This window comes from Notolepis coatsorum (genome assembly GCF_963971535.1).
Source record: "Notolepis coatsorum genome assembly, chromosome: 14".
Taxonomy (NCBI): Eukaryota; Metazoa; Chordata; class Actinopteri; order Aulopiformes; family Paralepididae; genus Notolepis; species Notolepis coatsorum.
The window spans coordinates 60,745,175-60,863,049 of record NC_140178.1 but is presented as its reverse complement, the minus strand read 5'-3'; the positions used below and the strand labels follow the sequence as shown (position 1 = coordinate 60,863,049).

At 44.2% G+C, this 117,875-nt stretch overlaps 1 protein-coding gene across 2 annotated transcripts; it reads right to left on the bottom strand.

Moving 5' to 3' along the window:
* Positions 1-20,618: 20,618 nt before the first annotated feature.
* prmt1 (protein arginine methyltransferase 1) lies at positions 20,619-58,504 on the bottom strand. Of its 2 annotated transcripts, none has more exons than XM_084328637.1 (10): positions 58,435-58,504; positions 56,877-56,963; positions 56,216-56,371; positions 50,636-50,699; positions 50,333-50,475; positions 41,398-41,485; positions 40,394-40,509; positions 30,273-30,423; positions 28,916-29,037; positions 20,619-22,438 (listed from the first exon to the last, which is right to left on the bottom strand). In XM_084328637.1, the coding sequence occupies exons 1-10, from the start codon at positions 58,483-58,485 to the stop codon at positions 22,355-22,357; spliced, it is 1,062 nt and encodes a 353-aa protein (XP_084184763.1). In that variant the 5' UTR covers positions 58,486-58,504; the 3' UTR covers positions 20,619-22,354. The 2 variants fall into 2 exon arrangements, with proteins under 2 accessions (XP_084184763.1, XP_084184764.1); XM_084328638.1 differs by having other exon boundaries at positions 56,877-56,972; positions 58,435-58,478.
* Between the last annotated feature and the right edge of the window lie 59,371 nt (positions 58,505-117,875).

The following is a 117,875-nucleotide window of genomic DNA, read 5'->3' as shown; positions in this document are numbered from 1 at the left end:
TATAAACACAGTCAGCAGTTCTGAATAATATACCATATTTTCCAGACTGCTACACATGCAATACATAAATAAATATGAATCTCCATATATGAAATATAACATTTAGATAAGGTGCTACTGAGATGTTTTGGTGAGTTCTTTGTTTTTTTGTGGAAGTTGCCCTTCTTAAAAATGCATGAACATTCACTGATAATTGGTCTGTAGTGGAGTCTACAAGGTCTACATTGCCGGACCATGTAGAATCCGGACCTTAATCAAGAATGTTTAAGATGAATGAAGTAAGATTTTGATTATTTGAAATATGGCCTGTGTAGACTAAACTATGCACAGAATTATGTCAGTCTACAATGTAGACTGACATAATTCTGTGCATAGTTTAGTCTACACAGGCCATATTTCAAATAATCAAAATCTTACTTCATTCATCTTAAACATTCTTGATTTGGGGGATTGGTAGTTCCCATGAAATCTGAAGTTGTTCAAACATAGAGGGTGGTCATGCTGACATGGTAGAGGAGGATCATCAGTATATGGAGAGGTTGGTCATGCTGGTAGAGGAGGATCATCAGTATATACAGAGAGGTAGGTCATGCTGACATGGTAGAGGAGGATCATCAGTATATAGAGAGGTTGGTCATGCTGGTAGAGGAGGATCATCATCAATGACAAAACCGAGGAAAACAAAAATAAACCACGTGAACTTTGGAAATTACTCAACAATCAACTAGGCTGCAGTAAAAAACTTAAAACCAGGTTCTCAAACATAAACATAAAGACGGACAACACGCTCATCACAGACAAGCTGGATGTAGCCAATTACTTAAACACTTTCTTCACAACGACAAACATAGCCACAACACTGGTAAACAAACTACCCTCCCACTCAGGGCAGTATGGGGTAGAACAACACATAGTAGCATACTACAAGAACCTAGGAGTCCACAAAGACGACTTCAAACTAGAAATGGTAACTACAGATGAGGTACTCAAAAAACTGAGCGCCCTCCAACCAAACAAGGCCACTGGCCATGACAACATCCCCTCCAAATTCCTCAGAGACTCAGCAGCAGCCATCACCCCAGTCATCACACACATAATAAACCTCTCCATAAAACAGGGACACGTCCCCAAGGACTTCAAAATTGCGAGAGTAACACCCCTGCACAAAAAGGGCAGCAAATTAGACCCGGGCAACTACCGCCCTGTTTCTATCCTTACATCCATCTCGAAAGTCATGGAAAAAATAGTATACGAACAGATCAAAAAGTACCTAGCGGAAAAAAATCGAATCTACGAATTCCAATCTGGCTTCAGAACATCCCACTCCACTGACACATGCCTTCTCTACTTGAACGACCACATCAAACAAGAGGTGGACGCGGGCAAATACTGCGGCATGGTCATGCTGGACCTACAAAAGGCCTTCGACACTGTCAATCACACCATTCTGATTGACAAGCTAAAAGCAATTGGTTTTGATAGTTTATCAGTGAGCTGGATACAATCCTACCTGGAGGGGAGGGAACAGATGGTGGAGGTAAACGGTACCCTATCCCCCCCCTCACAGTGAGCTGTGGTGTTCCACAAGGAAGCATACTAGGACCGCTACTATTCCTAATTTATGCAAATGACATGTGGTCAGCTTGTGACTGCAACTTGTTCCTGTTTGCGGACGACTCAGCCCTGCTGGTCTCTGACAAGAACAAGTTACAGGTTGAAAAAGCCCTCAGCTCGGAACTAGGCAAAATCTGCATATGGCTCGCCGACAACAAACTATCATTACACATGGGCAAAACAGAGTCCATTCTCTTCGGTTCAAATAACAAACTCAGCAAGACCGACGGCTTCTCGGTTACAGTGGATGACAATATTATCACAAGGAAAGATGAAATTACCTACCTGGGTTCCATCCTAGAGGCTAATCTTTCCTGTGACAAAATGGCATCCAATGTAATAAAAAAAAAGTCAACCAACGAACGCGATTCTTGTACCGGATCTCCTCTCTGGTAAACAAGAATACCCTGAAGACTCTAGCAGGAGCACTCATTCAAGGGTACTACGACTATGCTTGCACCTCATGGTACCAAAGCACCTCAAAGGCACTAAAAAACAAATTACAAACATCTCAAAACAAGCTAGTCAGACTACTGCTTGACCTGACTCCTAGAACCCACCTCACCCCTGCCCACTTTGACAACCTAGGATGGCTTAGAGTAGACGACAGAGTACAGCAACTTGCAATGGGCCTGGTCTACAAGATACACTACGTGACCAAGGTACCCATGTACATATCAAAATACTTCCCAAAGGTCAGTGAATACCACGATCACAACACCAGAGGGAGCTCCACAAATCATGTAAAACCCAGATTCGGCTCAAACAAGGGACTAAACACGTTTCGCAATTATGCCACATCAATGTGGAACGCCCTACCTAAAGCTGTAAAGGAATGTGAATCACTACCCACTTTCAAAAACACTCTCAAAAAACACCTACGTGAGACTGCAATTCGAAACTGGCCCCTACAAATGTCCTAACCTAGTTGTACAGTAAATGACCAAGTAAGGCTTTGTCAGTATTCCAATGTACAGTGTAAAATGTGTGTGTCCCCTACCCAACCCCCCCCCCCCCCACCTCCAATGTACAGCCCTCACCCACCCACCCAACCCCACCCCACCCACCCAACCTCCTCCAATGTACAGTTTCTACGCCAAATGTATATACACTCTTTTTCTGGACACTTTTGTATCACAAACAGTACTGTATTTGCAAATCTGATATGTCATAAATGTATAGATGTAGCAGTACTGTCTATCTGTATGTCATGTATGTCATATATGTTTTTTTTTTAGCGTTTATCGCTTTTTCTGGTCAAGCATGACCGTCAGAAACAGGTTGAAATGGGATGTAGAGCAGGGAAAGACATTCTGAGAAATGACGGCGGGTCCGGGAATCGAACTCGTGTCCCCCAGATCCGTGACGAGCACGGTTTTCCCCGACGCAGAAATAGCGCCGAGATATGCGGTGAGCTACGGGAGCTCCCTGTTAATAAACTTTTCAATCAATCAATCAATCAATTCAATCAATCAATCAATTGTTTGTCTCGGCAAAAAAGCCATCGGAGAGCCAAGTGCATGAAGCGAGAGAGGGTAATGCATGAGTTCTTGGAGGTTGATGAGCATATCCAGATCCAAAGTAGACCTTGAACACCTGCCTCCTCCCAAGGTCTGTCTCATCCCACATGTACAGCGAGTCAACTTCAGAGTTGCCTGCTACAAAAGAGCAGACCAGCCAATATTTGAGATGCCCAAACCCTATGATCAGGATATGTGCTGGGAGAAGATGATGGATGAGGGGGTGTTAGAGCCTGTCTGGACGATTGGACCCATCCTCCCTCCTTCTCTTGTTGAGGTACTGGCCCAGAAAGCGGAGTCAGAAGAGCAAGAAGCTCTTAACACTTTCCGTGCCACGCCTCCGTGTCCTATTTACCGGGTTGAATGCCATCGCTCTATTCAATGACAGAGCACTCGCATTTGTGAACGCATAAACTATATCTTAAATTATGGCTATGTGTCTAATACGACCATCGCTTATCAATTACTTGTTTGCAGTCAACATTGTCAAAACGTATTGTTTTTTTTAATCGGTTCATTTCCGTTTTATACCATTTTGAAAAACGCTTGTTTTTTGAAACTTTCAGAAAAAATTTAAGATTCTGCAGGAATCGCGCTTTACTGTAATACACAAAACACGTTGTCATTTTTCGGCCTATTTATGAATCGTTTTCAAATAAACGCTAGATTATCGATAGTATATGTGTACTTATGCACGCTATAGAAGCGGGCTGAAAAATCCATCATCTTATTTCCAATGTTGGGACTAACGCGTTACAAAGTAACGCCGTTACTTTTGGCGTTAACTAGTACTCTAACGCATTACTTTTGAAATTCAGTAACGCCGTTACTGAATGGTTCGTTACTGCGTTATTTGCGTTATATACTGCATAGATTGATAGCGAGCGGTAGTGATTATTATTATTATCCTGTCTGCCTGCGGGGAAGTTCTGTGCTGGGGGCGTGTTTTGTTTACTATAGTCCTGACTGTTAATGGCAGCGCCCAGCTACTCGCGTATTTCTCTTTTGTCGAGCACAAAGAAAATAACGTTTTAGTTAAATGTCATTTGTGTTTTGGCTCAAAGATACTGGAGTCTAACGTTAACGACCAGGACTCATACCAAAGTCTGCGGTGGTCGAGATGTAACGTTAGTCCAGCAGCCCCTCAAACATTTTCTTTATCTCATTTCCATGTTGTATATTCTCTCTCCAAGTAGTTGGAAAAAGTGTTCCGTCCCATTTGCTGTGTGTCGCCTGGTATCATGCTAACTACTGTAGATCCCTGAAAGCTGGTGGCGAGTGGCTTCGGATGAGTCCTGGTCGTTAACGTTAGACTCCAGTATCTTCCAACTACTTGGAGAGAGAATATACAACATGGAAATGAGATAAAGAAAATGTTTGAGGGGCTGCTGGACTAACGTTACATCTCGACCACCACAGACTTTGGTGAGTGCAGTGATGTGAATGTAAATTAATGGAAACTCAAGTTGATCAACGGATTTTGACTGTATGAATCTGCCAGGGAATCTCATCAATACTAATCAAACAATATAAATATAGTCCTTTCATGCACAATTGATATCCTAACTATTCTAACGTTGCAATGCATGATTGATATCTTAAACAACGTTGCAAGACGGTTATAATGAAACGCTCCAGCTACATCAAGGCTGTTCCTTCAATCTAAGTGGCGATACAATTAGGCACGGCGCATTTCTTATTACGTCGGGACTCGGGACAACATTTGTGTTTGTGTCAGATTTGTGTTTGTATCTAGACCACATTGCTTAGCAGAGTTCAGTGATGTGAATGGAAACTGCCAAGTTGATCAACCGATTTTGAGTATCTGTAAGCCGGGCATGGGAGTATTTTATTTTTAAGTAACTAGTTACTTTTCACAGTAACTCATTACTTTTGGGTGTAAGTAACTAGTAAAGTAACAGTTACTTTTGAAATGAAGTAACTAGTAAAGTAACTGAGTTACTATTTTTCAGTAACTAGCACAACACTGCTTATTTCCTTATTAGCTACACACACTCACAGCCACATACACACATAGGGGACACGTTGATATATAGGTGAAAACAGCTGATTATCCCAATACTGGTAAAATAGATTCCTTACCTCAGATCAGATGTTCTCCAAAAAGATTATTCCAATTCCTGATCGCCATTCCAAATATCGATCGCGTTTATTGACCAACGCTGGGTGGTCAAAAGACATATTCCACGCTGTTCTGGTGGTGGGCAATGACTTGGATGGTCTCCGGTTACTTGCCTGACAAGTAAAATGTGGATTCCGGACTCTTTTTTCCCCATGCGTTTCATTCAGTGCAATCCAATGGGGTGCAGTATCCGGAGAGACGATAGGGGGCGGTATTTTCCCTGTTCGAGCTCAGACAGATCCCCACTGGTAACGTGAGGCTAGATTGATGAAAAATGAATGGAAATCAATAATGAAAAAAAATAACGATTAAAAACGAGATTGCTCGTCGGCTGGCACTCAACGGTTGGCATGAACTAACGAGAAATCTCGTCGCTGGCACTCAGTGTTAATAAGGAGGCAGATTATGCAAAACATAAAGTGGATGAGGAGGATGGAGAGTACGAGTGATGAGAATGGAGATACTTTGACGATCTCTTTGATGATGATGATGAATTGATGATTAGTAGTTTAGGTTTTAATGTTGTGCCAACAGAGAAGATGTACTGTAATAGTACTTTGTTTGAACCTTAAAACATATTTCACTGGATTTCAAATTGTATAGGAAAATGTATTAATTTGTCTATGTAGGACGAATTAGTCTTTTCACATTAGTCTTCCACTTTTGGCCTTGTTTACACAAAATCTACAATATTTAGGGCATAACAGCATGATACAATCTTTATTAACATTGTATTTCCAATATTAACCTCAAATTGATCTCATCTGATGGACTACATTTGAGTAAAGTGGGAAAATAGAGATGTGATCTAAACATTCTCACTTTTTTTTTGCATTTTCTTGTCCTGAAATAGAATCAAGATGTGTTTTAATCTTAAAAATAACAATTTTACTGAATTCCTTGGGTCAATATTGTTTGGGGAAATGTTTTTAATTTGTCTCTATATGTTAACTTCAAAAGTTGTGCTGCTTTCTTTTTCGTTCAGGATAGGTGTAATAAAGGGTTAAAAATAAACCCCATGGGACATTATTTCAACCCGTTACCTGTTAAAATCTTAAAATAGACACTTCAAGGATTAAGAAAAAACAGGTGGCTAAAAAATATCCAGACCATGTAGGTGGACCTATGTTTCCATCTAGACTAAATGCCATCTGGCTACAAGATAGCCCAGTTTAGCACAAATGAATGGAAGTGGATATGGAGTGGCTAGCCTAGCTACAAAGACACTGGGCATGTCTTGTAATGTAAACAACCGTCATAGCCAGGGCCTTGAGTGAGTGGATTTTGAGCAACAGGTTTCATATAGTTTGTTCAGAGAACTATGTAGTTAGTGGCAGCTGCAAGGATAGCAGGCTTTCTGAAACACAATCTGCTGACAGCTACTGAGGGTCTAGGGCAGGGGTAGGCAATCCTAGGCACGCGTGCCTGCATAGGCACAGGGGGCAGCATACAAAAAAAAAAAAAAAAATATAATTTTTTATTTTTTTTTGCTTTGAAATATTAGTGAAATATTTTGCACTATTGTCGCATTTATCTTGTTGAAATCCTCCCACAGGTTCTTTTTACTACCACATATTTAATTGAGACCCTTTATTTGTTTATTATTTCAATTTAGCTGGAAATACATTGCTACATCATTCAGTAACATTTGCAGAGCCTTATAACAAAAACATTATTACGGTCACCATTGTGACCAGTGGGATTAATCAACACATTTTATTATTTATTTTTCTATTTCATTGAACATTGCACATGTTAAAAGCAATTTTTTTTACTCAATGTGAGTATTACCAAGTCAACTTGTGTTCTTAAAACAATGACAATAAACATAGTTTTATTAGGTTGAAATAATGTGGTTGTGTACTTATTTTTCTGTTAACTTATTATGGATTGAAAACTGAAAACCTTAATGCACAGTAACTGAACTCAATATTTTTAAGTTCTGGTAACTTATTATTATATTTTTTGTACAGTGTAGTCTTGCAATCAATCAAAACTTATTTACACGATATACCTCACATTCACCCTCCATTCACATCCTGGTGTTCTCCATTAGGCCTGTAGGTGGAGCAATGACAGCACACGTACAGTACACACACCGATGGTGTGTGATGTGTCCAATAATGAATGGGCAAATGTGAGTGAAATGGTCGCACTGTATGCAGCTGTTTGTCTGCATTGCATCCCCCCCCCCCCAACTCAGATTTAGGGTTGATACAACCATCATAATAATATTGTTAATAATAACAATAACAATAATGATGTAATAATGTAAAAATTATCATTAAAAAGACCTGATTATGAGAAGAAAAAAATTACGATGCATTGAATATTGTTGAGGCACACTAGTTACAACTATATTTCAAACTGGCACTCCATGTCAAAAAGGTTGCTGACCCCTGGTCTAGGGTCTTTCTGCAGATGTGAATGAATTTCTGTGGCCAAAGCGTTAAATCGCTGGTCTTGTAAGCAGTATGTTATGCTATCGAAATGAGGCTTTTGATCAATATTTTGTCAAGTTTCATTAACACTTTGAGAGCCAGCCGTGTTTTCCTTTTTACCCCCTTGAATGCCCAAATCCACTCCAATGTTAACGTTAATATCGCCTAATCTATGTTTTAAATTATGGCTATGTGTCTAATCTGCCCGTCGCTTATCAAAGACTCATTTTCCAGTCAACATTGTCAAAGCAGATTGTTTTTTTATCGCTTCATTTCAGTTTGATAGCATTTTGAAAATCACTCGTTTTCGCGTCTTTTACTGGAATATTCTATATCGTTTTCAAATAAACGCTAGATAATCGATAGTATATGTGTCGCGCGCTGATAATCGCTGCTCTTATTTCCTGATGGCTTTTACAGTCAAAACAGCCATATCACATATAGGGGAAACGCTTATATATCCGTAAAAACGAGTCTGATTATCCTAAGACTGATAACATAGATTCCTTACCTGAGATCAGATGGTATCCAAATGGTTTATTCCAATTTCCGATCGCCATTCGAAAAAATCGCTCATTTGATTGATCCATCGTGTATACAGTAAAACACATATTCGCCGCGGCACCAAGGCTCCAGAATGAACTCTGGTAGACCCCGGTTACATCAGTGAGAAGTAAAATGTGGAGTCAGAAATCCTTTCTCCCATTCACTTTCATTGAGTCCAATCCAAAAGGGTGATTTACCATCTGGGAGACGATAGGGGGCGCTTTTTTCCCACATCCGAGCGCCTGGGGTGACTGGATCTCCAACGGTAGGCTCGCTTGATGCAATATGATTTCAGATCGCTAATAAAAGTTTATTATTTTTTTAAACGAGTATTCTCGTGATGGGCATTCAACCCGCGGGGGGGTAAACCCGAGAAAAGCCGTGAGTGGCATTCAAAGTGTTAAATGGTTTGTGAAAAAGAATGTAACAATTTTTGAATGAGTGGATTTAGAGCAAGAGGTTTCATATCATTGAACACCTATAAGCAAAACTGAAATGGGTGCATTTCTGGATTTTTTTTTTACAGATTTCAAAACTTGTATTGGAAATAGTCATGCAAGCAACTTTTGATGTAAATATATGTATTTTGCACCATATCATTTCCACAAATGTGTTTGTTCAGGTTGGACCAAATGCAAGATCGTGCAAGTTTGGTTAAAATTGGTGCAGGAACAAAAAAGGCAGGGAAAGTGTTTTTAAATGTCGGGAAATCCAATATGGTGTGACATTGACCACCAGAAGTGACATTGACCACCAGACTCTCTCTTAAGGCATTAACTGGGTTAATTAATATAAATGTTATATTGTAACTGTCTAGTTACACATTGGTTCCGAAACATGTCTAGTTACACATTGGTTCCGAAACATGTATGTTCCAGGCTGCAATTAAAACTTTGAATGTGAGAGTGGTGGACCGGCTTCCTGCTGTCTAGTTAGGCATTCACTGTGTTAATCTAAATGTTACATTGTAACCGTCTAGTTAAGGCATTAACAATAGGTTATAACTATAACCATGTTCTGTTAATAGTGGTGACACTCGGCGTCACTCATGCACTCTCGCATATGTGCACGCGCACTGTATTCATCTGACCACACCCCTCGTTAGCTTACCTTCATAAGCAGGTGTGTGGTCACCTGCTCTCCTCCTTCCCAAGCTTTCACCACAAGGTGAGATCAAGGGCTGCAGCGGTGTCAGACGCCGAGCGTCACCACTCTTAGGAGTCTAACCTAAATAGCTCCTCCTCCTGAGAATTTCCCCCTTTTTTTTTGTTACATAATATAAAATTACAGATTCATACCTTCAAAATAAGCCATCAATTGTCAAATTTGAGACGATAGTTTTCAATCAATGTCCTATCAAACATTCTGGTACAGTCATTACCAATTTGCAGCAGGAGCCTCTGAAGAGAATTCAGTGAATTCAGCTAATGATAAGGGAACTACACTCCTTCCCAGAATTCAATGTGATGTCAATGTTAATTTCAATGACTAATTCACACCATGAAACAAAGGCCCAGCAGGGAACAATTACAGCTGAATGGGGGTATAGTGTGACTGATCAATACAGGCAACACACACTTTGATTTGATGCCATGCATATACACACACTAGATAGACAGAGGTTTAGATATTTAGATAGATATATAATAGTAATATAATAGAAAGAGAGAAAGAAAGAAAGAAAGAAAGAAAGAAAGAAAGAAATAAAGAAAGAGAAAGAGAAACCTGGATGTCTTTAGGAACAAGTTAGAGGAAACCCTTCATTCATTAAACATAAAAAACAACAACTGTATTCTAATGGGAGATTTTAACATAGACATCTCCAAGGATGATTCTATAAAAAATGATTTCATTAATACACTGCACTCTTCCTCCTTCTTCACAACTATAAACATATTCACTAGAATAACACACTCATCCAAGTCTATCATTGATAACATCATCACCAACATCCAAAACACCAAGCTGGAGTCGGGAGTGATCCTAACTGACATAACTGATCACTTCCCTGTCATGTTGTCTCTAAATCTTGCCAGTGAACTTGCACCCCCTCCTTGTAAGACAACAATTAAAGTAATAAATGACAGAACCCTGCAGCAACTATATGGAAGCCTGGAGACCAAAGGGTGGAAAAATGTATATGATGCCTCTGATCCTGATACTGCATATGACAGTCTGATATTGGAAATAACAGACTCCATCCATAACACCATTCCTGAGAAGACTGTCATGGGCACTAAAAATGACCAGAACCCCTGGCTTACAAAGGGCATCTTAACATCCATTAAACACAAAAATAAACTCTACAAACATTATCTTAAGAAGCCTAGTATAAATAATAGAAACAAATACAATCTATATAGAAATAAACTCACTCATCTAATAAGGAAAAGCAAATGTGATCATTATACTGATCAGGTAATAGCATCACAGGGTGATTAAAAAAGGACATGGTCAGTTCTAAATAAAGTACTAAACAGGGACAAAAAAGCATCAGTGCTCCCTGACCCTGCAAACATGTCACAGCAGGATCTCTCTGATAAATTCAATACCTACTTTGCATCCATTGGTGAAGACCTGGCGAATAAAATTAGCCATCCCGGGGGTGTGTCTTTTAAACAGTATTTATCAGGTAACTATATTAACTCTTTTTTCATGAAACCAACTGACCATGATGAACTATTCAACATTATCATGAAGATGAAGGACACTCGCACAGCCGGTGCTGATGGAATATGCAGCAAAATCCTAATAGCCATAGCCAATATTATAGTCAGACCACTCGCTCACTGTATTAATTTGTCCTTACTACATGGTGTGGTGCCAAAAAACATCAAAATTGGAAGAATAATACCCATATATAAATCAGGTGACAAAAATAGTATTAATAATTACCGTCCAATATCCGTATTACCAGCTCTATCCAAAGTCTATGAGAGAGTTGTGTACAATAGATTAAGCGAATACACCACCAAGCTAGATATACTCACCAATTCACAATACGGCTTCAGGAAAAAAAGAACTACAAACATGGCAATATTAGACCTAATAGAAAAAATACATGATGCCATTGATCAGGGTGATTGTGGGGTGGGCGTTTTCCTGGATCTATCAAAGGCTTTTGACACCATTGACTTCACCATTCTACTTGGGAAACTACACCATTATGGCATAAGGGGTCTGGCTCTCAACTGGTTCAGTAGCTATTTACATGGTAGGCAACAGTACGTCGATATAAAAAATCACAAATCAATAAAAATGGACATCAAATATGGGGTCCCCCAGGGGTCAATTCTAGGGCCTTTACTATTTATTCTCTATATAAATGACTTTGTCAACTCATCTGTACTTCTGCACAAAATTATATTCGCTGATGACACTAATTTGTTTCTGTCACATAAAAATCCACTCAAGCTACAAGATCTACTCAATACAGAACTACAAAAAGTGGACACCTGGTTCAAATGCAACAAGTTATCACTAAATCTCAGCAAAACAAACTTTATTGTCTTCCACTCAAATCGGATGCACACACATCACATGTGCATAAAAATAAATGAAAAGGAGCTGTCAAGAGTGGCGTCCACAAAATTCCTGGGGGTCATCATCGATGAGTCACTCAACTTCAAATGCCACATAAAACACCTACAAACAAAACTGTCCAAATATGTTGGCTTATTCTGCAAAATACAGCATTTTCTTCCCTTGCCTGCCCTTCTCACTTTATATAAAACCCTGTTTGAACCCCTCATTAATTACTGTAACGTCATATGGTGCAACACATACCCCAGCCATCTCAAAAAACTAGAAAGCCTTCAAAAGAGGGTACTACGAGTGCTGTCATGGTCCGGGTATCGAGCGCCCTCAAAGCCTCTTTTCCATCGCTTTGGTCTCCTGAGGCTCGCTGAATTTAACATTCATCAAAACGCATCAATTATGTATCAAGTTGTCAACAACATGAATCACAGACTGTCTGAGCTTATCCCAGTCTGCCAACCACTGCACATCCACAACACAAGAAACAAGCATCTTATATCTGGCAAGAGGAGAAGGCTAAATTGTGCTAGCCTAAGCATAGCATGCAGGGGTCCACAGATCTGGAACAAGCTTGATGAAAATCTAAAAATGACTAATACCTTTAAAACCTTTAAAAAATCATTGAAAGAGGAACTGCTAAAATCATATCTCTAATTAAAATTATAACTTAGGAATAAATTTGTCTGTATTATGTATCTCTGTTATGTCAGTAGTAGGTAGGTGTGTAAACCTACCCACGTTGTAGTTTTTTGTTTTGTTTTTGTTTGTTTGTTTTGTTTATTTTGTTATTGTTTTGTTTGTTCATATTCTGTTTGTATCTGTGTTCAGGCTCCCTCCAAAAGCTTTAAATAGCTTCTTGGGAGACCTGGCACATGCACACAATTTGCGACATGTTATCACATGAGGATACTCGCATGTAAAATGTATCGTGTGTGTGTGTGAATAAAAATTCAATTCAAATTCAAAGAAAGAAAGATACAGAGAGAGACATTTATAATAATAATAATAATAATTATTATTATTATTAAATAGAATCATTTTCTATAGGCTTGCCGTGGTAGTCAGTGATACTGGTGTATACACACACTAGATAGACAGAGGTTTAGACATTTAGATATATATATATAGATATATAATAGTATAGTAATAGAGAGAGAGAGAGAGAGAGAGAGAGAGAGAAAGAGATACAGAGATATATACAGAGAGAGACATTTATAATAATTATATTATTAATTAGTTTTTTACACACACACACACACACTAATAACATGATCATAACCAAACCAATTTCAAATGTATCATCAAGTACAAAATAGATTTAATCGTAATATTTATGAGAATGCATGTTTTTTCACACTACAGGAGGAGTATGTCACAGTATGATATCATAATCGAACATTCTAGAACCTTAACCTTAACCATGCCTAACCTTAACCGGCGAAAGTAGAATACACGTTAAAAAAAAATCACGTTAAAAAAAAAATTTGATGGGATTCGAACTCGTCAACAACGGACCGCAGGACCGCAGGACCGCTGCTCTGCCAGGTGAGCTGAAGCGCCGAATGAAAATCACGGAACAGTAACAGGCCACCTCTCTACTCTAGACTAGAGAGCTGTCATCACCGTGATGCGCGCTTGAATGAACTGTACACACACGCACTCTGTCTGCCATACAGTAGTTTATGTTGTTTTAGCGCGACGTGGGTATATACACGGGCGAGGATGAAAAGCATAATAAGACTACTTTTAAATGTCGGGTCCCGTGTATTCTCGAGAGAGAATGATAATAATAATAATAATAACCGTGATGCGCGCTTGAATGAACTGCAGGACCAGATTATATTATCACAGACAGTGAGAAACACAACCCCCCCTCTCGCGCTGAAGAATATGCATATTAGATCACTCAGTGATTAACACCTTGGTGTGTGCGCGCGTCCATGGATGTGACGCGAGATGTAGTTTTTATCGCAAATGGAGATTATTACAAGCATACCATCTAGCAAGAATTAAATGTATTTACAAGTCGTATTAGGTTTAGCAAGTTGGGGGACTTATACCTTACATGTCAAAGCACTAGAAATGGCAATTTTTCTATTTTTATCGATTTCTGAAAAGATGTCCTTTTTGAGTATTTAAGAGGGATTCGAATTTCTTTTGTTGTCCGCCGACGGGTTCAAAGCTCCAGCGTGACTCCTAAGGGTTAACAGAACATGGTTATAGTTATAACCTATTGTTCTGTGACATAGTGGCTCCACTCGGCGTCACTCATGCACAAGGGAGGCCGAGCAGGAGCCACCGGCCGACAAATACACCCCGCTGAAGGCCCCCCACAACCATCAGAACAGGGAGGGCCGAGCCCCCCCGACCCCCCCTAATGGAGGGCACCCCCCCTATTGGAGGTTTCCCGGGAGGGCGACGGAACCGACCGTGCGAAGAGGCACTCAAGCAACTCAACGCACAGGGTGAGCAGACCGTGGCCTGACCCCACGACTACACACACGCACAACCCGCATGCCACCCGGGAACGAACGGAGGGAACAACCTCGTTACTGCCCCCAGAATCACGGGGTCAAGGGCAAACCCAACCCCGTGGCAAGGCCGTAGCAGCGGAGCGCGAAGGAAGGCCCAGACCCACCAAAGGGACTGGACCCCCTGGAACGGGGGCCTGGAGAGGTCCGTGAACCGGCCCCCCACATCGCCAGCGTATTCGGACAAAGGCCCCTCAGCCGAGCGGGCCCCGTCCCCCCAATAGTACACCGCCTGGCACACTGACCCTGCAGTACAGACAGTCAGCACGGCCGCAATAACAAGACTTACCACGGAAGCAGGAAGCGCACCGGGGAAAAAAACCAGGCAACAGGCTGTTAACCCGAGCCTGGAGACTGCGGACGAGACAGGCGCCAGAGGGGACAGCTGAACACAGCCGCCCCGGCGGAAGGGGCGTATGCTGGCGTTGTTGCATGACCAAGCCTCCATTAAAAAAAAAACCACCCAGAGGGGTTGAGGCAGAGAAGGCTGACACGATCGGCAGACGTCATGAACGTGCAGGGGCACCCTCAACCGGGTAACCCGGGAGTTGACACTGCTCCAACACACCAGGGAATCAACCACCTTGGCGTTACCCAATGCGGTGGTTGTTCCTATAACCCCTCAGGAAAAAAAACTCCAAAACGTACCTGCGGCCCACCGCAGTATCGTTTCAGTTTCCAACAGGGTTATCCCGGGCCTACGGGTCAACGAAAACATTACTCCGGACAGGGCCGGGCGATACGGGGAGCACAGGATCCCCCGAGGAGGTCAAAGACCACCCCAACAGGCCCCTCTACGCCACGCGTAAGAGAAGAGCGAAAGAAATGGAGAACCAGCCCCAACACCCCGTACTTGGTATTCCCAGGAGGTCACCCAACCAAGTACTAACCAAGACCAACCTGCGTGGCGGCCGAGATCTGACGAGATCGGGCGTGTGCAGGTTGGCACGGCCGTAAGCCATTACGACAGTGTAGAATACAATGTACCCAACAAGGGCTCCATAGCGCTTAACCCTGCATCCCCGGCGGACAACGGGTGCAACTGATCCGGACCAGCGTGTCCAGAACCAGTCCCGTGCCCTAATCACGCCGATCTGCCAACTCCAGGAGAAGGGGCAGACATGCGTGTCGATCTTAAACATGAAAAGAAGGCGCCACCCAGACGTTCTGTGCGAACCGCGCCCGGCGGCCCACCCCCAGGGCGTGAAACCCTTCTACGTATGTTCAGATCCATTCTGTCATCATCCCCCGACATGAACGAGAATCCGTCGACAACCACACAGGTCGTCGGAAGAGGAAAAAACCCCATCCCAGTTGCTTTATAAAAACGCTGTTTTAACCCCAAGCAACCAAGGCGCGCCAGTCAGTTGCTTAACGTCCAACAGAACATCCCGAACTAGCACTATGTGTGCTGCGGGTATATCCACATCAATAAATAGGCTATTTAGACCTTTCATTGAATCCCCAAGGCGCCCAGGGGAACGACAAGAGGGGTGAGATGCAACCAACTCCAACTCTTTATAATAATAAAGAAGAAGCATCAACAGTATAAACCCAACTGCACGGCTGGGAGTAAAAACTGTTTTACATTTTTACATCCAGTCACTCCTTTTGTCAAAGAGTATAGACCGAACTTCCCAGAAGCCTTCCCACACGAGTCGCGGTTATGAAAAAGACATGTCAACTGTGAGTCTCGTGACCAACTGACTCAAGTTTACACATAAAATCGAGCGTAGCAGACCCGTAAGCCTTACGCTCTAACCCGACACTTTAACACCACAACCTTACGTAAAGATCTCAACTCATGGAAGCCGTCGCCATAGCAACGTATATGCTATGACGGGGGGAAACCCTGTACACGACTCCTGTTTGTAATAGGAGTTGTGTCAAGATAACCCCCCCCTGCCAAGATGTTTGAACAGCTCAGCCCCGACTGGTTCAGCAGAAATGAGAAAAAATCCCCTAAACCAATCAAGTGGGAAGGAGGGGCTTATTCGGCACCCCCTCACACAACCCCTTCTTCCCTACACACCAAAAACCAACTGTAGCATTTTGAGACCTTCGGTAGAAAGCCAAAGTATAGCAAAAGCTAATACAATGCCCGCTACCCACGGAATGTGAACAGGATTTACAACAAAACAAGTCGTGTGTGTGTGTGAATCCTACACCCGCTTTCTATGTCGTACATAGCAAAACACTGACAGAGTAACGGCCAAGCCGTGGAACGTGTGTGCACGAGTATTACTGCAACTAACACAACAGTGTCGTGGCTCAACATTACTTTGTTTAAGCAACGGAACATACCACCAGCTTCTACCTGCATGTGGAGCGTCAGGCTAATAGAACCTTTCTATGACTGAGTGTATGCTTGCAGACCTTGCTTAATATCGTAACACAACACGACTCATCACCCAATGTAATAATGCAGATTCACATTTCGCAACCCCATCATACGTATTAGTGAATAAACACACAGTTTGTTTGGCCAATAATATAGTCCAGTTTTTTAGGGAACTTTTTATTTATTATTTACGGCACAAAATCATGAGGGGGCCGGGGAGGGTGTAGAGGGGACCACAGGGGGAAAAGACACTTTTAGCGGCGTCTGCCGCCTCGAGCCGCTCGGGTTTTGCCACCCCGAGAAGCCCCGGAGGGACGGTAGTGAATCGGCTGCTGGTCACGGCGTTCCCTACCGTCTCCTCCGGTCGTGGATGGGCCGGCGGCAGCAGAATCGCCGTCTCTCCTCCTGGCCTTCTTGGACGGGCCAGCAGTGGCGGCGGAGGCAGTGGTAGGCACGGCGGAGGGAGCTCGACGTTGTGGAAGCCTTCCGACTCCACCGGCAAGGACGGGAGGCGGAAAATGGGGTTGGAGAACGGATCTCTCCTCTGCCATCTCTCTGCACGTTGAGGTCATCAGCTGCAGGGCCTTCCCGAATAATCCAGCATCGGAGAGGTCGGCCGTCAGAAGAGGGGCTCTCTTCTTCTCCGGCACTCGAGCCTGCTCCAGCCAAAGGTGGCGCTGGGTCAGGGTGGCCAGGGCACGCATCTTCCCCGAGGCTATGGCCTGCACCTGGGTAAGATGCAGGACAGCTCCTGCCGCCTGGGTGATCTGATCGCATCAAGCCGTGGCACGCCCTCACTCATACCTTTGACCAACCCCGACACCCGCGTAACTGGTACGTAGGCGGGGGTAAGTCCCATGATGTGAGACACCGCCTGGCCCTGACGAACATAGGCCCCCATTGAGGGGAAAAATGGGTAGACAACGTCCACCCCTCACCGGGCGACGCTGCCAGAGATGACCTATGAGATCATCAGGGGCAGGAGCAGGCAATGGCTGCGGTAGCGGCACGCCATTTGCAGCGGCGGCTACCGCCATGAGCTCAGGAAACAAAGCCCACAGTTCCCCCTGCTGACTTTCCTCCACCGAACCCGCATCCCTCACATGCAGCAGGCTTCAACCAATTGAGGAGCCACAGTAGGGCTGGGCGATATAACGATAAATATCGCGATATATTTTAATAATCGATATCGAATATCAAAATTAAAAAGAAATCGATTTTTTTTTTTTTTTACCTGCAACAGGGCAGTTTTAAAACCAGAGACAGTGGACAGACTTGTCTTTCTTGCCTGCAACTTAAAGTAATGGCTTTGCTTGTCCAAATGACAATACTGACCAAATTCAGATTTCTTTTTCTCTTGTCCATTTATTTTGTTTGCTTTCTAATTTAAAATACATTTTGAAACCGTCTGTACACAGTAGGCTATGTGTGCTAGCAGAACTAGACTCCAGTCACGAGTCACAGTGCACATGTGCGGTGGTTTGTCCACCAAAAAAGCGCCAAAAGATCGAAAATAAACTAGCAGAGCCAGAACTGTTCAACTCCTCTGGAGCCACAGCCAGCAAAGAAGCCGGTTTACTTTAGCTTTTAAACCAGCTGCAGCCTGAGAACTGGAGTGTGAGGGGATGTAACACTAAAGATGGCGGCAATGACAAAGAATTGCTGCAAAATAAACATACATCTGTTGTTAAATTTTATTTATATTTTTTTTATACTTATAACAATTCGATAATTATCGATATCGAGAAATAAAATTAAATTATCATATCGTTATCGCGATATGATTTTTTTCCATATCGCCCAGCCCTAAGCCACAGTCTGATGTGGCTGATAGCAGGGCATCCTGCCGAAGAGGCCGAGGTGGTTCCCCGACATCCTCGAACAAGGCGCCCCAAGGAGACATTTCTCCCCCCTCCGGTGTTTCCTGGACAGGAGGCGTGAATATTAAAGGCAACCAACTTGTGTTCAGCTTTTCGTTCAGCGTTTCTCTGATTGGCCACACTATAATTTGGGACGTGCGCTTGCCTGCGCGTGGGGGCGCGGCCAATCAGAGAAAAGCCGAACACAAGTTGGTTGCCTTTAATATTCACGCGGACAGGAGGGATACTCGCCTCCACAGGGCCTTCAAACAAGAATCCGTCCGACTCTTCCACGAAGTCCTCAGTTTCCATCGGACATCCAGAGCCCGACGCATCCTCGCTGGTCTCCAGCAATTCCCCAAACCCAGGCCGTTCGCGTCTGCATGCCACCATCTTGCGGCGTGAACGGGCAGACGCGAAAAGCTTGCGTCGCAAATCCTCCGGAACCAAAAGAACCGTCCGTTCAACAACGGACGATTCCCTGGAACCAGAGTCGAGATCAGGCCATCGCCGGAGCGACGGCACCGATGCCTCGGCTCCTCGGAGGCAAACTATCCATCGGCTGTCTCCTGGGCTGGGTCGACAACCACGAAAGTGGCAGCAGCCCCGCACCAGTACGCACGACAGAGAATGGAGAACCGCTGGTGAAGAGTGGGTCTACTCTCCGAAGTAGACATTATGACTTAGCTTTTTCCTTTGAATAGTTATGAGAAGAAAAAACGAAGCACAATGTAAACACGTCTCAACTCTTTTCAACTAACACGTCAAGTGGGGTACTACCGAAGGCACTTCCTTGTGGTGAAAGCGAGAAGGAGGAGAGCAGGTGACCACACCTGCTTATGAAGGTAAGCTAACGAGGGGTGTGGTCAGACGAATACTGGGATAAAGGTACATTGTGGAATTTTATTCAGTGCGCGTGCACATGATAGTGCATGAGTGACGCCGAGCGGAGCCACTATGTCACAGAACTGGGTTCATCTAAATGTTAGGTATTGTCACACCAGGATCAGTTGGTATGATGAAACACATGTTATTATATGTTTGATTGAAATGTTGTGTCTTACTAATAATAACTAATTCCTTGGTCAATAGAAGTCTCCGTGATACTTTCTGAATATGATTTGGGAAATTCAAATGGGCAGGGTTATAATAGAAGAATCACAGTGTAAACAATATAATTAACTCTGAATATAATAGAGGAAAAAGAAACAGGATACACAAGGTGCATGAGATGAGGTTATATGTAGAACATGGTACAGTTACAGTAAGTGGGGAGTGAGTCATGGTACAGTTACAGTAAGTGGAGTGTAAACACGCGAAGTGTGCATAACGCTATGAATAAACCGGGAAATAACATAACGCTATGTTATATACACGCGAAATGTTACAATGTACAGTTTCTGACAGCTGGCTGTGTTGTGAAATGTGCACAACTTTATGAATAAACTGCGAAGTCACACGAAATAACGTTATACGCGAATCTGGTAGTACATTTCTTTATCTTCTTGATATGATAACATTACGTCCGCCTTTTGCTCAACCAATCAGAGGGGTCTGCAGAAATGGGCTCAACCAATCAGAGGGGTCTGCAGAAATGCAGCTACGGAAAGTAGAGACGCAGGAAAAACAAGCATAGCGAGATTGTACTGTACATGGTTCATGAGATGCAGCCATTTGATTGAGCAAACTAAATGGGCACTTTTTAAGACAAGTGCCCCTTTAACTTTACAAATACACATTTTAAACATTAGAGTAATAATTGATCTGGTCAGTAACAGGGCTGAGGAAATATTAAATGTAATAAAATAAAAAATTAAATTTGAATAAAATAAATAAACAGCACAGGTAAAAGTGTACTTCATCTAAAAGGTCTTAATAATAGGTTTTCAAATCAGTACTTTCAAAATCCAAATTTGAAAATGTTAAATGGCATTCCATCTTTGCATCACCCCTATAAGTAACATGCTGGCTACTCATCCAGACACAAATGAAACAGGAGCAGTTCATTTCCAATTTAATAGTTTTATTAAAAAAGTAGCGAGGACAAAAAAAAAAAACCTTAAACAGTCTGGTCCAACCCACCTCTATGGGTGATCCAACATCCCCCCCCCCCCCCTGGTACTACACAAATACATTGGCGTAACCGGCCACAGATGCTATATGTTCCAGGTCAAGTGCTTCACTCTGCTAAGAAACTGTTACACAGTACACAGATGTTCAATCCACGACAAGACTAGGTTATTTTTAGAAACTTGCCTATGCTTTGAACACTGGTTCTGGGAGGAGATGACGGGGCCCTCGTTCAGACCAGAATGAGAGAACCAAGGCTTGGGGACAACTTGACACGGACGTGGTCCCAATTTATATATATCAAATTTAAAAAGAAATAAAGAATTTTTCTCCAGGTCCACCGCCTAGGAGCAATGTACTAAAAACTCTCCTCCAGTCAAAACTCGCTATAAAATTTCTCCATGTGTGTTTTTCCACAAGTGGGGGTACCATTTGTAGCTTTAATGGATGTGGCTATGGAGAAAGATATCAGGGGAAACGTCCCCATAATGGTGGACAGCAATGGATACTTTTGGTTCAGAGTTGCCACAAAATGGCACTTGACACTAGACTTGGACTGCTATGGTTCACCTATGCTTTCTGCTTTTGGATTACTACTTTGTCTACCGTTTAATAAAGAATTTGTCATCAATGGTTTAGTTTTTCCATATGAACCTTGCTGCACAATGCTACGCTTGCTGCTACAAGCTAGCTGACAACGTCGTACCCCATGCAAACTTTTCCCCATTTCGACACTTGGTCTGCTATGCGTGCCCATACATAGGGCACATCACCAGCTAGCATTGTGCAGTAAACGTTCATGTTATGGGGAAAACTAAGCCATTAAATAACAAGTTTCAAACTAACAGTAGACAAAGTAGTAGGAGCCCCATCAACCATATCAAGTCTGTGACAAGTTTCCATCCAGATACATCTGTAAAAAGTCCCTTTTCGGGCTACGCTTGGAGGGGTGAAGGAGTATGGCATGCTTTTAGCACAAATTAGGTGGTGCACCCCTTTTCTTAAGCTTTTCATTTCATAGACACCACTGGCTCCCCCACCGGCTTCTAGGGGGGTGGGGAATGGATGGAGACATGCCTGGTCTGAGAATCAGGCTCACCAATGTCATGACGGAGACGACAACCCTCCCCCTCCCTCCCAACAGCTCAAAGTAATAAAAAAATACACCAATGGCAGACATTCCTCATCCAACAGAAGACAATCCTACTGTCCAACAAGGCTTCAGTCACAGCCATAGGAGGCGCTTCTTACAAAACAAAAAAACACAAAAAAAAACCAGAGGGGACAGTTGAGTTATGTCGACATGATCCATGACTATACAATGGGCGCCAAAGTGACTCGACAGTAACGCTATGTACAGGCAAATTAGGGAGGGGTCAGCGTGTGTGTATGGTGCTTGAGCACGGACTTAAGGTCACAACAAAAAAAGAAAAGACGTTCAACGCTAAAAACGGACAAATTTTTTTAACAGAGACTTTGAGTGACTATTGCACAATGAATCGCCAGGGCATTTCGCTTTGGCCGTTTAAGTTTGAAAACCTTTTTTTTCCTCTCCCATTTAGTTAAATATACCCACAACATCTGAACAAGAAACATTACACAAAAGCCTTTAAAATGACACTTTGGGAGGAGAATGAAATTGTCTCACATGAGTACACACACACTGACCCCCAAACCCCCCCACATCATCTCCCTTCGGCACTCCCTTCCTCAACCACGCAGAAAATACGCACACAGGGGGGATGGGAGGTCTTAACGCATCCTGTATTCAGAGGTCTTGGACACCTCACACAGCTGACCCTTGAAGTCGATGTCAACAGTGAAGTCCAGGTCTCTCTGCAAATCAAAGAGCAACAGATTAGAATATATCATACCCTATTCTCCTTTTGAGGGTATAACGGTATGAAACAGTAGTTTGCCAGTGCAAATGACATTTTTGTATGTCTTTATCTTGTAATACAATCGTTATGGTCTTAGGAAATAAGACTATTTTGAATGACCTTTTACTTTATCCATGACAGTATACCTTCATATTCGGTATACCTCCCAGGATCATGCAATTTGATCAATTATTCAATTGGATCACTCAAAATGGTTGACACATTTCTAGGGATGGGAATTGATAGGATTTTATCGATACGATTCCATTATCGATTCTGCTTATCGATTCGATTCTTTATCGATTCCCTTATCGATACCTGATCAATTTATAATTTAAATAAATAAATTGGAAATGCAACAGAACTACATTTAGTCATTTAGCTGACGCTTTTATCCAAAGCAACTTACAAGTTCTGTACAACAAGCCATCAGGAAGGGCACAACTCTATCAGCTGAGCAACAATGTTCATCAAAGTGTTGAGTGCTACAGTGTAGGTTAGTTTATTAGGACAAGTGCATGACAGTACGGTTAGTTAGGGTTAGATATATTTTTTTTTATTCAGATAATGGTTGAAGTGCGTCTTTAGTCGACGGCGAAAGATTGGACGTGATTCGGCTGTCCTAACTGGGGTGGGTAGTTCATTCCACCATTGTGGGGCAAGGACTGAGAATAGGCGACTTCTCTTTGATGACCCTCCCGGAGCTCGGATAGGAGTAGGTCTGAGGCGGCCAGAAGATGCAGAGCGTCGGGGTCTAAGCTGGTTAGAATAACAACATGCAACTTGACATTTCTGATTGTCATTTATTGTTGAGCCCCCATGTCAGAAAAATACAAAAACTGTAAAAAATAAAACATTAACTATAGCCTACACTTAAATAAAATAATGTATTTGAGATTCTCTTAAAATGTATTTATTTTTTTATTCTTAAACGAATTTAATCTATTGAATAACGGGTTGTTATTCCTCTGACTTCTGTCTCTCACTCACACTCTCTCTCACACACACACACACACAGAGAGAGAGAGAGCTCCCTCCCCGGGCCCCTGTCCTTTAAAGTATTGGCTTGTGTTGCTACACGGACACATTTGTATGTTGCACCACTCTTCCTGGCTTACAGACTTGTAAACAAGCACTCACGTCTCTCATTATATGTGAACTAAAGAGTACAAGGTTTACACAACAGCCCCCACCTGCTGTTTTATTGTATTTGTACCTGTACTATCCGCTGTCAGCTGTTTATCTCTCTTTGTGAGCTTGATTAAATAGCGTTAGCTCACGTTAGCTCCGCGGCTAATTTTAGCTCACCCTGATCTAAATCAATGACTAGGTTCTAAAGCATTCAAGTAGTTTTCACTGCACATAGAAGTAGCCAAACAGCGGGAGCATTTCGGGAGCATATTACCAAAACCCAGGCAATTTCTAGCCCTTAAGGAATCAAATAGAGTCTGCCATGGCTACATGCTAACGTAACGTTATTGCGCAACTGTAGGCAGCGATAAGGGAATCGAAAGTCACAGGAGCCAGACGGTTCCAGGCATCGGCCAATTAGGTTTTCGATTCCCATCCCTACACATTTCACACTTCAATCATGACTTTTTTTTTTAATGCGTGTTTATCATGTATGTATTCAATAGCTAAGTAAGCTAGCTAGAGCTAGCCTCTAGGATGTTCTGTTCACCCAGTTCTCAGATGAGGTGAAGAGGAGAGTAGGGCTGTCGCGGTATGACATTTTCTCATTGCGGTTGTGTGTGTGGCTACTGGCTAATCACCGCGGGATGCGGTGGTACCAAACTTCTATATATTATATACCGTACTTTTCGCACTATAAGCCGCACCCGACTATAAGCCGCAGCAGCTAAATTGAATGATGTGTACATATATAAGCCGCACTGGACTATAAGCTGCATGTGTTTTAATGTTTAATTACCATATGTAAGGAGTGGAGCCTGCGGCTTAATTTGACTCAACACGGGAAACCTCACCCGGCCCGGACACGGAAAGGTTTGACAGATTGATTGCTCTTTCTCGATTCTGTGGGTGGTGGTGCATGGCCGTTCTTATATTGAGCTTTAAGTTCCCACCTCTACAGAGAATGACTCCCATTGGGACACAATACTGTCGGACAAATAACAAGAATTAACTAATTTACAAGTTGTATTAAGTACCGGTAAATAAGGGAACAGATAAATAACATTTCAATGCAGTAAAAAAAGCAATATTTCGATTTTCGGGTTTTGTCCACATATAAGCCGCACCGTTATATAAGCCGCAGGGTCGAAAAATGGGGGGAAAAGCCGCGGCTTAGTCCGAAAAGTACTATATATATAAAAAATTGAATTTGAATGAGTTTGACAGGTCGTAGTTTTTTTTTTATTATTAACACTTTCAATGCCCAAAACGTGATAAGACGTTTTATCAGCCCAATGCCTTTAGCGATCTGAATTCATATTTCATCAACCGAGTCTCCCGTTGGTATGCAGCCCCTGTAGGAGCTCAGATGTGGAAAAAAACCACCCCCTATCGTCTCCCAGGTGGTAATGCACCCTTTTGGAATGGACTCAATGAAAATGGATGACAAGAAAAATCCGGAATCCACATTTTACTTCTCAGGCATGTAACCCGAGCCGATCGGATTCACTGTGGAGCCTCAGAACAGCGTGGAATACATAATACAGTATGTAGCGTTGGATCAATAAAAGCGATAGATTTTTGGAATGGCGATCAGGAATTGGAATGATCTTAGGTAAGGAATCTATTTTACAAGTCTTGGGATAATCAGAGTTGTATTCGCTGTAGCAGTAGAATCAGGAAGTGTCGGGGGCAGCGTGAGCCTCCCACGCGTTACTCCTCGCCACTGAGAGATCGAGCTGCACAGGTGAAAAGATGCGACTGCTGTTACCTCAAGTACCGGAGGGGACTTGTGCTATGTATGACTTAGTCCACATTGCAGCCGGCTTGTGGGAGGCAAGAAACAGCGTTCATGACAGGGGAGGGTTGAATTGGATGATACGAAATTGGGATGGGAGAAAATATAGAAAATGGGAGAAAAAGTGGATAAAAAAAAAAAGAGAATCAATGTTGAATGGGCCATAGTAATGTCAATATAGCAATAATTTAAAAGAGTTATAGCCATGCAAAGAAGGTAAACATCTCCATAGGCTTTCAACGGTGGCCGACTGGCTATATTTATGGATATAACCCATGGCGCCCAATGTGTTAAAGGGCCAACCATGTATATATACACGTGATAAACTCGTTTTTGCTTTTATTGCATTTTAATAACCTACTCAATGTCACGGAGCGGCACTGCAGATATACCCTACTCTTGGGATTCGGAAAAGTGCATTACCGGCCAGATCCTGGTAGTGGCTCTGTCTTGAGAATAGAGTACTCCTTGTTTTCAGACCGGATGTTATTAGTTTTTCATTCTGGCCTACTTTTTCTGTTAGCCTGAAGCTATGCCTTAATCAGATCGCATGGAATACCGTTTGCGACGCCGAATTCAGTATGCAGTAAAGGAATATAGCATCAGCCAATGGACATATCGATCTACCAGATGGCGATCAATAAATGGGAAATCCTTTTTGGGATCCAACCGGCCACAGGTAAGAACGATGTCATAAATTACAGCCCGATCGGGCCTTGTTCTCATACCCAACCCTCTCACTAATGATGCTACAATAACGAATGCAGTTATTGGTAATCAATAATCATAAACGACTTCCCCCGCCCCCCCCCCTTTCATGCATTCATGGTGGAACATGATATCGATCATATGCATTTAGATTTTTATCTCTAGCTTGTGTATGGCCGAAACGCCAATCGATTTAACGTTATTAGCTTAGCGCCCTATAACTACCGTTGCAGGAATTATACCAGACCATTCCGATATAACGTTCATATTCACAACGCTATAAAATGGAAACGTATTGATAAAAAAAAATATTTCTTTATGGCATATTGAAGGGAAGGTTTATAGTGTCAATTGACAATGATAATGGACACATAGCAATAATTTAAAATATAGATTTAGCTCTCTACAAACAACCTCACGCCCAGTTAAACCTTGTTATGAGAAGCTGGCTTTATAGAGTGGCGCCCGTCTAATCCCTGTGGCCGTCAATGTGTTAAGAGTGATGCGTTGTGTGATAATACTGTAGGTCTACGCAAGCACACATCCCTTCTCCAACTTAAAACTAACGTTATTTGAGCGAACATTTAACGTCATTATAACACTATTTTAACGTTAGTGAATTTGAATGCACATACATAGTTAGTTAAATATCACAACTTGTCATTGTTCATCATTGGGGGAAACTAGCCAATAGCTAACATTATAGATAGCTAGCCTATAGCTAACGTTATAGATAGCGAACGTTAACTAACGTTTGCAGACAAAGCTAACATTATCCAGTTGACATTACAGATAATAATACCGGTAGCTAATAGCTATGATAACTTTAACGAAGTGAGAGTAGGGATTAGGGAAACGTTGATGTTGTCAGAGTGTAGCGGGAACGGTAGAGAGGCAGCACTTCATTTGCGTGTAACGTTAGTCAATAACATTAACACTTTGACTGCCGGGACACGTCTTTTCACGTCTTTGCTGGCCATGCTAAAGTTGCCGGGGGACGCTGTACAGCGTCCTTATATCAATATTTCAAAAATCTGCGATCGGATTCATATTCCCCCTCCGCTGGCCTGAGATCCACCAGCAGGACCCACTGAGCTCTCTGGCGGTTCAGGAGCGCCATCTGGTGGCCGATCGGCGCAATCGCTTTAACAGGATGTTGAATAGAGGTTGCCATGACGACCGTAGTACTTCCGGGCGCTCGCTATGGTTCATGGGACTCTGGCTCGTCACGCTACACGGTGATCGATTGGCAATAACTCGATAAACAACATGATTTGGACGTATATACCATTATACAAGCTGGAGATGGACCGGGTAAAAATATATCCCATAATGATAAAATTTCAACTCGACGATGATCGCCCAACGGCGCGCGGAGACTGGGGTGAGTTTTAGCGTGTAACGTTACCGTCTTAGATACTAACTGCTATTATCAACATTTGACCCACATTAGATGATTGGTATAACGCTGCCCACGGAATTATAAACGCCCCCTCGCCCATCCGGTCAACATCAGATGACGTGTAGTAACTTCTAGAAGTACGTCTAGTTGGAATTTTTTATATCGCGCTGATTGCCATCAAACTGTATTTCATCATCAATATAATGCATTTGGGGCTATATATCACGTTCTGGAGAAAGCTGCAGAAAGAGATGAAAACATACTTATACATTAGACCATACTTTACTATGAATATGTGAATGAAAAAGTTTAACGTTGCTACACAATGAACAATACATATAGGACTTTGAATGGGCCCTAATAATGGCAATGTAGCAATAGAATTTAAAAAGTTATAGCCCTGCAAAGAAGGGGACTTTCTCCATAGACAAATAGCGCTGGCAATCTATGGTATATCATTAATTTAACCCAAGGCAACCAAAGTGTTAAGCAAGTTACATGACCGGCACTTCGGCCCTGGAATGTTGGGAGAACGCGCCCCTGTACTATCTACTACGATTCAGATTACCGTAATACTGGAAAAGGTACATTGGGGGCTCGAGTCCGGGATATGAAAATAAATCCAGATTTCATCTGTGAGTTGTAAACTGCATGGAAACGTGAAGTTAGCTCATGCTACTGGAAAACGGAAATGATTGACCACCGTTGTAGCCAAGGATCATATGCGCCGAAATAGATCCCAGCCAAAGGCTCAGAGTGGGGGTAGGTGACACAAGAAGACGAAGAAGTCCATTGTTTTGACGAGAGCCTCTGAATGAAGGGAGTGGACAGCCATTTTGGATAATCATGCCGAATCTTTACTGGTACATGCATTACAAAAACCTTTGTAAAACATACATTTTTATAAACTTTGGACCTGTACTACACAAGACTTCAGGCTATGGAACAATTATGTTTTCCAGCTCCTACCTCAGCTGGAACTTAAAAACAGGCATCTGGCAACCAGTAAAAATAAGTGAGTACACACAACTTTTACTTCAGTGTGTTCAAACTTCCATTTCATTAGCACTCAAAGTGATTTCTTATTCTTTAATAACAATTTCTCTGGTCAATATAGCATCAATGGACTACATTTACCATCAACACTGATTGGGCTTCCACATAAAAAGTGTCAGTTTAAGTGAAGAAGCGGGGTGAACTCGCCAAGGTGGCAAGAGTCACATTTTTCCTTTCATTGATTAGCTGCTGAAGTAGATCTGGCAAATAGACACCAGCCACAGCAAAGACTTGGTAGCATTTGCCTGGTGGCTAGTGTTAATATTGAACCCCAGTAAGTGCGTTCAGGGTAACATGGAAGCAACAGAAGGTGATGGGTGGCAGAGCTGTGGTCTTACGTTGTTCTTCACGTTTGGCTTCATGTTGATGGTGCCGAAGATCTCTTCTCCGGTCTTCACGGTTAGATAGTCATCCAGGTAGAATACAGTCTGCTTCCAGTGAGTGTACGGGGACTCTGGACCTGAGGAAGGGAAAGCGGGGCTTAAGTCTTTCTCCTGGATTCAGTCAGCAGGGCCACCATAGCAAGGAAAACAACTCTGCTGAATAAACATAAAAATAACTAGTAGCTTTAACCTCTTCCACCCGGAGCCTATTTTCTGAAAATCCGCCTAAAATACATACTTAAGTAAATGGAATATTGCTCCACTTCTACAAGGCCCATTTGCATATTCTTGGTATCTAGGGACATCTATGGACCTCAGTGAATGTATTCCCAGTGTCAGAAATATGGTGTCTATTACTAGGCTTGCTTAAATTGTGATGAAACAAGGAGAATATGAATTATGATTTTTCTTTGCATCTTTGACAGTGAATAACACCATGCTAATAATGACCAGACATGAAGAACTGAAATATTATTATAGAATATAGAATAGCAGGCTTATAAATTACCTTATTGTAGCCAATTCGCACATATATACATATATCATCTTTCAAATGGCCGACTTCAATTTGGATTTCGTATCACCAGGCGTGAAGAACAGATAATGAAATCTACTGTACTTTTTTATTTTGATCAGGGTTCAACCGTTTTGAAAATAATTTCAAATCCAATTGTTGCTGCATGCTAAAAATAGGGAAGAGAAACTAACTGCTTCAAAATAATGCAATAACGTTAAGTGTTGTGGTTTATTATCCCAAATAATAAGATATAAAAAAGAATGCATAGAGGTATGACGCTTGAAACCCCATAGAGGCTTTCAGGAAGTGTAGTTCTGAAAATTTCCAACACTGATCGACAGCTAGCGATGTCCTTCACAAAATGGCTGCCAAAAAACTATAATTCCCATGGTTCAGTTTTCCAAAATGGTCACCTCTCGCGAAATACCCCTGACCAAAACTAAATTAAAATCCATCTAATAACACTTTAATATACATTATAAATGCTGTTGTGACATGGTTATGATGTTTATACTTGAATACGCTTTAAAAAAAAAATGAAAAAAATAACAGCCTGGAGCGAATGATTTATGACATGTCATTTGCGGTCCACCGTTGGCCTGAAGAGGTTAAATAAACAATTTTATATTTTGCAGCAGGATTTTTGTACAACGGTAATCTAGAGGCCTGTCTCCTATAAACACCTGTCCCAAATAAAGGGGGCAAGAGATCAGTGATTGAAGCAAATAAAAGCCTGGGCTATTTATTTAAAGTTGTCAGGTATTTGTATAGAGGAGCGTCTGCTGTGTGACTCACTGGTGGAGAAGCCGGTCCTCTTGTGACAGCGCGTGAACTCGATGTTGAAATAGGTGACCAGCGCGTGGATGTAGTCGTTCCTCTTCACCTGCAGACAGAACGGCGAGGAGAAGGACAGGTCGTCGATCTTCACCGTGTAGATATCTACCTCCTGGTGATAAAAAAAAAAAGGACAGCGAGTACAGAAGTGTAGAACTTCAGGGATGTACCGATGATGACATCACTGGAGAAGCACCTTGCCTTTACCCTAGTGTCCACCTCAGCCACTGAAGCACCTTGCATTTACCCTACTGTCCACCTCAGCCACTGAAGAAACACCTTGCATTTACCTTACTGTCCACCTCAGCCACTGAAGAAGCACCTTGCCTTTACCTTACCGTCCACCTCAGTCACTGAAGAAGCACCTTGCATTTACCCTACCGTCCACCTCAGCCACTGAAGAAGCACCTTGCCTTTACCTTACTGTCCCCTCAGCCACTGATGAAGCACCTTGCCTTTACCTTACTGTCCACCTCAGCCACTGAAGCACCTTGCCTTTACCTTACTGTCCACCTCAGCCACTGAAGCACCTTGCCTTTACCTTACTGTCCACCTCAGCCACTGAAGCACCTTGCATTTACCTTACTGTCCACCTCAGCCACTGAAGAAGCACCTTGGCATTACCCTGTCCACTGAAGAAGCACCTTGCCATTACCCCGTCCACTGAAGAAGCACCTTGTTTTTACCTTACCATCAACCTCAGCCACTGAAGAAGCACCTTGCATTTTACCTACTGTCCACCTCAGCCACTGAAGCACCTCGCCTTTACCTTACTCAGGGTTCCCACAGACATTGCAAAATGAAATTCAAGGACTTTTAAGTACTTTTCCAAGCACTGTTTTTCATTTTCAATGATGTCACTCGAAGGATACAATTCACTTGTAAATGCTGTTTATTTAGGGCTGTCTTAAATACTTCGAAGCTTCGTTCGATGGCACAAGCTTCGAACATTAAAAAAAAATCGAAGTTTAAAAAAAAAAATTATTTTACTTCGATGTGTGCGTGCGTGCGCGCGGGGCCATTGGGTGGGGCCGGGGGCAGCGTTTCCGTTAGCCGGTAATTACCGGTATTTGACCGGCAAAATCTGTTGAAGTCCGACATATTTAATCTCTCCGGTCATAATGTCCGGTGAAAATAATTCCCTCTAAGCACAATTTGATTATTTGAATTGTATTAAAATAGGCTAAAATTAAATAGCCTATGCGATGAACGAAACAATCATTACATTTGTTTCATCGTTGCTTCAACAAGCAGGTCAGCGAGAGCTTAGTGCTGGGTTTGCGAGTGCATGTGCAGCTGCAGAGCCACAGCTGCACACCAGCAGTGCCGGCACAGTGCAGTACTCCAATTCAGCCATTGGCAATTCAGCTGTTGGGTGGGGGGGCGCTGCTGAGCGGTCCACAGATGGGGCCTGAAAACAGCTAAATCTGCGACTCTGCAGCGGCATAGTCGCAAATAAGTCGTTGGGAGGTGGAGATTCATCACGCAAACCGACGATAATGTTGCAGTCTCTCTGCCAAATTTCTCAGTTCTTCGCTTGATATAATTAATACAAATGTCCAATATAACGGAATTCGTTAGCTCATAAAAATGTGATTATAACAGACTGCTGTTTATTAATGTCAGGCCGACTGCCCACAGACACCTATTTGATTTAAAGTCAGCAGCAGCACGGAGTCTCTGGACTTATTTTATTTGGAATATAATGACTGTATACGCAAAAGTAGCCTAGTTTTATGTTAAAATATTATAAATCTACATGCTTTGAGGATGTCATTCTTTTGTTTTGTTGTCATTCTTTTGCCTATAAATTGTTTTTAAGCTCAATAAACTCTGACCGGAATTTCTCTCATTTGACCGGTAGATCAAAATCTACCGGACACTGAGGACGGCAACAATTTTTTCTAACGGAAACCCTGGCCGGGGGACAAATACACTGGAGGAAAGTAACTCAGCTCAGCACTGCCCAAATTATATCATCACTATTGCCTGTTTGAAGGATATCATCCTCAAACACATATACACCTACATGCCTTGTAGAATTCCACACATAAGAAAGAAAGATACTGGGATGAATAAACAAAATAGGAAATAAAATGTAGAAATGCATGCAATACATAAATAAATATTAATCTCCATATATGAAATAGAACATTTAGATAAGGTGCTACTGAGATGTTTGTGAGATTTGTTTTTTTGTGGAAGTAGCTAGGGGTGGGACAATACATCGATCCAGATCGATATATCGATCTATTATCAATAATCAAATAGGATAGATGCAACGTAAAAAGATCGATTCATATTGCGATACTCTTATTTTGAAAATCCGGCGACGTCATCGCCCCGCGCCCAGTGTTGTGAAACTCCGTTTAACATCAACAACAGTAGCGTCTAGAGCAGGGGTAGGCAACCCTAGGCACGCGTGCCTGCATAGGCACGCGGGGGCATTTGCATAGGCACAGGGGGCAGCAGTAAAAAAAGAAAGAATTTTTTTTTAAATATTATAGTGAAATATTTTGCACTGTCACATTTATCTAGTTGAAATCCTCCCACAGGTTCTTTTTACTACCACATATTTAATTGAGACCCTTTATTTGTTTATTATTTCAATTTAGCTGGAAATACATTGCTACATCATTCAGTAACATTTGCAGAGCCTTATAACAAAAACATTATTATGGTCACCATTGTGACCAGTGGGATTAATCAACAAATTGTATTATTTATTTTTCTATTTCATTGAACATTGCACATGTTAAAAGCAATTTTTTTTACTCAAAATGTGAGTATTACCAAGTCAACTTGTGTTCTTAAAACAATGACAATAAACATAGTTTTATTAGGTTGAAATAATGTGGTTGTGTACTTATTTTTCTGTTAACTTATTATGGATTGAAAACTGAAAACCTTAATGCACAGTAACTGAACTCAATATTTTAAAGTTTTGGTAACTTATTATTATAATTCTTTTTACAGTGTAGTCTTGCGATCAATCAAAACTTATTTACACGATATACCTCACATTCACCCTCCATTCACATCCTGGTGTTCTCCATTAGGCCTGTAGGTGGAGCTATGACAGTACACGTACAGTACACACACCGGTGGTGTGTGATGTGTCCAAAAATGAATGGGCAAATGTGAGTGAAATGGTCGCACTGTATGCAGCTGTTTGTCTGCATTGCATTCCCCCCCCCCCCCCCCCCCCCAACTCAGATTTAGGGTTGATACAACCATCATAATAATATTGTTAATAATAACAATAACAATAATGGTGTAATAATGTAAAAATGATCATTAAAAATACCCGATTATGAGGGGAAAAAATGTCCGATGCATGGAATATTGTTGAGGCACACTAGTTACAACTATATTTCAAACAGACACTCTATGTCAAAAAGGTTGCTGACCCCTGGTCTAGAGCGTCACTAGAGCAAGACTAGTGTGCCTATTGTGTGACCCAAAACATGTCCCTGCTGTTTTATTCTGCAACGGGTCCAATGCATCTAACCTGCTTTGCAATCCTCGCTACTCCATTATGCCCACGTCGCGTTAAAGATCGAAGATAACGTTACGTTAGCGTAAGCTAACAAGCTAACCCAGAGCCATAGGCAGAGAGAAGTGGGCACTGGGAAGGAGGGTGCATTCTCGGGATAGCCCCACTAACAGGATCTGGCCGGTACTGCACCTTAATACAGCTCTGACAGTGAATAGGATATTAATACCGAAAAAAAATAAAAATGAACCAAAAACAGTGAACAGGAGGAAAACAATATTGTTTTTAATTTAAATGTCTGGAAGAGCTCAAAAATAAAAATGTCAAATGATATTTCCATTGCCTTTTTTGTTGTTGATTTAAATGTTACTGATTGTGTTAAATGGGCATATAATATCGTCTCATATCGATCGCAGGCACCTGAATCGAATCGTATCGTATCGTGGCAGACTGTGTGATATCGGATAATATCGTATCGTTGTCCAAAGAATCAATATCGTATCGTATCGTGATGAAACTGGTGATTCCCACCCCTAGAAGTAGCCCTTCTTAAAAATGCATGAACATTCACTGATAATTGGTCTGTAGTGGAGTCTACAAGGTCTACATTGCCGGACCATGTAGAATCCGGACCTTGTAGACTGACATAATTCTGTGCATAGTTTAGTCTACACAGGCCATATTTCAAATAATCAAAATCTTACTTCATTCATTCATCTTAAAACATTCTTGATTTGGGGGATTGGTAGTTCCCATGAAATCTGAAGTTGTTAAAACGACAACAGCGATCCACCTTGAATTAAATCACACAGCTGAGTGAAACCTTGTTGGCTGCGTCAGTCACAAAAGGGGCTACTTAATTCATTAATCCAATCCACTTTATTTATAGAGCACATTTAAAAACAACAAAGTTTACCAAAGTGCTGTACAAGTCCCACAACATAAGATTAAAAAAAAATTATAATAATTTAAAATGTTTCGAAGCTTCAAATTAAAATTGAAGCTCGGCCCCGAAGCTTCGATTGCCAAAAAAAAGCTTCGAAGGTCAGCCCTAGTTTATTTTAACCATCTTCTTGGCCTGCTTGCCAGCTAGAGCAAGCTAGAGCATCATACGCGAAGAAATTAGGAAAGCAGTTGGCGCGTGCAAGACAGCGACTTTATTTTATTAAAACGGAACCCAAAAAAAACGTTCTTGATTCAGAACAATTTGATCATGGATGAACAAAACATTAAATGCGAATGGTTGATTTGAATTTCAAGGACTTTTTAAGCACTTTGTTAAAAAAAAATTGGCCGTTTAAGGAATTCCGCGACTTTGTGTGAAAATAAATCAAGCACTTTAAGCACTTCATGGACCTTGTACGAACCCTGCTTACTGTCCACCTCACTTCGTGTGGATCAGTAATGAAAAAATATTTATTTTAAATATTTTTGGCGAGTCAGTCAAGAGTAGGGTTGGGTACCTTTCACATTTGAACCGATACCCAATGGTACCTTTTTTTGTACTTTAGTCTCAATTTAAACGACCTACCTCAGTTGAAAAAAAAATAAAAATATCCAAACTTCAAATAATTGATCATTATTATTTAGAACAATGTTAATGTATATATATTATATTGCAGCGAGCATCGTCTGCATCTAGCTTTGTAAAGTGTAACAACACTTCCGACCGTTTTCGGCTTGCCATTGCCCCGACTGCTTTGTTGTTGAATCAAGTCAAATCCTAGGTAAGCATGTATTGTGCGTGTGAACGTGCAGCACACTTCATAGGTTTCGTTTCACGGTAAACGAAATGTTGACGTCATCCGACTTCATTATTATTATTTTCTTAATACATGCCAAATACTGTTTTTTTTTTACAGTACGGAAATGTGGCACCAGCGGATCTCACGTGAATCGGTACTCTGTAGTACAGACGTGATTTGGTCGGTACCCTTAACACATCCAGTGCCATTCACCAGAGGTCGCTGTGGGCCGTGTGTGCCAGCGCTTTAATGAATATGGATACATGCCAGTGTTTGCAGTGCTAAAACTATGGCTGTACCGAATGCTTTGAAGCTTCGATCATAATGTTGACGTTCGAATTCTAAATCAACATTCGAATTTTTAATAAAAAAAAAAAAATTTAATCTTTTTTTTGTGTCTATTCAATCTGTTTAAACCAATGGGGGGTTTCTTCACAGTTGCAGTTAAAGATTAGGCTACACTAATATTATACTATAAGACGTCACACCATCACTTTCATACCAACCGTGCCCTTATTGGATTATTTATGTTGACGAAACTGATGGAGTTATATTCATTAAAGAAAGTTGATTTAATCAAATAAAAAGACTAATTTAATCACTTTATTAAGAGAGGATTTAGTTTATATATAAAAAATATATAGACATTCGAAGCTTCGTTCGAATACTTCAATCGAAGCTTCGAATGTTAAAAAATGACATTCCAGCCCTAGCTAAAACTATATTAAATATTAGTGATGCACGATATATCGGCCGCCGATATAATATCGATAATATCGACCGATATGGCCCTTTTCTTTTTTTACACCTCGGTATCGGCCCTTTTTCTTCTTTTTACATGTTTTGTGGCCTTAAATAAGTTTCAAAATATCAGTCATTTCTGAAAATAAGTTACAAAAGTTAAAAAAAAAATTTAAAATGAGTTTAGGAAAATAGCTCTTTATTTGATTATCATAAAAAAGTGTTTTCTATACAGAGATATCGACATCTGTAAATATCGGTATCGGCCAGAACAGCAATATTAATATCGGTTATCGGTATCGGCCACAATTTTCACATCGTGCATCACTATCGTCATTGAGTTTCTTCCGGTCAACATGCAAAAAACTTAAACTTTTCATGAATACATTCCCGTTTTATACCGTGGTGAATAAGAGTATAGTTTTAGAGTAATTCTGTGTAATCCCAGGAAACGCTGCTAAACAGCATTTTATTGCATTTCATTAGGAAGCGTGCCATTCCTCGCTTGGATCAACAAGCAATCTGAAATAAACGCTAGATTATCGGGATTATGTTTCATCATGCATGCATGAAAGGGTGGGGGGGGGTCAGGGCTCTACGCTAAGCTTTTTCACTAGGGGCACACTTGCCCCTAAATGAGAAATTTAGGGGCAAAGAATATTTTTTAGGGGCACATTTTTTAATAACTATTTAGTATTTTACCATCATAGTGCAAGAAAATATGTTCCTCCTGCCTCATTACTGTGGTCCTTTTATTTAACATTTAAGTGCGTTTGTTTTCAGGTTTGTATCTTTTATAATGAACCAACTGAGAAAGTGTGTAAATCACAGTTTATAAGAATTGAGGCCTACTATGTGAATATGTGACCTTTATTTTGAAAACAGTGTTGCGACGCAACCTTGTTTAAGTTTGCGCTTTTGACAGTGAATGTTCAGTTCAACTTAGCTCGAAGGAAAGACGCTATCAAAAAGCTTTAATTGACCCGTATGAGGCTCTTACAGTGGGACTTTGTTTATAGAAGAGGAATGTAATACTATGCAGAACGAGAAATAAGTGATTTTACCAGCAGTAAGTTGCAAGCCACTTTCATACGGGGAACAGTGACAATTATTAGTATCATCTTATTTTCATATCGTCTCATTATTAGATAGATGGGTTGATATGTTATTGATCCCCGGAGGGAAATTTAAGTAGACAGTATTTAAGTATTGAAAAACGTCCTGTGGGCGACTCACCTAATACATGGCTGAACGTTAGAAGTGTCCGTGTCCCCGTCATTGTAATCATCACTGCCAGATCAGACTTAATTTCGGCTATGGTCTCTTATCATCTCTCCACATCGGACGTGGTTGTCATAAGATGGACTGATATCCGCTCCGTTGTTCTTGCAGAGCAAAATTAGCGGCTTAAACTTATTGAAAGGAAGTTCTTCTTTGGCGATGCAATAGGCCACATTCAGTTTCGTTTAGATTGTTCGCTAGGAATTATGGGATTTGGTGTTGGATGTATGGACTCTACGCAGGCGGGACATGGTGGTGTTGGATGTATGGACTCTACGCAGGCGGGACATGGTATTTAATCGCACGATAGACTACAACTACCAAGTTGCGTGGCCCAGATTCACTCCACACGCAAACTTTTTTCCACACAGGCTATTGCAGAAAATTCATTCATCGCCGACAAGATTTTTTCATAGCACCGGCGTGACATTATGTCGCACTGTACAGCCCTGGTTGTAGGCTAATGTTTTACAATTTTTTTAATCCAATTTGTATGGATTAATTTAGGAGTGAAATGCAAATGAAGGGTTGAAATCACTCGCAAGGTTGCCCCCAAATATTATTTTCCACTCGCACGGGCCAAATTAAGGGGCAATTTGCGATAATCTCGTCACAGTGTACAGCCCTGGGGGTTATGCTTTGATAGCATCAAATTGAGGAGCGTCAAATTCCAGATGGATGATGTATGGCGGATTATGTTGGCGACACGATCGACACCAATACTGGGACTTGCGATAAGATAATTAGAATATTCTTTTTGGGGCACATCCTAGTCAAGGTAAGGGCTATATGATATCAATCTTGCGTTGATCAAAGCATGCCTTCATTGCGATCCGAGCGTATGTGTGTAATGCTAGTCCTGCGTGTAATGCTAGTCCATAATGTATTCCGTTGGTGGCGATCAAAGAATAAAAAAACGACCCCCCGCCCCCACCCTTTCATGCATCGATGATGGAACATAATACCCATCATATGCATTTGATTTTTTAATTGTAGCGTGTGTAGGGACGGAACGCCAATGCATTTAGTATAATACACGTTGGGGGCTATTACCAGCCTCCCATGAATTACCCTAAAACCATACTTATAATCACCACTGTATAAAACGGGAATGTATGGATGAATTTCACATATTAAACGATAGATACTCAATGTCAAATGGGCCATAGTATTGTATACATATCTATAATATAGAATATAGTTATAGCCCTGAAAACACAGCCACATATTCAGGGCTGTACGTTAACTTTTTTTGCACATAGCACTGGTGCTACAGAGGTTGATAGTTTTGTAGCACAGGACAAAATCTTGTAGCACAAGTATAAAACGTATACTGTATTTGTAACAATCACAAATGTGCCTATTGTATTTGTGTTATTTAGTTGCAGTGCCATGTTTGGCTGTCATTTAGTATATCGCCATGTGTTATTACTATAATACTCTCATATGCTATTTTCAATTAATATCATAAACAACATAAGGAATATTAGCATAATTTTTAGTGGACTGAAGGAATGAGTCAGCGTTAAGTTTTAAATGCAAATAATTTATTGAAACATAGAAGTGGGGTCGGTTGGGACACACACACAATGGGGGACCCTGATGTAAACAAGACAAATGTCTTTCTCTGGTCTGCATCCCCTTAACAATTGTGTGTATTGAGCCGTACTGTACCCATTCTGCAATCTGTTAAATAAAGTTTATTAATTCATTCACACACTGTTTCAACTCACCACCCCTGCATCATATTGTAGTCTAGTCTGTCTTCAAACTTCCACTCCTCTCGAAACTTTTTTATATTTGAATATCAACATTATCTGTCCATCCTCAGTAATCCTCAGTTTACTATAATATACTCCTGTCCTGAGTCCTCCTGACTAGTGACTTCATCGTCTTTCCAAACGCACGCACACACAGGGAAGGGGAGAGAGTGCCCCCAACATTTCCCTTTCCCCAGTCCACACTGTCTGCTGGCTCTGTGCCTCTGCCTCTGATCAGGATTAGCTTGTTAGCTTGCTAACGTTGTAGACAGTGATTGTAATGGTACATAAACGTTAATTTCGGGCGATGTGCGCATAAAGGAATGGCGACTGTGCAAAGCATGTAGATGCATTTGATCCGTTGCGAGAGAAAAAAAAACACCACGTACTTATTTCGGGACGTGTAGGCGCACTGCTGTGTTAACGCAGCAGTGCGCACCAACCGACCAACGCGCTGCTCTGCTTGCAGAAGCACGGATATGACTCGTTGAGTTGTCAGAGTTTTTTTCAAAATAAGAGTATCATATGCACCTGAACGTTGCTAGCTGTCGGAGCCTAGTTATTATAGCTGGAGCTGCGCGTGGGCAGAAATGAGACCCGCTACAGGATTTTCAAAATAAGAGTATCTATATGAACCGAATCCCTATCGCACCAGTGCTACTGAAGTAAATCCATTCATCGCACAGACCGCTGTTGCTGTAGCATGTGCGATATATATGTCGCACTGTACAGCCCTGCACATATTCCTATACTTTAGAACGCTGACTTTTTAACCACACATTACACAGCGCCCTCTGGCGCTGATCATTTAAAAGTACCTGCTTCGGTACCCATCCCTAGTCAAGAGTGTGCCTGCTAACTCCTCAGCCCTAGTAACTTTTAACTACAAAATGTATCTAGATCATGGATTCAATCTTGTCCCATTCAATCTTTGTCCCAGTGCTCCACATTAAAAATGATAAAAAAAATTAAGCTTCAAGATATTTTGGTAAACAATCATGACAAGCCAATCATGACAAACGCATGACAATATCTACAATGATATATCATGCCACCCACCTTGATGAGACAGGCGCTGCTGACAAGCTGCTTGGGGTCCACCACATCTACCAGGGGCTCCTTGATGGCCACCTCCTTGATGCAGGACATATCAAAACCGTACACGTTCTCCCACCCTGACGGAAATCCACAAGATGAGGTCAGCACATTACGATAACATTGTAAATAAAAAGAGCTAGAAATGGGGGTGCATTGTAGGATAAAAAGGGAACAGATGCTCCACGACGGTGTAGTGGTCGCTAAAACCACATGTACCTCTGCTGGCTTAGGATAGAAAACACATGTACCCCTGTTGGCCTGGGACAGAAACATTTATTAATCAGCACTTAACCTGAACGAGAGCTATACTGTAGGGTAAAGCCATCAAGAAGATGACTTAATACCACAACCTGCAAAGGTCTTTTTGCATACCAACTTCATCTTTATATCATAATGGATCTTAAAAAGGGGAACACCACATGCTATTTCCATGGCCTAGGAAAGTTCAATCAATATTTGTGAACACAAGCTACTCTCTCATAAAGCCAGAAATCAGAGAAGACTCAAAACGTGTCATGTCAGGTATAAACGGAGATGCTCCATAGACAGTGAATGGGACTTTTTTTGGACCCACAGAATGTTTGTGTTCATACCCAAAATGAGCTTTGTTCTATAGTAGTATTCTGTGTTCTGAAACAGAAAAAGTATATGTATACTCAGAACATTCTCCTGGGTGCCCTCAGTGTCATCTGTAACATTTTCCAATTAATAGTCTATGGAGCAGCTTCAGACTGTATACTTGATGTAAAGTTTGAGTTTTAACAGCCTTTAAAATGAGGTTTTTGGAATTAAGGAGAGACGGTCCTTAAGACCATAGGAATATCATGTATGAATTCTTATCAAATCCGAAACAGAGCATGACATAAGCGCAAAATGGCCACCATTTGAATATAGTCAATAAAACCCAGTGATGGCATAGGATAGCAGTTCTGTGCGGGCTGGGCTAGAGAGGGGCTACTACTCACAGTGAATTTTGTAGTCCTTGTACTGTCTGTCTTCGATGGCTGTGACGTACAGCGTGGCTCTGTCAGGGAAAATCAGGCCATCTGGTTTCTGTGTTGGCAGAAGGGAGAGAGCAAAGAGAGATTACCAGGCTATTCAGAGACCTGACGTTTAGTAGCGGCTGTGTGGCCCTGTGGAAGCAAGTTTAACTCAAGAGTGGGACTCGCCACACAGCCAAGCATAACACAAGTAAAGCCAGACATGCATGATATGCAAGCTCTCCCATTCACACTAAGTAAAATGAAAGCTGGTAGTGCCTCGCACGCCAGCGGTCCACAAGAAACAAAAAAGTTAATAAAACTACACTAGGCAGCTCACACCAGCCTGTCAAACTTCTGACGTGAAAATGATTTTTTTTAACGTTATTTTTCGTGATATCGAACGTTATTGCCATAAAATACAATGTAGTTTGTTTCTTTACATTTCTGTGAACATCTAGAAAAAACAAGTCTCAATCTGATCAAAAAAAAAGTGGCGCAATGGACATTATAAAAAAGTAACTACTTACAGTAGATTTAATTCAGTTTTTTCTGCCCTATATCACGCGCCTGGTGGTACTAAATCCAGGTTTAACTGCCACTGGAAAGAGGAGATTTGGCCAGATCATAGATGTAGGACTTGGCCATAATAGGCCTGATATTCTATATTCATATTGCAAACTACATACCGTAATTCCTCTAATAGTAACCCCGGCTTGTATTTGTTTCAACTGTAGAGGGTACCAGGCTTGTATTAGGAGGAGGACTGTATAAGAGGGAGGCCTATATTTCAAATTTTCAAACGGATCATAATGAATAAATCAACATTTTGTGTCAGTTTGAACCCAGTAAAATGTACTGTGTTCATTTATTGAAACCAAGTACTGTATGAAATAGTAAACAGTGCAATTACAGGTGGTCACTGGTCATTTCAACGTTTTCAAAGTGAAATCAAGTAACTAGCTCAGTATGCAGCTCAGTATATTAGTAACCCGGCTTGTATTAGGAGGCCGGCTTATAATTGCTTAGCTCAAGAGCGCACCCGGCCATTAATAGAGACCCGGCTTGTATTTGAGACCCGGTTACTATTAGAGGAATTACGGTATGTGCGGATGGCTATAAGTCTATGGAGTGGCTCACCTTCTTTGCAGGGCTATAACTTTTTAAATTGTATTGCTATATTGACATTACTATGGCCCATTCAACATCGATTATCTATCGTTCAGGATGTGGGAACGTTATACTTTTTCATTCATACAAAAATACCTTCTAGAATATAATTATGTTTTTATCGTTTTCTGCCGTAATTCCTAGAACATGAGTTATAGGCCTAAACGCATATATAGATTATCGATTGCCGTTTCCCCCCTATACACGCTATATTAAAAAATTAAACTGTATATGATCGGTATACGTTATGCTTCATCATGCGTGGAGGAAAGGGGGGGGGGGTCGTTTATAATTCCCCGATCATCAGTAAATGCTTTATGTAGTATGGGTGGATATATTGATCAGATGGTTTGCAAACAAGGAAACGTTACTCCTCGCCACAGAGATCGCGCTGTTCAGGTGAAAAGATGAGACAGCTGCCTCCTCGTGTACCGGAGGAGACACGTGATGCAAGGCTTGGTCCTCACTGCAGCCGACTAGTGGGAGGCATAGTCTAGCAACGTTCGAGACAGGGGAGGGGAGAATTGAAGGGAGAATTGGCGAGGCGAGAAAATAGAAAATGAGAAAAAGTGGATAAAAAAAAGAAAGGTAAAGAAACTAACCCTATTTTATGGCAATAACATTCAGGTTTGTTCGACCCGTGAGATATGATCCTGAAAATCACATTAAAAAAAGCTTCACGCTGGAAGTCAGATGATGCAGCTTTTCCTCACGTCTAATTAATCAGGTTTCTGTCTGGATGCGCCGAAATATTTATACACTCATATTCCGCTAATAACACTTAAAATCATTGGTAAACAAACATATCGCTGAAAACACACTTCGACTGACGTTTTGACAGGGTTAGACTACATTTGAAAAAGAAACGCAACATTAATTAATACATTCTGTATTAATCGATTTATGGCGTGATATCAATCTCGTACCAGTCCGCTCAGGGTTAAGAGGTTAACTACCCACCTTATACTAGTCTACCAACTCGCTAGACATCTTTAAAAGACAGCTTAAAACCTATCTCTTTGCTCAGGCATTTCACTGATAGATATCTGCTACCACCTAGTGGCAAGAGGAAACATCAGGGATATCCTGACACAACTTGTATTTATTCTTACCCTGCCTACTCTTACACTGCCTATCAAATTCATGTGTCGGTTATTGCACTTTTTACTTCTTACTGATGACTATTTTTAAACTGAATAATTTTAAACTATTCTTATTATTTGCTAGATCCAAATGTGAAACACTGATTATTTATGACTATTTTTAAACTGAATCATTTTATTCTTATTATTTGCTAGATCCAAATGTGAAACACTGTGATTATTTGTTCATGAATTACAGGAGTATTACTGAATAGAGAGCCTATTAGGATGCTAGATCCTAATGTGAAACACTGTGATTTGCCATATCTTGCTATGCTCGCTCATGCCTGTATTTTTTATGTCCGTTCTATTTTATAATTTTTTGACTATTTTTAAACTGAATCATTTTAAACTATTTTTACTATTTGTGTTACTGAAAACTGTAAGCGGAGAGCCTATTGGGATGCTAGATCCTAATGTGAAACACTGTGATTCTACCTGTCTATCTTTTTATGCTCGCTTATGCCTGTATTTTTTGCTGTTGTGAAGCACTTTGAACTGCAACCTCTGTATGAAAAGTGCTATACAAATAAAGTTATTATTATTATTCTACCCATATACTCTGTATGATAGCATGTACAACATTAGAGCTGTGAATCTTCACCGTCGTCACGATTAGATGCAGATAATAATCCATTACTGCACATGGTTACTTTTTCATCAATTAATACAAGCAGATACATTTACTTTTTTTTTTTTTTTTTTAAACTTTGGCCATTCCCCTGGCTCTTTTATGTGTTTATCACATTTATACTGGTCAAGGATGACCGACAGAAACAGGCTGAAAGGGTTCAAATGGGGGGGAAGACACTCTGGGAAAGGCACGGCTGCAGTCGGGATTCGAACTCGCTAAGCCCCAGATCCGTGACGAGCACGGTTGTCCACGGCGCTGAAATAGCGCTCGCGGTACGTGGTGAGCTACTGGAGCTCCCCGATAAATTTACTTTTATTTAGAAAGTTCTTAAGAATGTCAAAATAAATGTCTTTACTAGTGTTGCATGATAGATACTAGAAAGGTATCTTGATATCCAGCTGTTAAAAATGGTCCCAATACTCCCATTTTATTAGTATCAATACTTTTAGAATAGCCTGATGCTGCATTTTCTATGAGTTGGGTCAGTGGATGCATGACCGGAGCACTAGCTTTGCGTAGTGGGCATGTCAACAATGTCAACTGAACACAGACCAAGGGATAGGAATAGTCATATATCGCTGAATGTCTCATTTCATAATACAAAGTTTCTGAATGGACGTTTGGATTAAACCAAGTTGTATGCAGTGATGAACAGTCTTTCACAACGGAAGACAAGTTACTTAACGTTAGACAGGTCGCATAGCAGGAGCCGTCTGGCAACAAATATGTTGTTTCAACAAATGGATTCACAAAATAGATTACCATCCAAATGTTATTAAAGACCCCTGTGACCAGTAAATAGGTACTACGTATGTTCAGGGCCCGAAATTAGAGCCCGCCACCCGCCATTGGCGACCAGATTTTAGGTTTGGCAAGTGCCACTGAGAGGTCTGTCCGCCATGTGGCGGGTCACAAAATAGTTAAAACTGCAGTCAGGGCTCTACAGTGCGACCATATTGCTCACATATGCCCCTAAAAAATATGTGTGCGAGAACCTGAAAAAACTACAAGTCCCACATTGCACTCAAGCCAACGGTCCAATCACAGTAGAGTGACGTGACTGGTTTCATGGGAAATAAAGCAAATGACCAATCGGAAGCTCTCATTTGGCTCGTTTACTTCCTGAAAGTCTGCCATTGCGATCAGGGCTCCGATTGCGATATGCGAGCGTTTTCCGAGACACTCATTTATTATAGTCTTAGCAATAGATTTTAGAACACCTAGATTTAGTATATAGTAATATAACGTTAATGCAACAAAACGAATGCCTTGCTTTGTTAATCATAACGTTGATGCAGTAGCGTATGTCATTGTGTTGACTGTAACAGACATGATAACATCATAACACTGTACACATTCAAATTGCGATAATCGATTCTAACATTTTCAAATCGATGCAGTTGAATTTTCCCCTTAGGATCGATGCATTGTTACACCCCATACACCAAAGTAACTGGCCCACTGTATGTGTGTACAGCCAACTTGGCTAGCGTTATTAACAGCAGAGGTGGGCAATAAGGTCCAGCTGCAGCGCCGGACGGCCGGAGTGCAAGCGGTGTGACGTAATTGGCAGACTCGACTGTCAATCAATGGTCTACCTGACATGCAAACTCATAAACAATGTTTCTGTACTGGAGGTGTACAGTATTTCAATAGGCAACCCTGAAAGGATAATTTTTCTAGAAGAGCAACACAGCCAAAACATAGGCATTGTATGCATAAAAGGGGCAAAAGCTAAAGTTAAGTGACTGTTAGTTTGATTTGATAGGGACAGCAGGTTAATGATCATCAAGTACAAAATACAAAATGTAAACATGCAGGGTTGTAGCAAGAGCTAATTTACACACATGCACGCACAGTACAAATATACATTTATTTCTGAAAAAATTAAATAAACTCTTGTTACTTGAAATATTTTCACTGTGTTCCTAAATATTTTTGGGCGCTCCTAAATTTTTTAATTTAGGAGCACATGTGACAGGCCTAATTTGTGGCTTGTTTACCGATGTCACATCCACTACTCTACTGTCCCGACTGCCCGTGGCGCCTGCTTGCACTGTAGGGAGCTAACGTTAGCTTAATAACTTTAAATGGGTTACAAATAATGTGGAACTATGGAAAGAGTAAGCCGACCACTAAAAAGAGAGCGGGACCACCTAACAAAAGAACGTTTCGCAGAGCTTTTCTTATCATTTCATTATAGACAGACCACAGACCATGAGGTGCGCAAATATGATCCCTTCACTGGCTCCCCGTGGAACACAAGATTGAGTACAAGGTGTCCCTCCTCACTCACCAGTACGTACACGGTGGTGCCCCTGCCTATCTCAAGGAACTCCTCACCCCCAGTCCTCCTCACGTTCCCTCCGCTCCGGCACAGCCTACCTCCTCAAAGTAGGGCTGGGCGATATGACCAAAAACGTTATCGCGATAAAATTATAAAATTATTTTCATATAATTCGATATTGATAATTATCGTCGATATAATGTCCGTCAAGTTTAATTAACTTCTTATGCTGCTGCGAATGTCTCGAGTCGAGTTGATGTCGTCATCAGTCCGCGCACGTTAGCAGTTAGCCGACAAGCGGAGTATCTCACACTACTATAAACGTGGCCTCAGAATTCACGCCACACACATACTCGGCACGTAAATATATAAAACCGCGCCGTGCAAGCTAGTTATCCTAGCCAGCCTGTTGTTTCTAAGCCAATGTCTCGAGTCGAGTTGATGTCGTCATCAGTCCGTGCACGTTAGCCGACAAGCGGAGTATCTCATGACAATTTAATAAATATTACCCTAAAATACTCTCTTCCGCCCCAATATATTGAAACGACGTCCACTGTATACCCCACACTACTATAAACGTGGCCTCAGAATTCACTCCACACACATACTCGGCACGTAAATATATAAAATAGTGCCGTGCAAGCTAGTTATCCTAGCCAGCCTCTTGTTTCTAAGCGGTGTATTCCATGACAATGTACTAAATATTACCCTAAAATACTCTCTTCCGCCCCAATATATTGAAACGACATCCACTGTATACCCCACACTACTATAAACGTGGCCTCAGAATTCACTCCACACACATACTCGGCACGTAAATATATAAAATAGTGCCGTGCAAGCTAGTTATCCTAGCCAGCCTTGTTTACTACTAGAGTCCTACCTCTCTACCCAGAGGTGCACCGCGGGTCTCCTTCACTGTCGGCCATCTCCTTCACCGATTGGTTGTTAGTGCGTGTGTTCATATCCAAGCTTGGAAAATCGATATATCGAAACTTTGCGACCACGTTTCATGTTTATTTCGAGGAAATAATTTATCGCGATAGTTATAGTTATCATTTTATCGCCCAGCCCTACCTCAAAGCCCCCAGGACTAAGCTGCACACCATGGGCGATCGCGCCTTTTGCTCTGCCGCACCCAGACTTTGGAATGCTCTCCCCATCCACCCGAGAGCACCACAATCCGTCGAGGCTTTTAAAAAGGGGCCTAAAAACATTTCTTTTTAACAAGGCTTTTGCCTGAATTTCTCTTTTACTTCTATTCATTTTATTTTTATTTTTATTTTATTTTACTCTTATGTTCTTCCATTTCACTGGTTGTTAAGTCTTTTTATTCATTTTAATTGTTTTATTCATTTAACTTGTCTATATCTCCTGTAGCACTCTGAGATTCTCGCGAATATAAAGTGCGGTACAAATTGAATCCATTATTATTATTATTATTATAAGCTAATTAGCGTTAGCTGCTAACCCTGGAAACACTCAAAGCACAGTCAGTGAGTCCACAAAACCAGTTCCATTAGTGAGGAAAGGGGGGGGGGTTATATTAACTAGGCTTGACAACAGGGGTTCACATTTATTGGCTATTCGTTTCTTTATATCGATTCATGCATCCAGGTTCTGTGTGTTTTTTCCCCCCATTTTTCGACCCCCCTGCGGCTTATATAACGGTGCGGCTTATATGTGGACCAAACCCGAAAATGTAAAAATCGAAATATTGCTTTTTTTACTGCATTGAACTGTTCCCTTATTTGCTAAACTTAATACAACTTGTAAATGAGTTATTTCTTGTTATTTGTCAGACAGTATTGTGTCCCAATGCTGGTGGGAAGACTACAAACGAGAAGCTGGGTGTGGTCGTGCGCGTGCACTTAGCGAGGTGTTGAAACACACAAGAATAGCAACTTGTTTGTTGAAATGTTAATAAATGGGAGCTTCCTCAAACAGCCATCTCTTTTCTGACAATCCCCTCTGTGCACAAACCCTTACATATGGTAATTAAACATTAAAACACCTGCGGCTTATAGCCCAGTGCGGCTTATATATGTACACATCATTCAATTTAGCTGCTGCGGCTTATAGTCAGGTGCGGCTTATAGTGCGAAAAGTACGGTAAATGTGCCTAAAGTCAAGACTCGACAGTGCGAGCATTTCACTGGCATTTGCGACAAATAGCAAACCGGATTTTCTTTGCCACATAATAGTAGGCTACTATAATAATCGATTATGTTCCGTCACTGCAGAATCGTCCACATCACGATGCATCTTAGAATCGAGAGATTTTCACACCCCTATACAACAGTGCTGTATATACTGCATGTAGGGCTGACCTTCAAAACAAATTGGCCATTCGAAGCTTCGGGCCGAGATTCGATTTTTATTGGACTTTGTTCAACTTTGCACTTTGTTCAACTTTGTCGGTGCTGTAAAGTTTTTTGATCCACTTTTTCTCCCATTTTTCTATATTTTCTCCCATCCCAATTTCGTATCATCCAATTCAACCCTCACCTGTCACGAACGCCGTTTCTTGCCTCCCACAAGCCGGCTGCAATGTGGACTAAGTCATACATAGCACAAGTCCCCTCCGGTACTTGAGGTAACAGCAGTCGCATCTTTTCACCTGCGCAGCTCGATCTCTCAGTGTCGAGGAGTAACGCGTGGGAGGCTCACGCTGCCCCCGACACTTCCTGATTCTACTGCGCAGGCGCACCAACCGACTTGTAGGAGTCGCTTGTTCACAACGTTCGATCCCCACCCTTCAGTTTTCCCTCCCCGTAATACGGCCAATGTGTATTACTGCGGACGACCAGCTAAACTGAAAACAATGTGGAGAGCTGGATTCGAACACGCGAATCCTAGCGTCTCCACACTGGTGGCGAGTGCCTTGCCCACTACACCACCTAGCCGCCCTATGTCGGTGCTGTAAAGTTAAAACCTTTTTAAATCTTAGACAAACGAAACACTGCTTTAATGAAATATTGTAAGCAGCACAATGAACAGAAATCTGTCTGTGCAGAGTCCGACCTCATCATAAATAACAAACAACATTGCTTGTTGTAGTTAACAAAGAGAGGCAGTTGATTTAGCAATTTTTATTATAATTTTTTTTATTAAATATATTCAAATTTTATTTTCCCATTCGAATCCCATGCCCATTGAAAGAAGCTTTGAAATATTTAAGACAGCCCTAACTGCACGTATACATTTATATTAACAGCATATATCAGTCTGAATATCCCTGCATTATAACACTATATATACCTACTTATTAGGGTTGGGTACCGTTCACATTCGAACCGATAGCCAACGGTAATTTTTTCTCTGTACTTTACAAAAGTTTGTTGTAAAACTAAATTAGGTCTTAACTTCCCAATTCCAACATTGTATATAAAGAGTAATGAGACAAGTAATGACTTCTAGTGGAGGGCTGTAGATGAGAAGATTTGGGAGGCCGCTGCCCGTTCGTCTCCATAGGCAACCAAAGCACTTTCTGTTGGGTGTCGTCAGTGACTTTGAGTAGCTACCGGACAGGGTAGGAGTCAACTCACTTAGGAACTAGACTCCTAATCAAAATTTGACAATAAAAAGGTTATCTCCCAAAGCAAGTGAACCACACTTCACTTTTCAATTAAGATCAGACTGAACTGAACGCAAATCGGCCCCAAGCACCAACACACGCGTACATACCAGCCACTTGTCCCTGGCGTAGATGACTGTGTTGAGCATGGACTCGTAGAAGAGGCAGTAACCCATCCACTCGGAGATGATGATGTCTACTCCCTCAACAGGCAGGTCCACCTCCTCCACCTTGCCCTTGATGATGGTCACAACTGCAGAGGAGAGAAGGGACGACATCGGCAGGGTCAAACACAGAACACCTGCTCGCATCAAATCTCAAGTATTAAAGTATTGATGTTTAGAATTACAATGTCTTTATTCACCAGTACATTTGACATATACCAGGAATTTTGTTTTGTTCATTTCACTCACTGTGATCCAGCTTGTTGGCCTTGACAATTTTTACGGCATAGTCGGAGATACTGCTGCACTCGATCTATAGAACACAAAGGAGGCAGGTATTTACTTTAATGTTTCCACGCAGACGTCTAGATTAATTTGTGGTGGCCCAGCTCATATTCAACAACCCTACCACAACATTTATCAAACTGACAACCATTGCTTGTCCACAGGGTAGGAAAGCAACTTTTCCTATGTTTTTAATTGGCCTTCATAGGAAATCCCTGGAGAAAAGCAGGGAGTTCCTAGGATAATAATACGGTAATAAAAACGGTCTTATAGTCAGGACAATAAGGTAAATTTCATTTGAAAAGAGTTCAGTCAACTGAACTTGAGAACTATATGACTCATGACACTAGGCTTAAAACAAGTACAGCAGGCTCTCCTGGGGTATTGGAGTGCTCATCATTCCAACTCCTCACTCAAATACCACACGATATTGTTGTGATATCCGAGGATAGGATGTGTGCATTAGAAGCAGCGGAGAATGTTCTTCTCCCATGAGCATAGTTGCATAGAAAGCCTGTCCTATGTGCCTACAGGTGTTGAGGGCCATCTGTTGTGGTGTTCCGCTGGCTTATTAGGGGGTGTAATTTGTGTGTAGCATTGGTCAGTGCCGAGCACAAATATGCCACAGCTCATGATTCAGCACCTTCGAGATCAAGTATAGTAAAATGCTAAGAACATGAACAAAGGGCAGATCATTTACAGTTTTTTTTTGTAGTTACAGTACTGAATTTTGACATCTGGACAGATGCAATATGAATATAGAATATCAGGCCTATAAATGGCCATGTGACGAGTCTTTTTTTAAGGCACCTCTGCTGGATGCCACTGTTAAATCTGGATGTAGTACCACCAGGCATCCGGTAGAGGGCAGCAAATACTGTGAATGAAATCTACTGCAAGTACATTTAATTCCAGATGGCGGCAATTGTGTAAAAAAAAATGCGGGTTGAGTCAAAAAAAATCTCAAGACGTTATAAGAAAGGTAAAGAAAAGATATACGTATTTTATGGCAATAACGTTGAAGTTTGTTCGACCGTGATATAAATGCGACATTCCAGTCAATGCGTGTAAGGGGGAAAAAATGGTGTTCCTTTGTCAGCGGCTGGTGTGAGCTGGTTAGTGAAGTTTTATGAAATTGAAAGCCCTAGGTCTCCTTTCTCTGGACTACAACAATTTCATGAGTGCTTCCTGTTCACACATCTAACTCAAACGTTTTCCGATGCAATGCAGATATTTCTTTATACTCTCACATTTAGCCAATAACACTTAAAATCATTGCTAAACAAATGTAGTGCTGAAAATATACAGGTTAGGGTCTTCTCTTGGCTACATTTAAATTTAGCATAAAACGCCTGTCGGTTGCATACTGAAAGTAAATTGGGAGCTATTCAGGAACCATTCGAGTGCTATGGTCAGAGTTAGCGGTTTGAACCTCATTTTCATCTGAATTGCCTGCAGAGCCATCTACTCTATTAGCTGAAAACACTGCTGGGGCCATAGCCTGAAGTCTTACCTAGAACATGTCCAAAGCAGGGCTGCAACAATTAGTCGACATAAATCAACGACGTCGATCATAAAAACTCGTCGTTGCGGAAGTTTGGTGTCGATGCGTCGTATAAAACAGAGCAGGTAACGTTCATTCAAAACTGCGCAAATGTTCATTTGTAACTGCAATGCACTACAGGAAGTGCTGGGGGCAGTATAATTTCCATTATGACTGCATTCTGTACTAACGACAAAGAAGAAGAAAGCAGCAGCACTACAGCGATGCACAAGCAAGCACCCTGGAACCGTGACGATAGCTACTTCAGATCATGGGTACATTTTAGCTAGTTAGCCATAGTATTGTAATGTTTACGTTAGCTTACATGTTGGAAAGTAGAAATCCATTAATGCTTGCTAAGCGAATGCTATTTCAGTTCATATGTTGAGGCTGCGTGGCCACCAAAGAGCTGTATGTAACGTTAGCTAAACAGTGCCAAGCTGTACTAGAGCACACTAGCGCTTAGCTAGGCTACCGGTGTTTACAGTAGTGGTGGGGGGAAATATCGATACGTAGTAGTATCGCGATACTGTATCGATACAGGGGCGCCAAGTATCGATATTTAATTATTTATTTATACAAAATTTGTATAAGGAAGTTGCATTGTTCATTTCAATACCTGTAATAGTACAGTAGTCCACACACACACGTGTGAATTCAGTTAAATTGGAATATGACTTGTTTGTCAGGTACATGCAGCAGATTACAGTGTTTACATCGGTCTGCTTGAGAAAATACTATGTTCTGCAATAAAAATTATTGAAGTGAGATGAACAGACTGAACTTTATTTTATTAGATAAAACATGTTGACAGTTTTACTTTGCAGTTGAAAAAAGGTAATAAATCGCAATATTAATATTGCAATATATTTAGTATTGCAATACTATCCTATCGTGACTCAAGTATCATGATAGTATCGTATCGTGAGGCCTCTGGTGATTCCCACCCCTAGTTTACAGCTCTGTCAATTAGCACAAAGAGTCGTATTTTTGCAGACTGGAATATTAATTAGCTAAGTTAAGATAGCTAGTGCCAACGTTCACCGTCTGTATAGCGCCATGGTCTCCATTACTGGGTTTTTTTCTCAGTTGAAAAAAGTTTAGGCTAAAGCGCAGGCAAGACTGCAGAGACAGGGAACGTTAGTGCTAGCCATCTTATATCTGATGATTTATAAATTTGTACTATAGAAATGCAATCACGGGGCGGCTAGGTGGCGCAGTGGGCAAGGCACTTGCCACCAACGCAGCAGATGCTGGGTTCGAGCCCAGCTCTCTGCGTTGCTTCCAGCTTGGCTGGTCGTTCATACTAATACAATTGGCAGTATTAGGGGGTGGGAAGCTGGTGGGTGGGGATCGGACGTTGTGGACAGCGACTCCTACAGGTCGGTTGGTGCGCCTGCGCAGTAGAGTCAGGAAGCGACGAGGGCGGCGTGTCCCTCCCACGCAGACCCTCGCCGCTGAGAGATCGCGCTGTGCAGGTGAAAAGATGCGACGGCTGCCTCCTTGAGTACCGGAGGACACGTGATGCAAGGCTTCGTCCACATTGCAGCCGGCTTGTGGGAGGCATGGCCTAACAACGTTCGAGACAGGGGAGGGTAGAATTGGACAATAGGAAATTGGGGATGGGAGAAAAAGTAGATCAAAAAAAGTAAATGCAATCACGGGTTCCTTTATGGACACCAGTCATTTGTAAATTGTGTGTTCCCCTGCAGGAGATCAGAGTAAGACACATACACACACAGCTCCTCTCACACAGCAAACAAAAGACCTAGAAGTCAGTCTGATCCAACTCATCCTCCTCTCCCCCTACAGCTGTTGGAGATGGTGGAGCTGAGTGAGTGGATCCACGTCACCCTCCTGGACAGCCCCATCAGAACCGCGGTGCTGGGGCAGAGGCTGCTACTTTGAGTTACTTTTAAAACATTATTTGCACATTATCTTTACATTTAAACATGCACTTTAATTTGTATTATTTAATTTGTTTATTATGATTGATTATTGTATTTATGTTATTAAAATACATTTGATTAAGAAAGTAGCTTAAGATCCAAAATCAAATGTTTCATGGGTCATTATTTTAATTCGCTATGGGATCATGTTATGTTATGGCAGAGGGACTGGACAACAGGGTGACATTCACAGGTGTGCAGACTTGAGCGTGTGAGGTAAAACATGCACTGGAGCCCGGAAGGAAGCAGAGATGGAATCGAAAAATTGACAGATTAGTCAATACCAAAATAATCGTAGTCCCAAATTGATAATATGGCCAAAAAAAGTTGTTTTACACATCTTTATGTAATTGTATGTTTAGGCGTTTTTCCCAAAAAGGAGTGAGAGGAGTCAACACTACCTCAAGTCCTCTCCCCCACTAATCTCTTTTCACATACACCACCCCTTTTCACACAACAGATCAGCGCAACTTGCGCTCCGGAGAGAGGCGCACGTTCATTATCTTGCGTACGGTACGCTTTTACCGCTTCTCTGTCTCAGAAACCCAACTCAAGTAAGAGGTAATTCTTTTCAGAATTGGCTACACAAACGAGCAATAATTTTCAGCGTCAGTGAGGCGAAACCAGATGTGGTCACTTTTTAGAAACAAGACGCTCGTTGGCTGTTGTCTTATACCAGGAAACAAAATTAACTTTTTTTTACTTACAAGCCATTTGGCTGGTAGATTTTAAAAACTACCAGCCAGGCAGATTTTTTTAACCAGCCAAAAATTATAAATAGCTTTTTAGTATATAGCCATGTGTTATTATTACTATATAATACTCTCATATGCTATTTTCAATTAATATCATAAACAACATAAGGAATATTAGCATAATTTTGAGTGGACTGAAGTAATGAGTCAGCGTTAATAGTTTTAAATGTAGATAATTTATTGAAACATAGAAGTGGGGTCGGGACACACACACGCACTGTTTCAACTCACCACCCCCCGCATCATATTGTAGTCTAGTCTGTCTTCAAACTTCCACTCCTCGAAACTTTTTTATATTTGAATATCAACATTATCTGTCCATCCTCAGTAATCCTCAGTTTACTATAATATACTCCTGTCCTGAGTTGTTAGCTTACGCTAACGTAACGTTCATTTCGGGAGATGTGGGCATAAAGGAATGGCGACGATGCAAAGCATGTTAGATGCAGTTGACCCGTTGTGAGAAAAAAAAACAGACTTATTTCGGGTCGCAAAATAGGCGCACTGCTGTGTAGCCCTGCTCCTCTGCTTGACCGCCCTGCGCTACACAGACATTAGCACGGACTGGGCGGATATGACTTGTCGAGTTGCCACGGAGTTTTTCAAAATAAGAGTATCGATATGAACCGAACGTTGCTAGCTGCCGGAGCCATAGATACGACTGGAGCTGCGCTTGGGGCGGAAATGAGACAAGCCACGGATTTTAAAAGTAAGAGTATCGATATGAACTATTTTGTTACGCCAGGTGGCGGGCAGACCTCTCATTACTCGCCAAACCTTAAATATGCCTGCCATCGGCGGGTACTTATTTTGTTCCCCGCTTATAACCCAAGATTGGAAGCAAGTAATGGGTCAAGAGGTGTGCCAAACGGCGCCCATTTTAGCTTTCAACCGACAGTAATGCTGCTTTTCCACTGCATGGTACCTACTCGAATACTAATAATAATGCAGGACTTAGTAAGTCTTTATTTCAACTGAAGGCTATTTAAAGATTGCGGGTTTGAGTTTTTGTACAAGACACCCCTGTGTAGCTCAATGATGACGTAGTGATGATTCTCTCTGACCAATCAGTGTTTCAGGTCACTTTTAGTTTTTAGTCCCTGTTCTACCCGCTTGGAACCTTGACAGAGCAGGTAATAAATAAGTACCAGGCAGGTACCATTCAGCAATGGAAACAGAGAAGGTTGAGTAGAGTCGAGTAGGTACCATGCAGTGGAAAAGTAGGCCTCAAGGATCAAACAGGAGGGGAGGCCAGTCTCTCCGTTGGATGATGAACTTGCCGGTGAAGACCTCTTACCCCTATGACTTTCTTGGCTCCGGCCTTGGCAGCAAACATACAGAGGATGCCTGTCCCGCTGCCGACGTCAAGCACCACCTTGTCCTTGAACAGGTGCTTGTTGTGGAACATGGAGTTGCGGTAGGTCAGAGTGCGCACCTCGTCCTTCAGCATCTCCTACAAGAGCAGCAGGTAGGACAATCATTGGGGAGAAAAGGTGACTTGGGGGAAATTAGGGGCCGTCAGTCTCATCGATATTTGTCATACATGAACAAGTCTGCCCCCAAAAAAAGGCTAGAAATCCCAAAACAGAGATGTGAACCTGTGATATCACAAAGATATCAAATCTGCAACCGCTCCACAGGATGAAAGGAGACTAATTTTGTGGACCCACAGAAGGCATAATGCTATTGATGCCTTACTGATCTATAAACATACTCAAAGTGTCAACCCCCAACCTGGTACTTTCAGTAAACATGACCATCTTACCCTTTTCTATTAAGCAGTTCTAGATGACATCACAGAACCTAGAGTTAGACATTTGGTTCCTGACTTTGGGGAAGTTCTGTTCATGATCAAATATCATTTGTGCTTCTTTTTAAAGACATGAAATTAATGAGTCTGTGTGCTGAAACACTAACAGCAAATGAAACCCTTGGGGTATTTATTTGAAGTCACGTACCTCATGGATGCCAAAGTGTGCGTACGAGTCAAAGTAGTAGTCCTTTGATGTCATGTCTTCGGCCGCTGGTTTGGCCGAGCTCTCCCCCTGAGAAATCTCACCAAAAGAGACCAAAGTCATAACCTGAGCAAGAATTGACAGTTTCCATTGATATCAAGTGCAGATTCCTCACTTTTACTCAATAGTAGACCCATCAGTTTAGAGTCATTTGACAATAGTTTAGAATGCTATATAATACATCTTTCTCTAGAGATGCAACATGCTTTCTTGTATTAACAATGTTGCAAATCTAGTCACTTTGCATTGATTTCTAGCATGCTACACATTTCTTTAAGATTTTAGTATTGGGTAAATTATCAGCCTGGTCGATATCTGATGCCACTATCCGTACATCCCTATATACTACCTAGTTATTAAGTGATATTGTGCGAGAATTGAACGAAATCCTTCAGCAACCCAACAAAACCCTGTACCAGTCTAGTACTGTTTGAGTGAGTCCGATTATGAGCATGTCACAGAATCACTGAGACCCACCACAACGCCCCCCCCAAACTAATGGTGCATTTAGGAATCAATTAACCACAACCTTCCCGCTTCAGAAGGCCCCAAAAGGCAAAAACATTGTTGTTAACGTGAACGAGTCCCGTTTCACTCAATGATTGGGCGAGTTATCGAACTATCGTCACAAGTCCATGCTGGTGTGTCGCATCAGACCCCCCCCCCCCCCCCCACGGCACAAAGGATGAAAGCACATGGTTGGTCGCAGTGGCCTTCTTCAATAGTTAGCGAGCCAAGACCACGCCGCTCTTTCAAGAACAAATCTGAACCGATGCGCCTCCCAATAGCTTCCCAAATCACAATTCTTCTATGGACAAGTCCCGAGTCGGTTCTTGTAGCTGGCAACAGAACCGACAACTTGGTGGGCTTTTTATTTATATATCACGTTAACCATCGTGGCAGTGCTGGGAAGCTGGCTAACAAGTTGTGCTAAGCAAGTTAAGCGTAACACTGTCAAATTATAATACGCATGCCAAGCAGTTGATAACGTTAACGCGTCTCAAATGGGCGCCGAATTATCGCATAACGTCATACACGACGGTTGCCACATCGAGACAGCATTGGGACATGAGCCAGCATTTTACCGGATCCGAGCTAACAAGTTAGCACCCATGTGGTCGCATCCACTCGCTGCTATCCCGTGAGTCGGTTAGTGTCAGAAACACTTATTGGTTATACCCCCAGCCAAATATATGGTAGCCGGTGACCGTTCGCGTGTAACAACGTATTAATTTACAGTGCTCGCTAGCCAACATTAATACGTGACGGTAACGTTAGATGAATGGGCACAAACGACATGGCTAACTAGCTTAGCCCTGGCAATAAAATGGATGCTTCGTTTCGAAGTGCGTTTATACGGAGATCCGCGAGTAGGCCTAAATATATAACACTTTTACAACATGCTCGTTTAAATAATAGAGACATATCTCATGTACATATACATGTATGCAGAATACATATTTTGTATTAATAAACATCCCTCAAAACAGCCCGGACCTACCTCCATTCTGTCTGTCGTCTCCGCCATTTCGATCGTGTGGGCAGGGAGCATTGATTGAGCAAAGCATGGAGACACACACGAAAGTAAGTTGAAAAGCGCCCCTCCAATCCCCGCCCATTAAACGAAAATACGAGTTGTAATTGGTTTATTTTGACTCGAATCGTCCCACATTTGAGATGAAATGCTACTCATTGGTCAAACGCCGCATCGCTAAAGCGCAAACTCGAGTAGTTAAAACGTTACGCCTACTGTGTGTGGATGTAATAGTCAGGTTCATTATACAGTTTTTTAAACTTTCGTTGGATTTTTTTCGGGATTTGCAAAACTATACATTTTTGGAAAGGGCATTGTATCAGAAATCAGAAATCCATGTTTCCATTTGCCCAGATGTATAGACCACTACACGTCCGCGTTACATTGAAATCGGGGAGGAGATTGCGGGGGAGCAAATTAATGAATGTGGATGAGAGCCGTGATGTAAGTGGTTGCAGATACGGCTGTGGGGGTGCTAGAGACATGATCTAATAGACGTTTATGCGCCTCAATCTCCTGAACACGGCGTGACCCATTCCTAATCGATCAGAACTAAATCGGCAGAGAAAAAGCCCATTTTAAAGCACCTATTCCGCATGCACATGTGCAGAGTGCCCATGGAGTCTGGACGAAGCGAGATGACGCACGAATGAATGTGGACTGTTCCATCAGAGGGCGGAGCTTCGGTGGTAATGTGAGTGGCTACAGACCGCTGCACTTAAATATAAACATTAGTCTACCTGGAGACTCAATGAGGTAATTGTAGACAGTGGCGGACTGGCCATCGGGACGTTCGGGACGAATCCCGATGGGCCGGAACCAAAGTGGGCTGGTCCAAAAAAAAAAAAAAATCTTTTATTTTTTAACTTTTTTTTTAACTTTTTTTTTTTTTTTAACTTTTTTTTGTGCCAGTGTGTGGGCCAGTGTGTGGGCCACTAATGTGGGCCGGTGTGTGGGCCAGTGTGTGAGTCGGTGTGTGGGCCACTAATGTGGGCCGGTGTGTGGGCCAGTGTGTGAGTCGGTGTGTGGGCCGGTGTGTGGGCCAGTCTGTGGGCCGGTGTGTGGGCCACTAATGTGGGCCAGTGTGTGTGCCGGTGTGTGGGCCAGTGTGTGGGCCAGTATGTGGGCCGGTGTGTGGGCCACTAATGTGGGCCAGTGTGTGTGCCGGTGTGTGGGCCAGTGTGTGGGCCAGTATGTGGGCCGGTGTGTGGGCCGGTGTGTGGGCCAGTATGTGGGCCAGTGTGTGGGCCAGTATGTGGGCCAGTGTGTGGGCCAGTATGTGGGCCGGTGTGTGGGCCAGTATGTGGGCCAGTCTGTGGGCCAGTCTGTGGGCCGGTGTGTGGGCCAGTATGTGGGCCGGTGTGTGGGCCAGTATGTGGGCCAGTGTGTGGGCCGGTGTGTGAGTCGGTGTGTGAGTCGGTGTGTGGGCCACTAATGTGGGCCAGTGTGTGTGCCGGTGTGTGGGTGGGCCAGTGTGTGGGCCAGTATGTGGGCCGGTGTGTGAGCCGGTGTGTGGGCCAGTGTGTGGGCCGGTGTGTGGGCCAGTGTGTGGGCCGGTGTGTGGGCCAGTGTGTGGGCCAGTGTGTGGGCCGGTGTAGTGTGTGGGCCGGTGTAGTGTGTGGGCCAGTGTGTGGGCCGTATGTGGGCCGGTGTGTGGGCCATTATGTGGGCCGGTGTGTGGGCCAGTGTGTGGGCCGGCAATAAAACAATAAACAAGTTGCATAAACTAAATCAGATTAAAAATGATCACAGTTCTGGTTTGCCTTAAGATGCAGTTTAAGATGGGTCTTGAACATGGAGTATGTAGGGCACTCTCTAATCACAACTGGTAGGCTATTCCAGTAGTTACCACTTTTAACAGAGAACACAGTTTTTGCAATGGTAGTATACCGAAAAGGCACCTTACAGTCCCCTCTACTGATGGCCCTGGTGGTAATGCCAGTGTCTCCTTTCTGTTGGATGAACTCATTCAATGGGGGAGGGGCAAGTCCATGCAGAACCTTGTACATGAAGCAAGTATATTTGAAAACTTGGAAATTCTCGAAACTTAGCATGTTATGTTTTTCTAAAACATTACAGTGATGAAATGAAATTGGTTTCCTATCAAATACTTGTATGGCTTTTTTGTAGAGTAATTCTATTGGTGTAAGAGTAGTGACATATGAAAGAGACCAGTTGATAAAACAGTACTCGATGTGTGATAAAATCATTGAATGCAGAAACATCCTTGCAGCATTAACTGGCAGGCAGGGCCTGATCTGCCTGAAGTTTTCGATGTTAAACTTGACTGTGTTTGTCACTTTCTTCACATTACTTTTTGAAGGTCAATGTAGAGTCCAATGTGACCCCAAGATACTTGAATTAATGTACAATGTCCAGCTCCGCCTCTCCCAGAAACACATTAGAGTGAGTGACCTCTACTGGTGACTTTGTGAACATCATACACACTGTTTTATTGGTGTTAAGTGAAAGACATGCTTTTGTTAGCCAGTCTTGAATGAGACATGAGACATCAGTGAATGAGATTCACGTTTCCTCCCAACCGCGAGTAGGCCTAGAAGCGCAGAAATGGAGAATGCTAAAAAAGAAAGGGTGGAGCTGAAAAAGCTAGAATTGCTAGTAAAAGACGCAGAACAATGTTCTAAAATTACAGACATGTTTAGTAGAGGAAGGGCTGGCGTTAGAGTAGCTGCTGCTGCTAATGATGATGAAGTTCAAGTGGAAGGAACCAACAGTAACATGACAGGTGCGTGCAGTAGCCTAGTGCATATTCTACTGTTGGTGTGTGCCGGTTCATGAGGGCTAGCTAGCCTATACTAGTTCTTGCAGTGATTTCAGTCATTCTATTACAAGACAATGTGCTTTCCGTATTCCTGATTCCTTACAGCACGTGGACGTAAATAGTCGTGACTCGTGAAGTTTTTTCTCTGACTAAAAGTTTAGTTAGCAATGTTAGGACTAGTGCCCACCACAGCATCAGAAGCTAAAGTGCGAACCTAGAGAGCCAATCAGAACCTAGGACGGGCTGCAAATTAATTGGCTACTAATATTATAATAGTAAATACTAAAATAAAATACTATTATGTTCCCTTTCAAATTTTCATGTTGATATAATATTGGTAATCTAATTGATTGAATTGATTAGTTGCCATTTTACATGCTTAAATAAGATGTACCTTAGAATTCCCAACAGGTAGCCATGTTCTCGATTAGTCTCATCTACATGTTTGTAGATAACCACAGCTAACTAGCTTAAGCTAACAACTAGGTCAACTACTACCCCGTAGTTAAACAAATGTGATTGCATATAACAGCTAACTGCTACAGCTAAGTTGGTAGTGTTGGGGAAAATGTGTATATGAGGTGAACTAGTTTAATATGGGTCAACTAAGCAGTACTGAAAGACGGTCTGGCTGATGTTCTTAAAACAACTTGGAGATAGGCAGATGGACATTTCAGTACATCATATCGTGTGCTCTAATCTTGTGTACATCATATCTTGTTCTTTTCTCTCTTTCATACATACACATATACACACACACATTTAATCTTTTCTCTCTTTAATCTTTTCTCTCTTTTACACACATACATATACACGCACACATCTCACTCAATCGAATCTTTTCTCTCTTTAATCTTTTCTCTCTTTTACACACATACATATACACACACACATCTAATCTTTTCTCTCTTTAATCTTTTCTCTCTTTTACACACATACATATACACGCACACATCTCACTCAATCGCATCTCTCTTCGATGTTAAATCTATGTGTCATTTTAATGTACGTCATGTCATATCTGATATAATGTGTCACGTCATCTTATCTGTCATGGGGGGGCAGGGCTGAGAAGGTATTTATGGGACAAGCAGAGGGATTGAGGAGTTAGAGTGTTTTTCTTCAACTGTGGTGACCGTCTGATGATCCATAGCTTCTGCTGTTAAAACTTTCTTTCATTAAACAAATTGCCTGTTGAAATTGGAAATATCGTCTCCTGCTGTGTTAAACAACCATCAGCCACAACATTTGGTGACCCTTGACCTGTAGACGCCCAGCCGGGCCTTTCATACGGCCAGTTCCTGGAATCTCCCGTAGACATTCTGGCGGTTGTCGACAAAAAAAGGTGAGCGTTGTGCTTGTTATTATAATATCCGTCAGAGATTCTGCGGGAGGAAAAAGTGCGCTGGCTGTGTGACTGGTTTTGGATGGACGGCTATAAAACGAACACGAGTGGTGAGGTGTTGACACTAGGGCGAATCCTCTTTTAACAGGCTATAAGTGCGCCACTAATCAATTTTAATTGCATGTTTTCGACCTATCTGGTTAAACTTTTCTCTCTGGTCAAATTTTTCTCTGACCCTTTACAAAACACTCTCCCTATTCCCCACTTCCTTGTTATAACTGTGGTAGGCTGGTCATGGTTGACACCGACACATGTACACACATAACTCTCTCAGAGATAGTGGTGGGTAGCTACAGAGAGGCCAGCTGTGATAATATGAGCAGAGAGTGAAAAACAATTTGGGCAGCGTTTGACGAGACTCTAGTTGTTTCCACTGTTGGGCCTAGACACACACACACACATTCCTGTGTCACAATACACACATACAATACACACACACGTCTGTGCAAAGACACACAGACACACACAGACACACACAGACATACACACACAGTCACACAGACACACACACACAGACACACACACACACACACAGTCACCACACACAGACACACACACACACACACACGTCTGTGCAAAGACACAGACACACACAGACACACACAGACATACACACACACTCACCACACACACACACAGACACACACACACACACACACACAAACACACACACACACACACCGACACACACACACACACACACACAGTCACACACACACACAGTCACACAGACACACACACCGACACACACACACACACACACACACATTCCTGTGTACACACATACAATACACACATACAATACACACACACGTCTGTGCAAAGGCACACAGACACACACAGACACACACACACTCACCACACACAGACACAGACACACACACCGACACACACACACACACACATTCCTGTGTACACACATACAATACACACATACAATACACACACGTCTGTGACACACAGACACACACAGACACACACACACTCACCACACACAGACACACACAAACAGACACACACACACACACACACACACACACACACACACATTCCTGTGTCCCGGTAGACAGCGGGTTGTGAGGCAGGCGGGTGGAGTTAAACCTGCTGATTACAGACATACACACACACTCACCACACACAGACACACACAGACACACACACACACACACAGTCACACACACACAGTCACACAGACACACACACACTCACCACACACAGACACAGACACACACACCGACACACACACACACACACACACATTCCTGTGTACACACATACAATACACACATACAATACACACACACGTCTGTGCAAAGACACACAGACACACACAGACACACACACACTCACCACACACAGACACACACACACAGACACACACACCGACACACACACACACACACACATTCCTGTGTCCCGGTAGACAGCGGGTTGTGAGGCGGGCGGGTGGAGTTAAACCTGCTGATTACAGACATACACACACACTCACCACACACAGACACACACACACAGACACACACACACACACACACAGTCACACACACACACAGTCAGCACAGACACACACAGACGGACACACACACACACACAGACACACACACACACACACACACACCGACACACACACATACACAGCACACACACACAGTCACACACACACACACACACAGTCACAAACAGACGCACACACACACACACACACACAGACACACACACACACACACCGACATACACACATACACACACACACACACACACACACAGACACACACACACACACCGACATACACACATACACACACACACACACACACACAGTCACACACACACACACACACAGTCACACACAGACACAAACAGACGCACACACACACAGTCACACACAGACACACACACCGCATTGTAGAACCAGGTTAAATGTGTCCTGGCAGTAGTAGAACCAGGTTAACTGTGTCCTGGCTGTAGTAGAACCAGGTTAACTGTGTCCTGGCTGTAGTAGTAGAACCAGGTTAACTGTGTCCTGGCTGTAGTAGCATTGTAGAACCAGGTTAACTGTGTCCTGGCTGTAGCATTGCTGTAGTAGAACCAGGTTAACTGTGTCCTGGCTGTAGTAGTAGAACCAGGTTAACTGTGTCCTGGCTGTAGTAGTAGAACCAGGTTAACTGTGTCCTGGCTGTAGTAGCATTGTAGAACCAGGTTAACTGTGTCCTGGCTGTAGCATTGCTGTAGAGTAGTAGAACCAGGTTAACCGTGTCCTGGCTGTAGTACAACCACACACACACACACACAACACAATAAACACACACACACACTAAACAACGATGCATACAGCAGAAGACATACTGTTAGACCGGAACCCGCTCCTAAAAAATATAATTCTCAAGGTAGGTGTCCGTTGGCAGAGGCGTACAAAGGCCGGGGACACAAAATGGCCTTCCGGAGGTACTTTTGATCTCGACGTATGCGAAGAGATGAATGTAATGATTCGTAACCACAAGCCAGGCGACAACAGCAAAAAGAGGTTGAAAAAGAGGACAGAAGAGTTGGGGGTAATGAAGCTCTACGCCCAGAAGGGGAGAGCATACAGGCAGGAAGCTTTAGCGCTAAATCAGAGAGAGACGGATATAGGGAAACCAACATCCCCACCTTATGTCACGCAATTGCCGGTGGGCACTGTGACAATAAGAGGAGAATATGAGGAGACGGAATTAGGGACCCCCGCTAGGTCAGAAACCTCCGCTAGATCAGAGACCTCCCTTAGGCGAGATACCCCCCCCAAACTGACCCCGCAGGATCTCTATCCGAAAGCCCTGGCGGCATATGGCGAGACAGTACGTCGGAAGTTGTATACTGCAGAGGAAGAGGAGGTAGAGAACCTGGGCAGGCAGAGGGAGGGAGTCGGGAGGAAGATAGAGGAAGAGCCCCGTCAGAGTGTGGCACAGCAGACATCAGAGAAACACGGAGCGTGTGGCCACACTAAACTGTTGACTGAGGAGGAAGATGAGAATGACACGAAACCAGGACAGGAGAAAGGAAACATTACAGGAACCCTGACTTTCGCCCCTACATTCGTGGGAAGTGTGACAAGCACAGGCCAGTTTCCCCTGCTAATAAAGGGGAACGATATCTTTCACATGCCATGGTCACCTCTAGACATCGATGGTTTAATAGTAAGACTACCGGACCTTTCAGAAGGAGCCTCCAGGTGGATCACGCAGTTTGAGGAAAATACGTCATCTTTTCTGCTAGCAGTGGGTGACGTCAAATCCCTGTTGACGCGTTTGCTAGGAGTTGGTGCCTGCCGGGACATCATGGGTGATACATCGATGCGAGTGGCATGCGACACGCAGGCCCATGATGGAGACATATTCAACGCGCATAGAGCGGCGTTGTGGTACAAACTCAGGAATCAATATCCATCACGTATTAATCCGGCAAAACTGGCAGGCAACCCCATAATGGAGACGGAAGGGCCTGGCGCCTATGTGAACAAAGTACTGAAGGAGTGGAGAGGTGAGCTAGGACACAACCCAGAAATTGACCCGTTGCAGAGAGCGATGTTTAGAGAAAGTGTGATGAGAGGGCTTCCAGAGGTGGTTAAGAATAGACTGGAAGACGTGGTGGGGTTAATGGACATGACTTATCCTTTGTTCTGTGCACATGTAACACATAGTGTGGAGAAGCAAAGGGCTCAGGAGCAGAAAGTCAGGGATCAGGATAGAAATGACGCAAGGAAGTTAACTCAGCAACAACTGCAGCCCCAAAGGAGGCTGCAGGCAGTAATGGTGTCATCTGCTACCTCTCCACCCATGCAGGACCAGGGACCCCCGCCTGCACCTCAGGTAGTGAGAAGCTATGGCTATAGTTCACAGAACCAGGCGTCCAGGCGGCAGGCAGGGAATGGGCAATCAGGCCCACGGTTTACACAGGGACCGGGGAACGAACAACAGTTTCCCCGTTTCCACTGTTGGAACTGCGGCATGCAGGGACACAGGGAAATGAGATGTGGGCAACCATACCGTCCCGGCTCGGAGTATGGAAGACCTGTGCGCCAGGGGGAGTCACAAGGGCCCCACAACCAGGGGGAGACAGGAGGGCCCCGAAACCAGGGGGGTAATCACTAGGGGTGCCCAGAGAATGCGACGGGGGGAAATCAAATGATTGTGGTTTCCAAGGGAGCTGAGCAAGAACCTATTCTGCAGGTCCTAGTGGAGGGCAAATTAACAGAGATGATGGCAGACACTGGAGCAGGTTTTTCCTGCATAAAGCAAAAATACGCCGCTCACTTACCCCAGTCTGGACAGTATTGTTGTGTTGACTCCTTAGCCACAGCCTTGGGTTGTTTAATACTGGACAAGTGTTTCATAACGGCCGTTGTGTGGGCCGGTTTCGGGGCCGGTGCGTGGGCCGGTGCGTGGGCCGGTGTGTGGGCTGGTGCGTCTGAATGTCCCGGGCTGAATTTGTGTCCCAGTCCGCCACTGATTGTAGATGTCGCCATAAGATGCGTCTGGCCATTTATTGGGATAATTTTTTCATTATCCTGTTCGGCTGAAAGGACACTGGCCACCGAAGCTCCCCCCTCTGATGGAACAGTCCACATTCATTTGTGCGTCATCTCGCGTCGTCCAGACTCCATGGGCACTCTGCGCATGTGCATGCGGAATAGCTGCTTTAAAATGGGCTTTTTCTCTGCCGATTTAGTTCTGATCGATTAGGAATGGGTCACGCCGTGTTCAGGAGATTGAGGCGCATAAACGTCTATTCGATCATGTCTCTAGCACCCCCACAGCCGTATCTGCAACCACTTACATCACGGCTCTCATCCACATTCAATATGCTCCCCCCCCCCCCTATCTCCTCCCCGATTTCAGAATCCCGGAAGTGTTGCGGTGGTCTATATAAGGCGGCCATATTGGAATTTCCAAACTGGCCACCGTAAAATGTAGGTTTTGTAATATCTCGGCTTCTAAATGAGTTAGATTAGAATATTGATTTGAACTTCTAAACCAACATTTTCAGGGTCAAGGAATCCAATGGTGGTAGACGTTACAAACCTACATTTTACATTAACAGGGACACGTCCCCAAGGACTTCAAAATTGCGAGAGTAACACCCCTGCACAAAAAGGGCAGCAAATTAGACCCAGGCAAATACCGCCCTGTTTCTATCCTTACCTCCATCTCGAAAGTCATGGAAAAAATAGTATACCAACAGGTCGAAAAGAACCTTGCGGAAAAAAATAGAATCTACGAATTCCAATCTGGCTTCAGAACATCCCACTCCACTGACACATGCCTTCTCTATTTAAACGACCACATCAAACAAGAGGTGGACGCGGGCAAATACTGCGGCACGGTCATGCTGGACCTACAAAAGGCCTTCGACACTGTCAATCACACCATTCTGATTGACAAGCTAAAAGCAATTGGTTTTGATAGTCTTATCAGTGAGCTGGATGCAATCCTACCTGGAGGGGAGAGAACAGATGGTGGAGGTATACGGTTGCGAGAGTAACACCCCTGCACAAAAAGGGCAGCAAATTAGACCCAGGCAAATACCGCCCTGTTTCTATCCTTACCTCCATCTCGAAAGTCATGGAAAAAATAGTATACCAACAGGTCGAAAAGAACCTTGCGGAAAAAAATAGAATCTACGAATTCCAATCTGGCTTCAGAACATCCCACTCCACTGACACATGCCTTCTCTATTTAAACGACCACATCAAACAAGAGGTGGACGCGGGCAAATACTGCGGCACGGTCATGCTGGACCTACAAAAGGCCTTCGACACTGTCAATCACACCATTCTGATTGACAAGCTAAAAGCAATTGGTTTTGATAGTCTTATCAGTGAGCTGGATGCAATCCTACCTGGAGGGGAGAGAACAGATGGTGGAGGTATACGGTACCCTACCCCCCCCCCCCCCCCCCCCCCCTCCCAGTGAGCTGTGGTGTTCCACAAGGAAGCATACTAGGACCGCTACTGTTCCTAATTTATGCAAATTACATGTCGTCAGCTTGTGACTGCAACTTGTTCCTGTTTCGCGGACGACTCAGCCCTGCTGGTCTCTGACAAGAACAAGTTACAGGTTGAAAAAACCCTCAGCTCGGAACTAGGCAAAATCTGCATATGGCTCGCTAATAACAAACTATCATTACACCTGGGCAAAACAGAGTCCATTCTCTTCGGTTCAAATAACAAACTCAGCAAGACCGACGGCTTCTCAGTTACAGTGGGTGACAATATTGTCACAAGGAAAGATGAAATTACATACCTAGGTTCCATCCTAGAGGCAAATCTTTCCTGTGACAAAATGGCATTGATTGATTGAAAACTTTATTAACAGATTGCAGAATGGGTACAATACAGTACAGCTCAATACACACAATTGTTAAGGGGATGCAGACCAGAGAAAGACTTTCGTCTTGTTTACATCAGGGTCCCCCATTTTCAATTCATCAGGACATATATGACATACATGACATACAGATAGACAGTAATAATAATAATAATAATAATAATAATAATAATAATAATAATAATAATAATAATAATAATAATAATAATAATAATAATAATAATAATAATAATAATAATAAACTTTATTTGTATAGCACTTTTCATACAGAGGTTGCAGTTCAAAGTGCTTCACAACAGTAAAAAATACAGGCATGAGCGAGCATAGCAAGGTATGGTAAATCACAGTGTTTCACATTAGGATCTATCATCCTAATAGGCTCTCTATTTACAGTTTCATTCAGTAATACAAATAATAAAATAGTTTAAAATGATTAAGTTTAAAAATAGTCTAAAAACTATAAAATAGAACGGACATACAACAACAGTAAAAAATACAGGCATAAGCGAGCATAAAAATTAAAAATGTAAATACAAAGAGATAGAGAGGTAGCAAGGTTAGGCAAATCACAGTTCTTCAGCAATACAAATAATAAAATATAATAGATTAGATAGAGTAAAAAAGTGCGGTTTGATTCAGTTTAAAATAGGCTAAAAATAATAAGATAGAACGGACAGTAAAAAGTGTGATAAGATTGTTCAATAACGAAAAATATATAACAACAGAGCAGTGTATCGCTCTTAGTACTTTGAGTTTCCATCGCTCTTAACTGTGAGGATTGGTTCGTTCCCCGCCACACGCTCCTTTGAGGTACTGTGTTGATTGGTGCATTCCCCGCCACACGCTTCTGGAGCGAGTACCAATTCCAGCATGCACCTGTCATAGTTTGTGATTAGCGCCCCAGAGGCTTCTTATACTGGGACCTTCTTTCAATCGATGTCGGGTCATTTTGAATACTACTGCTTCTGCCTGTTTTCCCCCCGTTGTTGTGCCTCGTCTACTTTCCCTCCAGGACATCTTTGGATTGCCGCTGGTGAATACCTTGTTCCTCCGTTTGGAGCTGCGCCTCGTTGCCCGCTTTACGCGTTTGCGCTTTGGTGAGTTGGAACCAAACCCTTTTTGGATTATCTGTTTTTGTGTGTTTGGATAACACTGAAGAGTATCGTTTTTGTTTGCACTGGACTCAGCTAAATTGTGTGTTTAAGTTAAACACTGAAGAGTATCGTTTTTTGTTTGCACTGGACTCAGCTAAATTGTGTGTTTTGGATAACACCGAAGAGTATCGTTTTTGTTTGTACTGGACTCAGCTAAATTGTGTGTTTTGGATAAACACTGAAGAAGTACCATTTTGTTTTGTTCTGGACTCAGCTAAGGGAGGACGGAACTGCACTGCCTCTGTGTACTGTTGGACTGTTGTTGATCTCTCTCTCTCTCTCCGTTTCCACCTCGAGTTGAAGCTGGGAGTATCTGCAGAGCCGCAACGGCGTCAACGCCGATTCCCCACCTCTAACACCAAGAGGATCTGCAGAGCCGCAGATAACTCTGCCGAAGGCAGTCTCCTTTTTTGTTGTTCAGAATTATTACTTGACTCTTTTTGACTCTGTAAATAAATACGCCCTAGTATTTGGCTAACTCTGAACTACCTGTCTGTGCCGTGCTGTTGAGGTCGGTTTCAAACCCTAACATTAACATAATACATCAGATATGATGATGAAAATGGCCCAGTTAGGAGAATCAACCTTGGCTAGGCGGTGATGTTCACGATGTACCTAACTGGAATGTTAAACAACTTTGCTAGCAGAGGAAAAGATTTAGGTCAGAAGTCATCCTCTCCTCACAACAGAGCATCACTCTAACATCATAGAACCGACATATGAATTTCATTGGAAGTGTATGAAAGTAGGTAGGGTAAGAATATAGCAAGGTATGGTAAATCACAGTGTTTCACATTAGGATCTAGCATCCCAATCTCTGTTTACAGTTTGATTCAGTAATAAAAAAAATAGTCTAAAAATTATAAAAATAGAACAGACATACAACAGGGTATTTAACATACAACAGCACAGTGTTTCACATTAGGATCTAGCATCCCAATAGGCTCTCTGTTTACAGTTTGATTCAGTAATACAAATAATAAAAAATAGTTTAAAATGATTCAGTTTAAAAATAGTCATCAGTAAGAAGTAAAAAGTGTGATAACCGACACATGAATTTGATAGGCAGTGTATAAAAGTAGGCAGGGTAAGAATAGTGCAGGTAAGTACAATTTGTGTCAGGATATCCCTGATGTTTCTATAATAATATTTCCCCTTGCCACTAGGTGGTAGCAGATATCTATCTTCAAATATTTGCCTGCATTACCCCACAGTGAAATGCCTGAGCAAAGAGATAGGTTTTAAGCTGTCTTTTAAAGATGTCTAGCGAGTTGGCTTCTCTGATGTTTTGGGGTAGTTTGTTCCACAGTTTTGGGGCATAGTTGATAAAGGCTGCATTACCGATCCTCTTTTGACTGTTTCTGGGAGCCTCTAGTAGTCCAGCAGCTGATGATCGCAGTGTTCTTGCTGGTGTGTAATTTATTAGAGTGTTGGCGATGTATAGGTCCCTGTCCATTTAGAGCTTTGTATGTAAGGAGAAGGACCTTAAAGTCAATTCTAAATGTTACAGGAAGCCAGTGTAAAGCAGCTAAGACTGGACTAATGGGCTCTCTCCTTTTGGTTCTAGTTATCGGGCTGCAGAGTTTTGGATTAGCTGAAGCCTCTCTGTGGTTTTCTTAGGGAGACCTGTGAAAAGTGCATTACAGTAGTCTAACCGGCTAGATATGAATGCATGGATTAGCTTCTCAGCATCGTTCTGATTAATAAATACTTTTGCTATATTTCTGAGATGGAAGAACGATGTTTTCGTCACTTTGCTAATATGAGAATTGAAGTTCAGTTCTGAATCTATGATAACCCTGAGACTAGTGACCTCAGATTTGATCCAGGTTCTTTATTAATGTTTCTTTTTTAGTTTTGGGGCCGATAATTAGAATTTCGGTTTTGTTCTCGTTTAGTTTCAGGAAGTTCTTACTCATCCATTTATTTATTGCCAGTAAGCAGTCTGTAATGGAGCTAATCGCTGTATCATTTGGTTCAGCAGATATGTACAGTTGTGTATCATCCGCATAGCTATGGAAATCTACATTATGTTCTCTGATGATATCACCCAGCGGTAACATGTAAAGGGAGAAGAGTAAAGGACCTAAGCAACTCCCTTGTGCAACTCCATAGTTGTTGTCGTATATATCTGACATGTGATCTCCCAGTTTAACATAGAATTTCCTCCCTCTGATGTATGTTTTAAACCAGCCTAGCACATGTTCTGAGAAACCGACATGGTTTTCAAGACGATTGATTAGAATATCGTGATCGATTGTATCAAATGCTGCACTGAGATCTAGCAGGATAAGGATGGAGATCTTATTCTCGTCAGAGTTTAGCCTGAGGTCACTGATTATTTTGGTGAGGGCAGTTTCAGTGCTATGATATTTTCTGAATCCCGACTGAAATTGTTCTAAGATGTTGTTTTCGTCAAGAAAGGAATTTATTTGAACTGATCTTTTCAAGTACTTTACTAATGAATGGTAGGTTGGATATTGGACGATAATTTGCCATTTCATTACTATCCAAGTTTGTTTTTTTAGTAATGGCTTTACAACTGCTGTTTTAAAGGCATCTGGGAAAATACCAGTTCTAAGGGAAGTGTTTATGATATCTAGCACAGGGCTTGAAACACTATTAAACACCCGTTTGAAGAAAGCTGTAGGTATAGGGTCAATGTCTGAGGTGGAGGAGTTACATTCTGAGACAGTTTTGTAGAGTACATCTAATGTGATGCATGTGAATCTTCTCATGGTTATGTAGCATACTGAATATTCTGCTAAGTATTCAGAAGTGCTGACTAACTGTTACTTTCCCTGTGTGTGTATAAAGTGTGATAAACAGTGTTCCTTTTGATATCTCGCCCGGTCTAATAACGAGGTGAGGTGCTACTCTTCTCCGGCTTCATTATGGATCACTAACATAACATTGAAGCATCTTTCTCCCGTGCTGAAGTGGTCCTATAGTGGGATAAGTTGCGGTTGCCAGCAGGGGGCAGTGGTGGCAGTGGTGGCAGGTGGAGCGGAGGAGAGAGGGAAGCAACGAGGAAGAGAGGATTACCTGGGAGCCAGAGCACCAGGAAGCTCTCTTCGGCAGTGAACTCGACCATGAACAGTCGCAATGGGCGTGTGCTCCAGAAGAGCCCCGTTGAAGGAGTGATGTTGAAGAGCCCCGTTGGAGAGCGACGGGTGATAAGAAGTACTTGCTAGTTGACGTGTTATCCTAGAATTACCAGCGATAGTGTGTGAGTAAGCGATACAGAACGAAGGACTAACGTCCATAGTTAACGGGTTATAGTAGTAAGTGTGCGGTGTATTAGCATGCTGCTAACGGCTCCATCTGACTCCAGTAGACTACCGGGCGCGCGGCGCTGAAGACCGGTGGTACAGTCAGCCACGTTGCGTTAGTAGTACAACCGATAGCAGGAGGGTGCACTCAGACCCGCAGTTTAGCTGTGTTTAGGGTAGCCAAACAGTATTAGCTCGCGCGCCAGCATCAAACAACAGCCGCAGTGGACGTCTCCCCGACGCCGCAGAGGACGCCTCTTCCCACCAGCAGAGGTCGCCACCACAGCACGCTCCTCCAGTTCACCACTGCCCATGCTGTTCACCCCAGCCCGCTGGCTGTGCTTGCGGGATCGCCCGACGCCATCTTGTCACCTGGACGAGAGGTGATAGGAGTGGGTCCGCCATCTTGGCTAAGTACGAACGGTACCTCGTGTGCCCACAGCAATGTCCATTCAAGCGAACGCTAACGACCAGTGTCTAATGGCGCTTTTCCACTGCATGGTACCTACTCTACTCTACTCTACTCTACTCTACTCTACTCTACTCGCTTTAGGTACCTGGTTCTTCGTTCCTTTTCCACTGCAGGTACTAAAATAAAGTACTCAGTTTGTCTCCGTGTGGGGAGGCGGGGCTGCTGGTGTACAGCTGAGAGCTCCATTATAGCTCTGTGAGAGCTCCACCAGCATAGCTATGTCCGTGTCATGAGCTAGTAGGCGCAAGCCAGAGTAAAACACAGTTTTCAATCAATCAATAACAACATTAACGAGACTCTCGTTGTGTCTATTCTGATAACGCTAACGTTACCTCTCATTGTGTCTATTCTACAAGCGTTAACGTTAGCTAGGCTGTCTATGCTAACGTTAGCATTAGGCTAACAAGCTGTAACGTTACCAGTCGCGTCTATTTGCTAACGTTAGCATTAGGTAATAACCGGTTTAAAATGGATGGTGATTACCTCACGTTGTGTCTATTCTATTAGCATTAACGTTACTCATACAAACAATCAATAGCGAGTTATATTGATCGCGCTATGTACGATAGCCATGCTAAAACGCTAGCACAACATCAGCACAACATAATCTTAAGCCTTAACAAGTCAGCGATCTTTTTGCGAGACTAAACTCTCCGCTCGGTGGCAAATTGTGTTGACGTCGGTTTTGTTTAATCAATAAATGAGGCAGAATACACAGTGACTGTATTGTTTGTTTATTGAACTTGTGCCTGCTGCAACCATAATGAAATCCTATGCGAGACATTCAAGATGGCGGCTTTCTGTTTTCGTTCAGACTCTCCAAACAGTGACGCGTCTCTCTTCTGACCAATCAGTGGTCTGCAGTTTTTCACGTGACATTTATGGTACCAGTTCTACCCGCTTGGCTCGCGCTTGGAACCAGAGTCGAGCAGGGACTAAAAAAGTACCCGAAAGAGTACCTGGTACCAGGTAGTACCAGGTACTTTGGTAATGGAAAACCGAAAATACAGAGTAGAGTAGAGTAGAGTAGAGTAGGTACCATGCAGTGGAAAAGCGCCATAAGGGGTACCCCAAACAATATAAGCCGGCTTTAGTGTAGGTTTTATTTGGTAACGTGGGCCCACATTTACTTGGTTTCTTTTGTATTTTTGTATTATTATTATTGTTATTTGAATTCCCAATGAATCATCTACTTTGTGCCTGGGTCTCCCCTAATCTAAGCGGGGTTATTATTAATGTATTGAGCACGCAGTGCCTATGATGGGAATAGTGTTCCCCTACATTACCAGTGAGAGCACCCGGTGCCGTTTATGAATACGTGCTATCTGAATAATCTGAAGTACAACTTGTAACTGATAAACTGACCAGGCTTCATATAAAGTAGACAGAATTGGGAGCACTGTGTGTGTGTCTGTTTCTTCCATATATGCTAACCTAACCCCTGGGTAAATACTTGTGACTGGTATAACTATTTAACCCTTCCACCCCATTCACAGCACATTAATTAAAGGGTCTATACAGGTGGTCAAGGAAGGGTACTGCTTAAAGGGAAGCCCAATAACACTATTGAACTGACAGTCACCGGGTGTGGGAGGGCTGTCGGAGGTACTGGAGGAAGTGAGTGTGTGTGGGGAGTTACTGCTGACCGCCTTGGAAGGCGAGGGAGACCAGAGTACCATCCCCCAGGTTAGTAAATCCTGGGCCCCATCCACTCCTGCTGCACGCCCTACAGAACGACGTTCCGGGCCAAAGACAGGGGTACATATAGATCCAATTCTATAGTATCCTGCTACCAGGTGGCTGTGTACTACTACTCCCATAAGCAGGGATAATCCACCCTTCTACAGTTACATTGCGCGGTTTGCTGCAATCAAGTTTATTTCCATCATGAGTAATGCTGGCCCTGATCAAGGTTATTTTGTTGTTAAAGAATAGTGCAAGTTCTTCACACTTAACCGTTGATGACTGAGGAGGTGTAGGGGCAGTGTTGAGTAGTACATTAATAGTGGAAAAAAGGATTCTGGAGTTTCCAGCATTTTCTGTAATGATTTTAGAGAAGTAGTCTTTCCTTGCTAAGCGGATGGTTTTATTACAAGCAGTTAAAGCATATTTGTATATATCACAGCATCATATTTTTCTCCATTTTCGCTCCGCTGCACGACATTTCCTTTTTTCTTTGTTGACCGTATTATAGTTCAACCAGGGCGAGGTTCTGGTTTTCTTCTTTTTCGTTTTTAGTGGGGCGACAGAATTTAATATGTGCATCATTTTTTTTATCCACTTTTTCTCCCATTTTTTCTATATTTTTTCTCCAATCCCAATTTCGTATCATCCAATTCAACCCTCCCCTGTCACGAACGCTGTTTCTTGCCTCCCACAAGCCGGCTGCAATGTGGACTAAGTCATACATAGCACAAGTCCCCTCCGGTACTTGAGGTAACAGCAGTCGCATCTTTTCACCTGCGCAGCTCGATCTCTCAGTGGCGAGGAGTAACGCGTGGGAGGCTCACGCTGCCCCAGACACTTCCTGATTCTACTGCGCAGGCGCACCAACCGACCTGTAGGAGTCGCTGTCCACAACGCCCGATCCCCACCCATCAGTTTCCCACCCCCTAATACGGCCAATGTGTATTAGTATGAACGACCAGCTAAACTGAAAGCAATGTGGAGCGCTGGGCTCGAACAGGCAAGCCCAGCGTCTCCGTCATTCGTGGCGAGCGCCTTGCCCACTACGCCACGTAGCCGCCCAGATGACAGTGCATCATTGAGATTTTCTACCATTTCATTTAGAGAGCTGTCATGATTGTGTGGTTCATGTAGTCTGATAAGATCTTTTAAATTTGATTCAGCCTTGTCGTTTAGGAGCCTCTTTTGAACTATGATTTCTTTTTTTGTTTTAGTAAGGGTTATTTGAGTATCAAAAAATATACAGTGATGGTCGGAGAGAGGTAATTCAGTTATTGAGATATTTTTTATGCTTAGCCCAGTTGTTGTTATAACTAAGTCTAATGTATTCCCAAGCCTGTGAGTTGCATTAAGCTGCTGGCGGGACAAAACCTCATAACTCCATTTTTTTTTTTTTTATATAAATCAACTCCGTAGATCATCCTCCATATGTGTGTGTGGGTTTTACAAAGTTTAAACAATGGGAAAGCATTAAACCGATCATCTGTCTAAACCTCCTAACTCTATTCGCCCTCAAATCTGTGTTCGTTTTTTCCATCTGCTGAAAAGTTGGGTTTTTGGAGTTATGAGGTTTTGTCCCGCCAGCAGCGATGTTATATGCTGTGTTAGGTCAAAGCTATCTAGTAGATTTTTTTTGTTCTATAGTTTTGGAGTCTGTTTTCTTATTAAAATGGATGTTCAAGTCTCCATTTAGGATCACCTTATCATATCCGGTAACACATAGTGAAATCAGTTCAGAGAGCTCCTGTATAAATATTGATGAGTGTCTAGGCGGGCGGTATATTGTGATGATAATGGTTGATTCTGTTTTGAGCTCAATGGCAAGATATTCCATCGACATGAACTCGCCTAGTTCTGTGATTCTAAACAAGAGTTTTGAGGAGAAAATTGCTGCAACTCCTCCCCCCCTCTATTTGTAGTACTGCTACATCTATACATTTATGACATACCAGATTTGCAAATACAGTACTGTTTGTGATACAAAAAGAGTCCAGAAAAGAGAGTATATACATTTGACGTAAAAACTGTACATTGGGGTTCGAGCCCAGCTCTCCGCATTGCTATCAGCTTGGCTGGTCGTTCATACTAATACAATTGGCAGTATTAGGGGGTGGGAAGCTGATGGGTGGGGATCGGACGTTGTGGACAGCGACTCCTACAGGTCGGTTGGTGCGCCTGCGCAGCAGAATCAGGAAGCGACGGGGGCGGCGTGCCCTCCAAACGCAGACCCCCGACGCTGAGAGATCGCGCTGTGCAGGTGAAAAGATGCGACGGCTGCTTCCTTGAGTACCGGAGGGGACGCGTGTATCACTTCCGCAACGGATTTAGTCGGATTTCGGTTTCCGGGTTCGCTTGATTGGCCGCGACAGCCACGTGACACGCCGTGGCACGCCCCGCGGCAGCGGCAGACTCGGCAGGCTTGCCGCTGCGCCCTGCTGTGGTGAGACGCTGGAGTTCACTTCCCCTTTCACATCGCGCCACGCTTATGCTGTCTAGCACAGTCTCTAACAGTAACAGTAAGAAGCATTTTGGATAAAAGTATTCTGTACTTCTGTATGACAACAATGTATGCCTTTCAAATGTTAAATGATAAATGATTAAATGATACACACTGAAATCTACGCTCTCTCATCCTGCTTTCCACAACGCGACAATATTATTAAACAGCAGCTCTGTGCTGTTCAGTATAGACATATGTACAATGTTCGATGCAGAATAGAAGTAACTGAGTTACCATACAATATACAATATACTATGCATATTGTACTAATATACAATAGGCTCACTTTTCCCACTTCAATGACAGAGCTGCTGTTTAATAATATTGTCGCGTTGTGGAAAGCAGGATGAGAGAGCGTAGATTTCAGTGTGTATCATTTAATCATTTAACATTTGAAAGGCATACATTGTTGTCATACAGAAGTACAGAATACTTTTATCCAAAATGCTTCTTACTGTTACTGTTAGAGACTGTGCTAGACGGCATAAGCGTGGCGCGATGTGAAAGGGGAAGTGAACTCCAGCGTCTCGCCACAGCAGGGCGCAGCGGCAAGCCTGCCGAGTCTGCAGCTGCCGCGGGGGCGTGCCACAGCGTGTCACGTGGCCATCGCGGCCAATCAGGCGAACCCGGAAACCGAAATCCGACTAAATCCGTTGCGGAAGTGATACACGCGGAGGGGACACGTGATGTAAGGCTTCGTCCACATTGCAGCCGGCTTGTGGGAGGCATGGCCTAACAGCGTTCGAGACAGGGGAGGGTAGAATTGGACGATACGAAATTGGGATGGGAGAAAAATAGAAAATGGGAGAAAAAGTAGATTTAAAAAAAAAACTGTACATTGGGGGAGGTTGGGTAGGTGGGGTTGGGTGGGGGGGGGGGGCTGTACATTGGAGGTGGTTGGGTGGGTGGGGTGGGGGGGGGGGGGGTTGGGTAGGAGGGGTGGGTGGGGAACACTGTACAACTGTACAAGCAAAACTGTACATTGGAATATTGACAAAACCATACTTGGTCATTTACTGTACATTGTGTGGTGTTATGTTAATGTGTGTGCGCTATACGAGAGTGTACAGGCCACCGTACTGGGGGTCAGGGGTAGTTCGAGAGGAACCTAGAATGGACACCCGTGTAATGTAGCGACGCATAAGCTAATAAAGATACTAACAACCAAAGCAGAGGACTCACGTATTTGTTACCGTGTGAAGTAACACAACATGGTGTCAGAAGTCCTGCAAGAGTTGTGTATGAGTTTGGTCGGACGTTAAAGTGCCATTTGAGACTTGTTGATGATGAAGAAAAGCAGAAGGAAGAAGAAAAAGATGGACATGGCTAATAACGCTGTAGCCCCGGTAGCGGCAGCGGTTTCAAGTGCTACGTTTAGCATCCAGCTTCCCGAGTCCTTCGACTTCTCAAAGCCGCAAGAGTGGGCCAAGTGGATACGCAGGTTTGAAAGATTCCATCTGGCAAGTAACCTAAATGCTAGCTCTGAAGATAATCAAGTCAACACGCTAATATATTGTATGGGCGATGAGGCGGACGATATTTTGCGTGGATTAAATCTGACTGTGGATCTACGACGTACGTACCAAGGGGTGCGGGATGGATTACAGGGTTTCTTCGTGATCAAGAAGAACGTGATCTACGAACGCGCCAAGTTTAATATGCGCAATCAGGGAGAATGTGAAACAGTCGACTCCTTTGTGACGGCATTGTATGCGCTGGCGGAGTATTGTACATACGGAGCGTTACATGATGAACTTATACGTGACAGGCTGGTCGTCGGTCTGATGGATAAGCGGCTGTCAGAACGCATGCAGCTGGACCCGGACTTGACCCTAGAGAGGGCAATGAACATGGCGAGGCAGAGTGAAGAGGTGAAACGACCGCAATCCTCTCTGCGAGGGGACGCCAGGACAGAGGCAAGTGACATTAAATCGGTCGACAGGGTGTTTAAGAGCAGTAGCAAGAATTATGCTAAGAACAGCCCCCAACAGGCTAACAGCTACCCAGCCAAATCACACAGTGCCCAGTACTCAAGGGGGAGAAGTGTCCAGTGTCATAAATGTGGCAGTTCTCAGTCCCACCCACAGCGCGATTGCCCTGCTAACAGTGGCGGCTCGCCACTAGGGGCGCTCGGGCGCCGCCCCCCCTCAGGAACTACCCTGGTTATATGAGAGAACAAAAAAAATACGTTTTTAGTTTTTTGTTTTATAGCCCTATAAATAATATAAACATGTTTAAAATGAATAATATTTACTCATTTTAAGTATGTTTGTATTTCCAATGCACAATATAACGTTATTATCGCAATTAAAAAACACTCTTTTTCCAGAGCAGGAAGTGACATCACGTTTTTTAATTTTCTTTAATTTTTTCGTATTTCTCGGCCCGGGCTATACGCGATAGCGCTCTGAGTGCGCGTCACAGTTTGATCGCTGTATCCGTCACAGCCAATCAGTGCATAACGCGTTGTGCGTTGAAATATGACTATTATGTTGGAATCCGGGCGCGATTTGAAGCGGTCTAGCCAGTAGCGTCAAGAATATCTGTAGCCGCATTTCGCAAAGACGCTCTCTGATTGGCCGACGCCAGTATTTTTTTCCGTAGCAGAATTTCACAGAGACGATCTCTGATTGGCCGAATCCAATTTCTAATGTTCCAATTCTAGGTTATTCCTTCCTAGGTTGGTCGGTGGAGATAGTTGTGTTGTTGTGAGAATGATGCAGGCAGCTGTTTGTCTTAGACGAGCGTGCCGTGACTGCAAGTTCTTTAGACTGTTAAGCTTAGGCACTCTTTCAAAGTTGGTTAAGGTTAGAGTTTGTCTTAGAGCATGGCGATAGAACGCCAGGTAGTTTGCAGTCTGTTCGAGCGGAAATGGACAAAGGAATGTACTTGTGTTGTGCTAACGAGCTAACAGCTATATCATGGCGGATGCAGTCTGGAGACAGACTACAGTGGACAGTGGTCTGGAATACATCATCAGTGGATTATACACGTTTATCAAGCTCTCCTGCCCTGGACGTTTCAACTAAACAGTGAGTCTCTCTCTCTCTCTCTCTCTCTCTCTCTCTCTCTCTCTCTCTCTCTCTCTCTCTCTCTCTGGTTAACGTTAACGTTTGTAAATATATTTTTTTAGGAGCAGTACTGTTAGGCTACTGCTGGCCATTCATGAAGCGAGACATTGCTGATTGTTTATTTATTTTATAACACAAGACTATGACTACCAACTGCCTAGCCAGCCGTGTATCAATCTTGGATGCAATAATAACGTTACCACCACACTGACTATGTCGATGGCTCATTGATTTAACTACTGCAGCTCTCTCGGATTGAAAATACGTGGATTATGGCTTGTTCAATATCGTCTATGTTTGAATGAATGAATGAATGAGAACTTTATTAACAGATTGCAGAATGGGTACAATACAGTACGGCTCAATACACACAATTGTTAAGGGGATGCAGACCAGAGAAAAACGTTTGTCTTGTTTACATCAGGGTCCCAGATTTTCTATTCATATCGATAGTTTAATAGCTAGCCTTGGCTCGTTTAACAATATGCAAAATATGTGTACAGCCCTGTACTCATACTGAAGTTATTCTTGGTATATAATAGGTCTGATTGTGTAACGAATCGATTCCACGTCGCGCTGTGTGTGAGAGAGAGAATGAGAGAGGGAGAGATCTGCCTGTGTTTGGAGACGGGCGAGTTTTGTTTCTAACTTTTCTATTTATATATTGTGTTTCAAGTTGTGAATTAGAGTCTAGACTATACTTTATTTGACTGGTTGTGTGTTGTTGTAGTAACAGCTGAGCGACTCGTTCATAAGAGCCGATTCATTGCCGTGAGCGTGAGTCAAATCGCTCACGTCTTGCCATGAGTCTGTTGCGTGGTACTGTACTGTACATGTTTGCAAAATGTTTGGTATAGCGCCCCTAGTGGCGAAGTACCCACCGGCCGCCACTGCCTGCTAATGAGGTGAAATGCCATACATGTGGGAAGATGGGGCATTATAAGCGTGTGTGTAAATCTGCCAAAAATGTACATGAGTTTGAAGAAGACTATTCCTGCTCCTGTGATGGGGAGGAGGAGCACATGTTCTTGGGCAGCATCACAACTGATGGTGAGCCATGGATGGTCGACATAGACATCAATGGCAGACGTGTGCCATTCAAAATAGACACTGGCGCTGATGTTACTGTGATGCCTCACACTGTATTCAGAGAGATCTACAGACACAAGGATCCACCTACCCTACAGAAGGCAACAAAACCACTGATGGGACCTGGGAGGAGTCCACTAGATGTTGTGGGCGTCGCCAAGCTGTTGCTGAGGAGAGGAGAGAGAGCGGTATTGGAGGACGTGTACGTCGCTCGACACCTGCACTCAGCGTTGCTGGGGAGACCTGCTATCAGCAAGATGGAGCTTGTGGCACGTCTAGACAGTATCACGATGGAGACGCTCAAGACGACCTACCCGAAGATATGCAGTGGTCTCGGTGAGATGAAACAGCCATATGCAATCAGGCTGAAACCGGGGGCTCAACCATTCTCGCTGAAGACGCCCAGAAGGATTCCATTGCCACTGATGGACAAAGTCAAGCAAGAACTGTCCCGCATGGAAAGCCTCGGAGTGATCAGCCGGATCGAGGAGCCAACCGACTGGTGCGCCGGCATGGTGGTAGTCCCTAAGAAGAAGACAAGTGAGGTACGCATATGTGTCGATCTCACAAACCTCAATGAGTCAGTGTGCCGGGAGAAATACACCCTGCCAACAGTCGAGGAAATTCAGGATATTCAGCAAGTTAGACGCAAATATGGGATTTTGGCAAATACCCCTGACTGAGGATTCGTCAAAATACACGACCTTCATCACACCGTTTGGTCGTTATCACTTTAATCGCCTACCTTTCGGCATTGCCTCCGCCCCAGAACACTTCCAAAACAGAATGGTGACTGAGGTCACAGAGGGGCTGGAGGGTGTCGTCTGCCACATGGATGATGTGCTGGTGTGGGGCCGATCAGAAGAGGAGCATGACGCTCGTCTGCATGTCGTGCTGGGGAGGATCGAGAAAGCAGGAATCACCCTGAACACCGATAAGTGCGACCTGTCAAAAGAAGAGGTGACCTTTCTAGGCCATGTGATCTCCAGCAGTGGCATTAACCCCGACCCGAGTAAGACGGATGCCGTGAGGAGGATGGAGGAGCCGACAAATGTCAGTGAGCTGAGAAGCTTTCTCGGCATGGTAAACCAGCTGGGGAAGTTTATCCCGCAGCTGGCGGAGAGAGACAAGCCCCTGCGAGACCTTCTGTCAAAGAAGAACTGCTGGCTGTGGGGCATCGAGCAGGCCAGAGCCTTTCAAGATTTAAAAGATGCACTAATATCCCCACCAGTGTTGGCCATGTACGATAACCACAGGGAGTGCAAGGTCTCAGCAGATGCGTCGTCGTACGGCTTGGGGAGTGTGCTTCTCCAAGAATGGGATGGAGTGTGGAGACCAGTAGCCTATGTGTTGCGGTCTCTCACACAGACTGAGCAGAGATATGCACAGGTTGAGAAGGAGGCCCTGGGCTTGACCTGGGCTTGCGAGAGGTTTAGAAATGTTCTCATCGGCAGACACTTCCAGCTGGAGACGGACCACAAGCCTCTCCTGAGTCTCCTGGGGTCTCAGGCGTTGGATGATCTCCCTCCACGGATTCTGCGCTTCCGGATGCGCCTGATGCGCTATTCCTATTCCATTGCACATGTGCCGGGGAAGAGCCTGTGGACTGCTGATACGCTCTCACGTGCTCCTGTGAAGAGGAGAGAGACATCAGAGGAGAAGGAGTTATTTGAGAATACAAATATTTATGTGGACATGGTAATGGAGAACCTGCCAGCGAGCACTGCCTACCTGGACGAGCTGAGAGAGTAGAGCCATATGAAATCCGCGTTCACGGAATCGCAGACGGAATCGCGGAATTGAGCAATAAAAATGGAATACTGTAAAAAAAAAATTAAAAAGTATTAATATTTTTTTTTATTATAATTTTTTATGTTGTGGGACTTGTACAGCACTTTGTTCAACTTTGTCAGTGCTGTAAAGTTTAAACCTTTTTAAATCTTAGACAAACAAAACACTTTGCTTTCATGAAATATTGTAAGCCGTCATTTGAGGCTTTATAAAAGCAGCACAATGAACACAAATCTGTCAGTGCCGAGTCCGACCTCATCTTAAATAACAAACAGCATTGCTTGTTGTAGTTAACAAAGAGAGGCAGAGTTGATTTTCAACAAAAATAAAAAGAAATATCTTTATTTTTAATTTTTTATATAATCTAATTTTATTTTCATATTCGAATCCCATGCCCATCGAACGAAGCTTCGAAGTATTTAAGACAGCCCTATTAAATGGACTGTTATATCTTATTAAATTGTGGACATTTATTCATTCCCACTTATTAGACACTATTTCTGATGGTAAAATGCGCGTACAAAGCAAAATACAGAATTTTGAAATATTAAAACGGAAAAAACTGAATTTGGAAAAAAATTAATGGAATTTGGAAAAAAATAAAACGGATTTCATATGGCTCTATGAGAGAGCAGTTGGAGGGGGACAGTGTGTGCGCACAGGTGAAGCAGCGGTGTGCAGAGGGATGGCCAGCACACAACAATGAACCGGCTCTCAGGCTGTACTGGGCAGAACAGGCGTCACTCACAGTAGAGGATGGACTGTTGCTGAGTGGAAGCAGGCTTGTAATCCCTTCAACAATGAGAAACGATGTGCTTGCCAGGCTGCATGAAGGCCACCAGGGGGTGGTAAAGTGCAGGGAGCGCGCACATCAGTCTGTATGGTGGCCCGGGCTCAGCCAGCAACTGAATGAGCTGGTCCTCAACTGCAGCAAAGAGAGAGAGAACCAAAGGGAGCCCCTGATGCCATCTCAATACCCGGGGCGACCGTGGCAGAAGTTAGGAGCAGACCTGTTCATGCTGGAGAGCAAGACTTACCTGCTGGTCGTGGATTATGCATCAGGGTACGTGGAGATCGCTCTGCTGACTCCCACAAAATCAACAGACGTCATCCACCACCTGAAGTAAATTTTCGCATGGCACGGTATCCCGGAGGAACTGGTGACGGATAATGGGCCGCAATTCTCCGGAATGGCCTTTGCAGCGTTTGCAACATCATATGGGTTTCGCCATGTCACAAGCAGCCCGAGATATCCCCAGAGTAATGGGGAGGCAGAACGTGCTGTCAAGACGGTAAAAGGCCTCCTGAAAAAGGCAGCCGACCCATACCGTGCTCTGCTGGCATACAGAGCCACCCCGTTGCATAACAGATACAGTCCAGCCCAGCTTCTTATGGGGAGGAGACTCCGCACAACGGTGCCAACGCTTCCTGCTCTACTGGTCCCTACTCTTCCCGACAGTAAGGCGGTTGTTCTGAAGGAAGAGGAGAAGAGAATGAGAGATGCACAAAGCTACAACCGGCGTCATCGTGCGCGAAGTCTCGACAGGCTCACTCCAGGAAAGGAAGTGTGGGTCACAGATCAAAGTGCAACTGGAGTTGTGGTCAGCAGTCACCCCACTCCACGTTCGTACATCATAGATGGACCCCATGGAACATTAAGGCGAAACCGTCGCCATCTCGTCCCCATGGAGCCCTCACCGGAGCAGAGTGCAGCAGAACCTACGGAGCAGGATGTCCTGGAACCACCAGCTACTCCCAGAACCAGGTCTGGGAGATGTGTGGTGAAAGCAACTAGGTTGGACTTGTAAGAGACAGTAGAGAGAGAGTAAAGAAAAGTGACATTCCTGCAATAGAATGAAAGAGGTTTATGGTTAAGCTAAGATATGTGTTTCATGTTTATATATATATTCGTTTAGTTATAATGTTCGAAAGAAAGCAATTGCTATGTTTAATATAGCCTATGGTTTATATGGCGTTAAAGAAATTGTTTAGATCAGTTCAGATCGGAACAGACCTTTTAGATATAGAGGCAGAATAATCCTCTAAGGTCTGGGGAATCAATGGCAGTCTATCCATTGATTCTAGAAAGGGAGATGTGGTGTTATGTTAATGTGTGTGCGCTATACGAGAGTGTGCAGGCCACCGTACTGGGGGTCAGGGGTAGTTCGAGAGGAACCTAGAATGGACACCCGTGTAATGTAGCGACGCATAAGCTAATAAAGATACTAACAACCAAAGCCGAGGACTCACGTATTTGTTACCGTGTGAAGTAACACGACACATTGGAGGGGGTTGGGTTAGGACATTTACAGGGGCCAGTTTCGAATTGCAGTCTCCCGTAGGTGTTCTTTGAGAGTGTTTTTGAAAGTGGCTAGTGATTCACATTCCTTTACAGCTTTGGGTAGGGCATTCCACATTGATGTGGCATAATTGCGAAACGTGTTTAGTCCCTTGTTTGAGCCGAATCTGGGTTTAACATGATTTGTGGAGCTCCCTCTGGTGTTGTGATCGTGGTATTCACTGACCTTTGGGAAGTATTTTGACATGTACATGGGTACCTTGGTCGTGTAGTGTATCTTGTAGACCAGGCCCATTGCAAGTTGCTGTACTCTGTGACTCTGTCGTCTACTCTAAGCCATCCTAGGTTGTCAAAGTGGGCAGGGGTGAGGTGGGTTCTAGGAGTAAGGTCAAGCAGTAGTCTGACCAGTTTGTTTTGAGATGTTTGTAATTTTGTTTTTAGCGCCTTTGAGGTGCTTTGGTACCATGAGGTGCAAGCATAGTCGTAGTACCCTTGAATGAGTGCTCCTGCCAGAGCCACGATCACAACACCAGAGGGAGCTCCACAAATCATGTTAAACCCAGATTCGGCTCAAACAAGGGACTAAATAAATTTCGCAATTATGCCACATCATTGTGGAACGCCCTACCCAAAGCTGTAAAGGATTGTGAATCACTACCCACTTTCAAAACCACTCTCAAAGAACAGAGAGACTGCAATTCGAAACTGGCCCCTGTAAATGTCCTAACCCAACCCCCTCCAATGTACAGTTACCCCCCCTCCCCCACCCCACCCACCCAACCACCTCCAATGTACAATTTCCCCCCCCCCACCCCTCCTACCCAACCCCCCGCCACCCCAACCACCTGACCACCTCCAATGTACAGCACCCCCCACCCACCCCACCTACCCAACCTCCAATGTACAGTTTCTACGTCAAATGTATATACTCTCTTCTCTAGACTCTTTTTGTACCACAAACAGTACTGTATTTGCAAATCTAGTATGTCATAAATGTATAAATGTAGCAGTACTGTATATCTGTATGTCGTGTATGTCATATATGTTATGATGAATTGAAAATGGGGGACCCTGATGTAAACAAGACGAAAGTCTTTCTCTGGTCTGCATCCCCTTAACAATTGTATGTATTGAGCTGTACTGTACTGTACCCATTCTGCAATCTGTTAATAAAGTTTTCAATCAATCAATCAATCAAACCCTTTGATGCATTAGTGGGTCGAAAATGACTCCCGAGTCCTGCCTGGGAGAAATGTGAGGGCATGTGAAAAGCTGGTAAACATCTCAAAGATGCTGTGGAAAGGTCTCATACTGCAGACCAGGCTGCACACCTGTATCTCACCAGGTGACGCACATGCCATTGATGTCCAATACCACAAAGTTTGCTGGAGAAAAAAATTGTTCCATGCTCTTCGAGAACCTAGAACTAGCAAGAAGTTCAAGTTTCACGTTTGTTTATTAATTGTCATAGTAAATACAGAATACTTTATCATGAAATGCTTTTTTCTGTATGTGCTCCTGGGAGTGTGCTAGATAAAAATTGATAAAAAGTATAAAATAGAAATAGTCAAAAGTACGTATTTTTTTTTAAAGGGTTCAGTCAATATATATACAACAATACAGAGTAAAAAGAGTAACAGTGAGGTATGTAGTATTATTTGGTAACCATAGATCTACATTCTGCCTGAAACTTGGGTTCAAATAGATAAGAGAAAAGGATGTCTGTTAATCAAATATAGTTTAAACCTGATTTGACTGGAGTGACTTAGCTCATAGATTGTGTGTATTTACAGAGACTTGGGCTCACAACAAGGTAGATTTACATACAAAGTGTTGGCAACAGCTGCAGACAATAGGTCAAGAGTCACATATCGGTGGTATCTGTTAAACTGGCCCTGTGGCACGACAGGTTGGGACAGCTGCAGTAGGAGGGACTAGGATTCACTATCTCAGTAACTCAAGTACACTTTCAAATGTCAGTTTCTATACTTAAATTAGCTTACAATGAACTGCAAATATTCCTGTTAGGTTGTGGTAATAATCCTGAATCTAATGATATGAAAAATGCAATGTTTATGATTAAGAATCACAGAGTTTGAAATTAAGCCACTTCTGAAACTACATACTAAAAGTGCTGAATAATAACTGTATAAAATAGATATTGATTTAAGTTAAAAGAAGATGATTAGAAAACTATAGAAGTGGGCTTAATGATAAAACTACTGTGATTCTCATTTAGCATCAAGAGAAACTATTCAAAAATAATATCTCTGTGTTTATGAAATCAATCTCAATTCGAATATATATATCTTGGGTTTAATAACCAAAGTATTAAGTTAGTTTAGACGGTATCTATTTCTCTGAGTTGAAACAAAGGAGAGAGAATTGGACTACTGAGGACAACCTTCTATTTCAAATTCAAACTTAGAGAGCCCGTGATTGGAGGAAAACATCTGCTTGACGTCACTCCTGTGACATCACGCAGACACTCCAGGCTCATTGATAAAAGGGAACTTTAGGGTTTCTAGAGGACACAAGAAAAACGGAACCAACACAGGAAGACCTCCCACCTTCACACAGAGGAGCGGCAGCAGGAACAAAGGAACACACGGAGGAGAAACTTTTGGAACGAGAACAGAATCCTTTGTTGTCAGCAAGAAAGAGGACGGAGAGAGGACGCTGGCGCTGCTTGCTGCCGCTTCTCACTGTCGGTTGAGTTTTAATGTTAATTATTTTATTGTTTTATTGTTGTTTTTAAACCTATCTTGATCACTTGATCACTTTTTTTTTAAAACTCCTACTGCTACCTGTGGAGCCAGCCATTTTTAGCCTCTAGCTTTTAGCTTCTTAGCCCCCCTCTGGAACCTGTTAAACTGTCTGTTTTTCCGGTCACAGAGTGGTTTGCCTACCTGCCGGCGTGCTTCTTTTTTTCTCTACACCGACCATCCCGGTGTTGTCGCCGAACTCAAGCGGCACCATCTATCACCCGCCAGGCTGCCACAGCTTCCCACCTCCGTACGAGTGCTTCATGGCTAGAAGCTAGCGTCATGATCGGCTCTTCCTCCTTCGGAATGCGGCTATATTCCATCTCGCAGCTGCTGCGACTCAACTGCACACATATTCCAACCTGCCTTCCAACCATCAAACAACTGAAACTCCTTCCCCGGCCCCGGTACTTCCACAGGAGTGCCCAGAGGAAAGTTGTTTACACGCAGCAACAGCAGCACGGAGCCCCATTGCTTGGTCAGTCAATCCCCACTGTCGCAGTGGTGCGACGTCATCAGAGCGCTCCCTCTCTGCAGCCTTGTAGCTCCGTGAACATTACGAGCACTAGGTTGCACAGAAAACACGGAGTGGATTCCAGTGTTTTACGGCCCCTCCAAAAACACACAACACCGTCCACTGTTAAAATAGAACTTTTAAACGTTCGATCCCTCACATCAAATTCCTGCTCCATCCATGAGCACATTCTGGACAGAGGGATAGACGTAATGTGTCTTTGTGAGACTTGGCATCAGCCAGGGACCTACTCTGTCCTGAATGAAGCCTGCCCCCCCGGTTACACCTACCTAGAGAAAGCCCGCAGTACTGGGCGACGTGGCGGCGGTGTGGCCATTCTACATCGAGATGGAATAGAGCTGACCCCCCTCCCCCTGCCCCAGCCTTCCTCATTCGAATGCCTTGCTGCAAGGTGCAAACCCCCCTTCCCCATGACCATACTGGTCATCTACCGGCCACCCAAACCAAACCCAGCATTTATTCCCGAAATACATGACCTCCTAACCACCCTCTGTACTACATCTGCAAACATGATAATTCTCGGTGACATCAACATTCATGTTGACACCCCCTCATGCCACTCTGCTTCAGAGTTTCTACAAATGCTGGACAGTGTCAACCTGACACAGCACGTGCACGTCCCCACACATGACAGGGGGCACACACTTGACCTTGTGATTTCCGACCCTGCTGCCCCTATTAACAACTTGTGTGTATATGACCCAGGCATGTCGGATCACATGGCCGTTTCCATGGATATGCTGTTCCCCCCCCCCACCCATTCAAAGCCCAAGCGCCAGATATGTTTCAGAAACATAAAAAACATCAACCTGGATGCTCTGGCCTTGGATCTTCAACATCTTGCCCCTCCTGCCCTCTCCTCAGCCAGTGACTTGGTAGGCTATTACAACAAAGCCCTGAGTGGCCTCCTGGATGTTCACGCCCCCGTGAAATCCAAGATGGTCACCTTCTCACGCTCTGCCCCCTGATGTCGCTGCTAGGATCCTGATGAGGGTGCGCAAATATGATCACATCACCCCCACCCTCAGATCCCTTCACTGGCTCCCCGTGGAACACAGAATTGAGTTCAAGGTGTCCCTCCTCACTCACCAGTGCGTACACGGTGGTGCCCCTGCATATCTCAAGGAATTCCTCACCCCCCAGTCCTCCTCACGTTCCCTCCGCTCCGGCACAGCCTACCTCCTCAAAGCCCCCAGGACTAAGCTGCACTCCATGGGTGATCGCGCCTTCTGCTCCGCCGCACCCAGACTTTGGAATGCTCTCCCCATCCACCTGAGAGCACCACAATCCGTCGAGGTTTTTAAAAGGGGCCTAAAAACATTTCTTTTTAACAAGGCTTTTGCCTGAATTTTCTTTTACCATCAACAATTCAACAATTCGTTAGTCTTTTTAACTGCTTTCTTAGTCTAATATTCAGGGCAAGCGGCATAGTGCTTTCGGTACCTCAATGTTATAGCACTTTCATTTTAATTGAAACAGATCATTTTTGTATAACTTTGTGGATTTTAATAAAACCACTACTTTTGAAATAACTACATTCTCCTCTGTCATTCTCCTGCATAGCTGCCGTCGAACAAGGCCAGATTTATGGTCTTTTGAAAGTACAAGGGAATTAGGACGGACAATTCACAACGCAGAGTATTCAAGCTGGTTCTGATCTCATCAGAACAGAATTATAGACCCCTTGGTTACTTCAAAGTGGTGCCGTCGACCCTTGAACGTGAAGCGCACTTGATTTTGATTTTTTTTTACGGCTGCACTGGACATCAGGATCGATCGGCTGCCGGAGAGATTCAACGCATCAGAATCCTGAAAATAGGTGAGTGGACACGAGCCGTGATGACTAATTACGAAGGGCGCTCTGTTCGAACTGGGGTTGACAGAGATGATTACCTCAAAGATGTCTCTCAGGGAGGGATGTAGTGGGGCGATGGGGATTCGTAACGTTCGTTTATCATATTGGGAGCATCGATTTGAAGCGGGGGGTTCAAGGTATTCCGCTTCAATAGAAGGGGACGTGCCGCACTGGATAAATAGCGTTTGATCACTGCTAAATTATCTATGTGATGGGTAGGTACGTTAGTGTGCAGCTCTGGATATGACTGGCCCCGGCTAGCTCAGTCAATCGCGGGTCGTCTTCCAGGGTGTGTAGTAATGAGTTGTGTTTTTCATGTTCTGTATACGGTGAGTGGGCCTTGATGTGTGCGATTGCAGGGATAACGCTGTGCCTTTGTTTACTGGCGCCTCTCAAGCGACAGAGAGCAGGGGTATAGGACGTCGGCAAGAACGCGAATGGGGTTTCCAGGTTTCAGTTCAACACCGTTGCAGGCCGCGGGAAAGGGTGGTTATGTTAAGAGGGTGCTAATATGGTATAAGCTCGTTGCGAGTCGCGGGGATCCCAGATGGTGGGAATAGGCGGACGGCGGCTGAGTTTTGGGTGAGCATGTAATTAGCTTAGAGGTTCGTTCGGTCTAGCCGATACCCGGTGTCTCTACGGGCGGGGATTTTTTACTAAACGTAGCAGCTATCCTACCATAATCTGGCCGTGTTAGAGCTGGTTAGGGGGATCGAATTGCCTGGCTGGCCCTGAGAAAGCGAGTTCCAAACAGGGCAATATTCGGTACATATCCTGAGAGGACATGCTCGCCTGGACGCCCAATTCCACTGTCTCGGCCCGCGACGGCGATTACAAAAAGTACTTAATAACGATCCATTTCAATGTGCTGTTTGTAATCTAAACATTCAATGCGAATGTAGTGAACTATTGCTCTTAATCTCGTTTTTAATGGACGCGCGGAAACTATGGAAAAATGTAACATAAAATGTGAATCTTAAAGAAATGGCCGCGCGGGAGCTCTGATAAAAGTAGCATGAGATAAAATCTGAATGGATGTTTGAATTTTATCTGAGGTTATGTGTTGCAATAATATGTATGTTTGAGTGGCTGTTAGAGGTTAGGAATGACTGACATAACATAAGGGATTATTGTTGTATCCTTCATTGTATGTTGTAATGTTTTTATTTTTGTTGATAAAATCTGTACACTAGCGCTTAAGTTGGGATTAAAGTTGCTTCGACATTATAGGCCGCTCGTCGTAGGCTCGCGGCTAGCTAGCTGCGTGCTAATATGCTATTAGGAGTGTATTGGGCCGCTCGTCGTAGCTTAGCGGCTAGCTAGCTGCGTGCTATATTAGGCTGCTCGTCGTGGCTAGCGGCTAACTAGCTGCGTGCTAATATGCTAACGGGAGGTGTTCAACATTGAAGGCCGCTAACGTCGTGCCTAAAGCGGCTAACTAGCTGCGTGCTACATTGTAGGCCGCAGGCGCCATGGCGTAGAGCTGCCTTGCTACTAGGGTTATTCAATGCTGTATGTTGTGGATGGGGTGATATTGCAGTGTAACTGAGTTATCATCAATGTTGTATGCGTCGTGTGAATTGCAGTATTGACTAATGTTAGTATTAATGTTGAATGCGTGGTGTGAACTGCAGTATGAAAAAGACTAATGTAATTATGGTTAGACTGGTTGAAAAGCGCGTATGGAGGACTCGCGCATGCGTGTTGGTCTGAAAGGACGATATGTGTGGTGTATGGAGCGAGCGAGCAGAGTGGGTGGTATGTGGTTAAAAGTACACTAGATGGCACCAGATTCATCTAGGGCTCCCGTCCTGCTGTCGACGTGGCATGAGGGGATTCTCGGGATGTCTCGCGGTGCGCGCCCATCGCTAGGGGGTGGTAGAGCCATGGTTTGGCTCCCGTCCCAGGATAGAGGCAGGGGATATTTATCTCTGCTGGTGCAGTACGTTTCTTCCTCTCTCTCTCTCTCCCTCCCTCCTTCACTACCCCCCTCTCTCTCGCTCCCTCCCTCTCTCTCCACCCCCCCCCCCCTCTCTTTCTCTCCCTCCCTCCTTCACTACCCCCCCTCTCTCTTGCTCCCTCCCTCTCTCTCCATCCCCCCCCCTCTCGCTCTCTCCCTCCCTCCTTCACTACCCCCCCTCTCTCTCGCTCTCCCTCCCTCTCTCTCCATCCCCCCCTCTCTCTCTCCCTCCCTCTCTTACCCCCCTCTCTCTCTCTCTCCCTCCCTCCTTCACTCACCACCTACCCCCCCTCTCTTTCTCTCCCTCCCTCCTTCACTACCCCCCTCTCCCTCCCTCTCTCTCCATCCCCCCCCTCTCTCTCTCTCTCCCTCCCTCCTTCTCGCTCCCTCCCTCTCTCCCCCCCCCTCTCTCTCTACCCCCCTCTCTCTCTCTCCCTCCCTCGCTCACCACCTACCCCCCCTCTCTCTCTCTCCCTCCCTCTCTCTCTCTCTCTCTCCCTTTCTTTCCCTCTCTCCCCTCCTAACCTCCTTCCTCCCACTGGGGAAGGTTACAGTGACATGCGCTGCCAGCACACACTGTTTCGTGGGGGTTATTTTTTGGTTTTGCATAAGTGGCAAGGGGTGGGGGGTCTTTTATTAAAGTGTGAAGTGGTTATGAATCGCGTGGTATGTCTCTTTGGGCTGAATAAAGGCCTTGGGGAATAGGGATGACCCCCGCTCTTCCCACTTTTTCCCCCCGCCCCTCACATCCGTAGGTCTCAAGGAACCTGCCCCTCTCTCCTAATCCCTTAACCTTCCCTAGGAGGGATTTATTTTTCAAATGCGATGTGGTTAGAAGTGCAGTAGAGGGCGGCAGAGGCCAAGTTTAGGTTTCCATTCAAAGCGTTTTTCTTTTGTAGATTAGTTTGGTGGTAGAATTAGATTGTTATGCTGTAATAGTTTGGTGAAATAGTTTAATCTAGTAGAGCGTTAGGCTTGGGACTGTGTCGGTTCTACACAGTTATGGCCGGTTTTGGGTGCTGGTTCAGGGAATGGAGCAACTGAGCAAGCAGTGTTCAGTTGAGGGGAATTGTGTGTGGGTTGGTTAGAGCAATGTGGAAGGGTGGATTTGGGGGCGCACAGGTGTGTATTAGGAAGTAGGATGAGATGCGGTGATACGCACTCTCCCTTTCTCTTTCTCTCCCCCTCCTTCTCTCTCCCTCTCTCCCTCTCTCTTCCCGCTGTGAGCTCCACCGGTAGAAGTGTGCATCGCAGTTGTGATGGGGACTCAACAGCACTTAGAGGCCACATCGCGGGGTTGGACGGCAGGATTGCTCTGGTGCTGGTTTAGTTGACACCCACTAGTGGTAATGGCGGGTAAGGCAAATGCAATGACAGTGGTATTGGCCCGCGTCAGGGCAATGATGTTGTGGCAGCGAGCGGTGGGGCCGTGCTCTCTGGCTCTCTCCAGGGCTCCGGCCACCTTCCGGTCCCTTGACTTGATGGAGAAGTGAGGCGATAAGGACCGTATGATGTGGTCCCTGGGTGGCGGCCGGTCGTGTTGAACCAGTGGCGCTACGCTTTGGTTGGCATGGCGCTCGTGCTTCTTCCTTTGCGTTTGGACGAACTCTGGCTGGTGTGGTAGAGACTCCGTGTCAGTGTCTTGTGTGTTGCGTTCATGATGGTGGGTCGTAAGTCGGAGCGTGCTTTGAGGTTGGGTTTGGGACTCTCTACGCAGATGGACCTGCGTATGAGGGGTCGCTCTGCTCGGCTGCACCTGCGATGGCGATGTTGGTAGAAGAACAAGGCGTATGATGGAGGGGATGTGCCAGGGTTTGTTATGCGTTGGGGGTTCAGTGGTAGGATTCCTGCCGGCCACGGTTGTGTTTGAATTTCGGCGAGGAAGGTGTAATTTTTCTTTTCATTTCAACGGGGGTGCCAGCTCCCAGCTCCCCCACTGAGGACCGCGGACGTCGTGGCGTGCGGTGTCGTAGCTCGCTGTCTAACTGCGCGCATTAATGTGGAGGCGTCATGTGTGCGCTGCGTCGTAGCTCGCTGCCACACTGCGCGCATTGAGTCGTATTATGTGTGGATATATAGGTGGAGGTGTTTGCTGTTGTTAATTTGAATCTGAGGTGCTGTGTTAGTGCAGCAGTGGTTGAGTGTTGTATGAATTTTGAATATCCTTGTGTGGGGAGCCCGGGGTTTCGCTTTCAGATCGCTACTGGAAGGGGTGCCTTGGGCTGCGAATGGCGGACCAGTGGGATGTCATTGGTCTGCAGGGATTTCATAATGGGGATAGTGTCTGCACCTGTAGTTTAATGAACAGGTTGTGGGACGCTGTTCCAAGCCACAGGGATTCTGTGATATAGGTCACTGAAAGTTTATTTAATTCCTCGTGAGTTGAAGGCGGTTGTTGTTTTAACACCTAAGGTTAAGGTGTTAACGGGGGAGATGAGTATGAATTATGAATAAAATATTTTTTTTTTATCCACTTTTTCTCCCATTTTTCTATATTTTCTCCCATCCCAATTTCGTATCATCCAATTCAACCCTCCCCTGTCACGAACGCTGTTTCTTGCCTCCCACAAGCCGGCTGCAATGTGGACTAAGTCATACATAGCACAAGTCCCCTCCGGTACTTGAGGTAACAGCAGTCGCATCTTTTCACCTGCGCAGCTCGATCTCTCAGTGTCGAGGAGTAACGCGTGGGAGGCTCACGCTGCCCCCGACACTTCCTGATTCTACTGCGCAGGCGCACCAACCGACTTGTAGGAGTCGCTTGTTCACAACGGCCGATCCCCACCCTTCAGTTTCCCTCCCCGTAATACGGCCAATGTGTATTACTGCGGACGACCAGCTAAACTGAAAACAATGTGGAGAGCTGGATTCGAACACGCGAATCCTAGCGTCTCCACACTGGTGGCGAGTGCCTTGCCCACTACACCACCTAGCCGCCCTAATTATGAATAAAATATGTGAATACTGGGATGTAAAGAGAAAGTATGAGAGGAATACAATGTTAGACTTTCTCAGATGGAATTAAATGCAGCTACACATAGAAGGAAATGTTAGAATTACATATACACATAGTCATTTGAAAAGCAATAGGAGTTAAAGTATTTTATGAGAAAGGAATTACAATGTCATTAAGAAGAAGAAGACATTTTAAGCAACTAAATTACCATATCCAGCACAAGTGTTTAGAAATGATAGGCTGTGAATAACAAATTTCTGATTGATCAACAGACGGAAGAGTCTGATGCGAAATAGTGTTCCCCAGAGTCATGTGATACAGATACACGACACAGGGATTGGAAGGTCCAGTTTTCCAATGAAGACAACAGACAGAACACAGCTAAGGCCGTGTCGTTAAAATTCAAAAGAAGATTTCACTAACGCTCTCTAAAGTGATATTAGTATAGAGGAGGCCCGACATTCCATGCTTAAAGATAATGATGGATTGTGAAAGGGAAATGCCACTGCTAAATTAAGTGTATGTTTTTTTCTTTCTTTCTTCACAGCTGCTCGAGGGCGGACAGAAGCAGTGCTGACGATTCCAAACTCCAACGAGGGAACAATTGACTGTTAAAAGTCTGGGTGTAGTATCACTAAGCGTTTTGTCAATTCCGGTCTGCACCAAATAACTCTGCCAGTATGAGTGATTTTTAACTCAAGGTTGTAAAAATAGGGTGAAATACAGAGAAACTTGTTTTCCAAACGGTAAAATTTGAGTGTATGAGAGCGAGTGTGAATGATTAATATAGAGCAGATTCACCAGCTTTGATAGGAGCAATTAGAAGAAAAAATAAGATAACGAAAACGAGAGTTGACAATTAGTCTATTTCATTAACCCATAGTATAATAAATAGAAGCAATATAAAAATGGCCAACAGTAGTCAGGCCAATGGTGGGGGCATGCCGATAACTTCTGCAGACATTTCATTGACCGAATTGAGAAGTGACGTTAACCTGATTGATTTGAATATGACTGATTCCCCTCATGAGACGAGCGTGACGGAGGGACTGGAAATAATGTCTTTAACTCCAACACAGGGGGTCTTTGGGGAGAGAGAACCAGAGACAACTGTATTACCCGAGCCGATCCACGCTGGAGTGTCCATTGCAGGTGACTGCAATTTACAGACCACCAGTGTCCCTTGCCCAGGTTCCCCCCACCCCCAACATCAACACCAAACTGAGAGGCGTGGCCAGGGGACAAGGAGCCAGTCAGCAAGGGCCAGGGTGGTGTGCTGGTTGTGCGGATATCTCGGACATACATCTAGGGACTGTGACCAAGAATATCGACCCCGAGGAGGAGAGTATCGTCCTCAACCCAGAGGAGGAGGTCCGCGATGGAATAACAGACGAAGAGGCGGACACGGGCAAAACCAGGGTCGGTATCAAGAACAGTGTCCACAGCCCGCAAGTCCCCCCGGTCCAGAACCCCCTCAGCACCAGAGTCAAGATGAGAGGCGGGGCCCGGAGATGGGAAGTCAGACCGCCAGCGCTGAGATGGGGGGAGAGGCGTCGACCTATAGACAACAGAGAGCGTTTATAGCAGCGTTCGAACGACATGAGGCAGTTCATCGAGACCTGATGAAGACACAGCTGGAGATTGGTCAAGCCGCACAAGAGACGCAGAGGCTGGAGCAAGAACTGGCGAGAACGAATGTACTGCTAGATGGTACAGTGATTGAGGTCATGCTTCGGGCGTCGGAGTTAGGCCGCCGTGATCAAGCAATGCCCTGTGCCCCGTTGCCCAGACAGGGAGCGGGGCCTCGACAGGGTGCTGAGAGCCTCGGGCGAGGTAGGTTTCCAGACCCCTCCCGACAGCAGGCTCAAAGGACGGTGGCTGAACGAGAAAGGTATGTGGTTTTCTCCCCAGAACAGGCTCAAGAGGGGCGAAACCAGGAAGGGACTGTCAGAGGTGAGAGCCATGGAGGTAATGGCAGAGAGCAAGGACAGACGCTGGGCCGATGAACCCAGGGCCATCCGATTACAGGAGGGGGGCCCACAGGGTCCCACAACCGAGGAAACAAGGACAGGTTTGCTGGATCTGTGGACTGATAGGTCATTTTCAAAGGTCATGTCTGCAGAGGCCGCCGGCAGAATAAAGAATATAGATAGGTATTAAAAATGAAAATGAATTGAATAAAAAATATATACTACTGATTAGAATAAAAATAGAATAAAAAATATATAGAGGGGTTAGGTGATTAGGTTATGAGTTACTAAAATGGATGTGCGACTAACATGGAGGGATGAAGTAACTGACAGATGCATGAGCTAATCGTACTAACAGGAATATCAAATCACATACTCCCAGTAGGGAAATATACCAATCATGAATTTTCCTTTTTGCTACAGTGTTTCTGATCAACTCTTGCTGTGGCAGTAAGGAAAACGTAAGAGAGAATGGTATGGTGGACGATTTTGATGTCTCCCACCTGTGCAGCCTGGCCAAGCTGCACAGATGGGAGAGAGAGAAAAATTGTCACCGCAATGGCTTTTGTGGTCATGTGGACTCTGAACTAGGTTAAACAGTTAATATTAGGTATTTAATATTAGACAGTGAAATGATGTGACACTGCGTCGGCTAGTGATCAGTACTAATTATCCATGCTTGATCAATAATCAGTTTGGTCAAAGGGTGGAATGCATGATTGAGAAATGAAGAAGACCTATAGTCTTTCCTAGGTTTTTAAGATATTGATAGACGAACATCAATAATCATGAATAATAGATATAGGCGTTTATTTCTTTTCGGGTTTCTTTCCTAGTGTTTTACAAGCAATTCCTGCCTTAGGCCGGAAGCTTTCATTTTGTTTATCCTTTTACTTTTTCAATTTGTTTCTTAGTATATACGGGGGTGGTTACGCCCCTAGATGATAGGTTAATTTTGTTTCTAGGAGTGAGTTGAAAAAGCAATGCTCACAATTTTGTTTATTGTTTTCAATTATTGTTTTGGGCGGTTTTTTCTTTGTTTTGTTTCTTTTCTTTATTTTTTCTTAGGAACGGAGGATGGTGACGACACAGCGGGACTGGTAATATATGTCTATACAGTGGACTGAGAACAATGTGAATGGACTAGAGCTTCATGGTGTTGTTCTCCGCTCATTAAGAATCCAGATCTAGGATCTGGGGGTTGTGTCGCGATTGGTGGAGTGTTGGAAAACATGATTCTCTGTATATTGATAAGCTCAGTAGGTTTTGGTCGCCATTGGCCAAATAGCCTTTGTGTAGGGTGTGGACATGTGCAATTGATAATTGGCTTATGGGGAACTCTCTGACGGCTTGTTAGAGGCTGACAGAGCGTGTGAAAGATGTGTGTTTAAAGCGGACTGTGATTTGTTGCCGTGCGTGTAGGACTACTGGAGGAGAGGTCTCGTCAGTACTGGCTGTCCGGGCCCCGAGGCAGCTGTCCAGGAACAGAGGTATGATGTTTAGAATGTTATTCCACATCAAAGGGTGGTGGGGTTATACTGTTTTGACAGCATAAAATAATGAGAGCCATGTGAATTTTTCTGAATTTTGAATATTAACGATCTAGAAGCCATGAAATATATAGATGACTAATTTGGAAAAGAAAAGAAGGTTGTCAAACTCAGAACAGTAAAGAGTGTCTGAGAGAGGAAAATATGGATTTTTGTGGACAATTGTTGTGATAGAAGTAACCTGCGTTGTCCACCGAAGCGATATATACTCACTGCAGGATACAAATGGGAGATTGGGGAGTCAGCAGTCATCAGAGTGTGGGACGAGGAAGACCAAGGACTCCATCGGTATTGTTGATCCAGGACACTGGCTAGTAATACAATCATCAAATTTGCTGATGACACAGTGGTGGTGGGCCTGATCTCTGCCAACGACGAGAGGGCCTACCTGGAAGAGGTCAAGGTCCTGGCGGGATGGTGCCAGGAAAACAGCCTCTCCCTGAACGTCAGCAAAACAAAGGAGATGATTGTGGACTTCAGGAGGTCGGGGGTCAAGGACTACAGCCCCCTCAGCATCGACGGGGCACCGGTTGAGAGAGTCAACAGCTTTAAGTACCTCGGAGCCTACATATCCGAGGACTTGACATGGACCACACACATTGACAGTGTTGTGAAGAAGGCACGACAACGCCTCTACTTCCTCAGGCGCCTAAGGAAGTTCCAAGTCAGTCAGAAGATCCTTAAGAACTTCTACTCATGTACAATAGAGAGCATCTTGACCGGCAACATCACCTCCTGGTTTGGGAATAGCACTGCACAAGACCGAAGCAGACTACAAAGAGTGACAAGTTCAGCCGAACGCACAATTGGAGGGGGGCTCCCCACCCTCCAGAACATTTACAACAAGCGTTGCAAGGGCAAGGCTAAGAGAATCATTAAAGACTCCAGTCACCCGAACAACTGCCTCTTTGAACTGCTGCGGTCAGGCAAGCGATACCGGAGTCTCAAGGCGAGCACAGAAAGACTCAGAAGAAGCTTCTATCCCCAGGCCATCAGGCTGCTAAACGAACAATGAACACTACACAACAACAACCACCAAACGCACATAGCACACACATCCACACGCACACACTCACTTTAAACAAACACACTGTAGCACCCACTCCACACACTTTATAGCACACACCCACTTTAAACAAACACACTGTAGCACCCACTCCCCACACTTTATATTTATTGATGAAGGATTGCACTACAACTCGTACACCTTACTGTAAATTGTACCTAAATTGTACCTCATCCCATTTCTGCTTTGCACTATATAGTACTGTACATTAGTACACTGCATAGTATTGTATATTATATGGTAACTCAGAACATTGTACATATGTCTATACCGAACACTGTGACCTCATTTTCTTCTTCTAAATTACATGCTATACTATGTTATTTGATACTATCTTGTCTAGCACAGTCTCTGGAGCGTAACAGTAAGAAGCATTTTGTATGAAAGTATTCTGTACTTCTGTATGACAACTATTAAAGAAACTTGAAACTTGAACTTGTCTACCCAGCGGTTCCATGGGGAACCACAACACGGCGGGTACCAAGAGATCCAGGAGAAGCCTAACTCTCAGGCGTTGAGAGTTCCGGCCAATGCAGTGACCGAGTCTTGAGGCTTCGGAGGGGAACGAGAGAGGCCAAACGACAGGCAATCTACGAGGAGACAGGCTGCAAGGCCTCATCAACTGCTCCGGCTGTCAACAGACAGGCTGCAAGGCCTTAGCAACTGACCGGGTGTCATCAAGCAAGGGGGTGGAGCCCCTATCGCCCCTATCAACGACCAGGCGGAGGGTGGGGAGAATCAAACCTCTTCCACTATTCCGAGGGTCGACGGGGGTTGAGCCAGCGACGACTGTAGGAGACAACATAACCTCCTCAACAGGCGTGACAGCGCCAGAGGGGAGATCTAATCACCCCACCTGAGATCGACGCAACTGACATCCGAGGGAAGAGCTCCTGGTTCAACTGAACAGGCCATACAGCAGGGGGTCATGCCCCTATTTGAGTGACAGCACGAGGCACGAGGCCTCGACAGAAGAAGGGGAGGGATCGGAAGTCAACTGGCTTTCTGATTCTACTTCCCTGTTTGGAAGCCAAGAGTTGGTGGTAGCATTAAGAGTGAGATTAGCACTGGGGAGCTCCAGTAGCTCACCGCGTACCTCGAGCGCTATTTCGGCGCCGGGGACAACCGTGCTCGTCACAGATCTGGGGTTTAGCAAGTTCGATTCCCGGACTGCAGCCGTGCCTTTCTCAGAGTGTCTTCCCCCCATCTGTACCCCCATTCAACCTGTTTCTGTCGGTCATTCTTGACCAGAGTAAATGCGATAAACGCAAAAAAGAGCCAGCGGAATGGCCAAAGTTTAAAAAAAAAAATAGTGAGATTAGCAGTCTTGATCTGCACCGTCTCTGAGAAATGAGGAGGGGGTGGCCAGGTCAATCCAGAAAACATTGACCCCCTCTCCCGGTTCCAAGTCAGAATTTGACACCCCCCAATGGAAACCAGTGGAAATTGATCCTGGTACGAAAAAAGGTGTCAAAACCTGCACACAGTGAATGCAAATGGACTGCAAATAAAGATGTTTGAGCTATACATAAGAAAGAGATGTAGAAAAAGAATGTTGTTTTGATTTTTTAGGATCCAAGTGTGGGATGCCGTATGTATTTTATCCAAGTATGATTTAAAATGTTTTATTTTTATCCAGGTAGTGGAAAGTAATAAGTAGAGGTTAGGATCTATGGTTAGCATATTATACTAGCTAATTAAGGATAGTTAATCTCTATCCAAGTGTGGACTGTAGTATTATTTGGTAACCATAGATCTACATTCTGCCTGAAACTTGGGTTCAAATAGATAAGAGAAAAGGATGTCTGTTAATCAAATATAATTTAAACCTGATTTGACTGGAGTGACTTATCTCATAGATTGTGTGTATTTACAGAGACTTGGGCTCACAACAAGGTAGATTTACATACAAAGTGTTGGCAACAGCTGCAGACAATAGGTCAAGAGTCACATATCGGTGGTATCTGTTAAACTGGCCCTGTGGCACGACAGGTTGGGACAGCTGCAGTAGGAGGGACTAGGATTCACTATCTCAGTAACTCAAGTACACTTTCAAATGTCAGTTTCTATACTTAAATTAGCTTACAATGAACTGCAAATATTCCTGTTAGGTTGTGGTAATAATCCTGAATCTAATGATATGAAAAATGCAATGTTTATGATTAAGAATCACAGAGTTTGAAATTAAGCCACTTCTGAAACTACATTGGAAAATACTAAAAGTGCTGAATAATAACTGTATAAAATAGATATTGATTTAAGTTAAAAGAAGATGATTAGAAAACTATAGAAGTGGGCTTAATGATAAAACTACTGTGATTCTCATTTAGCATCAAGAGAAACTATTCAAAAATGATATCTCTGTGTTTATGAAATCAATCTCAATTCGAATATATATATCTTGGGTTTAATAACCAAAGTATTAAGTTAGTTTAGACTGTATCTATTTCTCTGAGTTGAAACAAAGGAGAGAGAATTGGACTACTGAGGACAACCTTCTATTTCAAATTCAAACTTAGAGAGCCCGTGATTGGAGGAAAACATCTGCTTGACGTCACTCCTGTGACATCACGCAGACACTCCAGGCTCATTGATAAAAGGGAACTTCAGGGTTTCTAGAGGACACAAGAAAAACGGAACCAACACAGGAAGACCTCCCACCTTCACACAGAGGAGCGGCAGCAGGAACAAAGGAACACACAGAGGAGAAACTTTTGGAACGAGAACAGAATCCTTTGTTGTCAGCAAGACAACAAAGACCATCAACAATTCAACAATTCGTTAGTCTTTTTAACTGCTTTCTTAGTCTAATATTGAGGGCAAGCGGCATAGTGCTTTCGGTACCTCAATGTTATAGCACTTTCATTTTAATTGAAACAGATCATTTTTGTATAACTTTGTGGATTTTAATAAAACCACAACTTTTGAAATAACTACATTCTCCTCTGTCATTCTCCTGCATAGCTGCCGTCGAACAAGGCCAGATTTATGGTCTTTTGAAAGTACAAGGGAATTAGGACGGACAATTCACAACGCAGAGTATTCAAGCTGGTTCTGATCTCATCAGAACAGAATTATAGACCCCTTGGTTACTTCAGGTACAATGCAGAAATGGGATGAGGTACAACCTTAGGGTAAGGTGCAATGAGGTATGAATTGTAGTGCAAATCTCTTTACTTAATACATTTAAAGTGGGTGTTAAAGTGGAAATGAAGCAGTGCGATAAATACATATTCATAGCATCACATTAGTATTTAGATAAGCCACAGAAGAAATCACGTTATAAAAATTAGCAGTTTCTAAGAAAAAACGATTTGTTGTGTGCATTTCTGAAGCATTTAGCATTATGGGCGCGGCCATTTTGTTGCTGACGTCATGGAGCTTGTTTGGTGTATACACTGCTGGTTAGTTGCCTATAGTGAATGGGTCAGTCGGTAAATAAAATGTTGCCTACAAAACAACGGGACCGCGGTGGTTCTGTTTGTATTGCTCCTGGCTGTTCAAACTAATTTTACCATGTGAGAGAGAGGAAAGTTGGTTAATTTCCACAAACTACCAGTTGGGTGGTTGGGTGGTTGGGTGACTAGAGTCTTTGATTATTCTCTTAGCCTTGCCCCTGCAACACTTGTTGTAAATGTCCTGGAGAGTGGGAAGCCCAACTCCAATTGTGCGTTCGGCTGACCGGGCCACTCTCTGTAGTCTGCTACGGTCCTGTGCGGTGCTATTCCCGAACCAGGAGGGGATGTTACCAGTCAGGATGCTCTCTATTGTGCACAAGTAAAAGTTTTTGAGGATCTTCTGACTCACTTTGAACTTCCTTAGGCGCCTAAGGAAGTAGAGGCATTGCAGTGCCTTCTTTACTACACTGTCAATGTGTGTGGTCCATGTCAAGTCCTCGGATATGTGGACTCCGAGGTACTTAAAACTGTTCACTCTCTCGACCGGTGCCCCGTCGATGCTGAGGGGGCTGTAATCCCTGGCCCCCGATCTCCTAAAGTCCACAATCATCTCAGTGTTTCCCCTACCATTGCCTTGGTGGGGTGGCCCGCCCCTCCTGAAAAAAATTATATATAAATATATATATATTTTTTAAATCTATTTATTTTTTTATTATTTTTTATTCAATTTTTTATTTATTTTTTTTGCTTTAATCACAGTAACGTTGGCGAGCTAGCTAAATTATACATAAATCGGTTTTCATATAAATCAATCTTCACTAAGACTTTAAAACGGTGGTGCGGCACGGTCTACTGAGACACAAAAAAAAGCGAACAACTCCGAGACAATTCCGAGACTGACTAGCGGTGTGCATAACAAGTCTCAATCTCTCTCTCTCTCTCTCTCTCTCTCTCCAAGTAACCAAACGTTACACTATAAAAACTAACTGGATAGTTGATATAAGTTGATATATGAACTGGATAGTTAATTAAGCTATTCTCCCTTTCTATGTGTGTGTGTGTGCGCACGTGCCCGTCCCAACTCTGGTCTTTGGAAAGTTTGATAGTATTTACTGAGGATGGCCAGATAATGTTGATATTTAAACTTAAAAAATTATTATACAGAGAGAAGCTTCAGCAAGTACAAAATGCTGCTGACCGACAAAAGAGAATCCCTCACTGAGGAAAACACAAAGGCCTAACCATCATGTATCACAATGGTGATGTCAGCCAGAGATGGGGAGAAGCATGAACCTTTAAAGGAAATCTCTTTGAAATAAATTACATTTTACCGTTTTTTTCTGATTTCTTTTAAACAAATTATTATTTTGTATTATTTAACTATTTAATTATTATTTAGTTATTGTTGCATGAGCTGCCAACCAGCAAGCTTGTGCTGTGGGAGCCAACACACGGGCATCGATCACGAGGACGTCCCACATTAACATAGTGGACATACTCAGGAGAGATGCGGGAACAGAAAGCACCGGCGAGCTAGCCAGATGCATGGAGGATCAGGATGACTGGAAGCACCGATGGAGGGCCCGTCCAAGGACGACCTAGAATGATATTGCACTGCACTGGCAGTTGAACTGCATTGAACTGAACTGAATTGGAAAAAAGAAACCTCATAACCTAACTGGCACTGAACATTGAACTACACTGGCACTGTTTGCAGATGTACTGTTATTAAAGTTAGTTAATTTTGTATTGTTTTTTTTTGTTAAATCCAAAGGAAAAAATATAAAATCAGAGAAATCCGAAAACGGGAAAATTAAAAACCAAAAAATCCGAAAACAGGAAAATTCATATACGAAAACAGGAGAAGATAAAAACGGATTTCATAGGGCCCTAGTTAAGGTGAGTTAATAAATTCACTCTGAAAATCTGCTCCGCTCTGATAAACTGACTCTTTGGTCAAGGCGTCCAGTGTGCACTCTGAGCCCTCAGAATTTCCGAACAACTTGAGTGCGCTCCCCTCCCAAAATCCAACCCTAACGTCTTCGACGTGGGAGGGGGAAGCAGGTGAAGCTGAACAATAGGGCAATGGTAAAACTCATGGGCCAATCCCCGTGAAGTGGATAATTGGATTACAGAAACATTGAAAAAAGTAAGAAACCCTGCACCCTAGGAGATGGAAGCTCTTCAAGCATACGAGCTGAAGAGACTATGAAGACGCATGCTGAAAACCACATGGAGAGGGTGCGTCAGAACCTTCTATCCTAGGCGGTCTACCAACATCGCAACCTGGAACATCAGGACCATGTACACAGTGGGGAAGACGTCAGCTCTGACACTGGTTGTAAATAGTTATGAGTGTTGTATGTGCCTCCCTGTATTGTAAGTAGTTAAATGTGTGTTGTCACTACTGTATCAGAGATGAAAAGATACAAGCTCTCTATCCTCGGCTTGTGTGAAACCAGATGGCTCCAGACAGGAGAAGTCAAACTGACCAGTGGTGAATTCATAATCTTCTCCGGACACCCGGAAGAGAAAGCACCACACACAGAGGGAGTGCAGGCACTTGTGCTCTCCAAAGAAGCGCAGAGGGCCCTCATCAGTTGGGAGCCCATCAACTCCAGAATCATCACCCCAAGATTTAAAACCACCCATAAAAGAATTAACCTACATGTCATACAATGTTATGCATTCACCAACACCACAGATGAGGAAATAAAAGACAACTGCTACAACCAGCTACAACAGCTACTCCAGGCCAGGAGAGAAAAAGACATCTTTCTCCTCATGGGCGACATGAATGCAAAGGTTGGGAACAACAACAATGGATACGAGCTGATTATGGGAAAGCATGGAATCGGCAGCATGAATGAAAATGGTGAAAGATTTGCAAACGCCTGTGCGGACTACAACCTGGTCATAGGAGGGACAGTTTACCCCCACAAACCCGTTCACAAAGCCACATGGATATCACCTGACCACACCACAGAAAACCAAATAGATCATATATGTATAAACAGGAAGTTCAGACGTTCCCTCCTGGATGTACGAGTGAAGAGGGGGGCAGATGCGGGGTCAGATCATCACCTACTGGCCGCAAAACTCTAACTCAAGCTGAAGCACTGTAACAGCCCCACTGACAACAGAGCAAAGTACAACATCCAGCTTTTCCAGGACATAGGAACAACGGAACTATACCAAATCACCCTACAGAACAGGTTCCAAGCACTGCAAGAACAAGCTAAAAAACCAGTGGAAGAGCACTGAACAACCTGAAAACCGTATGGAAGGAGACATGCCTAGAAGTGGTAGGGAGAAAGAAAACAAGCCACAAACCCTGGATATCCACTGAAACACTGAAAAGAATAGAGGAGAGGAGGGCAAAAAAAGACACAATAAACAAATGCAAAACTCGAGCAAAAAAGGGAGCAGCTCACAGAGACTACGAAGTAGCAAACAAGGAGGTGAAGAAAAGCATCAAACGCGACAAACAGAAATACATAGAAGACTTGGCGCAAGAAGCAGAGGAAGCAGCGGGAAAGAATAACCTCAAGGAACTCTACCTGACCACCAAGAAACTAACCGGGAGGTTTAGACAGACAAACACACAAATCCGTGACAAACAAGGACGACTCCTCACCACCAAGGAAGAACAACACCAAAGGTGGACTGAGCACTTTAGGGAGCTCCTCAACAGAGAGCCCCCTGTCCAAGAGGTGGAGATTCCGCCAGCTGCACACATGCTGGAGATCAACTGTGCCCCCCCAACAAGATATGAGGTGAAAAAGGCCATCAATGCATTGCGATGTGGCAAGGCAGCAGGGCCAGATGACATTCCAGCAGAAGCTTTAAAGGCAGACGTTGAAACCTCAGCCACCATGCTACATCAGCTGATCAAAAGGATCTGGGAGAAAGAAGAAAATGTACCAACAGACTGGAAGGACGGGCTCATTGCTATTATACCCAAGAAAGGAGACCTTAAGAACGTTAGGTTATGACTATAACCAAGTTCTGTTAGTATAGCGACGCTCGGCATCACTCTCTGCACTGTCCTCGCACACGTGCACACGCACTGAATAAAGACCACAATGTACCTTTAATCCCAATATTTGTCTGACCACACCCCTATCAGCTTACCCATATAAGCAGGGGTGGGGCCACCCACTCGCCTCCTTCCCAAGCTTTCACCACAAGGCGAGATCAAGGGCTGCAGCGGCGTCGGACGCCGAGCGTCGCTATACTAACAGAACTTGGTTATAGTCATAACCTAACGTTCTGTATCGTATTAGCTCTCGCTCGGCGTCACTCTCTGCACAAGGGAGGCCGAGCGAGAGCCATCGGCCGACAAATACACCCCGCTGAAAGCCCCCCACAACCATCAGAACAGGGAGGGCCGAGCCCCCCCGACCCACCCTAATGGAGGGCACCCCCCCTATTGGAGGCTTCACGGGAGGGCGACGGACCCGACCGTGCGAAGAGGCACTCAAGCAACTCAACGCACAGGGTGAGCAGACCGTGGCTTGACCCCACGACTACACACACGCACAACCCGCATGCCACCCGGGAACGAACGGAGGAAACAACCTCGTTACTGCCCCCAGAATCACGGGGTCAAGGGCAAACCCAACCCCGTGGCAAGGCCGTAGCAGCGGAGCGCGAAGGAAGACCCAGACCCACCAAAGGGACTGGACCCCCTGGAACGGGGGCCCGGAGAAGTCCATGATGCCAGCATCAAGACCCCACCAGGTGGGCACTTAGTGACCCCGCCCCCCACATCGCCAGCGTATTCGGACAAAGGCCCCTCAGCCGAGCGGGCCCTGTCCTCCCAATAGTACACCGCCTGGCACACTGACCCTGCAGAACAGGCAGTCAGCATGGCCGGAAGCACACAAAAAAGGTTAACCAACGGAAGCAGGCAGCGCACCGGGGAAAAACCAGGCAACAGGCTGTTAACCCTAGCCTGGAGACTGCGGACGAGACAGGCGCCAGAGGGGACAGCTGAACACAGCCGCCCCGGCGGAAGGGGCGTATGCTGGCGTTGTTGCATGACCAAGCCTCCATTTAAAAAAAACCCACCCAGAGGGGTTGAGGCAGAGAAGGCTGACACGATTGGCAGACGTCATGAACGTGCAGCGGCACCCTCAACCGGTGAACCCGGGAGTTGACACTGCTCCAACACACCAGGGAATCAACCACCTTGGTGTTACCCAATGCGGCGGTTGTTCCTATAACCCCTCAAGAAAAAACTCCAAAACACACCTGCGAGTATACACCGGCTATACCGCAGTACAAGTGTTTCAGTTTTCAAAAAGGGTTAACCCAGGCCTACGGGTCGACGAAACATTACTTCGGACCGGGCCTGGCGATACGGGAAGCACAGGGTCACCAGAGGAGGTCAAAGACCACCCCAACAGGCCCCTCTTCGCCATGCGTGAGAGAAGAGCGAAAAAGAATGGAGAACCAGCCCCAAGCACACCGTACTAGGTATTCCCAGGCGGTCTCCCAACCAAGTACCAACCAGGACCAACCTGTGTAGCGGCCGAGATCCGACGAGATAGAGCGTGTACAGGTTGGCATGGCCGTAAGCCATTACGACAGTGCTGAGTAAAAAATTTACCCAACCAGGGTCTCCATAGCGCTTAACCCTGTGACACCCGGACCGACCTGGCATTTTTTCCCCCTGAAAAAAGCCCAAGTCCCTCAGGGTACCAGAACAGCAGATCTGCATCCCCGGCGGACAACGGGTTCAACTGATCCGGACCAGCGTGACCAGAACCAGTCCCGTGCCCTAACCACGCCGACATGCCTACTCCAGGAGAAAGGGCAGATATGCGTGTTGATCTTAACATGAAAAGAAGGCGCCACCCAGACGTTCGGGCGAACCGCGCCCGGTGGCCCACCCCCAGGGCGTGAGACCCCTCTACATATGTTCAGATCCATTCCGTCATCAGCCCCCAGACATGAACGAGAATCCGTCGATAACCAACCCAGGTCGTGGGATGTGGTCGTCGGAAGAGGAAAAACCTCCATCCCAGTTGCTTTATAAAAACGCCGTTTTAACCTCAAGCAACCAAGGCGTGCCAGTCAGTCGCCTGTTTACAGCGAGCTAGCACTATACGTGCGTCGGGACACACCCACATCAATGAACAGGCTATTTAGACCTGTCATTGAATCCCCAAGGCGCCCAGGGGAACGACAAGAGGGGTGTGACACTTCCTAACTCCAACTCTTTTTTAATAGAAAAGAAGGAAGCACCAACAGTATGTATCCCAGTCTACACAGCCGGGGGTAAAAATTGTTCACATTTTTACATCCCACCACCCTCCCATAGGAAGGAGACGGGAATCCCCAGAGAGACTTCCCACGCAAGCTGTACAGATTGAAAAGAATATATTGCACCTTGAGCCATGTAAAAAATTGGTTTTAGGGCTCTCCGGGGAAGAGGCACTGAACCCATACATACTCAATAATCGAATTGAATCGAATACATACACAATAGAATAGGACACCTTCTAGAGGGTCCACTCACCTTGACAATCTGAGGAGGAGGCTCTGTACTCTGAAGGAGGCTCCCTCACATGGAAGGAGGAGTCCGAACTCACAGAAGGCCCGAATAGGCGCTTGGTGAGGAGGAGCCCTGACCACCCCCCGAAAACAGATCCATCACATGGACCTGAACAGCACACGGAAGTCCTACCAACAGAGACGCGCACGGTGACGTACTCTATGGCGGGGGGATTTCTGCGGTGCACACGCCCAATATTCCAGGCCGTGGGACCAGGAAACTCCCCCCCCCCCGCCCCCCGCCCCGTAACGTGCCGAACCGCAACGTGACAGGAACCTTGAAGGACAGGGGGTACCAACAGAAAAAAGGGGGAGAGGAAAGGTTACCAGTTCACCCCTTTACGACCCCACACCCATGATACGATGTAATGACAAAAAGAGAGTATGACACAGTCATAGTCAGCTCTATGAAGCGTCTGACAGCTTCACACAGCGCATGAGCTAACCTGCTATCTGATTTTTACTAAGGAAAAAAACACAGAATAGAGAGGGCTCTTCAAGAGCCCCGGTACCAAACTTACACATGTGCTTCTGTGGCCAGTCCAACCCAGTTGTAGGTCACATGACACACACAACCCATCATCACCTACAAAAAATGGCAAAAACACTCTACAGAGGAACGCCGTTTTTCATAATGAGAGAATACATAATTCTCGATTAGTATCGGCCACAGGCCTTGCTAAGCACACACGAAAGCGACCAAACAATCTTTTCTTTTAGGAAAATAAAGTTTCTCCAGCAGTCTTAGCACAACCTCAGCAATCAAGCTAAGGGTTACATCGCATCCCTACCACACAAAGACACAATGTAGTGCAACAACATGTCTGATAGGAGGATGAAGAAGTCCCCAGGGAACCGGGGGGAAACACAATCCTCCTACTTTACCCTTAATACGGCCAGTTAAAACAGGAAAACCTGTTAATATGTGAACACACTGTTCATTGTCATTACAGGCTGAGAAAAGAATATTCTTTACTCATTTGTCACTAAGCATAGCTTTATAGGTTAGTTAACCCCCTTAGTTGTGAGTACACGGTACATATAAACACACATGATGTTTCTCAACACAACAAACCAGATCATTTTCACATCTGAAACAACAACCCGATTTGCACGGAGAAGCTAAATACCTAGTGACAAGACAATTCACACACAACTCGCGTCGTATCCTAAATGTAGTGCAGTAACACTCGTTTTGGAAAACATCGTTATTTACAAAACATTTAGAAGGGAAAGCCAGAAGAAGTGTACAAGGTCTGGTCAGACCAGGCCTACCCGGAGCGTAGATCAATGAAGTGCAGTCTCAAGACACCGTAGAAAACACAGCCGTCCTGTGTTGTTCGATCTGGGCAGCGTCGCCGCTCCAACCCGTCGCTACGGTCCCCTTTGTTGACGCAGGCTTTGCCGTCCTGGCACAGGGCAGGTTCGACGAACATCCTCTGTCAAAGATGACGTCGTAGTCAAGAGTGTTTAAAACATGTTATAATCAAAGCACGTTCAACAGAGTAGCATTAAGCTAACGGCCGCTCCAACCGTCGGTCGCTACTGCCCCTGCCCGCGAGACGCCGAGCGAACGGCGCACGCGACCAGAGGGGAGCTCGCGGCGGCGCGCGAGGAGCCGGAGCTACCCCACGCTGGGCCTTGGCCGATAGCAGCAAGCTAACGTTTCCTAGTGATCACAGCAGGCTAGCGCCGCAGCTAACAGCTGACTGGCTAACAGTAGGCCCAACCTATGTAGGCCACGCAGTGATCACAGCAGGCTAACGCCGCAGCTAACAGCTGACTGGCTAACCGTAAGCTAAGCAGCTATCACCTGAACTTGTACACAATGATATAACACTCACCCAGACAGGCCGCCGTTCTGAAACCCTCCTCACTTTTTAAGAGAAAAGAGAAACAAGATGTTAACACAGTTTTACAACGGTGATTTTACCCACACCCGACGGAGCCAGCACAATACCAACTGGCCTGTGTAGCTGACTTGAACACAGATCTTCCGCTATCGAACATCTATGCCCATATCTCCTCGTGAAGGAATACTCTCATTTGGATATGAAAGAAGGGGCTACACGGTGACAGAGAGATATCCACTCGTCCAGAAAACACAGGGATCACCAGTGTTAATGGTCGCGGCCCACTAGTTAAAACTAAAATGGGCTTCAGACCAAGGTCTTCTGTCGCCTAAGAGGCTGAACAAAGGACCCTAGCCTGGGGCCGGTTTTCATAAACATTGTCAATTAGCCCCCATAGCACTAACAGACAAGTGGAGCCTGCCAGCAAAACATAACTCACCAACCCAGGAACCCACCGCTTCTCACAACAGCGGTGCGTCCTACAGCCCAGCTGTGCCTTTACCGCAACCAGCACACAGCAAGGACTGCAGTTGGAAAAGCATGTAGCGGCGCGAACTCCCAATACGAAAACCGGTGGAGGATTTTTAGAATGATCATCATCTTCCAGACACTCCAGTACGAAGACAATATCGCCGTATTTTCTCGAAAATAGTGAGAGAGAAAATAAAGATATGATGTCAACGTATCCTTGCTTTCCAACTCTTCTCCTACCATCACATCACTTCAAGTGTGGGGATCTACCGAGGCACTTCCTTGTGGTGAAAGCGAGAAGGAGGCGAGTGGGTGGCCCCACCCCTGCTTATATGGGTAAGCTGATAGGGGTGTGGTCAGACAAATATTGGGATTAAAGGTACATTGTGGTCTTTATTCAGTGCGTGTGCACGTGTGCGAGGACAGTGCAGAGAGTGACGCCGAGCGAGAGCTAATACGATACAGAACTGCAACAACTATCGTGGGATTATGTTGCTCTCAACACCCGGCAAAGTGTTCAACCGCATTATCTTGGACAGACTGCAAAAAGGGGTCGATGATGAACTGAGAGAAAACCAAGCCGGTTTCAGGAACGGTAGATCGTGCAGTGACCAAAGATCATCATCGAGCAATCCATAGAATGGCACGCACCTGTCAATTTCATAGATTTTGAAAAGGCATTTGATAGTGTAGACCGCGAGCTGCTTTGGAAACTCATGGCACACTATGGAATCCCTAAAAAATACATCACCATAATCAAGAACATGTATCAGGACATGAAATGCCAAGTGTTACATAACGGATGTGCACAAGAACACTTCAAAGTGCTCACCGGCGTGAAACAGGGCTGCCTACTTTCCCCCTTCCTCTTCCTCCTATGCATCGACTGGATCATGAGGCAAACCACAACCAATAAAAAGACTGGCATCCAGTGGAGTCTAACAGAGCACCTCGAAGACCTGGACTTTGCGGATGACATCGCACTACTCTCACACAACCATCAACAGATGCAAGACAAAACCCAGCTGCTAGAAACAACTGCAGCTGGACTTGGGCTCAAAATAAATGGACCAAAAACTCAAGTAATCAGAGTCAATAATAAAAGCACGAACCCCATAACCATCAGGGGCCAGACACTGGAAGAGGTTGACAAATTCACATACTTGGGTAGTGTTATAGCTGTGGATGGCAGGACTGAGGAAGACGTAAGGGCAAGAATAGGAAAAGCAAGAGCAACATTCAACATGTTAAACAAGATATGGAAAACCCGAAACATCAAACTCAACACCAAGCTCAAAATCTTCAACTCTAACGTCAAATCCGTACTGCTATATGGCTCTGAAACCTGGAAAACCACCACTAACATCATCAATAAACTTCAGACCTTCATCAACCATTGTCTGAGACGTATCCTCAGGATCTTCTGGCCAAACACAATCACCAACATCAAGCTGTGGGAATGCACCAAGCAAGAATCAGTGGAGGTCCAGCTGACCAGGAGAAAATGGAGCTGGATTGGGCACACACTTTGAAGATACAACACCGCAATAACCAAACAGGCATTAACCTGGAACCCACAAGGCAAGCGAGGCAGAGGAAGACCCAAAAACACCTGGAGAAGAGACACTGAGCAGGAACTCAAGACGAGGGGACTGACGTGGAAACTGCTGGAGAGGATGGCTCAAGACAGACAGGGGTGGAAACTTTTCATCAATGGCCTATGTTCCGAAAGGAATAAAAGGCATAAGTAAGTAAGTAAAAGTTGAGTGCGCTCACTCTGACACTGGTTGTAAATAGTTATGAGTGTTGTATGTGCCTCCCTGTATTGTAAGTAGTTAAATGTGTGTTGTCACTACTGTATGTATAATTGTAAATAAGTTAATTTATGGGTTGTAAATAAATATTGTTATTATTTATTTACCTAATTTATGTGCAATCGTTTCATTTCAGCTCAGTGTAGAGAAATGCACCGATACTAACAATCACCTTACTGCGCACGTCTATGACGACACTGTTGACACCACGTATACGTGACACGCGCGCCCCGCGAAAACACTACCACCCCCCCCTGAAAAAAATCCTAGGGGAAACACTGCATCCCTGACGTTCAGGGAGAGGCTGTTCTCCTGACACCACCGCGCCAGATCCTCTACCTCTTCCAGGTAGGCCCTCTCGTCGTTTGCAGAGATCAGGCCCACCACTACTGTGTCGTCAGCAAACTTGATGATTGGCAGCGGAAGCAGCGGCGGTTGGCCTTAATCCACTGACTTACTTCAGCGGTGGTCAGTTTCTTGAATGCGTTGCACTGTGACAGCCAGTGTTCGCTGTCGCAGTATTGACATGCGACCTTCCACTTCCCCTTGGAAGGGGGGGGGTGACTCTTCTGCCGCAACACAGACTAGGCCTGGTGCATCACTGTGATGGGCCTGCCTTGGTCTTTAGCCTTCCTCTGTCCCTCTTTGAGGTTGGAGCCACCCCGTGCGAAGGTGTCGATCCTTAGGCTGCTAACCTCTCTGGCGAGGGAGTCGGCAAGATCCAGCAGTGACTGCTCTGGGGCATTCGGATCACGGTGGTTTCGTTGCCGCCGAAACCGTTCTTGGCGGAATGGGGGGAGCTTCTCTAGAATGCGCTCCATGTTTGAGTTGGCGTACAGCTCATACATCCCCTTCTCTCGTTGAGACCCGAGCATCCCCACTAGGGACTGCACTTTGACTGATAGGTCAGGCAGGGCCCGGTTGTCTTTAGCCTAGGGGAGACGTTCGATCTCGCGTATCTCCTGGATGACATAATCCCACGTACGTCCATAACGTCCGTCAAGGGCAGCCAGGGCGTCAGAGTAGGGAGTGGGTGAATAGGAGTACGCCAGGGCAATGTTGTGCGCTCTAGTTACCTTGAGATGTTTAAGAAGGATGGCGTACTTGTATCTCTCGTCCTGTACTCCCGACATGATTGTCTCTAGGCACATACGCAATTCAGTATATTGCGCTCGGTCTTCTCTGGTGAAGTCCGGAAATGTGGGTGTCCCGATGTAGGGTCCCATGTAGGGCTGTGACCCGGACACATGTTGGGGGAGAGGCGCCGGCGGCGAGTCTCCCGGTCCGTGGGGGCGTTGGTTCATGTTGGGCGGGAACCAGGGGCTGGGTTGCCAGCTGGTCCTCAGGGCCGTCTGGTGCTCTAACTCCCTACTGGGTGGTTAGCGCGTCGTGAGTGAGACCGGGGCTGCGCTCGGTTTCATTGATTGGAACGGAGTAGTGCGGGTGGGCCGTCTGACCTCCCTCGTCCTCAGTCAGGTTCTGTAGTCGCTCAGCTAGCTGCTCTGCAATGTAGACAGGTTCTTCCCTGAGGCGGGGTCCCATGTAGCTTCGTCGGGTCGGGGAGGGTGCCCTCGACCCTTGGCACGATGATCTCCGGGAGCTCCGGGTGGAAGAGTGGGGAGTTACATTCCGGAGTACTTGCGTCATCATTTGTGCCTGGAGGCGGTCGCGTTCCATATCCTTCTCTGCTTGAAGGCGTTCGCGCTCCATCCTTTCTTCAGCCTGGAGGCGCTTCTCCTCCACTCTGAGATGTTCACGCTCACTCTCTCGTTGCGCCTGGAGGCGTTCCCTTTCAGCCGTGGCGGCTATCGTGGTGATTAGGGCTTCCGCTAGCATCCTGTCGGACCCGCTTGGGGATGACGCTGATGACCTTGATCCGGGGCTGCCCGGGCTGGGCGGCGACCTGGTCTTCTTACGCGCTCCGAGATCCTCCTCGGGGGCACAGTACTCTGTGGGTCTAGTCAAGTCATGCCTCACTTGTCCTCCCCTGTAAGCTAGGTTAGCTGCACTAAAGCTAGCTGGGGTCCCTACACCACTGTGTGCATATAGGGTTGACTCCTCTGTAATGTTGGGCATGCTTGAGCTACCAATGCTATCCCTGCTTAGCATCCTCGTGGCTAAGCTAGTGGGTAAATCAAATTTAAATAATGAGCTTGACAAATACTAAATAATTAATTAACCAATATTAAATGTACACAAAATGGCGGACACTCATTAAATGGGAGGGGACAGGGGTACCAGGTTGAATAATCACATTTAATGTGTAACATAAACAAATGTAAATAAATATAAACAACAACAAATATAATGGGGTTAATACAATTTTCTTATATCAAATCAAATCAAATTTATTTGTAAGGCCCGACAACACACGTTAATATCCCCATGGGCCGGACACGTCTTCTTTAAACAAGTCAAGAAGAAACATAACAATAAGTCAAGAACAAAACAAGAACACCATAACGTCCAACAAATTTAAAATAAATGCAAAATAAATGAATGAATGCAAACACTCCCAGACATACCCCACGTGAAGGTAAGGAAAAACTCACTAAAACCTAACAATAGGAAAAAATGCACCACAGGCAGTGTGGAGGAGAGAAACCTTAGAAGGGCCATTCAAGGGGGGATCTCCCTTATTAGATGTCGGTGATAGTAGTGTTGCAGACGGACAGTTGGTAAGCATGCACTCATGTGTGTAGTGAAACACAGATGAGTGCATGCAATAGCAACTGAACATTTTGAAAAATTAAAGATAGAGCTGATAGCGATAG

Coding starts and splice junctions, on each gene's coding strand:
- prmt1 (XM_084328637.1), bottom strand. CDS start 58,485: ATGCTCCCTGCCCACACGATCGAAATGGCGGAGACGACAGACAGAATG. Junction 41,486..50,332: donor ACGCCAGGGACAAGTGGCTG/GTATGTACGCGT, acceptor CTGCCAACACAG/AAACCAGATGGCCTGATTTT. Junction 22,439..28,915: donor AGCCAAACGTGAAGAACAAC/GTAAGACCACAG, acceptor TTTGATTTGCAG/AGAGACCTGGACTTCACTGT.